The sequence below is a fragment of the Antechinus flavipes genome, chromosome 2 (assembly GCF_016432865.1).
Source record: "Antechinus flavipes isolate AdamAnt ecotype Samford, QLD, Australia chromosome 2, AdamAnt_v2, whole genome shotgun sequence".
NCBI lineage: Eukaryota > Metazoa > Chordata > Mammalia > Dasyuromorphia > Dasyuridae > Antechinus > Antechinus flavipes.
In genome coordinates, this window is record NC_067399.1 from 20,624,835 (window position 1) to 20,769,013 (window position 144,179).

The following is a 144,179-nucleotide window of genomic DNA, read 5'->3' on the forward strand; positions in this document are numbered from 1 at the left end:
GCTGGTGAGCCAGACACAAAGCACAGAGAAAATCTTCCCAAGGCAAGAGAAGGGGGCAGACGTGCCTGGGAAGTGAGGGAAATAGCGCGGCCCAGAAGGCCCCACCAGCAGCCAGACGCAGCAGCTCGGCAAGTGAGGGGGGCAAGCCCCGGAGGCAGCGGCGGCTGCGGGGTGTCCGGGCCCTTACGGAGGCCCCACCAGGCAGACACGGTTCTGACCTTGGCCGCTGGGTGGATCTGGTTTGTCTAAGTATCGTTAGGGGTAATAGAAGGTTGGGTTTTGTCTTTTGGGGCTTGTTTTTGGGGGGAGGTAGAGGGAAGGTGAGAACGCCCCCGAAAGGAAGCCTGTGCGGGTTTTCAGGAGAATGGAATAGGAGAATTCTTGGACGAGCAGGAGGAAGTTCCCGAGGCAGAGCGAGCAGGGGGCGGCTTTGGAACGGCCGAGTTTCTGTGTGACAGATACCGGGCCGGGGCCTGCTCTGTTCCTCAGGATAAACGGCACCGCCCCCAAGTGAAGATGAATCAGCCGCTGAGGAGCCGGGAGCCAGGAGCTCGGCCCCTCGAGCTCGGGCTGTGGCTGATGGGCTTTCCCGTTGGGGGTTTTTTCCTTTGTTCAGAGGAAAAGGGAGGCTAATTTGGGGGCAGGGAGGAAGAGGAGAGCTTTATCTGCCCAGCACTTGTCTCTTTCCAAGCTATGGTCCCCGGACCTCTCAGGCTCTGCCCCTGCAGATTAAGGGCCTGAAAGCCCGGCTGAGGGAGTCCATCTGCCTGAGGAGCCCGGCCCCCGAGGCCCCCCAGACCCGCCTGGGCTCATCTTGCCCCGATTCACCAGCGGTCACCCCCCGCCAGACCGTGCTCCCGTGGTGATGGACAGGCGGCCGGGGGACAGTGCTCCTGCGGTGGCGGGGGAAAGTGCCCATGGCACAGCACCAGTGAGTGCCCCGGAGACACAATGGCCAGAGCCCAGTCCAGCCTCAGACCCCCACTGGCTGAGGAAGGGGCCGCTCCCTGCCCTGCAGGCTCATGGAGAAGGAGGAAGAGGGAGAGGAGAGGGAGGAAGGGAAAGGATTGAAGAAGGGTAGTGAGGAGAAGAGGGAAGGAGGGACAGGAGAAGGGGAGGATGGAGGAGAGAAAGGGGAAGGAGGAGAGGAGAGAAAGAAGAGTGAAAGAGAAAGGGGGAGGAGCAAGAGGAAGGAGGGGAAGCTGAGGATAAGAACCACACCCACCTCCCACATCTCTCCTTTGCAAACCCTAAAATCCCCTATTTTAAGTCCGCTTCACAGAGGAGATTGGGGAGGGTCCCCAGCCTAGTCACACCGACAACGGGGGCTGCCAGCCGTGCTGCCAAGGTGCGGGACGTACCCATCTCTCACTCAGCAAGTCCTGGGCATGGGCCCTTGAGGGCTCCATTGCAGGGCCACGAGGTACCAGCCTGTGCAAGGAGCAGAGAAGTCTCTGCCCCCAGAGAGACAACTCTCCCGGAAGCTGCCCAGAGAACTTCTCCAGGGGATTCCTGACGGGAGGCCCGAGTCATATGAGACAAGAGGCTGGTGGCCGCCTGACCTTTGGCTTCCTGCGATGGCTCATCCTGTTCCCCGAGCTCTGCCCCTACCCATCCCAGAGCAGGCAGGAGGCCTGCAGACCTTCTGCCAGGGGGAGCTTGGCCTGGGGCTCCCCTCTAGTCCCGCCTTCCTCCCCACCCAGAAGCCTCTCCCGGCTCACAGGAGCTAGATCTGAGGGGTTTCTGGACCAAATGACAAACCATAAAGCTTAAGCATTCCCTGCCCAAAGCCTCCCGAGCCGGCCGTGGCTCCCGGACACACCTGCCAGGGCCGCCAAGTCCCCAAACGTTTCCATCTGGGAAAGAAAGAATCCCAGACTACGGCTTTGCTCTAAAATCATTTATTTTCCACAAGTACAAAAACACATACAAAAAAGGCCCTGCTTCTGGGAGGAGCCGCCCCCCAACAGTCACGGGGGAGGAAGGTCCCCCAGCTGCACCAGTGACTCCCTTAAGGCCTACAAAGCCATGATGATTCAAGTGCACATGAACATATAAAACACCTTTAATTGAGCACACACACACACACACATATATACACACACACAAACTACTACACATTCACAGCACACACTGAACCTGAGCTGAAGTCGGAGGTTTCCAAAAACTACCAAAGACATAAGAAGGCAAAGATCGACTTTCTGGTCAATCCCAGGGGACTTTCCTCCCTAGTACACGGTTGGTGATTTTCTGTGGAAAGAAAAGAAACAAGAAATAGGGTTAATGGCAGATGGGTCTGGGACAGAGAATGGGGATCTTGCTTCCAAATCTTCCACCTCAGCTCTGGAGATCCTGGTACTGCTCCATAAAGCCCAAAGGAAAGGCCCAACACTGATGACCCCCCTGAACCCCAGTTAATATGATCAGGGCGGTCATTTCTCCTCCCCCCCATCCTCCAGAGAACTCCTCACAGCTATAAAAGTCCCCCTCAGGAAAGCCTGCTGTGGCTCTCACTCATCCCAGAGGAGGGGGCTCCAGGAGCCTCAGCGACCTCCCAGACCCCTTCCTCTCCTAAGGCTGAGGTGGCCACCCACATACGGTACAAGGAAACGTGGGCGTCCATGGGAGCCCCTGAATAGGAAGGCCCCTCATCTGTCGTGATCACAGGGCCCAACAGCTCAGCAGACGCTTGGGGGCTCCAGCTGAGGGGCTGCCCACAACAGGGAGAACCAAGAGCCTTCCATACTGTGGTGGGGGCAGCTTCAGGGATTCCCAGACAGTCCTGGCCCTCCATGTCCCTCCATATCTGTGGAGCTGTCTAGGAGGAGGTCTTGCTGCTCTACTACGGCAGGGGTCCCCTCTCAGTCCTCCAGGAGCTGGGGGCCTGACCCTGCCCAGCAGCTGGACTCACCATTTTGTAGAGCTGGGCTCTGAACCGGTACGTGCTATAGACCGACTTCCTCTGCTCCTCTTCTCGCCTCTTCCTCACCTCAGGAAGCTGCTCATACAGCCTTGAAAAGGGGAGACAAGCCACCACTTAGTCCCATTAGGGGGACCCCACACGAGCTTCTCCTGCCCAGTCAACTCCCCCAACATCAATCCCACAGCATCCCTGCTCTTAGTGGGATGGCAGATACCACAAGAAACAAAGCAGGAAGAGAAGCCTTTGTTCAAAGATATCGGGACACATGCTTACCCCTCAAGAGGAGCTAGGGGCCATGGGGGGAAAGCTGGCCTTGGAGGCAGGAAGAACTGAACCCCCTCGGACACCCGCCGGCTGCCCGACTCTGGGCCCAGCACTTGGGCTCCATGATGTCCTGAAATCTCAGAAACCCTCAAGGAAGTGATCAAAGGGACATTCTGTGGGGCTCTGCTACCTGAGGCTGAATGGTTATTACACAAGCTTGCCATGAGAATGCAGAGGGTGTGAACAAGGAAGGGACAGAATGTCAGTTCTTCCAAGTTCCCATTTAAAATGCCTTCATTCAGCAGCCTGGCTCCATTATTCCTAGGCTCATGCCCCCGCCTCCATCTCCACAAGCCACAGGAACTCTCCCGAGGAAGTGGGATGAAGTCAGAATTAAAGGAGGGTGCCCGGAGGGAAGGAAAAAGCTAATGAGAAATTACTGCCTCAAAAATTACTGACTCAAGTGGGGAAGACAGAAGAGCGTTCACTTGCTCCTGGGGGAGTCACCAGGGCCAGTTTGGCATTAAGACTTTTGCCATAAAAGGTTATGTTAAAGCAGGGCTGTTCCAATCTTCTGCCTTAGTAGGGATCCGTGGCCAAGACCACATCTATCAGAGTGTGATGTGGATATGTATTACAGATGAGCAAGCAGACTCCAAAAAGGGGAACCTGCGCTTTCGAGACATCAGGAGCTCTGTCCAGCCCGCCTGGACTGCTAACAGAAGCAACTCATTCAGAAAGAAAATACTTGGTTAGCCTCCCCAGCACCCCACCCAGCAACGTGTATTCAGGAGGAGCTCTATAAATCTCACTGATTGTGTTGTGGGATGTTCAGCTGTGAATGACTTTGCTAGTCTCAACAATACAATGATCCGAGACTACTCCAAAGGATTCATGATGAAAATGTTATCCATACCCAGAGAAAGAAATGATTAGATGAATACAGATTGAAGCATAATTTTTTAAACTTTCTTTTCTTTTTTTTTTTTTTTTGGAGGGGGGAATCTATTTTCTTTCACAACACAAATTTTATAGAAACCTTTTGCATGGCTTTACATGCGCCTTCTCAATGGAAGAGGAAGGGAGGAAGGACAAAATCTGGAACTCAAAGTTTAAAAAAAAAATGTAAAAAAACCTTTTACATGTAACTGGAAAAATTATATGTGCATGTAAACAAAAAAAATTGCATTGATATGGCTCCCATGATGACTTCTAAGTCCTGGCCACTGTGGATTAATTAGGAATCTCCTGTTAATCATTTTTTTTTTTTAAGTGACACTGCATATACCAAACTTTTCACTAGTTTTCTTTATCTATAAAGTGTTTTCAACTCCAAAGGTTGTGATTCTGATCTCTGAAAACTTACCGATGTGAAGGGGACTAACTAGAAGCTTCTGTTTCTCAGTCAAAGCAGTTCCTAGGATGGCTTCTGTCCAATAACTTATCTCCTTTCTCAAAGCCCAATGTCATTTTTAATATTCTAGAGCAGGGGTCCTCAAACTAAGCCCGCGGGCCAGATGCAGCAGAGGACGTTTATCCCCCTCACCCAGGGCTATGAAGTTTCTTTATTTAAAGGCCCACAAAACAAAGTTTCTGTTTTTACTATAGTCTGGCCCTCCAACTGTCTGAGGGACAGTGAACTGGCCCCTATTTAAAAAGTTTGAGAACCCCTGCTCTAGACCTATTCTCAGCTTTTGTATGATTATTTCTCCTACACAGTTCACTCAGAAGAGTGAACATGCCCCTTTCCAAGGTTCAAGATCTATTATCCACGTAACTTTATCTAAAACTCCTACAAGATAGTTCTTCTAGCAATTCTGCCTCCCAGAAGTCCCATCTCATGGTGTATCAACAAGAGAAATGTCTAACACCTCTTGCTCATTCACAGAAGCCCTCTGACTCTGGAAGCTGCATAAAAAATAAGATGATCACAAGGGAAAGAAGACTGATTTCTAACCAAAAATGCTCCACAGAGTCCAATGAGTGTCATCCTTTTCAAATACTGTTGTTTTTAGAGGCAATGACACATCTTTTAATCTCAATGGAAGTAGACACTATTCTGAGAAGCCGGGCCATCTGAAACAGGTCAAAAGGCTAGTAAAGAGTGGCTGAATAACGAAAGCTGATTCAAGAGTTAACGTTGGGGCAGAAAAGGCTCTAATCGCATGACTCGAACAGAATCTAAAAACAAGCCTAAGAACTCAACGCGGTGTTGGAGAAGCAGCAGAACTTTGATGATATGCCACGGTTTCTAGGACATCACACAGGTACATCTTTGATCCTGAAAAGAGCATCTCATCAAAATGGTTTTCTGCCAAGGTGAACAAAGTGAGTCTCAGAAAAATCATACAATCAGGGGGCCTCTGGGCCAAACCATGTGACAATAGCATTTTCTGCTTACAAGCTTCTCTCAGCAAATGACACTTTCCAATGGCTGGCATTCCACCTCATGTCCTAGCTTGAGCTTTTCTCCCTCCAAGCCCCCCTGCTGGGCTGCCTGGACCGCACCTCTCTGGGTCCAGTGACTTCTTCCAGCTTTGTTCCTTGCCATTCCTCCTTCCTCCATAAGCAAGCTCAGGAGACAAGGCTGGAGTGCAAGGGCAGGCCTCCATCATCCTTTGCACAGACTAGAGATGTTTTTGAAGATCTTTCCCATCTTTTGTCTGGCTTTTATCTTCCTTCCACTCTTACTCTTAAACACAGTTAGAATGACTTGACTGGGGTCATTTAGGGCTGGAATGACCAACCTTTTGTTAAACTAGTTTTCCTCTTCACTGTTTGTTTTATGAGGTACCCACAGCAAACAGAGCACTAGATCTGAGATCAGGAGGACCCAAGTTCAAAGTATTTGGCCTTATCACCATAAGGTGAGCCTCTGTAGCAGAGATAAAGTTTTCCCAGGAAAGGTACTTTTTCCAGAATCTTCCTTAAAAGGAAACATTTTTCAACAAGTTACCCTTATGATTATTTTTCACCTCTATTTATTAATTGTTGATATCTTCTGTCTTTATATCACATTTCTTCTCCAGAAGGAAACTTATAAAAAGAGTGAAGATCTAGGGAGTGATCTCTGTGACTCCCCCTCTCTTCTCCCTAAATCTGAGCTTGCCCTCAGCCAACTTCCCAATAGGAGAACCGGTGCCCAAGGGAAGCGTGATGGTCTTAAATACTTGTTCTTCTCAAAAGGTGGGCAGGACAAAGGGTTAACAAACTGTGCATACCCTTTGACCCTGCAGTGTCTCTACTGGGCTTATATCCCAAAGAGATCATAAAAGGAGAAAGGGACCCAAATATGCAAAAATGTTTGTGGCAGCCTTTTTTGTAGTGGCAAGAAATGGGAAACTGAGCGGATGCCCATCAGTTGGAGAATGGCTGAATAAGTTATGGTATATTACTGTTATGGAATATTATTGTTCTGTAAGAAAGATCAGCAAGATGATTTCAGAGAACCTTGGAGAGACTGACATGAACTGATGCCAAGTGAAATGAGAAGAAGCAGGAGTTTGTCCGTGCCCCAATTTACCACACACAAGTCCTCAGATTCCCATTCTTTGTCACCTCAAAAAGGCCCATGAATAATTGAAGAAGTTTCTCAGTTTGTTTTGCTTTAGGAAGAATCTCTCTCTTAACCTAAAACTCTCTCTCCACTTTCCCTCCCCAACTTTCTTCCTATCCCCTACTGGATGAAATTTGTATACGTGTGTGTGTCTTTTTATAAGTTTCCTTCTGGAGAAGAAATGTGATATAAAGACAGAAGATATCAACAATTAATAAATAGAGGTGAAAAATAATCATAAGGGTAACTTGTTGAAAAATGTTTCCTTTTAAGGAAGATTCTGGAAAAAGTACCTTTCCTGGGAAAACTTTATCTCTGCTACAGAGGCTCACCTTATGGTGATAAGGCCAAATACTTTGAATTTATACACTTCCTTCTTTTCACCACGTCTGATGAGAATCGGTCATCAGCACTCTACTTCCTTATGTCTAGATGACTTGAGCACCCTATGTGAAATACTTTCCCTTACCTTCTTTTCACCTTCCCTTCCCCCATGTTCTTCTTCCCTTCCCATTCTTCCCTGAAGATCATCAAATCAAAACCATTCCCATGACCCCTAACAACTTGGTTCAGAAGGCACATGTATCATCTCCCCATGTTTAAATGTAAGTAGTTTACCCTGGAATTGTCCCTTCTCATGTTTCACTCATGTTCTTTTTTTTTTCTTCCCTCTGGTGTTTGATCCAAGTTTCTCCAAAGCTTTGGTCTTTTCATCAGGAATGCATGGAAATCTCTCAGTAAAGGCCATTTTTATTTCTTCAGGGTCATACTCACTTTTGCTTGGGCTCCATATCCTTTGCCATCTGGAATCTCGTATTCCAAGTTTTCCGCCCCTTTATAGTGATCCCTGCTAAATTATGTCTGTGACTCTTCTATATCTGAATTTTTTCTTTCTGGATGCTTGCAATAATTTTTCTTTGACTTGGAAGTTCTGGATTTCGAATTTGCCTTTGGAGTTTCTCTCCAGGGGTTATTCTTTCTGTTTCTACTTTGCCTTCTGGCTCGTAGAGACATTTTAAAAAATTTTTGATGCTTAGCCTCTTTTTTTAGTGACAGCATTCAGATAGTTCAATGAATCTTAAAACATTTGTCTCTTCAATCTGTTTTCCAAATCAGTTGTTTTTCCAATTAAGTATTTTACCATTTCTTCTATTTTTTCAGCCCTCTTTGTACATGATATTGTATTGGTTGCATCAAACTCCAACTCACTACAGTCTCCTGGAGTGATGTATGGTGACTCTGGCCCATCCATTCCTACAGAAAATACCAAATGAAGACAGCTTCTCTATTTCCTGTATTTCAATATCTATCAGAAAGGTCATACTGTAGCACTGCTATCTGGACAGACAACAAAGAAGGACAAGGAGCTGGGCTTTGACGAGACAGAGGAGGAACAGAAAAGATGGACTGCTTTTGGAAATTTGCAAAGTACTCTGCCTGACGCCAGAATGAAAGGAAAGACCTATCTTTTCAACACAAGCATTTCACCAGGGCTGCTGTATGGCAGTGGGACCCGGAATACCCCTGCCTCTAAGAATGAAAGATGAGCACAACTGGGAACTGAGAGAGGTGATGGCAGGCGGCTTTTCCAAGGAAAATCTGAAGACTGTCATCAATGAACTGTATGAAGAAAACCAGATGTTCCAGTCCCACGGTGAAGACCGAGCAATGACGGCTGGATGGCCCGAGGAGCCATTACTGCAGAGGGCTACCAGTGCCCTGGATGGGAAGGCAGACATGGCTGGGTGGCAAATTGCTTTGTGGAGGGCACTCCCGAATCCAGAAGATCACAGATCCATCCGCATACACTTGGAAGCATTAGATTTGCAATATGTAATTACCCAAAGCCTAACATTCTGCCCAATGTACAGTACACTGTACAGTAGTCTTTTCCCCAAATTTAGATGAATTGTTTTCCTCTAGTACCAGATTGGGTAATGACAGGTAGGAATATATGAATCAGGAGAGACACTGGTGTCTGGTTTCTATTATGAGGGTCCTCTCCAGTCAAAGTGAGCATGTGGAAAGCAAAACCCGAGGACCCCCCCCCCCCCCAAGAAGGCCATTGCTGCCTTTGCTATTGTTTATAAAGTACAAGGATGAAGAAGGAAACTCTGGATAAGAGAGCCAGAGGTAGATGCACGTCTGACCTAAAAATCTACGTTGCATGAGGGTGCTGGAGTGGCCCCAAGTTAAGTCTTCAGGGCACTATCCAACCGGTCCACAACAGGACCGTCTCCTGAGGAGGAGAGGCAGGTGCGCCACGAGCCACAACACTGGCTGCTCTGGGCTGGCCAGAGGACTTCAGTCACTTAATTCTCTTAATCCTTCACTGGATATCTTCTCCACTGATTGAAAAAAGGGCCAGAGATAAATATGGGAAGGAAGGTTCTGTCCCAAACAGCACTGTCTAAAGCAGTCCAGCCTTCATAGCCACATTGTGAGCTTTCCTCTTCCAATTCCCCCACATGCCCACAACAAAATGAGGGGCTCTAAGCACCTACCTAACAGAGCAGCATGGCCGCCCCCCCTTCAGGCTCACCTTCCATGAGCCCACCCGGCCCTCTTTATCCCAGAGTTGGGTTTGAGAGAGCCCTTCCTACTGTAACCCATGCACAAAAGGAATGCCCACTATGATACGGCCGCCCCCTGGGGACAGAGCCTTGGTCTGGGGCCTTGGGTTAAGAAATGTGCCCAGAAATCAAGCCTACATTTGCTTTTTGGTCACTTCTCCTTGCTTCTCCTCTTGGCCTCTGAGGCCAAAAGGAACAAGTTTTATTCCTTCTCCAGCAAAGCCCTACAACTACTTAAACCCAGTTATCATGACCAGAGTCTTCTCTTAACCTCTCAGGCCCTCAGCTGCCTAATCTAGGAATGATGGTGATTGGATCAGATGGACCCTTATAAATCTATAATCCAGTGAATGGGGTTGAGTCTTATGCTTTCTATAATCATGGCACTACTGGTTAGAGGACTTGGTAAAGACACTGAGACCAAAGCCCCAGTACTCCTCAATTTTTAATTTAGGGCTCACTCTAAAACATAGGGGTGCGTGCATGTGTGTGTGTATGTATACATACATATATATATATAAAATATTCATTCATTAATTTATTTAACCAGTACATGCACATGTATCCATAGAAGTAAATTTATATTTGAAAGCTCTTTATGTGTGTGTGTGCGTATAAAAAATATTCATTCATTCATTTATTTAAGCAGGACATGCAAATATATCCAACTCACAAATCCCCTAAGCAAACACCAACGTACTATGTTAGGCTATATGAAGATGATTTTATAATTTGTTTAGCACTAAAGTAAGATTACAGCCTGAAAATCTAAGGGATTCTGGGGAGGGAAGAGATCTTCAGTATGAAGCAGGTTAAACAGCCTTGTGACAGGCCTGGTTTTAATCTTCAGAATAGCTACATGGCCATGCAACCATTCTAGAAAACAATCTGGACCCATGCCCCCAAACCTATTAAACTGGATACCCTTGGATTCAGCGGTCCTACTTCCAGGTCTACAACCTCAAGAGATCAGAGGAGGAGGAAAAGAACCCATGTGAACAAAATATTTTAGCAGCTCACATTTCAGAGAACTGGAACCAGGTTGGAGGGAAGGGGTTCCTCTTAATTGGGGAAGGACTAAACTAAAATTGGGGAAGGATTACGGTTTCATATCCCATTCATATGGGATGGAATACCACTGTGCTCTAAGAAATGACGGAGACAGTTTCAGAGAAACCTGGGGAAAACCTGTTTGAACTAGTGCAGAAAGTTACCAAAACCAGAAGGACAATTTCCATAAAAATACCTTAAAGGTACACAGCTGTGAATGACTTGGGAACTCTGAGCAAAGCAATGAGCAACAAGAATAACAAAGGACTCAAAATAAACCTGCGGATTTTGGGGGACATGACCAGTGAGATAGGATTATAACCAGCAACTACAAAACTCCTTAAACCAAAGGCTAAATTCTTTTTAGGCACTTCAGAAGTATCAATTTATACCAAGTGGGATGATAACTAAAATTCCTATCTGTCTACCACTACTGACCTTTATCGGGAAATACCCGGGAAGCCTAGCTCGGGTGACCTGGGATGTATCAGAATGTAATTAAATGTCATTTCATGAATGTTGCTGACTTGATTTTCCATTGCTGTATATATTAGATTTTACACCCCAGCACTCAGAAAGGCCTCCTCTCAAAGCACACCCATGAGCCAGTTCTCCGCTTCCTCGTGTCTACTTAGATTTCTTCTTGTAAGAAAGTCCCTGCCATAGTCCAGAAAATGTGGTTCTGACCACATACAAACACCTCTGCTCCCAGTACTCATCAGACCCACCTTTTGGATCGCTGGACCATTTCCTTCTTGGTTATTATCCTGTTCCTCACAGTTACGTAACCTAGGCAAAGGGAGACATGTTTCTGGTCAGTGGGGTTTTCTAAACTTTTTATCCAATTCCTCACATCCCCAAAGCAACATTCACCCTGCAAGGTTGGCCTGATACTGGGGCAGAGAAGGTGTGCTGCTCAGAAAACACACAGAGGGCATCAAAAATGGCGCCAGCCCTCACGCCATGCCAGTTGGAGCGACCTAAAAGGTCGGATTTCATTTGGATCTTACTGTCATTAACAGACAGCTGGCAGAAAGCATTTTCCTTTTTTATAAAGTTAAGTTATGACTACTCCAAGAGCAGGAGAGACCATGGATGCAAAGCACTTTGAAAAAGAATAATGCATTAAGTCCCTCCACTCCGCCGTCCAAGTGCTCTTTCCAAAGTGCAGTTCTGACCCTATCACTTTCAACAGGTCTCAGGGTCAAAGACTTAGTTTTGTTTGGATAACTTCCTACCTTCCCAGTCCCAAATGCCCAGTTCTCCTTCCAGTTCTCTACAGCCCAGTGACACCAGCCTGCTCTTTGCACAAGACCCTCCATCTCCCCACCTCCAGGCATTTTCCCTGCCCTTCCCCTCCTCGCTTCTCCCTCCTTCTGCAGGAAGCCATTCTCCCTCCTCCCTAAACTCAGCCAGGGCATCCTTGCTACGTCCGTTTGTTCAGTTGTTTACATGTTGTCCCCATCACTCAGTTTAAACCTGGCACATGGTAGTGTAACTCTCATTAACTTCATAAAGACTTCAGCTCCAATATTCAGGCTCTCCAATTAGAACAAGGCCCCAAGTTAGGGGAGACAAATAAAATATGGCCTTTATTCTCACAGCCTGCCTAGCCTGACGTACATCACTGAAATCCAAAGGAGGGTGTGAGAAGCATCTTTACAGTAGCCACAAAAGATCAGGGGCTCAGCCCGCCCTCTGGGCAAATGGTTGGAGAATCTGAGCTCTTATCAAACAAAGGAGAGGGCCCAAGGATGGCAGCTCCTTTTTCCTCTACTTTCCCTAGAAACCTCTTTTCCTCCAACTAGACATGTAAGTTCTCAGGGTTTAATGACCACTATTCAATTCCTTTTTTAGTCACCAGTGTCTGTAACACGATGTACTCCATAAACACAGGGTGACTTGAACAGAATAACTGCCAAACAAAGTACATTTGTCCCCAGGAGTGCCTTTCTTGTGGCTCTCGGAATGGTCAAAAATAGACTTCTGAGAATGCCTCTCTGTGCCCGTGCTGAGACAGTCAGAGAAGGGAGGGGAAGCCGAGGCCCAAGGACTGTCAAGAACAAGCCCCCAGTCAGAAGTAGGAGAACCCAAACCGCTTCTTCATCTTCTGTGCTTCAGAGCCAGGATCCAGCTGCGCCCTCAGCTCCAGAAGAGCCAGGATCATGGTCCTGAGCCCCTTGTGTTTCTGAAAAGCCCACCGTCCCCTTGCCCAAGGATCCCCTTTCTTGTGCCAGCCACCTCTTCCAGGCCCAGCAGGATAAACCCTAAGCCTCGGGGAAGCAGGCAGACCCTGCCTTTGGTCCCCACTGCCAAAAGCAGCGCCCAATCCTGGGTCTCAGGAGAGCCCTGCACTGGGGGAGTCACTTATTTCCTACCTGCTCTCATGTCTCTCCATCTCCCTGCACTCCCCCCCCCCACTCCTTCCTACTGATGACACTGTGGACGGGAGCCCAGATTGGCGTGAAGAGCTTTCATCACCTAGAACTTCGCGAGCTCCAAAGACTGTGCGCAGAGAGCTTAACCCTGCCCTTGGCCAAACGGTGTGTGTGATTCATTTGGTTCTTGTAAAAATTGTTTTTGGGTTTGTCACAATGTTTCCAGTTATCCTGATACTTTGGGGAACACAAAGAGTACACTTGTAGCTGTCTGTGAGGAGAAAAAAACTCTGGAAGGTAAGTGTGTGTGTGGCCAATTTCGAAGGAAAATTTTAGGGACCACAATTTCCAGAAAATACAGACTTTCCCACTTGGAAAAAATCTTGAAAGGTCTTTATTTTACAGAGAAGGAAATGACTTGTCTAAAGTCTCCCCCCAAAGTCACAAGTCAGCAGGAAGAGGCCTCCCGTGGGGGTCTCCCACGGACTTTCTCCGGGCTGATCCAGTGTGGCCCAGGACCAGGGAGGAAGGCCAGGGAGGTCCAGAGGCCTGCTGTGCTCCTCAGAGCCTCTCCCTCGCCACAGCCGTTTTCAGCACGACCCCCACCCCACCCCCAGGTTTTGCTGGTACCTTTCTTAGAAAGGAAGCCGGCCATGTCCTGGGACTCCCTCTGCTGCTCCTCGGTGTTGAACAGCTGATCGCGCTCCCTCTGCAGCAGGCGCTGCAGCTTGCGCTCCTCCGTGATCAGCCTCAGCCGCTTCACCCGAGCCTTGGAGCGGGAGATGAAGTCGGGCCGCAGCCTCTCCAGGGACTCCTGAGGCAGAGAGGAGAGCTGCGTGTCCGGGAGACCCGCCTACACATTATCAGAAGGCCGTGGGCAACAAGGGGACGCGGACTAGCAGAACAGGGGGGGCCAAGGGGACGGACCCCCGGGGGGCAGCGGAGGAGAAAGCTGACCCGACACCCCTCCGAGGCAAAGGGAAGCTAAGGTTCCTCCCCATCCCCGCCCACCACGCACCTGCAGGCCCGCCTTCACGAACCGCGGAGGGCCCTCCTTGTCCTGGTCGAGGCCGGGCGGCCCAGCCTGCCGCCCGCCGCTGCTCTCCGCCTGCCAGTTCTTCTCCCGCAGGGGCTGCCGCCAGGGCTTGCTGGGAAGCAGGGGGGCGAACCAGGAGGGGCCGGGGCCGGGCACCCAGCCGGGCTGGTTTTCCTTCTTGGCCCGCCTGGGGTTCTCGGCAGGGATGAACCAGGAAACCCCTGTGGGAAACATCGAGAAGCATTAGGGCCCCGGCTCTCAGGCGGGGGCCCCGGGCGTGGCTCCCAGGGGCCTTCCCTGAGCATTTCCTCGCGGTGAGCGCCCTGCGGGCAGGCTGGCCACACCGTCTCACCCGGACACGAGGACTGAGCTTCGGGAGGGCAGGAGCAGAGGCCGTGAGGGGGCTCACAGGGGGAGCCAGGAGGGGGTGAGCGCCTGGACAGGGGCGGGCTCGGGGTCTGGCCCTCCCCCGCGCATAATGTCCCTGCACGCTGCTGCCGGTCGGTCCCCAGCCCCGCCTCTTTCGCTCTTGCCCCTCCCCCTTCAGGCCCAGCCCACTTCATTCCCTTTGGGAAAGGTGTCCTACCTAGGCCGGACTCTCCAGGTGATAACAAACGGCGGCAGATGCTGAGAGGAGAAGCAGCAGCAGCAGGGGGGGTGGCAAGGGCTAGGGAACCAGACACTTGGGGCGCCCGGGGCTGGCTGGTCTCAGTCCCCCCCAGGGGACTCTGGGACAGGTGTCAGTGACCCAGCAGAAGGGGCTCCTGGGGCGGCCTTGGCCCTCGGGAATCGCTGGGCCAGGCGCGGCTAGCTTCTCCTGGCCACCCAGCCCCTTACTCACCCCACACGGCGGGCGCAGGTACTGCGCCCTCCAAGTCTGAGCTACCCCTTCCCCAGCTAGAAAGCGCATGGCAGTGCCAGGAAACACCAAGTTTAGAGAGCACTGTACTTTTAATCTAATCGGAGGAACGTTCTCAGTGAATGTTCTAACCAAACCTCCTGCCCTTCCAGGAACAGTGATGTTAAGCCAAAGGTGAGGATGCTTAATGGCACCAACAAACGGAAAACAGGCATTACATTGGCAAACGTTTCAGCAGCTATACGGATGACACTGTCGAAAGGGGGAAAAGGGGTGAAAATTCCACGTCAGGGTCTCAGACGCCTCCACCGGGCACAAGAGACACCACTCCTCCCACCAGCTAACGGCTTGGTTGGACGTAAAGTCCCGAGGGGAGAGAGGAATCCTTGCCACAGAAGCTGTCTATGTGGCCTCAGACCACAAGGGCAGGAGGGGTGTGGGGGCAAAAAAGGCCGGATGGCCTATGGCCTATGACCTCAGGGAAATCTGGGGGCCAACAACAAGCCCAAGTTTGCAACTGCTTTTAAGGTCCCTGTTGACAGCATCTCTAGCACAGGAAAGTCACCTTTTTTTTTTTTTTTTTTTTTTTTTTTTTACCATCTCACTCTTTCTTGTGAACTCTGTCACAGAAATGGGGCCAAGCAAAGACACTGTTGGGGCTTTGAAGGACTCTCAGTGTTGCCCACTGGCATTCCCGTGGTCAGGGGCGGGCAGGAGGAGCGCCCTGATGCCCCAAATCAAGACTCGAAGGAGGAGTTTATCAAAACGAGAAGCCCCAGGAATCCCACTTAGAGTCATTTTTCTGGAAGCCAGATAAGAGAAAATACTTGTCAAATATCCAAAGGAACAGAAAGAAGGGACAATAACAGAAAGGGAATTAGCTTTCCTTCCTCTAGTTCACTCATTTTATTAAATGTTTTACAAGGAGGATGGGGAAGGAAAAAAGCAGGCTCTGCACCTCTGCTTTCAGGATGTTGGGTAGAATGAAGAACTAAAGGAGAAGACAAGGAAAATAGAATCCCTAGCAAGGAAAACAAGAGCAGAAAAGGGAGATTGTGGTACAACACAGACCCAATGACTTGGGACCAAGCTGCCAGGGGCTGTCTATGGTTGAGTCCGAGTCTTGGCCACGGAAACACTGACAGCAATGATCCAGCCGTGGCCTTACTGACACTGAGACTGCCATCTTTCCTGCCAGGCTGGATGAGGGGAGGTAGAGATGGAATGGAAACACCTGAAAGCTTCAAGTGCTATCTGCCTGCAAAGGTTAACCTGAAGCTGGGGGCTTTTACCTTCACAGCAATGGGGTTTACTTCTCCTCGGCTTCTTGGTCCACATGTAAATTGTCAGAGGCTTCTCGTCTTCTAAATTGCTTCCTGGACTCGAATCATTCACGCAACTGTCTCCTCTTGTACCAGTCGCGTTATACTTTGGGGTTGGAAAAGTCACCCCAAAATCTCGAGTGTGTTTTCTTGTACTTCTCACAATCTCCAATTCCCCTAAGAACAAAAGTTACAGTTCTGACTGATTTCCATGCAGGAAGCTCTGTCCAAGTGCCCTATCCTAAGGTTTCTGGTCTCACACAACCCGACTCCCCAGAAAACTCCGGACCAGAAGGATTTTAATGGGAATCGATCTGAACAAAAGGCTCCCACCATAGAATTAAGGCCACAAAGAAACGCTGGCACCTCATTTCGTACACGGACTTTACTGCAGATGTGGTTTATCCTATCATTATTTAATCTACTACGAATAAGAGTTGAAACAGTTGGAAGAAACTGACCCAGCCAAACTCCCTTTAAAACTCGCCTCATTCAGACTGTTGCAGGGAGAAATCCCAAGTCAGCATCAGCCAATGATCTGGGTCTCTTGCCCCCCAGGCTAAGGAGGGGCACAAGGATCCGCAAAAATGGGCAAAAAGGGGGCACTCTTTAAAGACAGTCACTCTTTTAGCTCTGTGTGCCCAGAAGATATTAGATATGTAAGAAATGCCACATACGGCAATTATCATAAAACCTAACTGGAGCAGACATCTTTTATCACAGCAGGGAAATGCCAAACGCCTCACAGCTGGGGACACTCCTGTCTCTGCGGGGGCAGAGGTTTCTATTCTAGTCACGCTTCGTCCTCCTAACTGCAACTCCAGAAGTGACCAAGGGCAGAGGGGCCTCCCCGGGAGTCACTCACCCGTTTGGACGCCCTTATTTAACATCCGGACGTTGTGCTTCTCCTTGGGGCTGGAGCTAGAACTCCAAGCACTACTGGCAGTTGAGAACGAGTCCGAGGAAATGATAGCATCCACCTGCAAAGCATCATGGTATCCAGTCATGTATCTTAGCCGCTGGGCAGAGAAAGCAAGCCCAGAGCCTCACGCTCGTCACCCCACGCCCCGTGACCATGGCAGGCCTGACCATACCCAGGGAACAAAGGGAACTGCTTCCCTCAGGTGCCCTCAGGACCATCTGCCATGCCCAGTGTGAAGAAGCTGTAGCAGGGCCTGGGTCCACAGCTCCTCTCTCACTAAAGGCTCTCCCAGAAGTCCTGGGCCGGGAAGAACGGCCACATTCACGTTTTGGAAAGCCCCAGCGAGAATTTCCATCAGAGATTACACACGACTGGAGGCGTATGGGAAGCATGAAGAGCAGTGCCCTGACAGAGACATGTCAGCTAATTTAGGACTGGGTTACTGAATGGAAACAGTCCAAGGAGCTGGAGGTGGAAGGATCATCTCTCAGAAGTCTGAAGCCCACCTTCCCCACCCAAATACTCAGGTCTCGGAGGGAGTTCTCATCAGTGAGCACATGCCTTGGGTTCCATCTGGTCACTAACAGAGCAAAGATAAGCACGGGATCAAATACTCCGAGCTTCCTTCCTGACGGGCCGCATCCTCCACCTGCACCTCCGGGCCCTTCCTTTCCCACCACTCCCCTGCACCCCAAAGGGGGAACTTCAGCCAGCACTGTAACTACTTAAGTCTAACTCATAAACCCCCTCTGCACAACTGTGACTAAATACTTCCCAAGCTGCCTACATAGGCAGGAGATGAACTTTTCTTAAAACCTTCTATGGTTCCAGGTGCTGGGCAAAAAGCTGGGTAAACCAAAGGAGACGCCCAGTCTGAGATAATAGGCAAACAACTATGGACAAACATCTATCCAGCTGAGATGGGAACACACATAGAGGGAAGGCACTAGAATGAAGGGGAGACTGGGAAAAGCTTCTTGTAGAGGGGGGGATGTTAGCTGGGACTTAAAGGAAGTCAGGAAAGTCAGGAGGGGGGACAAGGAGGGAAAGCATTCCTGGAGGACAGCCAGAGAACAGGTCTAGAGTTGGGAAGAGGGACAGTGGGCAGAACCAGGGTTTCCTTTCCTCTCCAGCATAGCATTTGTTCTATGGAAACAGTTCAGAGGAGGAACTTTAAGAACAGGTAGCCACCAACAACCAAGTACAGATACCTGGAAACCTAAGATGGGGTCAATAGGTAAACTGATTGCACTACAAACTGACTGCTCAGCCACAGAGAGGATTTCTGCCAGAGGAGACAAAGGCAGGCGGCAGAAAACTCTGGCCTATCAAGCCCAGCACTTTCTCCAGCATTCACGTGCTTCTGATTTCTAGCTGGTCCTCAGACCAAAGTGATACTGCGTCTCAATCCGCATCAGAACACTTCTCTCCCATCAAATTCAGTAAGAGAATCGGACAGGAAGGAAAACCCAGCAGACTTCTTGCAAAAATGGTGGCTGCATCTCATTATCAGGCACCTCTTGCTAGTATTCAGTCTTTCAGACTCTCCTACCTTCACACCAACACTGCATAGCTGTGAGCAGGAAGGAGGCAGAAGATGGCTAAGCTGATGGAAACCATCAGAAACGGGGCCCCATCCTCCAAGATGGAGTCTGGGACGAGACCTCCACCCTTCTGCATCACACAAACAAAGCCAGGGAAAAGGAAAGGCCAGCCTCGCTCCCAAATACCCAAGAGCTCAAATCACGTCTCGATATGATCGATATGTCTCTCCCAAAGGGGTCCTGAGCCTCCATCATTCTCCTTCCCTAAAGAGGAGGCAGTTCCTGACAGGAATGACTTGGCTGCCAAACTATTCTTATTTAACAGAGGAACAAAATGTACATAATCACACAAGCCCTGAACATGAGTTATAAGAAAGGGACATTGTGAGTGCCCAAGTCCGGCAGTCATTTACAAAGCTTCTGTGCCTTCCGCTGTTAACAGGATGGCATCAGAAGTGAACCACCAGAAAGCTGATTTCATTTTGCTTTTAGTTCCCCCACACAGAACAGCTGTGGGCTGTGATCCTGGCCACAAGGTCTAGAAGAAAGGTTTCCTCCTTTCTGTTACCAGAATAGAGGCAGGACAATGTGGAAAATGGAACACTGGGCCCGAGTTAGCAGACCTGGGTTGGAATTCCAGCCCCATCTGTAAAATGAGGAAAATCTTACTTGTACTACTTGGAAGCTCTCTGATGGTAGAGACTGTTTAGCATTTGTGTTGGTATCCCCAAGATCTAACACAGCGCTCAGAGAAGAAAGTAGTGCTGATGCAAAACCAGCTGAAGTTTTCTGGGTACCCAGAAGGCGGGCCCAACTTCACAACTATGGGCACAGGCACCCTTGAGAAAAAGAAGAAGCTCAAAAGCAGGCAGTTTCCTTCAGGAACCTAAGAGCTGTTGTTGAACACAGAGTTGGCCACAGCTTGAAATGTTCACTAAGAAACTCAGTGGGTGTGTCTGTGTGTACACATATGCACATTCTCACACACACACACAAAACGACATCCAGGACGGGCTCTTGGCACCTAGAGGCATGTCCTCAGGGAGGAGAGCGGCCAGCAAGAGAAGGCTGACTCTGGCAAACACTGCCCAGGTTGGGAAGGACAGTCACTCACTGAAAATGTCAGAGCTGGGGAGTAGGGAATCCCTGATAACCTGCAAGAGAATCACTTTAAGGGAGTAAATGAGGAAAGCAGATGGTAAAGGGTTAGAAAAATGTGGAGGAGAGCAGAGCAAATACAGACCACAAGCACTACTGAAACCTGGCTTTGGAGCAGGAAAGAATGAGGGAATGGCAGTCAGCAAGGGGCAGGTTTTTAAGGGACCCTGGGTGTGCTCACAGGCAGCAGAAAATAAACAGGAAAACACAAAGGCCAAGTGTGGGCTGGGGATGGGGAGCGGAAGAGGCGATGGCTGGGAAGCACTCTGCAGGCCGGCTTTCCGGTCAGTCTCCAGACCTCTAAGCCATCCAAGGGAAGATTGCTCTCCTAGAGCTCCCCCGTCCTCCTGACCCCCGCGCTCCAGGCTGTCTGAACATCACAAGGAGTCCCTGTTGAGGGACTGACAGCCACACTGAAATCTAACCACCTGCTGGTTAGGGCTGGCTCCAGAACACTCCTCGGGAGGAGGCCGTGCAGAACAAGGGGCAATAGATGTCTTCTGCAAATGGCCTTATTTTTGCAATAGAGACAGTATGGCTTAAGATTTAATAAGCAAAGAAAAGCTATGGATGAACAGCTGGAGGGAACAAGAAAGCAAATAGATGGGAAGGAACAAAATAATTGTTTTGCAGTCCTTTTCTCCATCTCCAATCCTGACCTCTAGTTGACCAGCTCAACCCTTCAAGGTCCTCTCCTCTGAAGCTCTTGCACTGTCCCATCACTGTTTATGCCTTACCAAGCCCCACCCCTACATTACTGCCACCATCCTCATCCTCTGCTAGGGAAGTCACACAACCATGTTTGATTGTGTCTACTACAGATCTACAATCTAATCTCAACTAGGAGTGCAGTGGAAAATGGTGCAGATCTTACTTCTAACACTTCTAACACATTTCCTTATTTTTGAAAGCTAGGGTGACTCAGGGACGTGCTTGGAGGATGGGTGGAGGACGTCACTCAGATTCATCATGCAGTAACTGATCCTGGAAACTGTTATGTTCTTAAAGCTGGCAAGGAACCAAAATGCAATGTCCCATCCCCTTTTACTGAAGTGCACTTGTCCAAACTGTCTTCATCTCATTCCAAGTTACCGATAAAAGCTATACCCATCTTGAAGAACCTGCCAATATGTTCCTTGATAGACTTTTAATTTTTTAATTCTCTTTGTCCTGAGTTTTGCTTTCTTAAACAAGGCAAAAGCCTAAATAAATAATTTTCCTTTTAACATCATCTAGAAAAGGAAGTTCATAATACTTATGATTATCATTGTAAGGATCAAACAAGATAAGGTATAATAACTAAGTTCTCTACTTACTTCTTGGAATGAAGAACTGGCATAAAGTCAGGAAGGTGAAGTTTGAACCCCTGGGACCAGTGGCTTGCCAGCTCTCTACCTATATTCCATGCTTCTCTTGAATCAATAACAGTATTTTAAAAATATATTAAATGGTATAATAATTCAATTTCTAAAGGAAGAGTTAACTGAAAGATCTGAAAAGAAAAGCATTTAAAGAGGAAACTTCAATACTCCACTAATGACAAATCAAACAGAAAGACAGAGAAAAATATTACAGACTTAAGTAGAATGTTAGAATCTACCCAAAGGTAGATTTGAGGGAAGACATTTGCTTCAATGGAAAAGCTCTGAGCATTTCTGTAATCATAAAGATGGCAAGAAAGAAGACAAGAGGAGCTAACTGATGGAGCAAGAGAGTGAGAAGAGGGATATTAGAAGTAGTTACGGGATCAAAAACACAAGTTGAAATAAAAAGCCTCGTCTGGGTAAAAAAGGAAGAGAAAAAAGAATGAATTTTGAGAAGAGAAGAGTGTGATTAGAAAAGCAGCTTTTTTAGGTGAAGAAAGGAAGATGAGAAAATATATATTTGTCTCTGTGACACTGGCTAAGGATGGAGAAGGTCTGAAAGAGCTTTAGGGTAAAATGTGACAAAGTCCCCAAGGAACAAATAAAGAGTCCCAGGAGAAGAGACCAGACAGACCTCAGCTGCTGCCTGCCCAGCCCATTCAAGCAGGTCCATCCGTGGGAACAAAGGAAACAGTAAAATCATCACAGAATCTTTCCCATGGCTTAAAATTTTTAGGAGATATGCAAATACTCTACATCTGGAAGCCCAAAGACTAAAGAAAATAAGGACAAAAATGGGTGATCAAACAAAGAGTACGCTTTTTACCTTAATTAGATGGTGCTAATCCACAACAAATGAGTTATACCATATTCCATGGCTACAGTTTATTTCCTAATCCTACCCATCTGGCTTATAAACATGTCTTCCTAATCCAAGGAGAGACCAAGTATACTGAGACCATTACAAATGATACCTTGCCTCTAAAAAACCTCTTGAAAAATATATTCTATTTGTTAGATGGGTCCTATATGAGGAATAATATATAAAATGTAGCAAATTTTCCTGCACCAGCTTTGCAAACCTTGGAGCACCCAAGGGAACTCAAGTGACCCAAAGGACATGACATAAATATCTCTTGATCTCTCAATGAATCAAAAGCATGTAGAGTCTCCATTAGAAAAACAAGGATCAAAAGGAACCATCTGTCTCTATATAAATATGTCCATGTGTACACATGCGTGGACATTGAGATAATAAGGAGGGGACCCGGAGGGAAGGCACTTGCAGCTGGGGGTGCTTGAAAGCCGTAGCCTAGGTTTCTAACCAGGCTGCCTCCGAGGGACCCTGAATTCCTTCCTGCTGTCTCAGTCCCAGGGCCCATGTACCTGCAGGACTCTCCTTCTGACCTGAGGAGCTGGGGGCGTTTTCTTCCACTTGGCTACTTTCCTACTGCCCTCTCTCTGCCTCTCGGACAAGGGCTTCTGCTGCCGCTTAGGTACCTCATACGTTTGTGTCTGGACTGTCCGGGCAGGGCCAGCGAAGGACACGTCGCTGCTCACCTCTCGGAGGGGACCCATGTCCCCGTCAGTCTGGACACTCACGTCCGAATCCGATGCAGGCTCGGCAGGCTCAGGGGAGGGCCTGGAATCCGAAGAGATCAAGCTTACAGAATCCAGCCCGGGCTGTTGGGCAAGAGTGGGCATCACAGGGTCACCCCCCAACAGTCTAAAGGAAGACTGGGACGGGGACCTGGATTTGTCACTTGGGTCTCTCTTCTTTGGCTGGTGCTTCCTCCTCGGCTGCTGCCGTGCACTCTCCCCTTTGTGATCATCTCGGGCAGACTTGGAAGCCTGCAGAGAGAGCATCATGGGCTTCTGAAGGATCTTCGCCAGGCGATCGAGGCGCTCAACCAAGGACAAGTCATCTGAGGAGCGGGATTCGGGAGGTTTATGCTGCTTCTGTCGTTCCTGAAACCTGTTCCAGAGCTCATTCAGAGACCGGCTGTGCTCAAGGGCTCGTGGAGCGGTCTCTCTGGCAGCGCTCACTTTACTGCCACCTTGGAGGTTCTCCTCGGGCCTCTGCCGGGCCCCTGGTGCTTGGTTGCCCGTGACGTTCCAGCGGTACCTCTCTACCCTGCTGTAATCCACATCAGTCCGTAAGGGCAAGAATCTGTGCTCCTCCGCAGAGGTTTCATAAGGTGGACAGAAACTAGAGTCTTTGTCTGTGTAAGGGAAGAAATCTCTTCTGGAATGAGCCCTGCAAGTTCCCCTTCCCCAGGGCTCACAGCAGGAGAAGTCATGGTCATGCTGATGGTGCACTGGATGGTGAAAGTAAAACTGGGCCGATTTGAACACAGAGTGGGTCGTGTTTTCAAGTTCCAAATGATTTTTAGATTCTGGAAAGAAAAGGAGAATAATTAGTTTTGAAAGACTTCCCCCCCAAAAAAAGTGATTTCCTCATAGATATCAATCATATGCCTCTTCACCTCTGCAGACAAAGAAAAACCAATGTCAAAAGGTGAAAAAAATAACAGATTCTTCAGGGTTTCACAACATGATTTAATCTGTCTGTACAAAAATCAACTCTAACCCTGTGACTCCACATCTATGGCAAATTCACACTACTCAATTCAGAAGTTCTACCAGCCCCTACCTGTGGGAGCCTGGCTGAGTCAGCCCAGACCTTTGGTCTCTCCTCTACAAAATGAGTTCATTATCCTGGATGATGGCTGAGAAAAATTCTTACTTAAAAATTCAAAGGTCCTCTGATTACCCCAAGAGCCAAAGAGTGAGAAACCAGAATGATTAATGCGATGTTTGTAGGCAAAATGTTGTTTTCTATATGTAAAAACGTGTTCTTTGGACTTCTGCACCAGGCCCTCAGGAACTCATCAGCCTGTAGGATCACAGGAGCACAGTGCTCACTCCTCCTCACTGCCAGGCCCGCTGCCCTGGGACCCCTCCAGCTGGATGGCCTCCATCCCATCTTCCCCCCTTTCAGCTTCTTATGTACAGATTTCCTCTATCAGCTTGCAAAGTTTCTCAAAGGCGGGACTATCTTTTTTCCTGTTTCTCTCCCAGGGGCTTAGCATAGCGCCTGGCACCGAGGTAGTGAACACTCTGCGTACATGATCTCAGTACATGAACCTCACAGCAACCTGGCAAGGGAAAGACTACAAGTGGTAGTACAGTCACTTTATAGACAGAGAAACAGACTCAGAGGGGAAACACTGCCTCCAAAGTCTTCACACTTATTGTTTTTAATGGCATTATAGTATTACATGAAACAGCTAGTCAATGCTTACTTTTACCAAATCTTGGACAACTTGACGTTTCACTTTTATTCATTTACTTATTTACTACCTTAAGTATATACACATAAATTGTTTATAAACAATTAAATGCTATTAAAACTTTCAGTGCATATGCCCAAAAGGCTATCAAACTGCACATACCTTTTGATCCAACAGTGTTTCTATTGCGCCTACATCCCAAAGAGACCATAAAAGAGGCAAAGGGAGCCATATGTGCAAACTTGTTTGTAGCAATCTTTTTGTAATGTCTAGGAACTGGAAACTGAATGGATGACCATCATTTGGAGAATGGCTGAACAAGTTACAGTTTCTGAAGGTTATGGGATATTATTGTTCTATAAGAAATGACCAGCAGGATGATTTCAGAAAGGCTTAGAGAGACTTACAAGAACTGATGGTGAGTGAAGTGAGTAGAAATAAGAGAACATTGCACACAGTAACAGCAAGAATACATGATGATCAATTTTGATCTTTTCAACAATGAGATGATTCAGATAAGTTCCAATGGTCTTGTGATGGAGAGAGCTATCTGCATCAGAAAGCATTGTGGGGACTGAATGTGGATCACAGTGTAGTATTTTCACCTTTTTTTGTTATTTGCTTGCTTTTTCCTTTCTCATTTTTTTTCCCTTTTTGATCTGATTTTTATTGTGCAGCATGATAAATGTGGAAATATGTATAGAGGATTTGCACATGTTTAACCTATATTGGGTGACTTGCTGTTGAGGGGAAGGAGTGGCAGGGAAGAGAGGAAGAAAATCTTAGAACCCGAGCTTTTGCAAAATTTGCAAAGGTGAATGTTGAAAACTACCTTTGCACGTATTTTGAAAATAAATTTTTAAAAAAGTTTCAGTAACTAAAGAATTACAGACCATACACTCTTTGGGGGACCCTTCCTCTTTGTCTCATAACCATCCAGACACAGTCACAGATATTCTCCCCCAGTAATCCTTGCATCTTGGGTTTTTGCAGAAGGAAATTCACGAAGTAAATGCTGAAGCTACCTTGAGGGCTGCCTGTATAAGATACTAACCTTGCTCATGCAGAAACTATGTTCTGATGTGGTGCACTGCTTTACTTGTTTTGTTTTATGTATTAAATAAATAAGATCAGAATCACTAAAGATAAAATTTTGGAGTGGAAACTAGAGTAATTTGTTACTTTTCACACTTGCCAGAATCCAAATGTCATGGGATGAATGTATAAATATTATACAAATTAGTATGTATCCCTATATATATATATTTGAAGAGATGCTTTTTTTTCCCTTTATGATAATATTTTTAGTGAATATGTTCAAGCTGATCCTTACGGTGCTGTTAGACTAGACACACACTGATCTGCATTAGAGTCCCCATTTGGCACTTGAGGCACGGGCTCCTCAAAGGCTCTGCCTTACAGAATACACACTCTGCCACACCAGAAAGGCTTCAAATACAGGTGTCCAACACTAGGTCATATATTTCCTCAAAGGCAAACCCATCAAAGTTTAGAAAGGCTCATTCGCAAAAGGCTGACTGCTGGATAATGAGTATTTCTGGCCACCGTCAGTCAAGATCCATTTATTAAGCGTTTACCATGTGCCGAGCTCTATGCTAAGGCTCTGCTCTCACAGAGCTCCCATGTAAACATGGCTATCCACACAAGAACTATGAACAGCAACTCCAAAATTATGTCTAGTCAGATGAGGAAGGGCATCTGTAACAGCATCTGTGGAGGGAACCACCCCTCTCTGTGAAGTCACCTATTCTTACACACTAAAGCACAGACACAGACCACCCCTCTCGGGCTCCAAGAAGTTTCTTGTCTCCTGTTTGCAGTGAGTCATAGTCTACCCCCATAACTTGTTTACTAAGCATATTTCAAGATTACCAACACATTGAATCAATCAACCACAGCCATGACACGTCTTCCATTAGTTGGAAACTAGACTGGCTGCAGGCTTATCCATCGATCACAATGCTATGTTGCTGCTGCTGGATCCTGGCACCAATGATGCCAGTCCAAACGTGGCCAGCCGAGACCCTCTCGTTTTCCTTCTAGCCTCTGCCACGGACCAAATCCTCCCTTTCACTGTCTTTTCCCGCGTAGATAAGTGAGTTGCATCTAAGCCTGGTTTTCAGTGTCCAGCACCCTTAGGTGTGAGGTCTTGAGGAGTCCGCTCTGAAACCTGCCAGCAAGGCAGGAATCCCAGGACCTTCCCAAGCCACTGGCGCACAGACCGACAAGGGAACAGCCTAATCTCATCTGATCCTCCCGAACGCTTCCCAGCCCCACATCACTTATCTGCAAACTAAAATCCATATGGCAATTTTACTTAATCCAGCGTTTCTGATGACTCTGGTGTCTGAAATTCACACAGCCAATCGCTGCTCTACCATCATACTGCACTAGGGGCACCTCAAAGAGATCAAGAACCACCTCAAGGGTTTTGCACAAAACTACTAAAACAAACTGGGTTTGTACTTCCACCACAGGAGTGTCCAGGCCAGGCTGGCTCTCATTCTCAGACACCAAACAATGCCCTTTGCCCTTTTCCCTGCATCTCTGATGTCACTGCAGTGCCTCCTATGGGCAGCTCAGAGTCCAACAATCAACCGGGGCACCTGGAGTGCCCATTACTGCTTGTTCAAGAGGGACTTTATTTAGAGCACAAAACAGAATGGCATGGGACTGGGAGCACAGGAGAGACCAAAGCCAGAGAAGCTGTGAAACACGTACCTGAGGCTTTTTCTGGGGGGGGATTGTGTTCTTCCGTCCAGGCTGACTTCGCGGTCTTTTTGCTGTAGATGCCCTCCTTGTGCTTAATGGTTACAATGTCGCACACGTTCTCATCCCTTGTGCCCAAAGCATCAGGAGGGAACTCTGGAGCAATGGCATCATTGGAGCCTGGGAAGAGAAAAGGAAACATGGGAGGTACAGTGAGGGATAAGGCCCACAAGGACTCCACTGGCTTTCAGAAGCAACTTTCTGAATGTGAATCACAGTCCATCATAAAAAGACAAATCAAATAAATCCAAGTGCTAGCTAATTTTCTTCTAACATGGAATTCCACACACTAATATTTCTTACCAACAGATTCCCCAAATGAGATAAAGAGGGAGGGGGAAGATGAGCAGATAAACGATAAAACAAAATGAGGAAGTGATTCCCTGCAGAATCTGAGAATCTACTATCTCAAAACAGCAAGAAAGGAACCAGATATATAGTAATTAAAATAACAATAATTAGAGGATGGGAAATACTCCCACCTAGTGAAAATAAAGCCTTCTGAAGGAACTGTGATGTAAGGATTCATACTCTCACAGTCCATGCAAGATAGCTGACCCAACAACTTCCTTTTCAAGTTTTGGCTGTGGCCCTTTTCTGGTCTTTTCTTGTTAATATATGCACACACCCACATGTATGCATATATATACACAAACATATATATTTATAAATATATATACACACAAATTCTATATGTATACATTTGCATATGGTTTTATATATATATATATATTTAATGAACAAAACAAGAGAGGAAAAAAAATGGTTTTAGATTCAAAGTTGAACATAAAAAGAATTCAGTTATGAAGCTTTGAATTTCAATATCACCTAATTTTCTTTTAAAGTATATAAATCCATTTATACCTTCTGAATTCATTTATCCCTTTGCAACAAGAAAACTGTTCAGTTCTGCACACATATATTGTATCTAGGATATACTGTAACCTATTCAACATGTATAGGACTGCTTGCCATCTGGGGGAGGGGGTGGAGGAAGGGAGGGGGAAAAATCGGAACAGAAGTGAATGCAAGGGATAATGTTGTAAAAAATTATCGTGGCATGAATTCTATCAATAAAAAGTTATTTAAAAAAAAAAAGTATATAAATGCAACCCATGCCTTTAAACTGGTCCTGCTCCCTGGACTTACTTTGGGCTTCTTTTCCACACCCACTGTCCCATTATGCAGCTTTGGCAGATGGCCTTTCCATGCCTCCCAGGGAACTGGGCCTTCCTCTCAGGTCATTGCTCTGTGCATCCCATGAGTACCCATCTGTGGACCCTGTTGTGTCTCCCTTTAGAACACAAGTTCCTTGAAGACACAACACTAATTTTGCCTTCTTTCTCAGTGCCTAAACAAACAGTAAAGCACTTGCATGCTGCTTGCTTACTGCCTGACTGATCTGCATAACTAGAGTCCAACTACAATGGTCTTCTTACTGCTCACTCCTGACACATGGCCCTCCATCTATTCTCTGGGCTGGGAAGAAACATTACTTCTTACCTCACTAAGTTCCTCCAAAACAGGCAGCCTTTCCTAAACCGCAGCATCCCCACCCTCACCAGCTGCTATTGCCTCAACCGTCCCACCTACAAAAAAATTCCCTCGTACTTTGTGCACACTTATTTATTTGTCCACATGTACATAGTGGGGCAGAAATCGAATGGCATGTTCTCAACATGAGAGTTAAATTACTTAGGAGACAGAACCCAGTCAACAAAGATTATTTCAATGTCTAGTAAAAACAAAGTCTAATTTAAAAAATAAAAAAGATAAAAAGTTCTAAAGGTTTGTAAGCTAAGAACAAAACAGGACCTACAAGAATAAGTGAATGACAATTCAATTCCAATTGATCAGTGATCAGCTACACCCAACAAAAGAACACTGGGAAATGAGTGTGGACCACAACATACCATTTACACTCTTTCTGTTATTGTTTGCTTGCATTTTTGTTTTCTTCCCAGGTTATTTTTACCTTTCTAACTCCGATTTGTTTCTTGTGCAACAAGAGAACTGTATAAACATGTACACATATATTGTATTTAAGATATACTTTAACACGTATGAGACTGCCTGCCATCTAGGGGAGGGGGTGAAGGGAAGCAAGGGGAAAATTGGAACAGAAGTGTTTGCAAGAGTCAATGTTGAAAAATTACCCATGCATATGTTCTATCAATAAAAAGCTATTTAAAAAAAAAAAAAGACTAAGTGGATGAAGCAAAATGTACTTAATTCCTAAACAGAACCCTAAGACTGACATGACCCACTAAGAATTATCTAGATCATTCAGTTATTTAAAGTGAGGGGTTTTTTAAAATGAGCTTCCACAAGGAATAGTGAACAACAAATCCTGAAGTACTTTCAATTTTCAGACTTTATCATAAGACACTAACACAAATCAAAGATTCACATGTTACCTGAGTGGGTGCTTTCAAGAGTGGTGTCTGATTTGGCGACAGGATACTGGAGGGGCTCCGTTAAGTGTGGAACATAGTACATTTCAGCACTCCCAGGAGGTTTGTAAGGCAGCAGTGAAAACTGAGCTGTAGGGATGGAAAGCATCATAGGGCAATGAGGAAAACCAAAATATAAAATGGGTGAGCTGGGTGACAAGCTTCAGGGTCAAGACGACCCAACTTCAGATCTGACCTTACCCATTTAATAGCTGTGAAACCCTGTGTAAATCACTTGACCCCAAATGCCTCAAAAAAAATTAATAAAGTAGAATTGGACAAGACACAGAGAGATGGGTTTTGTTCTGATCACAAGGATGAAAAATATCAGATGCTCATGTTCTCATGTTTTTCAAGTATCTGAAATATGGTGATTCTCACTCAGAGCCTTTAAGAGGAGGCAAAGCAATTAAACTCTCTAAAGACTAATTTCTTTATCTGTCAAACAGGAAATAACACGGGGACTCTGGCTCAAATAATTGTTAGAAAAATATACCTTACACTGATACATAAATTGGCACTATCATAATTATAAAAATCACATACAACCAAACTATATCATACTAAGGAAAAAATAAAATATTAATAGAACACATCTGATAATTCAGAACTAGAAGCAAAAATACATAACAAACTAGCAATCAATCTATCCAATATCACAAAACAGAGAAGGTATCAATTATTCAATAAAAGCTGTTGGAAATACTGAAGAATATTAAGATGGACAATGGGATTAGATTTATATTTCACATCATATTCCACAATAATTTCAAAGGAATAAATCTAAAATACTAAAATGGATCTGTGATCTCATCAGTTTAGCTGTTCTTTCCAATAATGCATATTCTAACCCATCCACTCTGTGACATTCTTTTCAAGTGTCCTCCTTAAGCTCACTATAGGAGGTCCACTTAACATCCAACTTTAGACCCTGTAAGAATCCAAGTGGGACATTCAGGTGAACCATCCCTTTGTCTTCTCCCCTCATCAGATAGCCAGTCAGTCTATCTTCTTTTTCTATCATATACTTTCCAGATAACATCCTTTCTTTTTATTTCTCTTTGAAGTTCCTCATCTGTCAATGTCAGCTCACACCCACTATGTGCTTCTCCATTGCCCTCCACATGGTTTCCATTTTCAGTCCTTTGGAATTTGTTGTGTTCTATGACTCACAGCATATATGGTATTGAAAAGAAAAGATCCAGGGAAAATACAGAAAATGATACAAATATTTATAGCTCATCTATAAATTAGAAAATAATTAAATGGTAGATCTGTGGCATTTATGGAGAAGTGGAAAACTTTTACTATTAAACAGATAAATTAAAGCAGATAAAACAGATGGACAAGATTATATAAAATTGAAGGGTATTTACACAACAAAAAGAATCAAAAGGAAAAAGGAAACCCATCAGAAGAAAAATCTTTGCTAAAAATATAATTAATAAAATTAATAAAAGTCAAACTATTAAAATCCAGAAATTGAAATGAATTTTAGCAATAATATCCATTTCTTTAAAAAAAAATGGCTAAGGAATATGAATGGGTAATACTCAAAAGAAGAAATGAAAAGTACTGATTTTTTCAAGTAGAAATATGTAAAAGAAAATTATTCAAACATATTAACATGACAAAGAGCTTTAAAATTCAGTGCAGTAAAATTTGCATTAGCAAAAAATACCTCACAATCTATTATTATTCATTTTATTTATTTATTTATCATTCATGTTTAATTAATTAATGGTTATTGATTATCTCTTCCAGGTTTGTACTATTTACAAATTTGATAAGAATGTCATCTACTGATAACAATGCTAAACAAGGGGAAGAAGTACAATTAAGTCCCATTTTATAGCATTCTAAAAATAAATCTTTTTTATGAACCTTCTATAAATGGCATTCAGTGCAAGAGAAGCGATTTGATTTCAGCTCTTCCATACTTTCCTGAAGACTTGAGTTTCTGTCATTGAAAAACACTTTTAATTCTTCCATATACACAATCAATGACACCATGATAACTGCTGCTTATATTAATGACCATGAAGAAACACAAGACTCTGGAATGCTTCCTTAGTCATCAAACAATATCAGGATGTGCACTTAGCATTCAGATTATACTGTGTGTGTATTTGTGTGTATGTTTTAAATTAAATTACTGATAAGTTACAATACCCATATAGTATATATGGTAACTTCCTTTTAATCCAAATACTTAAGTAACCAGCCAGATCAGTCTATTCCCCAATTATGATGGATATATAGATATTTTAATGCACCATTTGTCACTAGCAAAGTAGAAGGTTTTTTGGCATTTCAGATTTTCAATATTTTCTCACCCCATTATCATTAAGTAATGGATAATATCCTCAAATATGTCTATATCACTAAAACAACTGAATATTAGAATCCATATTGAGGGGAATAGAGGTGGGGTGAGAAGAATGAAGTCCAACTGGTAAATAAAATAACTGGACCAACAAAAGTAAAATAAGAAAAGCTCAGACTAGGATTTTATAACTCTGAAGTTATCATACAATTACAAAGAAATTAAAATTGCTCTCTTTAACACCTAGGTTAGAAAAGCAAACCATAATGTAACAATAGAAGGCATATAAAGTTATCAATACAATATAATGGAATTGATGGCATAGTGACAAAATTGCACAAAATAAAAATGTAACTTTAAATATCAGTAATAAAGAAAATAATATAATAAATTATCTAAAACACTTATAAAAAGTCTGAAAAAAGATAGCCTGTATAATTTCTGCCTTTTTGAATTTATATAGGCTTCTCTATATTATGCTTTAAATTACTGTGAAAGTTCTAAGTGTACCTGATAAGAATGTGCATTCCCTGCTTCTCTTATTGTACTCTTTCTTTCCAGTGTGTGCCTGTATTCTAATTCTAACATACTGACTAAGCAGGAAAAAATTGTGATTTAATTACTATGAATTTTTGTATTTTTTGTCATATTCTGTTAATAGAATGTTGATATACTCTACTATAATGTCTGTTGCTTGTATTGCTGATTTCCTTCAATAAGTTTAACTGCCAAGTTATCTGGGACATATAAACTTAGAATTTATCAAAAATTAGTTATTCCCTTTTATTCTAGCTACTAACTAAAAGCCTCATCTATCTCCTTAAATGATTTCTAATTTGAATTTTACTCTGTTGGACACTAAAACTACTCATTTCTAACTTTTTTTTTTTTAATGCAGCAGCATCCCATAGAGCAATTTGTTAATTTAGATCTAGGTATATCTTTTCTTTTATATTAACTATGTTTCCTATAAGAAAAATAACGTGTTTTCATTTTGAACTGTCTGAATTATTGTTTGAACTCTCTGAACTATTCTACAACTCTTATTCTTGAATGGGAAAATTCAGCCCATTTACATTTATTAATATATTTGACGTGCCTACTAAAATTTGCTTATTACTGAACTAGAGGAAGTGAAATTTTTTAATCTTCTGTATATTTTTCAACTATTAAAATATTCAATGAAAAATATCATTTATTTGTTAAAGTATTAATTCTTATATCCCTGAGGTTTAACTATAGTTTGAGAAGTTTTCTCTTTAGAACTTCCATTTCTTTCCTTTTTTTCTTATGTTTTTAATGATATTGTTTCTCATCTGTTGGCTTTTATTAGCAATTTTGAAGGTGATCTAAATATATTTTAATTTTTATTTGCCACTGTTGTTGACAACACATTTTAAATGAAATTCTTACTTGACTTTCTATTATAGTAAAAAAAAATATTTATTTTTACAGCTACACAAGCATGCATATGCATGAAAATGCAAGTATACACATACATATATGTATATGTAAACATGCATATTTTAAATTTTCATTCTAATTACTAAAAGGCTAAATATGTTTTTTTTTGTTAAGTACTTATCATTTCATCTTTTTGGATTTATTAAATTATTTATGAGAACTGCAAAAGATTATAGAAAATAATTTAGTTTTTTGTCAGTAAATCCCCATCCAAATCATACCCTGCCCCAAGAATTAATTGCCATGTTATTCTGGACCTCAGTTTTCTTCTCTATAAATATGAACATTGTAACAGATGTCATATTCCTTCCTGCTCTAAATTTATGATTCTCTAATAGCTTAAAGAATTTTATTGATAAATTCTTCTATTTCATGTCTATCTAATGAAAATTCTATTTTCCAAAAAGCATAGATATGTTTGCCAAATATGGGATTATAAGAAAGGGAAATGAGGGGAAATACTTCTTTTAAAATGTGTTTTTGCTTGCATTTGTCCAGCTGTGTTTAACTTCATTTCCAAATTGTTCCTGAAGCAACAACAATAACAACCATTACCTCAAAAACTTGAAAATTTCAAAAAGTATTATTTCCTTTAATCTTTATATTAGTTGGCTAATTATTATCTTCAGTTTTCAGATGAGGAAACTGAAGCTTAAGTAACATGTCCAAGATCACAAAGACAGTAAGCCCAGTATTGATCAAACTGGTATTTTAAATTTTAATTTCTCTTTAAAAATAGTTTTCCTTAATGTTTGGGAAAAAACTTTCTTTGTAATTCTAGATATCCAATTACATATTTTTGATGAATCAACTAGGATTTCTCATACTAATAGCTTAAGTATTAATTACCTCTACCTGAAGGATGAGGACTATCCATACGAAAAGTTTTCTGATTAAGTCCTGAAAATGATGTTTAACTTTTTTTTTCCTTTTTAAAAGTCTTCTAAGAAGACAATTATACTCATGTCTGCAATTGTCATGCTTTCCATTTCTGTTACTTGGTGCTATATAGCCATTTGTTGATTTTCCAGTTCTATTAACAATGGGTCTGGTTCTTCAACTTTTATTTTTATTATCTGCAGAGCAGTGTACAATTTCTTTTATTATTATTTGGCATTTGTACTGATGGTTTTGGAATGTTCTTTCAAACGTCATTATGCAATTTATCACTCAGAATTTCTTGTACTGAATCCACTGCTCATCAACTTATGTTTCTAAAGAAATTTAATAGAAACTTGATAAAAATGACAAGTTGATTTTTATAAATCATGTACTACCCAAGAAAATCCCATGGGATTTTGCTTCTTTACAAAACTAGAAAAAATCATAAGGAATTTTACATAATGTATATAAGAATATTAAGTGTCCCAATGAAAAAAAGAAGATAGAAAAGAGGGCCTTCATTCTCAAACTTTTAACATCTTATAGTTCTCAATAAATCTGACTTATATTGGTCAAAAAAAAGAGAATAGGACATAACCACACCTAACCAAATTTAAACACAAGACTTGTTTGAGAAATTTTTAGAAAATGAAAGCTGAAAAAATTTCAGTATTATCAACATAATAGGAAATTTTCACTGTAAATTTGGCAGAAGCAGGGAGAAAAAAATTTTGGACCTATATATATATACATAGCTATTCCAGGATAATATCAATTGAGAAAGTGAAAAAAAAAAACTATTAAAAAAATGGAAAGAAATGGTACAAATATTTAGACCAATTGTGGACAGCACAAGATTTTTTGATCCAATAAATGATTTTTTTTTTAAATATAGAAAAGGAAAATAAAAAATGAACAAAATAGAGAAAGGATAGAAATTGCTAATTCTTTTTTAAAAATTTAAGCAAATTGATAAACCACTGATTCAACTTATTAAATTCCCCATGGGGAAAAAAAACAAAAATAAATTCAAGAATTAAAAGAGAATCTCAACATATCAATATAAGTATTCTCTACTTAATATGGGTACATGCCCTTGAACAATGGGATCTGCTTTTTTAAATCAATCACAGAGAATTAGGGTCAACCCAACTTGCTGCGACTAAAGCTTCCTTTTATTAACCTAAAATTGTATGCTGCTTTCCGTTTACATGTTACTCTCACTATTTGGCTAGCTAATTTACTTTGTGGTTACACATTTTTCTGATAATGATATCCTTTATAAATAGAAGATTCCTATGGAGAACCAGGAAATTGCTAGTTTACTTATAATGACATTCACCTTTTCTCTCAACCTCAACTTTGGAATATTTAATAACTGAAAACCATACATCATTTAAATAATAAATATGTGAAAGATGTACCTTAACTTTTATCCCAATAAAGAAATAAAGAGCTATAGAAGAGAAATAAGGCACCCACAATAATTTCGCATAATGGGCTTAGTCAGCATAAATGTCCTTTCTTAGAAAGGATAGTTTGACTGGGAGCTACTTGGGAAATAAGAGTGATGTGAAAAAATTGAGACAAAAATAAAAATAGTAAGAAAACAAGCTGGATTTTTATTTCAGAGAAACATTTGTCAACATAAAGCTAATGTACAATTTCCCCAAAATAATTAAGCTGGGTCATTATCTCCTGTTCAACACTAATTCTACACGGTATTCACTGGCCTTCATTCGAAACTTGAGTTTTCTCCTACAGGACAATTTTAAATGATGCTATTTACAACAAATTTCAGCCTGAACAGTAAGTAAAACTTGCTCCGACTTGTTGCCATCTGCCAGGCCCATACATCAGACCTCTGTGGGATGGGGACTCTGCTGTGCAGAAATTCCACAGCAGGACTGAACAACTTGGGCCAGCCCGCTGAGTTTTGTTCCTTACACAAAGACCCACAGATCTGCCCTGCCAGTTAAATGGCTGCAAGACAGGCCATGGTTCCTCCACAAATATTCCCAGCAAGATCTTAAGAAGAATCAGAATGATGACCAAGAAAAAAAAAGAGAAACTCCTGTCAGCTCGCTTCCCCAGACAAAACCTGCACCCATGAGAAGGAAGGGGAAGAGCATAAGCATTTCCATGCTGTGCCCGGCACTGTGGGGGCAAACTGGACCCTCACCACAACCTTGGGAGGGAGATGCTGTTATGAGCCCTATTTTGGAGTCACACTGAGGACAATGGGGCACACAGAAGTGGGGTGCCCAGCCACAGTGTCCGAGAAGAGATCTGACCTTGACCTTGCCTGATCCCAGACCCAGCATTCTAGAAAAAGTCACACATAAGCCAGAAGCCTGCAGCTAGCTCCAGGAGCGGGGAGAAGCCTCCAACCACGAAGGGCAGGGAGCCCAGGGCCACAGAGCCACCCTCTCCAGGCAGGCCTTCCCTCTGGGTAAGTAACAGGTTATGCTGGGGGGCTCTGGGGAAGCCAGTGTGTCAGAATCGGGACCAAACAAGGTCTGATGGCCACCCTTGCACACAAACTCAGGAAGGTGCCAAAGAAGATCTGGCCCAGAGAGGCCTGGGAGACAGAAAGCACAGAACAGAGCAACCCCCCACAGATACCAGCAAAGCTCAGGCAGGAAAATCAGCTGAGCTGCCACCACCGCCTGTAGTACCGCTGCTGTCTGCACTATTTCTATCACCTGCACTAATGTTATCACTACTTCTATCACCTGCACTACCTGTCACCTGCACTACCTCTGTCGCCTATGCTACCTGTCACCTATGCTACCATTGTCACCTGCACTACCACTGTCACCTGTACTACCACTGTCACCTGCACTATCATTGTCACCTGCACTACCACTGTCACCTGCACTACCACTGTCACCTGCACTATCACTGTCACCTGCACTACCACTGTCACCTGCACTATCATTGTCACCTGCACTACCACTGTCACCTGCACTACCATTGTCACCTGCACTACCACTGTCACCTGCAATACCACTGTCACCTGCACTACCACTGTCACCTGCACTATCATTGTCACCTGCACTACCACTGTCACCTGCACTACCACTGTCACCTGCACTACCATTGTCACCTGCACTATCATTGTCACCTGCACTACCACTGTCATCTGCACTACCATTGTCACCTGCACTACCTCTGTCACCTGCACTGCTCTGTCACCTGAACTCCCCCTGCTATCTGTACTATCTGCACTGCTGCTAATAATGCTAATAAAAATAATAGCTAGCATTTACATAGCACTTTAAAATTTACAAAACACTTCATGGGATCTTCCAATAACCTTGTATAGTCGGTACTATTTTTCCTCCCAATTTATAGATGAGACTACTGACAACAATAGAGATGAGGTCACTTGTCCGGAGTCACAGAGCTCCTAAGGGTCCAGGGACAAATCAAACCTGGGGCCTCCCTGTCAGGTTAGCACTCTCTCCACTTTGCCATCTAGCTGGCAACAAACTATAACAGTACCTATAAGAAAAGGAACAAAAAAATTTCAAAGTATACTGGCATAAAGAATTGAAGGAAGAATAAATTGTTTAGAACAAAAGGTGTTACCTTACCAAAGTAAGAGATCTGCCTAAAAATTGGAGTGGACCAAACAGAAATCAATGACTCTGTGTGACAACAATAAATAAAATAACAGAATCAAAAGATTTTTTTTTAATCTGAAAAAAAAATTAAAAGTCCCTACCATCATGACATGTAAAATAGGCTTTGGGAAAAGAATCTAACTTCCTGAAAACACAAAAAGACCTGGATGGGACACTTAAAGAAATCACCAATGAAAGCTGCCCCAGATCCATTCAATCAGAAGGCAAAGTGCAAAGAGCAAGAATCTACTTGTCATTATCTACAAGAAAACCCAAAACAAAAATTCCCAGAAGACAGTGAAAATCCTGCAAAACAACAAAAAAGAAAGTTGGCAGCAACTACTCAAAGAAAATGAAATTTTAGAATGCACTTGTCCTACATAAATATAAAAGCCTTACTAACAAAAATAATTTACCCTCCAAGATTGAGACAAGCATTCCGATCAGAATTGAGGAGAAACTACTGAAATATAAAGTGAGGAGTTAACAGAAACTTACAAAGGCAAGCACAGGTGACTAGTGAAAGGGGCTCTGACAAGGCTTTGCTTTATGGGAAACGAGTATATGCTGGCAGTATTGTTTGTACCGTGTTCTCAAAATCCAATTGATCTTTACCTGAAAATCTGATGACCAAAGAAAAAAGAGTGAAAAAAATAATCACTTCTCTGCTCAGTTTCAAAATATTCCAAGGATATCATCTGGCCAAATTGGAAATACAGAAAAAAATGAGGGAAAAAAGACCCTTCCCCTTTTGCAGAAATTTAAGGTGTTGCATACTAATTGACGACTAAGTTTACAAGTGAAATTGATGAATTAATGTGTATTTCTAAATTATTATGTATGTGGTTTGATTACGTGTGTGTGTGTGTGTGTGTGTGTGTGTGTGTGTGTGTGTGTGTAAACATCACCAGATCCCTCTCTCACTTTCTCCCTTTCCTGGGGAAAAACAACTAGACAATGAAGTATGTAGAGGTCACAGAAACAAGTGAACTTTAAAATGCAACTCAATTTGATGCCCAAAACAAAAACACAGAACTACTGATTCTTCACCCAGACAGACACAATAGAAGATCCTCAATTTTTTGCCAACTATAAAAACATCCAGCATGCGAATTCCAGAATGTTTAAGGAAATTTTAGGCCTCTTTAGAAGAAGAAAATAGAAGATTTCATGACTGTAAAGTCTTGAGCTCTATCTGGAGTTTGTTTTTGAGATGTCTCATTGTTTCTAAGCTTTATTCTATAGATTTTGAAATTCTTATGGCTATGAAAAAGTAATTGGAATCATGTTGTAAGATTTAAAATTTGGATTTATATCAGATTTGATAAATTAAATGGAAAAATTATTATCCAAGTAGAGTTCATCAGTGTTCTGAATGGTAACTGCTATTCTAAACTGATCTCTGAATTGTACTAGTATAGAAGGCCCAAACTAGTAGACAAATTAAAAAGGTTTTCCATATAACAGTGACAAGGTTCAATGTTGTATATATACATGGATCAAGGTAATTAACCTGGAAAAAAATTTTGCATTTATATCTTAAATCTATGATATTGTTTAAAGTTAAAGTTATAATTTTTTACACTGTAATTTTGGGAAACCATTGCATAGGTGCTATTCATTTGAGGAATGATACTTAAAGAGTAATATATTTATAACATTAAGAAGTTAGTTCCTCCTTTGAAATGAATATTGAGTTTAAATGAAAACACTGAATTATGAATTTCAGCCATCATTTGTCAGAGATCTTATTTTATAAAACAATTCTCTTCTGGTTAAAGACTGTCTTAAGTATTCACGAGGGCAAATTTTGTTTTTTTAAAAAAATAATAATGGCATTTGTATTTGGGAAATTACAAAAGCCACTGTAAAGTCTCATTAACTGTAGGATTCTGTGAGAACCTGTCAAGTCACCTGGATTTTAAGCCTTGTCAAATTATAAAATCTTAATAGCTCTATGAAAGAAATTACAAGAATATACATGAATAAGAGCCTTATAAACTCTGAAATAATAATTTGGTACACAGTGGAATTAAGTCTCCCCTTGTCCTTAGGTATACATTAACCAACAAAACAAAAACAAACCTCCATGAACAAACAGATGGGGGTGAGGGAGGGAGAGGTGGCAGCTTACAGGAGGGGAAAGGAAGGAAATTTATTCAGTGCCTACTGTGTGCTAAGAACTACACTAGGCACTTTCACAAATGTCAGCTCAGCTGATCCTCACAACAGCCCTGGGCGGAAGATGCTATGGCAATACCCACTGTACAGGTGAGAAGGCGACACTCAGAGGCTAAGTGACTTGCCTGGATCACCCAGGCCTTCCTGACTCTGGGCCCAGCACTACAAGGACTCACTGCCTCCAACTGACAGAAAATCTGTTTATAGTAATGATTTCTATGAGGAACTGTCTGACTACTCACTATAAAATCCATGGATAGACACTGTACTTTGATTGGTATATATGTTAGAATGACATCGCTGAGCTAACTGTGGATCAAGAGACCCCAGTTTGTAAGAACTGATTCTGTGTTTTTTTTTTTTCTTTTAGAGATTCATTAGAAATTAAACTGTCCAGACTAAGAGCAGGCAATAATGGGTTCTGAGTGAGCTTTCATACATGCCTTTACATCATGTGAAAATACATAAAATATGATTATTTTCCTAATTTCTAATGACTGCCTTATGTTCTAAGATGTATTAAACTGAGGGGAACAAAGGCTTTTGGAAGAGCCTTGTACGTACTTAATAAGTACTAAGGAGAACTGTTTCTAACTAATTGTAATTTGTCATGACTGAGAAATGACTCTGCCCTACTCTAAACACTAAATAATACAACAGAATACAACAGTTGTGTTTGAGAAGTGAAATATCTTTGTTCAATAATTTCATTTTCTGAATAAATTCCATTCTGATTCCGGGAATAATCTTGAATTATTATTAAGCCAGCATTCCACAATTCAAGGGAAAATGCCAAAAGTGGCTCGAAGGGAGTACCCCCTAAAAACACTCCAGATGGATGGAGATGGCTGTAAAGACTGAGAAATTAGCATTACAGACATCATGTAATGCCTTTTGACTCAGTTTCCTCACTGTGCAATTTCCTTTCTAAGCAGGAAAGATTTCCACCTGATAATTCGTGAGTCTGGCTAAGAATACCTTTCACTTCTGTGAAACTCTATTACATACCTGGCTGTTCCAAAAAAGGTTATTTATGACTTCTACCTGAAATCAAACAATGCAGAGGGAAGTTTGTCCCATTAGGCCCATGACAAGGCAGTCTCTGTCCATAGTGATATTGCTGACAATGTTACTACCACATCCAACAACTTCTCTTTACAGCAAAGCTCTCCAACCAGGCCAGAGGGGCTGCAGATGTTTTCTAGTGTTATAGCCATCGGGCATCATTAAGCCTAATAGGATGTCAGAACAAAGGCCCCTGTGCCTGGTATTTAAATTGTTCTCAATTTATGGCCATTGCTGGTCTCAACTTCCTAACCTCGGCAACTAGGACCAATCATTTCTTAGACTTCCCATCTCCACGTTCGCTGTCTAAGAGGCATGTGTTTGTGCATAAGCGTCGGTCCTTACAGTCTGTCTTTCTGTCTAAATAATTCTCATCTCTCCCATGACACAAGGATAAACTATAGCCCCCCAAACTTCCCTTCTATCACGTCTCCCTTTTTGATAAGTGAATACTTCTCACGATCCTACACCATACTGCTCCCCAAAATTTTACAAACAAGTTTATTTAAGGAAACTAATGTACGAATGAGTACTCTGGAGTCCTTGGCCTGCCACTGCCCACGTGGAGCACGGCAGCTGGGATTCCCACTCTGGAGTCTGCGGAGGACTTCATCACCTACACGTTGTGGGCGTGGCAGGGAGGTTCCCCGAGGCCCTTTCTAACTAGAAGGACCACCACCCCATCTCCTGACAGGCCCAAAGGGCCACTAGCTTTTGGGGGGTCTATATCCCACTGCTGGTTCAGACTAATCCTGCGGCTCACTCAAACAATCCCTTGATTTTCATAATATTTTCTTCTGCTTGCTCTCCTGCCCACTCCTGCTGACAAATTACAAAGCTGACTTTTGGGGACTCTCCCTGCTGAACGTAGGATATCTGAACATACAGCTCGCAGCCTCAGTCCACAGCTCTCGTCTCAAGTCTCTGGATAATACCAACTTCTCCCTGTGTGTTCACTCTCTGCCACCTGAAGAAGCCTGCCATCTATACCCTAATCCAAGCCACAGCTAAGAATGTTCAGTGCCCTGGAGGACACCCGGGTGCACATCCTGCCACATTCCCAATGACTGAGTGCAGGCCATCGAACAGCTCTAAATCCACTGACAGAATTCAGTAGCCTCCAAAGAAACAAGACAGAACGAAAAGGAGAAAAAGAGCAGCAGGACGGTCTCTGGAAAGCGGCTCAGTACCTCCAATAATTCACAAAATGCTTCCCCGCTCCCCCCCCCAGCAGAAACAACATGTTCCTACTGATGCTGTATAATCTCTCAGGAATGAGAATTCCTGGGGCCCAGAAGATAATGAAGCGATGCACAGTGTGTGGAAGGAGACCATAGCATGGCTCTAATGATAATTCACAGGCAAAAAGTCATGAGCCTTCTCTCCCTCTTGAAGGTCCCATTAATTTCTGTATACATGGTGTCCTCATAATCTAAGTTCCTGCAGGATACAAAAGGCTTGAATTTTTTGCCTCTCTTCCTAGCACAGTGATGTACCAAGTAGGAACTTCATAAGTGTTTGTCAAATGAACTGAAATGAATCACTGAAAGACCAAGCATAAGAATGACCAGATGACTTTTTAAATACAAGGTAATCATCAATCCTGGCATTCAGTGATCTACAATCTCGTGTTGAGGGATGATGAACACTAATAGAATGAAGAAATCATATTCTCTCAATTATGTAAAAAACTTAAGATTCAAAAAAGCACAATAGATCCTATTTTTATTGAAACTTGATTTTATTGCCAACTTTTAAAAGCCACAAAAATGTTAAGATAAACTTAAAAGCTTCTCCTGCCCTGATCATCACAAATCTCCAGGATGACCCAAAAAAATATAACAGTTGGTCTACTGATTAGATATGCATCCCAATAGATTTCACATTTAAATGCACACACATAATAAAATCAAGCTTCCTTACCAGTTGGGTAATGAGATGGCTTCTTAAGAATGCTGTGAGGTTGAGAATTAATAAAAATCTCTGATGACAATGTGGTTTTTCCTGGACTCTCAGTTGTTATTTGAGTGACGGCATCTGACGAGAGCTTGAGAGGAGTGTCACAGTCTTCATTCCTTAAGTTATCTGACGTTACACTAAATACAAAAAACACCACACGAAATGAGATATGACAGTCTATGATGGAAAAAGTATTTCATAAAATGGTCAAGATCAAATTTGATGATATAAACTTCAAAAGGTTATCCCCCCTCTCCCACAATGCCACTCTTAATGCAAACCCTTCTTGACCCTGTTCATCCTTTAAGCCTAAACTTGCCCCTTGGGATAACAAGCTATATGATCTATTTGCTTTTCATAAAAAGAAATCATTTGATGTAAACCATAATGATCTTTCTTCAGCAACAGAAAACTGTAACTCAATCTCCAGTTCCTCTGTCACAAGATAAACAATAAAATGTTCTAAGAGCACAGTGGAGGTAAATGCTCCCTTCCTCTGAAAGAGTTCGGGAGAAAGTTCTCTATAAACTTTGAAGAACTAAATAAATATGAGTTAGTATTTTTCACCAAAGGATATGACATCTGAGCCAGGATTTCCAGGATAAAGGCACAATTTCAATATCAGTAAACATTTATCTAAGGACGTTTTGTACTCAGTATTGTGCTAACTGCTATTCTTGCCCACAAGAAGTTTACAATCAAGCTGAGATGTGAAAGGGAGAGGGAGAGATAATATATATAAACAGGTATTTTCAAGATAATTTAATAGAACATTTAAGGTAAACCAAGATTACAAAATAGAACATTTTTTAAGGTAATCTTATAAAGAAAGGCACTATCAGATGGGAGAACCTAGAAAGAAATGGCATCCTTCGGAATGTGGTGTTTGACCTCAAGTCTTACAGGAAGCTTTTCTTGCTTTTCTATAAAGCAAGCAACAAGCATTCTAATACAATAATAATAATAAGCCCCATCAGGCACTATGCAGTTCACTAGGGAAACAAAGACTTCTCTCTGTCTCACCACCACCACCACCAAAAAACCCAACATGGATCCTGTTCTCAAGGAGTCCACAGTCTAATGAGAGATAACTTTCAAGCAATTATACACAAATTCTACAGACAGGATAACTGGGAGATAACCTTGGGAAACCAGGAAAGCTTACAGAAGGAAGACTTTTGGGACCTGAAGGAACTCTTTATTAAATAAAGAAGGGAGAACCAATAAAAATAGCCGGATTCTAGAAATGTATCTTCTCGTTGAGGAACAACAAGGTCAAGTATATGCATAAAATGAGAAAGAAAAGATCAATAAATTAGGCTTGCATCTAAAACAGCTCGAAAAGGAGCTAATTAAATTTAAGACCCCCCAACCAAACACTAAACTTGAAATTCTAAAAATAAAAGGAAAGATTAATAAAATTGAAAGTAAAAAAACTACTGAATTAATAAATACAACTAAGAGTTGGTTTTATGGAAAAAAAACCAAAATAGATAAATCTTTGGTAAATTTTATTAGAAAGAGTAAAATCAAATTATTAGTCTTAAAAATGAAAAGGGAGAACTTTCCACCAATGAAGAAATCAGAGCAATAATTAAGAGTTATTTTGCCCAACTTTAACCAATAAATTTGATAACATAATGAAATGGATGAATACCTGTGATGTTCTTCTTCTTAATGGTTCTCTCTGGGAGCAGGTTTCTTGAAGAGGTTTTCTGGAGGCAGCTTTAGTATCAGTTAAAAGTAATAATTACTCCAAAATGCAGCCAGCTGATAAAATGCAAACATTTATTTTCTCCTTCCAAAATAACCTGGTTAGTTTTTCTTAAGAGGCCTATCTTTCTGCTTGGTTCCAAGAGCTCTTGCAGCTTCTCCTTTGCCTCTGCTTTCTTCAGCCTCCAGCCAGCACAAAGGTGGAAAATGGAATGAATCTCTCTTGCCTCCGAGAGAGGACTTGTGGGCTTCCTCCCAGTGTGCTCCTCTCCGACCCCTGGCAATGTTCAGAAGTAACTAACTTGACTGGCTCTCTGAAACTCTATTTATGCTTCTTCTCCAAGAGTGGGATTGTGGGATATGAGAGTGGGATTATGGGTTTCCTCCCAAAGTGCTCCCGGCCTGACCCTAAGAGCTTCAAGGGACGTGTGAATTCACAAAGTTACAAAGTTAACTTTGTGAATTGTTGTGAGTTCAAAATGTTGGAGTTCTTGTTCTTCTCAAAACACAGCCGGTTTAGCTTAGAGCCCTCCAAATGTCTCCAAAATCAAAGGTTCTGTCCTTTAGCCTCTGCGTCTGCCTCTGCTTTCTTCAGCCTCCAACCAGCACAGAGATGGAATGAATCTCTTGTTTCCTTCACTTGGGGCTCGGCTACTTTCTGATGAGTCTTTCAGACCAGCTTGGTCTCAGTGGGGGGCGTGCAGGAGCCCAGCCACCTACCACAGTGGTGTGAGATGAAGATGAATCTGGTTGTCCACTGAACTCTTGACTCGTAGCTTCTTCCTCTGAAAACTCTTCTTCTGCCACCAGCCAGCCAAGTGGAAAATATTCTGCCTTGCCTCGGAGAGAGGGCTTCTGGCGTAATTCCGCTGAAATCTGTCAAAGTGCTCTCTGTCTGCACCAGAGTTGCTCCTCTCCAGTCCAGCTGAATTCTCCTCTGCGACCAGCCAGCCAAGTGGAAAATATATTCTGGAATAGCTCTCTCTTCATTGGCCTTATATGTGAATCTTCTGAGAGAATGGGATTATGGGTTTTCTCCCATAGTGCTCTCTGGCCCAAAGTGCTTTAAGGGAGGTGTGAACACAAAGGTGTAAACACAAGCATTGTACTAATTAGTTCTACTTAGTACCTTGTTTCAGGTTCTGGCCAAAACATCTTCTTGTAAAATTAGATCAACTCTAATTAGTTAGCAGTTTGTAAAGATTCCAACAGTGAATCTCCCATACTTGTGAACTTCAATGAGTAAAGATGTGAACACAAGCATTGTTTCTTGGTACCTTGTTTTTCCTGGCCCATAACATCTCCTTGTAGGATCAGATCAATCATATTGACCCATGCTAAATTAGATAATTATTGTCTCTATCAACCCTAATGACTTAACAGTTTGTAAAGATTCCAACATCTCCCCTTTTCTTTTGATTTAGAACATAGGCGGTCATGACCTCCCTGACTTCTCAAGGAGATGAGAACCACAAAAAGAAGGTGATCACACCTTCCCTAACTACTGAAAAAAGAAGTGAAAACACCATAAAAAGAAGGTGATCACGCCCTTCCTGACATTTCAGGAAGGGAGATGAAAACACCAAAGGAAATGGGAAATCAAATCAAATTAGCGGGTTTTCTGAAGGAGCTCACTTGAAACAGGTATACATAAATCCATCAATATGGGAGGAATTACACATAATTACATAAAATACATAAGCACATAACAATATAACACAGGCTAGTAGTAATGTAACAAATAACATGAATCAACATGAAAATTTAAGTACTGCAATAGTCTCATCAACAATTTTTCATCTCAAGGAATTCAATGATTCCTGCTGGGTTTTGTTCATCTTGTGTTAGGGAATCCAATGATTCATGAAGATTTTAAAGTTCTTTTAAGAGTCTCATTGTCAGCCATGTTCTTTCAGTGTCAGATGTTTCTTAAATCTTCTCCTTTGTTTCCAGATTTTTCTCTTTTTCTGTTTCTCTCTGATGGACAAGGTGAATACGGCTCGTTGGCACCCATCTGATTCCTTCTCCATCTGTGGAGATACAAGCAAACCCTCTTTCCCAAGCAGTTAACCTATCTAACTCCCTTCTATTTACCACTTTTGGGATTTCTCATCATCATCTGGTAATTACATTGGAGCTGTTTGCTCTGGACACTGCCCTGTTGGGTTAAAAAACTTGTATTCTCCCCAACTGTAATCCTGATTGCTTTTCTGTTGGTTGATCATGTAATCTCTTTGCATATGATTACTTTTAGGCTGATCACATCAGAGTCCTGATCTTCTACAGGCTCTCTGGGTATAATCTCAGCTGCCATCATGCCCCACCTCTCTTGTGTATGATATCTTGAAGCTGGGCTCTACCTCTTATTTCTCTGGGTCAATCTACAGTCTGAGGCCCAGTGGAAGCCTCGGTTACATTCTGGACATGGGGTTTGGGGTTTTATTCTCTCACCCTGTCTTCTCATTCTATCTCTGTATCTACATTGGGCTCTCACATGTCCAACTTTCCACACTGAAAACATCGACAAGTTTCTCTAGAATTCCCTTGCCAAGAGGGACCCTGTCTTTCCATGTTCATCATAGTTTGGGTATAATAAGCATTTGTGCCCACTGTGGCACAACCTCTTATGATCTCCTCTAAAGGAGCATCTCTGTCTAGTCCCCATATAATTCTTCTGCAAACCTCATTGGCATTTTCCTTTGCCAGATGTCTGGTCATTATTTCTATGGCAGCATTCTCTCCAGTGATTCTTATTACAGCTGTTTGCAAACGTTCCACAAAATCTGCAAAAGGTTCATTGGGACCTTGCTCTATTTTTGTGAAAGCTTTACTTCCATCCTTCTGTCCAGGGAGAGAATTCTAAGCTTTTATTGCAGCCTTAGAAATTTGCTTATACACTGTTGTGGGATAATAAATCTGTTCTGAATTCTCTCCATACTGACCTTCACCAGCTAGTTGGTCAAAAGTAATTTGTCCAAAAGTTCCTGTTTGCCTATTGCATTGGGCTTGAATCCCACATAATTCATGAAACTCCGAAAGCCACAACAAATTTTGTCCAGGTTCTAAACATGCCCTAGATATGGATTTCCAATCATTCGGAGTTAAGATTTCATAAGACAAATTATCTAGTAACATTTTCACATAAAACGATGTAGCCCCATAAAGAGTGCAACCCTTTTTCAAATCTTTAATTTTTTCCAAATTAAAAGGAGTGTATTTTCTCTCTTTTTGACCTGAAGAGTCAAGCTTTTCAATCACAGGATATACTTTTATAAAATCAGATATATCTTCTCCTTCATTTTTTGCTTTAATTAATGCCTCTTCTAATCTTGTCATATTCTGCTTACAGAAGATGCCTTAATAGGTGGTTCTGATTACATTACTCCTTCTTTACTCCCTCTCCCCCTCTTCTTCCTCCACCTATGAACTGGTGGAGATAGGCCTATCTTTCTGCTTGGTTCTAAGAGCTCTTGCAGCTTGTCCTTTGCCTCTGCTTTCTTCAGCCTCCAGCCAGCACAAAGATGGAAAATGGAATGAATCTCTCTTGCCTCCGAGAGAGGGCTTGTGGGCTTCCTCCCAGAGTGCTCCTCTCTGACCCCTGGCAATGTTCCGAAGTAACTAACTTGACTGGCTCCCTGAAGCTCTATTTATGCTCTTTCTCCAAGAGTGGGATTGTGGGATACGAGAGTAGGATTATGGGTTTCCTCCCAGAGCGCTCCCGGCCTGACCCTAAGAGCTTCAAGGGACGTGTGAATTCACAAAGTTACAAAGTTAACTTTGTGAATCTCCCATACTTGTGAACTCCAATGAATAAAGGTGTAAACACAAGCATTGTTTCTCAGTTCCACTTAGTACCTTGTTTCTTCTGGCCCATAAATCTCCTTGTAGGAGCAGATCAATCATACTGAACCATGCTATATTAGATAATTATTGTCTCTATCAACTCTAATGACTTAACAGTTTGTAAAGATTCTAACAAATACCTTCAAAAATAAAGGTTGCTCAGATTAACGGAGGAAGAAGTAAATTGCTTAAACAGTCCCATTTTAGAAAAAGAAACAGAATAAGCTATTAATCAACTCCCTAAGAAAAAATCCCCAGGACCAGATGGAGTTACATGTGAATTCTACCAAAGATTTAAAGAACAATTAACTCCAATGTTATATAAACTATTTTTTTTTAATTGCAAATGAAGGACTCCTACCAAATTCTTTTTATGACACAGACATGGTACTGATACCTAAACCAGGTAGGTTGAAAACCGAGAAAGAAAATTATATTGATGTAAAAATCTTAAATAAAATATTAGCAAAAAGATTATAGAAAATCATCCCCAGGATAATACACCATGAGCAAGTAGGATTTACACCAGGTATGCAGGGCTGGTTCAATATGGAAAACCATTAGCATAATTGACTATTTCAATAACCAAATTAACAAAAAACATATGATCATCTCAATAGATGCAGAAAAAGCATCTGATAAAATCCAACACCCATTCCTATTAAAAACATTAGAGAGTATAGGAATAAATGAACTTTTCCTTAAAATAGTCAGTAGCATTTATTTAAAACCATCAGCAAGCATCATATGTAATGGGGATAAACTGGAACCATTCCCAATAAGATCAGGAGCGAAACAAGGTTGCCCACTATCACCATTACTATTCAATATTGTATTAGAAATGATAGCTTTGGCAATAGAAGTTGAGAAAGAGATTAAAGGAATTAAAGTAATGAGGAAACCAAATTATCACTCTTTGCAGATGATATGATGGTATACTTAGAGAACCCCAGAGATTCTACTAAAAAGCTATTAGAAATAATTCATAACTTTAGCAAAGTTGCAGGATACAAAATAAATCTCCAAAAATCCTCAGCATTTTTATACATCGCCAACAAAATCCAACAGCAAGAGATACAAAGAGAAATTCCATTTAAAATATATGAGAATCTATCTGCCCAAAGGAAAGTCAGGAACTATATGAGCAAAACTACAAAACACTTTCTACAAGTGGAAAGTCAGATCTAACCAATTGGAAAAATGTTAAGTGCTCTTGGATAGATCAAGCAAATATAATAAAGATGACAATACTACTTAAACTAATCTATTTATTTAGTGCTATACTAATCAAGACTTCCAAGAAACTATTTTACTGACTGAGAAAAATAACAATAAAATTCATCTGGGAGAACAAAAAGTCAAGAATTTCAAGGGAATTAATAGAGAAAACAAATGAAGGCGGCCTAGCTGTACCAAATCTAAAACTGTATTATAAAGCAGTGGTCATTAAAATCATTTGGTATTGGCTAAGAAACAGACTAATTGATCAGTGGAATACGTTAGGTTCACAGGACAAAACAGTAACTATAGCAATGTAGTGTTTGACAAACCCAGACTCCAACTTTTGGGATAATACACCATTTGACAAAAAATTGCTGCGAAAATTGGTATGGCAGAAACTAAGCACTGACCCATACACCAAGATAAGATCAAAATGGGTTCATGATCTAGGCATAAAGAATGAGATTATAAATAAATTAGAAGAACATAGGATAGTTTACCTCTCAGACCTGTGGAGGAGGAAGGAATTTGTGACCAAAGAAGAACTAGAAATTATTATTAATCACAAAATAGAGAATTTTGATTATATCAAGTTAAAAAGGTTTTGTACAAACAAAACTAATGCAGACAAGATTAGAAGGGAAGCAATAAACTGGGAAAACATTTTTACAATCAAAGGTTCTGATAAAGGCCTCATTTCCAAAATATATAGAGAATTGACTCTAATTTATAAGAAATCAAGCAATTCTCCAATTGATAAATGGTCAAAAGGTATGAACAGACAATTTTTGGATGAAGAAATTGAAACTATTTTTAGTCATACGAAAAGATGCTCCAAATCATTATTGATCAGAGAAATGCAAATTAAGACAACTCCGCGATACCACTACATTCCTCTCAGATTGGCTAAGATGACAGGAAAAGATAATGCTGAATGTTGGAGGGGATGTGGGAAAATTGGGACACTGATACGTTGGACTTGTGAACGGATCCAACTATTCTGAATAGCAATTTGGACCTATGTTCAAAAAGTTATCAAACTGGGCATACCCTTTGATCCAGCAGTGTTTCATTGGGCTTATATCCCAAAAAGATATTTAAAAAGGTAATGTGATGGCTCTCCTCATGATTGGCGCTTGCTGAATGCGTGGTGGTGAGATAATCATAGGCAAGGACTGCAGGGCTGAGGGAGAGAGGTCAGAGGCACTTGGCTGTAGGATGAGGAGAGACTATGGATTACAGATACATCTTTGGCAAGCCACATGGCAGCTTGCCTGCCTCCTTCACTTCTCACTCTAAAAGCCAAGGACTTTGATTGACCCTGACTCTGACTGATCCTGAGGCCCTCCAGGGACCTAGCCTGGATATTATTTTTGGTGCCCCAATGTAGACTAAGGACCTGCATGAAGCTCAATTGTAATTTCAGTGAAGAAGTCCCTGTGACCAGGAAGTAGGGTGAGTATTAAAATAAACAAGCAGGAAACTTTGTTAAGGGAACCTCCCCCCCCCCCCCCCCCAGCAACCCCTTCCCATGACTCGATTGCAAAAGACAGCAGAATACAGCTGATTTGAGATTAGAAACTTATCCTGTCATTGAATAGCTTAACTCTTCAGGTCAAGAAAAAGAAGATACACTCCTTTTAATCTAGAAGTTGACTTATGAAATTTTAATTCCCTATAATAGGGATTATAGGGAAATCTATAGCAAGGACATGCTTAGAACCTGGACAAAACTTCTTGTGGCTCTCTGAATATAGTGAACTCTGTAGAATACAAACCCAACAAAATAGGCAAACTGGAGTTAACACACAAATCACCTAACAGGTGTAGGTTCTTATGCAGATACTTCAGCACAGATTAATTACCCCATAGCAGCATATGAGCAAATTGCTTCTGCTTCTATCAAAGCATGGGGCACCACCCGCCCCAGATTAAGATTAAGGGAAGCCTTCACAAAAATAGAGCAAGGTTCAAATGAACCTTTTGCTGATTTTGTGAGACATCTGCAGACAACTGTCATATGAACTATTGGTGAAAATGCAGCAATAGAAATTATGATAAGATAACTTGCTAAAGAAAATGCTAATGAGGTTTATAAAAGAATTATACTAGGACTACACAAGGATGCTCCTTTAGAGGAGATCATAAGATGCTGTGCCACAGTGGGCACAAATACCTTTTATAGCCAGGCTATGATGTAGACTTCCCAAGATCTGAACATGAGAAGACAGGGTTCCTTTTGGCAAGGGACTTCCAGAGAGACTTGTCAGTTCTTTCAGTGTGGTAAAGCAGGGCTGTGAAAGCTCAGTGTTGGTACAGAGATAGAGTGAGAAGACAGGGTGAGAGAACGAGAGTCAAAACTCCATATCCAAAATGCAACAGAGGCTTCCATTGGGCATCAAAATGTAGACTGATTCAGGGAAACGGGATGGTGGACCCAGCCCCAGGGCCCAACCCAAAAAACACTTGGGGCATGATGGCAGAGTCTTTAGAAGTTCAGTACTCCACTATTTCAAAGTCTGATTCTTTTTGTACAGCAAAATAACTGTATAGACATGTATACATATATTGTATTTAACTTATACTTTAACATATTTAACATATATTGGTCCACCCTGCCATCAGGAAAAAGGGGTGGGGGGAAGAAGGGGAAAAGTCGAAACAAAAGGTTTTGCAATTATCAATGCTGAAAAATTATCCATGCATATATCTTGTAAATAAAAAGCTATACTAAAAAAAAAAAAAAATTTTTTTAAATCTTGACACACAAAAAAATTAAATTAAATTAAAAAAGAAGTTCAGTACTCAGACATGATCGATCAGCCAGGAAGCAACCTAATGGGAGAAAGGGATTACAATTGGGGAGAATAGAGTTGTATGCAGCTGGGACTACTGAGATATGCCCTGGAGAGGTGAAATCTGTTCCTCTCCATTCTATGGATCCCTTGCCTTCAGGCACAGTAAGCTTGATCATTTTACCTCCTGAGAGTACTTAAAAACAGTGTTTATCCATACACTGATGTGGGAAACTGGGGAATGTGTAGACAATATCCCAGTCACTAATACAGGTAGACAATTTGTGACTTATCAACCAGGAGAAGTAGTAGCATCAGATTTACTGATACAGACTCCTAATAAGCAATCTGGTGATAATTGCCCAGATTCTGACTCCAAACAACAGAATCCAGGAATATTCTGGACTGCAGCACTGACCGTCCTATGCTGACTGACTATATAAAATGCATACCATTAGAAGGATTGGTAGACACAGGTGCAGATCATACAGTCATTAGAGGTGCCAACTGGCCCAGTCACTGACTAAAGATTAAGGCAGACACCTACATGTCTGGCATAGGAGGATCAATAGCAGCTGAAGGCAAGTTTTTACTCCTTTTATAGTTGAAAAAATCCCCATCAATCTATGGGGAAGAGACATTTTACAACGGTTAGGGTTACAAATGAGTACTTCAGTTTTTTAGGCAGGGCTGCTGTTGAAGGCCTGCCAACACTCTCACCTGTTCCCATTCAATAGAAAACTGATACACTAGTGTGGTAGAACAGTGGCCCTTAGCTAGTGATAAAATTCAGGCCTTAGTAGATATAGTACAGGAGCAACTTGACCAAGGACACTTACAATTTTCTCTAAGTCCTTGGAATTCCCCTGTATTTGCTGTAAGAAAGAAATATGGAAAATGGAGGATGCTGACTGATTTAAGAAAAGTAAATGAACAGATAGAAACTAGGGGAACTCTTTAGCCTGGACGTCCATCTCCTACTCAGTTGCCTAGAGAATGGCCTCTTTGGGTTACAGATATTAAGGATTATTTCTATTTTATCACTCTAGATAAGGAGGATATGAAAAGATTTGTCTTTTCAATGCCCAGAGTTAACTTAGTTGAGCCTAATAAAAGATATGAATGGACAATTTTGCCGCAAGGAATGAAAAACAGCCTTACTATGTGCCAAATGTATGTTGCTGCTGCTCTTACTCCAGTAAGAAAAGCATTTCCAAAAGTTATGTTATTACATTACATGGATGATATCTTGGGATGTGCACCTGATGAGTAAATGTTAGAAATATGTCTACAAAAGACCATAGAAACACTAAGGAACTACAAATTGCATCTAGCTCCAGAAAAAATTCAAAAGACATGCTCCTTTTCAATATTTAGGATAGGAAGTATATCCTAAAGTGCTTATAGTACAAAAACTTTCCTTAAGAAAAGAGAAGTTGAACACCTTAAATGATAGGAGATATCCAATGGATGTGTCCAGTGTTAGGCTTGACTACCTATCAATTATAACCATTATATGACATTTTAAGGGGAGACAGTGCTTTAAACTCACCATGCCAGCTTACAAAAGAAGCGCAAGAGGCCTTGAGAGAAGCTGAACTGGCTTTATCCAATTGGTTGAAAGAGTCACTCAAAAACCCTTGAAAATATCAGTTTTTGCTACAAAAGAAGCACCCACAGTAGTTCTTCATCAAGGAGATAGTGTAATAGAGTGGGTGAACCTCCCAGCATGACCAGAATAAAGCCTTATTCCTTACCCAGTGTTTGTGGCTAAGATTTTATTAAAGGCTATTAAGCAAGCAGTACAATTATCTGGGATAAGACCTGACAAGATATACACCTTTTATACTAATGCACAAATTAATGTGTGCTGTGAAACCATCCCAGAGTGGCAAATTTTATTGGCCACGGCTCCAAATTGTACACAAGGGTCTCCATTAAAGATAACCCAACTATTACATAATTGACAATAGATTCTTAAAGAAAAGGTTTCTAAAGTTCTTCTTAAAGGACCAACTACCTTTACAGATGCATCCAAACATATATTTGCGCTGTATACTCTTGTGACTTAACTATAAAGAGAGTAGTCAGAACTCCTTTTCAGTCCACTCAGCAAAATGGATTATATGCAATCATTCTAGTTCTTACTTATTACCCAGGAGATGTAAATATAATATCTGATTTGGCCTATTCAGTAGGTATGGTACAAAGAATTGCCACAGCCCAAATAAAATTTGTAGCTTCCAATATATATCAGCTCTTTAAGGAACTTCCAAGAGCAAGTGAAAAAGCATTCAGATAAGATTTATATCTTGCATGTCCACTCTCATAGTAGACTTCCAGGTCCTATTTTTGATGGTAATTCAAAGGCAGATAGCCTTCTAACCATGTTGGCCAATACTCCTTTATTTCAGGCAACCCAAGAATCTCATTCTAAACATCATCAGGATGCTCAAGCTTTACGTTTGAAATTTGTAATAACAAGAGAGGAAGCTAGGAGCATAGTAAAAGCATGTACAGCTTGCCTTCCTTTCCAAGTTCCTACGCTCCTTGCAGGGAAGAATCCTCGTGGTTTGAGACCCAATGAAATTTGGCAAATGGATGTGACCCATTATAAATCTTTTGATCATCTGTCTTTTATCTACGTTGTGGTAGACACATTTTCAGGATTCACTTTTACAATCCAGCAACAAAAGAGACAGCCCGAGTGGTCACTGAATTCCACATATAAGCTTTTGCAACTATGGGTATGACACAAGCAATAAAAACAGATAATGGACCTATATATACTTCTAAACATTTTGCACACTTTTGTGCACAGTATAAGATTTTACACACCACTGGCATACCCTTTAATCCTCAAGGACAGGCAATAGTAGAAAGGAGATGCTCCTCCAAAAACAAAAGGGGGAGCCACAGGTAACTCTAGAGAACTTCTAAATTTAGCTCTTTATACTATTAACTTCTTGATTTTTGACAAAGATGCACTGGCTCCGGCAGACAGGTTTTATAACCCACTGGAAGGGCAGTGTCCAGTGTGAGAAGCTCCACTATCTTTAGATAATCTGCAGGTGATGTGGAGAGACCCAGAAAGTGGTGAATGAAAGGGACCAGATAGGTTAACTGCTTAGGGGAGAGGGTTTGCTTGTATCTCTACAGATGGAGAAGGAATTCAGATGGGTGCTAACGAGCCGCATTCTCCTTGTCCATTGGAGAGAGACAGAGCAGACCCTTGAAAGAAGGAGAAGACCCAAGTAATGTTGGGTGGTTCCATCGCTGATTGTGCCCACCACTGAAAGAGCATGGCAGTTATGGCAATTGACTCATGGACTGAAGAAGGCATATGTGTGACTGCTGTTTATATACCCTCCTTCTAGGACTTCTAGAAATCTTTTACAATACCATGTTGATTCATATTGTTATATTACTACTTGCATGTACAATTCATGTTTGTTACACCACATTGAGCCTGCACCGGCTGTGGGGAGAATTATCACTGCTAGCCTGTGTTTTATGCTATGTGCTTATGTAATACCTCTCATGCTGACGGGTTTGTGTATACCTGTTTCTTGTAAGACCCTTCAGCCCAGAAACCCACTAACAATATCTGGCTTGACTCCCCACTTCCCTTTGGTGTTTTTTATCTCTCTTCCTGAGAAGTTGGGGGAGGGGGGAAATCACCTTTTTGGTGTTTTCACCCCCATTTCTGATATGTCAGAGAGGCCGTAATTGCCTCCTTTTTGGGGTTCTCACCTCTCTAAGAAATCACCTGTTTTCTAAAACAAAAGAAAGCAGGAGATGTAGAGGGCTGAAACTCTGAAAAGGTGTGTTTGAATAAGACAGCAGAGCACTTAAGGCTAATTATCTATTTGATATGCGATAATGGCTCTATAAGCATATACTTAGATGATATGGTGATGTGATGGCTCTCCTCACCACTGGCACTTGCTGAATGTTTGGTGATGAGGTAATCGTAGGCAAGGATTGGAGGGCTGAGGGAGAGAGGTCAGAGGCACTTGGCTGCAGGACTAGGAGGAGAGAGGCTGGAGACTCCGGACTCCAGAATCCAGGATACATCTTAGGCAAGCCGCATGGCAGCTTGCTGCCTCCACTTCTCCCCCTAAAGACCAAGGACTTTGATTGATCCTGACTCTGATTGATCATGAGGCCCTTCAGGGAGCTAGCCTGGACACTATACTATATGATGATCAATTCTAAAGGACATTGCTCTCTTCAACAATGAGATGATCCAAATCAGTTCCAATTGTTCGGTAATGAAGAGAACCAGCTACCTCTAGCGAAAGAACTATGGGAAATGAGTGTGGACCACAACATAGCATTTCCACCTTCTGCTATTGTCTGCTTACATTTCTGTTTTCCTTCTCAGGTTATTTTTACCTTCTTTTTAAATCCAATTTTTCTTGTGCAGCAAGATAACTGTATAAATATGTATACATATATTGTATTTAATGTATACTTTAACTTATTTAACATGTATTAGACTACCTGCCATCTAGGGGAGGGGATGGGGGGAAGAGGGGAAAAACTGGAACAGAAGGTTTTATAAAGGTCAATGTTGAAAAATTACCCATGCATATGGTTTGTAAATAGAAAGGTATAGTAATAATAATAATAAAAAAAAAAGATACTAAAAATAAATAAATAAATAAAAGAAGATAAACTTAATATTATTTTAAAGCTTTTCAAATTTTTAAATACTCTATAATTGCTGTTATTACTGTATAGTAAGTGCTTAATAAATGTATGTTAAATTAAAAGAAAAAACAAGGTCAAGTATAGTGGGAATTGTGGGAATCAACTGAACCACACTGACTCTATCTGTGACAATTCTGTTCCCTTTCTATTCAATTATGGGTCTAGTCCAATTTCTGTCTTGTAAGACTGAGAAACATTTATTGCAAGGTTTGAACCCTGCTTAAACCACCCCTACCTGTTGCTTAAGAAACCTTTAATTAAGACCCTGGGTTATACTGACCAGAAACCCAGTGAGATCCAAAGATAGATGTTTTTTTACAATTATACATCTTAAGCAACCCATATATCTTATTTGAAAACCTGTCCTGCACTGGCCAGTTACTACTTCCTTGTTCCTTCGAATGATTACAGAAATTGGGGTGGGAATGGAGGGAGGTGGGAAAAAGGAGAGATACCTCTTTTTCTGATTTCAGGGAACTGTGCCTCTTTGCTCTCTCCTCTTCCACCTCAATATTAAGAAAACAAAAAATGTAAATCATAATAATAATAAAAATATTCATCATTTTATAGATGAAAAATTTTTGATAAAATACAATATCATTCTTGTTAACAACTGAAAGCAGTTAGTAACAGCTTAGAAAACAGGAATAAAAAAACTTTGTTTAAAATTAAAAGAGCAAACATATGTTATAGTGATAAGTTAGTCTTTCCAAAAAGATCAGGAGTGAACCAAGAATGTTCATTATCACCATTACTACTCAATATTGTCCTGGAAATGCAAACTATAATGAAACAAAACAAAAATTAAGGGATAAGCATAGGAAATAAAGATACAAATCACTTCATATTAATTTTTATAGATGGTTTACTTTGAGAATTCCAGGGAGTCAATTAAAAAATTAATCAAAACAACTAATAACTTCAGCAAAATTGAAAGATATAAACTAAAGACACACTATTCATCAGCATTTTGGTATATTCCCAACAAATTCCAGGAAATTATCAATGCAGCTAAAATTAAAAGAGAAGCAGGAATTTGGGGAGTAAATTTCTCTGATAGACATTTCATTTCTATGATATATGAAAATTAAGCCCATCCTGGGGAATGGTTGAACAAGTAATGATGTACGAATAGTGGAACTCTTTTAATTTTAAACAAAGTTTTTTTTTTATTCCTGTTTTCTAAGCTGTTACTAAATGCTTTCAGTTGTTAACAAGAATATTGTAAGAAATGACAAAAAGGATGGTCTCAGAGAAACCTGAGAAGACTTGTATAAATTGATACAAAGTTCAGGAGAGAACCACAAGAATAATTTTAAAATGACCAAAAATATTATAAAATATTTCAATTTTTCAATCCTGAAAGACTTAAGAATTCTAAGCAACACAATGACCAAGCACTGTCCAAAGATTCCATAATGAAACATGCTCCAGATAAAGTTGATGGCCTTAGTGAAAACTGAAGCACATTTTCTTTTCTTTTTTTCTTTTGTGAAGAGGGGAAAAGGAATGGGGAACAGAGCTAATGTGGGATTTTGTTTTATATTTCTATGTATTTATATTGGTTTTTTTTTGTTTTGTTTTTGCCTTCTTAAAGATAAATGAAGGAAGGGGAGGTGAGAGGATAAAAATTAGGAAATTAAAATAAAGTTGAATTAAAACAAAAAAAAAGTATATCCAAGAAAGTGGGTAACTTTTAATAGAGGATGATGAGTTTGGTTTCAGACAAGACAAGCTTGAGACACTAACAGGACATTTAGTTGGCAAGATCTTGTAGATAATATGAAATTAGAGCTCAGGAAGAGCTGAAACTAAAGAAAGAGAAAAGGATGATCTTCCCATCAAGACAATAGTTGAAGCCACAGGGACAAAAAATGACATTAAGTGAAAGAAAGAGAAGAGGCTACCCCTGACAGAAATTTAGGGAACTTTAGTCACAATCGGTGATGACAAAGAAGAAACCATAGGTAAGATAGACAACTAAGATAACACAGTGGAAAGAAAGATTAGATTAAAATAGTTAAATTTACTGTTGGCGGTTTTTAATCTAGCAACATCAATAGTAAATCTAACAATTGGGGAACTACCATTTACTTCAGGCACCATTTTATTAGAGCAAACGATTGTCCTTCTGACTTGGCTACTCCTGTCAACAACAGGACAATTTCCCAAAAGCGCCAGCGCGAAGCACCACAAAAACCTCATTCAACAATCCTTCGTCCCCATGGCTCTTTTCTGTCTCCTCTTGCACCAGGATGACACACCAGACACCACAAGTGAGTGCCATGTGTCCAATGTGCCAGGGTTAGCCAGGCCCCAGGGCTCTCCCCATTTCACTGTAGGGAAGTTAATCAACTTCCTCTCAAATCCTATTTTCAGCATCATTCCATTGCTCACTGACTACAGAATAAAATACAAATTGCTTACAATACACCAAGTACTCTGCGCCAAGATGTAGACAGTAGGAAGAAGTGAGTAAAAGATATCTCTGACATGTATAACATGAAAATAACAGCTATAACTAGATGTAGATAAGATTGCTGTACTTGGGAGTCCAGAAGGCTTGAGTTCAAATCCTGTCTCAGACACTTACTAGGAATGTGACCCTGGGCAAGTCATTTAACCCTCTTTGATTCAGTTTCGTCACCTTAAAAATGGAGATAATAACAGGCCTTCATCCTAAAGTTATTGTAAGCATCAAGTTAAATCATATTTGTAAAGACCTTAAAATATTATATGAAATGCTAGCTTTTATTATTATTGAGGTAGTTCCTGGCTCAATAGACCCAGAACTGGGCTGGGAAGTTCTCACTGTCGAAGCCCAAGTTCAAATCCAGCCTCAGAGACTTCTCCAAACAGCCTCCACTGAAAAAGATATCAGGATCTTTACTAAGAAAACCCCACAAACAGTCTGACCCAAATGAGCAACTGAACAGCAGCAAAATTATGTTTCCTTCTAACTTCTCATGCAAATGTGTAGTTATATATTTGTTATGTACTTTTTTAAAAGAGTAATGAAAATTTATTTTCTTGTTAGTTGTATCACATACATATTATATATGTTGTGTTTCATATATATATATATATATACACACACACACACACACACACATATATATATATATATATATATATATATATATATGGTACAACAGAACTTCATTAACAGTGACATGCTGTAATTTATTTAGCCATTTCCCAAAGAAATTTTAGGCCCGAGGTGTCAAACATATGGTTCTTTCTTTGAATAACATTCCCAAGAATGGTCTGAACCAGATCAAAATGTAATTGGGAAATATTTAACAAAATAAATAAAAATACACTAAAATAAAGATAACATTACATTTGAAAACAGTCAATTTGCAGGCACAGGGACCCTTACATAAGGCTTAGCAGGTTTACACTTGGGGACATATTGTTTCAAGATTTTCACTTCTTTTTTCCTTCATAAAGTCTCAGATTCGATAAGATGACAGGAAAAGATAATGACAAATGTTGGAGGGGATGTGGGAAAACTGGGACACTGATACATTTTTGGTAGAACTGTGAACTGATCCAACAATTCTGGAGAGCAATTTGGAACTATGCTCAAAAAGTTATCACACTGTGCATACCTTTGATCCAGCAGTGTTATTACTGGGCTTATATCCCAAAGAGATCTTAAAGGAGGGAAAGGGACCTGTATGTGCCAAAATGTTTGTGGCAGCCCTCTTTGTAGTGACAAAAAACTGGGAACTGAGTGAATGCCCATCAATTGGAGAATGGCTGAATAAATTGTGGTATATGAATATTATGAAATATTATTGTTCTGTAAGAAATGACCAGCAGGATGATTTCAGAAAGGCCTGGAGAGACCTATATTTCACTAAGTGAAATAAGCAGAACCAGGAGATCATTGTACACAACAACAAGAAGACTATATGAGGATCAATTCTGATGGGCATGGCTCTCTTCAACAATGAAAGGATCCAAATCAGTTCCAATTGTTTAGTGAGGAAGAGAGCCATCTACACCCAGAGAGAGGACCATGGGATCTGAATGTGGACCACAACATGGCATTCTCACTCTTCCTGTTGTTATTTGCTTGCATTTTATTTTCTTTCTCAGTTTTTCTTTTTCTTCTTTCTTGATCTGATTTTTCTTGTGCAGCTAGATTACTGTATAAATATGTATACAAGTATTGAATCTAATATGTATTTCAACATATATTGGACTACCTGCCAACTAGGGGAGGAGATGGAAGAAAAGAGGGGAAAATTTGCAACACAAGGTTATGCAAGGGTCAGTGTTAGAAAAATTACCCATGCATATGCTTTGTAAATAAAAAGCTTTAATAAAAAAAAATTTTTTTTTTAAAATAGACCTTATAGCAGGCCCACCATTCATTCAAAGGGCATGATCACCTATTTTACATGACACAGGGAAATGTAAGGCTGGAAATCAAATCCAGTCACAACACATTTATTACTAAGTTATTTAACCTCTCAGCTCTGTTTCCTCTTCTATAAAAAGGAAATAATAATTACAATTACACAGAATTTTATGAGGATTTTTTACTCTCTTTATAAAATTCATAAATGTGGAGTTGTTTTCCTTTATATTTCTCATCGTAAATTTTTAAAGTCATTTTAAAGTGTGTCAAATCCTTTGAAAATTATCTGTTCATGTATTCTGTACATTAGGGAATGGTCATTAACTATTCTATCACATACTAACAATTCTGCATTTACCATAAAATTTTTACAAATTTCATTTTATTTTGGATAGTTTGTTTTTCTTGTGAAAACCCTATTGTTTTAATATCATCAAGCCTATCAATTTTATCTTTAACAATTTATTTATTCTATACATAATTTTTCTTCACAATTGATTTTTTAACAGATTTTTTTTCAATGTTTTTCAATCTTTAATCCAACTGGACACAAGGTATAGGGCAAACAATACAGCATTTAATCAGGGGACTAAGATGTGAATCCCTATTCTGTCACAGACCTGGAAATCTAACTTTGGACATATTGATAGGCCTCAGTTTCTATCTATAAAAAATTAGGGGTTTTGATTCTAACCAGAAGTTTGCTACCATTTTTCATCATCTAATTTCTTATCCAAATTATTTATAAAAAACATTCCTTTCAGGAACCTATGGGTTCAACTTTTATAAACAAAGAAATTCCTGCTTATCTGTATTCTTTGTTTTCCACTGATGAGGAAATAGTTTTTTCCAACTATAAGAAGACTTCATTTTTTAAATAGACGATTTGACCAGCCTTATAGATAAAATGTAAAATTTTATAATAACTCTTTATAAAGTTAATGAACCACCTAAAACACTCTAATTCCCAACCAAAATATATATGTATGTATTTTTATATATATATATAAAATTTTACCTTCTTCCCCAGTGTTACAACAACTCTAATATTCTTTATGACAACTTCGATCAGCTTGACTTGTATTATGAGGGGCTTACCGGCCTTGCGTGTTCTGGACTCCTTTAGAATATGCATTCAAATCTGCAATATTTACTTGGATATGTCTTGAAAAGGATTTTGAAGGCTGGCTATTCTTGTGATATATACCATTTATAAATTCTTCTTTATCTGATAATGGTATAATAGCCAATTCTTTAGGGGCTGGTTCCAGTGGCACAAGACATCTTGACTTTGAGGTACTTAATGAATCATTAAGTCCTGTTCTAGTACCACTGTCCAATTCACGCTGTCTTTTCTTTAAAATCTCATCATCCAGTTTGGCATTAGAAGCCTTGGGGGAGAGAGTTATACGAAGGTAAGAGACTGCTCTTTGTTTGGAGGATAAACCTGAAGAAGGGACAGATGATGCTTCTCCTCCTGGAGTTGGGGAGTTTGGACGGATCGTCATGCTCGACTCTGCTTCAACATTTGCCACAATTAAAGAGTGCATTTTTTGCTTCAGCTGATCCTCCCTTTCCACAGGACGCTGAGAAAGAGGAGTCCGTAAGGAGCATCCAGGACCCACCACGTTATCTGTAGGTGGGACACTCCTAGGCTGGCAATGCTCTGCTTGTTCCTTAGGGGAAATGCTGGGAGAGAATTCTTCAGCTACCCTTACACTTTTGTCATGTATTCCAAGTGACTTGAGACTCCTGCTTCTGGCAAGGTCCTGTTTGTCCAAAAGCTGGCTCTCTTTGACACTGGCTTGAGGCTTGGCAGTAATTGTAATAGCTGGTGCTGCTGAGGATTCTTTCTCTTTTAAACTTGTGGTGAACGCAGACAAATCGCCGGATGCCCGATCATGGTGATTTCCCACAAGCCCTGGATCTTTCCTTACGGCAGTTGCCAGTATCACGTTTGAAATCGGGAGGGGGCTCTTGGACACGGGCCTGTTAGCTCTCCATGTGACACAAGGCAGGCTTTGTCCTTGATCACTTCCGACCACAACTGGAGCACTGGGACAACACAAGGAACGTCTGAAAGCCTCAGAGCAGGATCCGGAAGAAGGACGAGATGGGAGACCAATGGGTTCTCGGGAGGACACGGCAGCAGGTCCCACCGATTCCACCTCCTTTGTCTCCATTTCTTCATGCAATGACCTTGGAGACTCCCTGCTAACATAATGAGACTCATCAGATGTGGAGCTCAGGAATGGCTGATGATTTCCCGACCTAGAGAAGCTCCAAGCTTTCGATTGAGAGGTTTGGAGAGCTGACTTGGCATGGTTGCCACATCGCTTAGTCCAAGATGCCATCGGCTGAATCTGGCTCATCTCTGCATACTCATTACAGCTAAATTCCCGACAACAGTTACCAAATTGTTCATTAACCATAGGTCTGAAGCAGCCATTTTCATGAGCCTCAATAAAGAAATGATCACATGTTTCTGAGATATTTCTTATCCCCACTGGACATGGTAAACCCTAAGAAAATACATACAAAAGCTTTGTTAACGTAGTGGTACGGCTGCAACAAACATTGCCCCACACAACAGAAAAAGTGAGACAAGACAGACCCCCAAGAGAAGAGGCTGTGGGCTTTGAAAGACCAGGCCCTCTTCCTAATGCTAGGAAACACCAAAGGATTTGGTAGTAAAGGTAGAAGGACTCATTCAAAACTGTGATTTTAAATAAAAAAGACATGAAAGGCCCCACCAGGTTAAGGTTGGGAAGATATGATGGTATACTTCAAGAACCTTAGAGATTCAACTAAAAAGCAACTCTAGAAAAGTTGCAGGATATTAAATAAACCCACATAAATTGACATTTCTAAATATTACCAAACAAACCCATCAGGAAAAAAATACAAGAGAAATTCAATTTTTAAAAAACTGCAGGCATTATAAAATACCCACCAAGACACACCCAGGAAGTATAAATAACAAAAATTACAAAACGCTTTTCCCACAAATAAAAACAGATCTAAAGAAATGGAGAAATATTAATTGCTCAGAATAGGCCATCAATATAATAAAAATGACAATTCTACTAAATTAATCTACTTATTCAGTACCACATCAATAAAAATACCAAAACTTATTTTATAAAGCAAAAGAAAAATAAAGACAAATTATCTGGAAAACAAAAGATCATAATATCAAAGAAAGAAAGGCAACCTCACAATACCAGATTTCAAACTATATTACAAAGGTGTAATCAAAAAAACTTCTACAAATATTATCTCATTTGATCCTGACCACAACTATCAATATCCTCATTTTACGAGTAAAGAAACTGAGGAAAATAGAGGCCAAGTGATTTGCCCAGGATCTCTAGCAAGTAACTGAATTCAGAATCTGAATGCAGGTCTTCCTAAAACAAGTCCAGCACTTCACGCACTGGGCCAACTAGTGATGGTTGGCCAGCTCCATGTCCTCCCAAGGTTTCCATAACTACTACTGCCTCTCCAAAATAACCCTATACTGATTCTGCATATTCTCCTTATGTCTACATGCCTGGTCCATCCCTCCCTCCACCAACTCCTCTAATAAAATGATTCAGTTAAAAAGAACCTTTTTCTCTGTGCCTCCCAACCCAGCCTAGGTTTCCCATATACCTGAAATAAGTCCAGTGGCCTCCCACAGCCAAACATGCTAGCCTTGATCTCTTCCACCTTCCTCAGATCAGCTTCATTCAGTTCGGCCATGCAGTCCCCACACTCCGTCGCCAAATTAAACTTCAGACACCATGCTGGGAAGAGAGCATCACAACAATGGAGATAAGAAATACCTCCAGGAATACAACTAGACTCAGGGCTTCAGTTTCTTTTATGATGGAAAAATGAGCAGCTCCCATTTCCAATCAGGACAGTCACCTCCCACAGGGACTGTTGTTTTGGGAGCAAACTATCAGTCAATGATTTGGTCACTGTTGGGCAATTTATACCGAGTGTTTAGGACACTATGTATCTAAAAGCAGGATTTGAACTCGGGTCTTCTTCATACAAAGAGAGGTTCTCTTGCTAAACTGCAACACCATAACCCAACCAAGAAGGTGCTGAGAGCACAACTGGAAATTAACCGAAGTGATGGACAGGTACAGGGAGGAATGACAAATCTTGTCCTGGAGAAAATGGCAAGGGACTAGAGAGAACGCCAGCCGGAGTCATCGAGGTTTTGTCTCTCTGAGGATCCTTCTCTCCAAGGGAGGGTTCCAGTGGGTTTGGATGGGAAGGGATTAGGAAATGACCCTTGGCTATGATTAAAAGAACAAGTTATCACTCCAACAGATTAACTGAACTAAAGCACAGAGAGACAGACAGAAAGAGAGAGTTGGGAGGTTTAGGGTTAGAGAGATATGGAGCTGATCTGCCCTAGCAACTAATCAGCCAAAAATATTTCCTGTCATCCTACCTGAAAATCTTTCTTTCATGATGATACGGGGCCTGCGATTCCACCAAACTCGCATTTATTTGGGTCACAAACACTCCTCTAAAACCTAAGTACGTATAAAAGTGCCGTTCCTTCTCAAACCTAGAATTTCACAACTCGGCCAGTGGCAGAATCAGGAGGCTGGGGGCAGGCGAGCTCTTACCCCGGGCGCGCACCCTGCACTCCTCCTCCTCGGCATCGCGCAGCATCTGCGTGGCGAAGCAACTCGGAGGCTCACATCTCAGGAGATGGCGCACATGGGCGGCCAAGGAATCCTCACTGCTGCAGCCGTCATCACTCTCATAAGCCGTCTCTCTGTCTTGGAGATCTCCCATGCACACATGGGCTGGGATATGTGGCAGGTACCCAAAAAAGCCATCGCAAATGGGATCCCAAACGTAAGAGGCTCTCGCACAGGGGCAGTCTCTACACGAATGGCTGCTTGTCAGAGGTGTCCCTGGCTCTGACATTTCGGGCCCAGCGAAGATGCTGCTCCGGTCGGGCTCACACCTCGGCACCGACCGGGCTGTGTCATAGTGTCTGAGGGACTGCCGCGAGGCTCCTCTGGACTTGCTCGCCACTTCCCGAACCGAAGTTTGCCCAGTTTCTCTCTGGGAAGTCGAGTGATTTGCCACATTAGTCTCCACCGTTGTGGCAGGGATCCTATTGTCATCCCGTGCAGACCTCTGGGAACGCGCTATGGAGTCCCTGGCCAAAGGGGTCTCCCTGCCGTCATTCACTCTGCTGAGCCGAGGAGAGAGGAGGTCAGAGTGAAGACCCGGGGAATTGCTAAACCGCTTCCGTGCGATACTCTCTGCCTCCACCAGAAGGGTGTGCAGGCCTCTGTCCGTTTTCCCTTCACTTTCAGACACTCCCTTCACCTTGCCTTTCTTTCCATCTTGAGCCACAGAAACAGGGATCCCCTTAATGTCTGAAACTGTCACCATGCCTTCCTTTCCATCTCGGCCCACAGGCATGGGTGTGGGTACAGGCAAAGGCGTAGCATGGGCCCCTCCATCAAGGAGATGGGAATCCCAATGATCTATGAGCTTTTGGACACGTTTGGAAATGATTCTGAAATCCCCTTTATGACTGAAATTAGCAGGGGGAACTGATTTCTCCTCGGCCTTAGAGGAGGTCTCTGGGGTAGTACTCTCAATCTGACTGAGAGTTTGCCCCCGGGAATCCGGACGCTGTGATGTCTCAGGGAGCACTGGTAAATCTTGGTGTGAGCGGGGCTCCACAGGAATGGACCAAGTGACATGAGAGACGCCAGAATTAAACTTGGAACGTACTAAAAGGGAAAAAGAATTTTTTTTAAAGTACTGGATATTAAAATTAAAGTGAGTGAGTTTGTGTGTGTGCACGTTCTTGGGATACTGATCCCTGTACTGAACTCATTACAAAGTACTTACTCATTTCTCAGCAAAATAAAATGACAATCTAGGGCAATATTGATTTATCAAAGATATGTGTGAAGACTTACCATTTACATGTTAACAGCAGTCCTGAGACCAGCATATTCTCATATAAGCTCTTGAGAAATGTTACAAGAAATAGAACCAAGGAAAAAGAACTGAGACAGGAAACTGCAGTGGGCACCTGAGGACTAAACAAGAAGCCAAGAAATGCTAGCGACCGTGGGGCCCAGTAACAGAAAACGACAAGAGGAAGAAGCAGTTGGATGATACAATGGCTAAGAGCATTGAACGTGGACTCAGGAAGTCCCAGAGTCAAATCATACTCTGACACTTAATCTGGACAAGTCATTAATACTCTGTCGCTTCCTCCATTTCCTCATCAACTAAATAACACTAAACACCAACTTAAAAGTATTAGGAGAATAAAATGGGATGATATAAATATTAAGTACTATGCAAATATCATGTTATATAAATGCTAATTATTATTATAATTATTATCTCCAAGAAAAACAAATGCTACGTAGAATCAGAGCATATATCAAGAGTTTGGACTAGAAAGCAAAGAATGAACAAATTCAATAGTCAAATGAAAGGAAGAATAATACTCCTTTTCTGATTGGTTTGTTTCTCTTCTTCACCCCTTAAAATAATCACATCTCCAATGGTTTAGTCCTTGGTTTTCTGCTCTTCCCTCTCTCCCTACTCTCACCTACAGAACATCTATTAGTTCCTAAGACCCTATTCATCACTTCTATGTGATCCCAAATGGAGATATCTTGTTCTGACCTCCTACCTGATCAGAATCTCAAATTGCCAACAAGACACAGCCATTTAGATAGCTTCCATTTAGATAGCTTGCAATCACTTCAAAGCTGACATATTCAGATCTGAGAGTACTGTTTCATTCTTTACAAAAGTAGTTTCTACTCCCACCTGCTTTTATGCCCTTCCTCAAATGTGATGCCCAGAATGTAACATACTTTTGCAGAAAGAACAGAGCAAAACAATTAGTTCTGGAAATTATGGTTCTCTTAATGAAGAATGGAACATCATTAGCCTTTTTTGGTTTCCACATCACACTACTCAAAAAAAGGCAACAGAGATCTCATACATACTGGGCATGAGTAAGCCGTAACACATTACGAAGAATTATGCAGAAAATGCATCATAAAAAATATTGCCCAACCCAAAAAGATGGACTAGCCTTGTAGTGAGAGCAAGAGAATACCAAATGACAGCTCCGGGAGTAATACTCATGCCATCAACAGAAGGCAAGAATGGACTTCAGCAAACTTTTAGAATGACTCGGACCGAAGCTGCCCAGGATAGTTAGGAATGGATAGGCAAGAGATTTCCTTGTGATCACAGAATCTAAGAGATGTGAGAGGCCTCCAAGGTGATGATGATTTAATCCAACTAGCACCTAGGCCAGTAGTTCTCAAACTTTTGTTTTCAGTATCTTTATCCTATTAAAAATTATTGAGGTTCTTTCCAAAGCGTTTTTGTTTATCTGGATTATATTTATAGACATTTACCATATTGGAAATAAAAACTATTTTTGAATTTGTAGACCTTCTAAAAGGGGTTCAGAGATCCCCAGGAATCTCTAGACCATACTTTGAGAACCACTGATGTAGACAATACACTTCTCTAAAGCATATCTGAGAAGCCCTTAATCAGCTTTGGCTTGAAAACCTACAACCTTGGATATTCATCACTCAAAAAGGACTTGCATGTACAAAAATCTTTATATAGCAGGTCTCTATTGTGGTAGCAAAGAGCTGGAAATTGAGGGGAATGTCCATCAACTGAGGAATGGCTGAATAAATAATAGAATTTTATTTTTCAACATTTCTGGATATTCATTGTTATTGGTCTGTATCTTCTTTTATACCAGGACAATAGGGAAATGTTTAATATGACAATACATGAATAATCAATATCTAATAGAGAAGGAGGGAGAATTTTTAAATTTTAAAATGAATGTTAAAAATTGTTTTACAAATAATTGGAAAAAATTAAAATATTTGAAAATTAAAAAAAATAATGGAATACTAATTGTGCTATAAGAAATGTTGAGCAGGAAGATTTCAGAAAAACCTGGAGACTTACATGAACTGATGCTGAGTGAATTGAACAGAACCAGGACTGTACTTAGTGACAGCAATATTGTATGATGATCAACTTTGACAGACTGCTCTTCTCAGCAAAACAGTGATCCAAGACAATTCTAAATGACTCATGATGGAAAATGTCATCTGCATCCAGAGAAAGAACTATGGAGTTTAAATGCAGATCGAAACATATTGTGTTCACTTTTTTAAAATATATTTTTTGTGACTTTTTTCCCCTTTTGTTCTATTTCTTCTTTCATAACTTGACTAATGTAGAAATATGCTTAATATGATTGTACATGCACAACCTATATTAGAATGCTTGCCATCTTGGGAAAAGAGCATCCCATTTGAAACTCAAACTCTTATAAAAATGAATGCTGAAAACTCTTTATATGTAATTGAAAATATTATTTACAAAAAAAGTTTTTTCTTCACTTCTAAAGGACTATAATGAGTCTTCTAGATAGGTCTCTCTCATCTCCAGCTTCTTCCCTTCCTAATTCCCCTTCTAAAACACTGGCAGACTAATCTGATCCCAGTTGAACTGAATTCATGGTAAGTCCCACAATTCTCCTAATATGCAAATCCCACCCTTTTCACTCATTGGTCCAATGCTCTCTCTTCCTTCCCAAACATTGCTGATCCAAAAACACAAGCATTCTCTCCTTCAGGGAAACATTCCCCAATGACTCCAGTCAATGTTGATTCTTTCCCTTCTAATTTTCCAGAGTACATAGTCAATACTACAAAGTAACTGATTTCATTCCACTAACACCTACATTATATTTTTAAATAACTTTAAAGCTTGAAGAACACAAACATATAAGCTAATCTAAGCAGCAGCAGGATAGAATGTGAGGGATAAGGTAATAAAAGGAACCTGAGACCAGTAGAAGGAGAAAATTCAAGAAACCAAGAACATGACACTGAGTCAGTTAGGCAGGAAGAATGATGAAAGCTCCAAATGGGCAGATCTTAAGTTTAGGATTTTGCATCCTGTCTTTGAATGAAAACTGTAATATACAAATATAGTGTGCGGTTTACTGGAAGCAAATAATCATTTATTTTTAAGTCAAGCAACTTTTTAAAAAATTTATATAAAGCAAATTACAAAATGCTTCAAATCATAAAAAACTGCTTAAATATACTAAGAATTGTTATTTTTTAAACAAATTAAACAGGGAATTGAGGAGTGTGGGGAAAGAGAAAGAGGAAAAGGGAGAAAGAGAGGAAGGGGAGGAGAAGGAGGAAGAAAGGGGAAGAAAAAGGGAGACAGGAAGGGAAAAGGAAGGGAGAAAGTAAGGGAGAGAAGAAGGGAAAGGAAGAAGGGAAGAAACGGTTTTTTGTATGCCAAAAAGATTGTTTCCTTTTCTACTCACCATTTGAGGTGATCTTTGGGCTCCTATAAAATAACCTCAATGGATCAGGAGATAGTGACTGAGACTCTTCGACCTGTACTGGAACAGACGTTGTTGCAGGAACAGATGGGTGGGAGTCAGTGAAACAATGGCTTGCCTAAAGGGATGGAACATGAAAAAGATAAAAGAAGGAAATAAGTGTAAAATTCATTTCAATTATCTTAAAGTCCATGCCCCTTCTATGACTTCAGATGGGGACAAATTATCAATCCCACTTTAGAGGTGGGAAGAGGGAGAGGGTAAGGAACTAGTTGAAATCTGTCTAAGACCATAATGATGAAATACAGAATGCTTTTTTAGACTCAAATCACAGAGACTATGTTAGCATTTAAAAGTAATCACATTCAGAACAATTTAGCATCTGTGCTTCTATAATTTTCAACACATTTTCCACATATTTGAGTTTTACCACTTTCAATTCAACAAATGAAGCAGCAAGCTCCCTGAGGCAGAGACCAAAAGTGGCATATGCCAGTGGGAGACCAACAAATGCCACCCTTTTAAACACCCTTCCCCCAAGATCTCACTGGAGACAGCCCCAGTTTCCGACTCCAAGAGCCCCAGGTCACTGATTTCATTCACAATCTCTGTGAACAGTCAACACACGTGCAGTAACTTGACAACTGGTTTTCCCCATGCTGCAGTCCCAGCATCCTCACAAGCCACAGCTATTAAAGATCCAGAAAAGAAAATTTTCACCACCAAAGTCCCTAATCCTGTCAAATTGTGCAATAAGAGAAATGGAAATAGTTTCGTCACAGAAATGTCATTCAAGAAGATTCTTCTCTTCTTTCCATCTGACTTCCAACTGAAACTTCCTACCTTAGACTATGAGAGAAGGATGCTCTGGCTTTCTTCCCTCTATGCCAGACTCAGTCCATCTGGGAAGGGCTTAAGAAGCCTCATTCATTCACAGAAATGCTCTATTCTGGCTCTCCAGACTTCTAACCACAGCTTTCTCCACCTGGAGATCTCCCCATGCTAAGGCTCTCTTCTGATTTGGGGGATGAGGGACAAGAGATGGTCCCTCAGCCCCACTGAGCATCCAGACCAGCTTCTAGCACTCCTGGCACGGGTCTTCCCTCTCCAGACTTCTCTACTTCCTTAACAGAAGGCTTACTTCTCTCCACACTTCAAACTCCTCTTTCTCTGTTATCTTTACCATTAAAATGCTAATTATTTGAGGGCACACACCAGGTTTTTGTATTTTAATCTTAAGGTCCATGGCCTCACACAAAGTAAGTGTTTAATAATTTTTATCTATTTACATATGAGTTATATTTAATATACAGTAAGAAATAATAAAATTGGGCACAAAAGCCTCAATTATTTAATTAAGTTCCGCCTGCCAAAATGCTTCACAACCTAGGGCATAACCTTATAAATAATTCTTCCCACTGAGTGGACAGGACAAGCCATCCCAAAATAAAGAGAAGCCCAGAAGCTACTTGAGGTCTCCCCAGTTTCCCTCGGAAACAACTTGAAATCAAGCCTTTGAACAGATTCTGGAGCAACAAAACTCACAAGGAGATGAAATGAAACAATCTTTCAGCTCAAGATAACATGAACTTCGAGAAAGGTCAGTCTTACTTGGGTGAAAAGGGAGCACAGACCAGTGTCGAGGGTGTATGGGGCAAACCAGTGGGAGGGTCTTAGCTGAGACCCCACGGTCCCGGCTCAACCAGACAGGAGCCCAGCAGAGCAGTGGGGAAGCCTCCAGTCCCAGAGGGAAAGGCAAACTGCCAGCCCCAGAAAGCAGACAATAAACAGGCAGGTCTAGGTCCATTTACCCCAGAACCGTGAGCAAATCACCAACATCAGGGGACCCTGCACACAAAGCCAAAGAGCAAAGTGACCCAAAGCTGCACAAGGATAGTTAGTGCCCTGTGCTCCAGAGGGAGAGCTCAGCTTTGAAAGAGGAAAGGGAAGTTAAAATGGGATAAATTAGATTACATGAAGAGTTACAAAAAATCTAGTACAGTAGAAAGGAAGAAGATGAGCCTTGTCTGAAGTTTAATCTCATCAGGCTTGATTCAAAGAAGTAACGTACATAATGCTTCAGCTAAAATTAAAAAAAAAAAAAAAAAAAAAAAAGCAGGGGTAGTAATACTAGTCTCAGACAAAGCAAGAGAAAAAAATAGATGAATGGCACCAAGTGGTACAACATCCAGGAAAAAATAGGCATCAAAACTATATTAAGTGAGGGAGCTCAACCTTTGCCTCTCAGAATTAGATAAATCTGACAAAGTAAACAAGAAGTTAAGAAGTTGAATAGAATCTTAGAAAAATCAGATATGACAGACCTTTAGAAAAAAATTAAGTATAGAAAGGAATATACCTTCTTCTCAGCAGTACATGGTCCCTCTACAAAAATTGACCATGTATTCAGGGATAAAAATCTCACAATCAAATGCAAAAAGGCAAAAATACTAAATTCATTCTCTTCAGATCATGATGCAATAAAAATGATGTGCAAAAAGGGGTCATGGAAAAACAGACTAAAAACTAATTGAAAATCTAATTCTAAAGAATAAGTGAGTCAAAAAACAAATCATATAACAAACAATTTCATCCAAAAGAATGACAGTAATGAGACAATATGCTAAAAGTTATGGGATGCACCAAATGCACTGTTTTAGCAGAAAGAAAAGAAAAGTTAAAGGAATTAAAGTAGACAATGAGAAAATAAAAGTATCACTCTGCAGATAAGTTGATATTCCTAAAGAACCCTAGAGAATCCACTAAAAATTACTTTAAACAACTGACAACTTCATCAAAGTTACAGGATATAAAATAAACCCACATAAATCATCAGCATTTCTGTTACCAACAAAACATAACAGCAAGAAATTCAATGAGAAACTTTTTTTAAAAATTGTAAATCATATAAAATATTTGGAAGTCTATCTGCCAACACAAACCCAGGAACCATTTGAACCTACTTACAAAATACTTTCACACAAATAAGCCAGATCTAAACAATCAGAAAAATATCAATTGTTCATGGGTAGACCAAGCTAATATAAAAATGACAATTCTAACTAAATTTATTTATTCAATGCCATACCAAGCAAACTGTCAAAAAAAAATTTATAGAGCTAGAAAAAATGACAACAATTCATCTGGAAAAACAAAAGGTCTAAAATATTAAGAGAATTAATGGGGTAAAAAAAAACAAAAACAAAAAAAAAAAAAACAAAGGACAGTCTAGCCATTTCAGACTTAAATTTGTATTATAAAGCAGCAGTCATCGAAACCATCTGGTACTGCCTAAGAAATAAAAGTGGCAGATCAATTTACTAGATTAGGTATACAAATCACAATATCCAATGACTATAATAATTGCCTTTTTGATAAACCTAAAGACACCAGCTTCTGAGGTAAGAACTCATTATTTGACAAAAACTGCTGGGAAAATTGAAAAATGGTATGGCAGAAACTAGGCAGAGAAGAACATGTCACATCTTATACCATGATAAGATAAAAATGGATACATAATTTAGTCATAAATGGTGCTGATGGTATCAAATTAGGAGAATAAGGGATAATTTACTTGTCAGATCTTTGGAGAAGGGAGGAATTTATGACCAAATCAGAACTAGAAAACACTATGAAATGCAAAATGGATAATTTTGATTACAAAAAACAATGTAGCCAAGATGAGAAGGAAAACAAAACAAGATTATACAAAGATAATTCTGATAGACTTGGCTCTTCAACAATGAGGTGCTTCAGGCCAGTTCCAAAGGACTTGTGATGGAGAGACCCATCTGCATCCCGAGAGAAAATTGTGGGAACTGAGTGTGACTCACTACATAGCATTCTCACTCTTTTTGTTGTTGTTTGCTTGCTATTTGTTCTCTTTCTCTGTTTTTACCTTTTTGATCTAATTTTTCTTGTCATGATAAATGTGGAAATAGGTATAGAAGAACTGCACATGTTTAACATATATTGGATTACTTGCTTCCTAGGGGAGAAGGTGGGTAGAAGGGAGAGGAAATTTGGAACACAGGGTTTTTGCAAGAGTCAGTGTTAAAAAATTATCCATGTATATATTTTGAAAGTAAAAAGTTTTAATAAAAAAAAAGGGTGGGGGAGACCTAGGAAACAATTTTTATAGCCAGTGTTTCTGATAAAGGCCTCATTTCTAAAATATAAAGAGTTCTGGGTAAAATTTTTAACACTATAAGTTATTTCTCAATTGACAAAATAGTCAAAGAATATGAACAGACAATTTTGAGATGAAGAAATTAAAGACATTTAAAGCCATATGAAAAAAATGCTCTAAATCACTACTGATTAGAGAAATACAAATTAAAACAACTCTGAGGTATCACCTCACACCTATCAAATTGGTTAAAATGATTAAAAAAAAAAAAAAGATGTGGAAAAACTGGATACTGATATCCCAGTTGGTGAAATTGTAAACTAATTGATCTAGTCACTCTGGAGAGCAATTTGGAAACATGACCAAAGGGCTATGAAATTGTGCATAAACTCTGATCCAGCAGTATCATTCTGTAATCTAAAGAAATCATAAAAGAGGGAAAAGGACCTCCATGTGCAAAAATGTTTGCAGCAGCTCTTTTTGTGATGACAAGGAATTGGAAATTGAGGGAATACCCATCAATTGGGAAATGACTGAATAAGTTATGGTATATGGATGTAATTGAATATTATTGTTCTAATAAGAAATAATGAACATGCTGATTATAGAAAAGCCCAGAAAGATTTACATGAACTGATGCCGACAGAAACAAGCAGAACCAGAAATACACTGTACACAGTAACAGCAAGATTGGTTTTTCCATTTTTTTCTGATTGTTCTGTCCTAATATAATTCATATGGAAATTTTTTTTTTAAAGATTGTACATGTATAACCCATATCAAGACTGTAAAATGTGGTACCAGGAACAAAAAGAGTCTACTCTCCCAGTACCACCCTAATCAGGCACAAAGAAATTCATCACTAATAAACTGCCACCTGGGGGATTAGTCTTTTGATTCTGGAAGCCCATGAAACAAAAATATAGACACTCCACATTATGGAGGGGAGCAGAAGTAAAGCAGGGAGAGTGCTAAGAATCACAAAATATTGAGAACCAATAAACTTCTAATGAAGCTGCTGGTACTTGTCTAATTATCAATAACAGGACAGACTATTTTTTAGAGGAACTGAATCACCTCCATCTTGAGTTCTCACCATCCATGACACCAAAAGAAGGGAAGCAATGAAAAGGAAGGATCCCGCACAGCTACCACCCACAGAAAGAGATGGGGAAAGGAGGGCATGGAGGTGGTTTCCTTTTATATACAAAGGCAACAAGAGAAACAATGCCAGTGGACTCTTGATCATTTGTCAGTCATCTCACGCTTCAGTAATTACTGTGGACCAAGCATTTCTTTCAACAGGGGCTTGGGAGCTCCACAGTCAGCAGCCAGAAGCATCTGGGCAGCTCTGAACCCACCCCTGCCCCTGAAGTCCAAAATCAGGAACAAAGGCTGGAAGAAAAAGCAAATAAACAAGTAATCCAATCTGCCTTATTACTTGGATGTCCTCCCCAACCATATAGGCAAGGGTCAGTGACTCAGAGCAGTGGTTCCTGTTCTTTGCTCCAGATTGGTCTATTGCTGTGGGCCAGGCCCTCTTTCAGTACCTAAGCAAGAAGGCTCCACGAGCTGTCTCCAGTCTCTGCTAACCATCAATATCTCTATTGCTATGCTGACCTGGGCTACAAAAAGGACACACTGATTTTTTTCTTGGATTTCCTAATCAGAACTACTTCTGATGCATTTTCTTTCTTTCTTTTTTTTTTTTTTAAATTAAATCCTACTTTATTTTCAAAAATCAGGGTTTTTTTGTCCTCCAACCTCCTACCCCATTCAAACATAAAAAAAGCAAGGGGGAAGAAAAAAAAACTTTCCATTAAAAATATAGAAAGATAAGCAAAATAAAATTTCTCCTTAGCTAATGTATTTTAAAAAACCCAAACTTTCAACTTGTACCAAATCACCCTTTTGTCAGGAAGTGGACAACGTTTGATCATTGAGTCCTCAGGAACTATGATTGGTCATGTGTATTAATGAGAGTTCCCAAGTTGTTTTTTTGTGTTTTTTTAATATATTTTATTTCAAACAGCCCAGAATCCCATCTCATCCTCCCAGCTTAACTTTCCCCCACCCATCAAAAACACAAGAAAATCCTTGTAGCTATAAAAAGCAAATCAAGTCAATCAAAACAATTTCACACACCTCAAACTGGATCTTAAACTCGCCACATCCAAAACAGAATTATCTTCCTCTCTAAATACTCCATCATGTTCCTTATTTCCTCACCCCTCAACCTCCTCTCCCAGGAGTCATCCCGGCATGGGATAACATGTTTCTTTTTTTTAGTTTTTGCTGAGGCAACTGGGGTTAAGTAACTTGCCCAGGGTCACACAGCTAGGAAGTGTTAAGTGTCTGAGGCCAAATTTGAACTCGGGTCCTCCTGACTTCAGGGCTGGTGCTCTATCCACTACGCCACCTAGCTGCTCCCTCACAGAGAATATTTCTTCCCTTTACTTCAACTTCCCTTCTAGAAGGGAACTCTAGAACATAATCAAGGTAGGAAGCTCCCTTGACTGCAATTCAATCATTCCATTTAACATCCAGGTGTTGAAAAGCTATCATGTTCAAGGCACTGAGCTGGGCATCTCAAGAAGTTTATCTTCTATTTGCACAAAAAAAAAAAAAAAGGTACAAGAACCATTTACCTCCCCACTCCAGGACCTGGGACTTCATCGCTATAAAATCTCTAATACAGATCATAAGCCCCTGAATATCAACAGGAAGTTGGAGCCATTCCAAGCTCTGAAGTCCAAGTAAAGCCCAGCATCAATACAGTGAGTCCCTGGAGGGGACAGCCCCCCGGGATTCTGAGGAGGAGAGAGCGATACTAGAACCAAGCCCCGGGCAGCCACAGTCCTAGCAGTCTGGACCCCGTGAGCAGAATGGTGGCAGCCCGATCTCTGGAGGAGCCTCGGCAAACTTGGCTAAGCTGCTTCTCAGACCACTCACATATGATCGCTGTAGAAGCTGGGTTGTTTTTTATGACAACCCAAGGAGCCGGCTCTACCTTTCCAGGAAGCAAGATAAAATGAGGCACTGAGTTTTAATAAAGTTCAGATCTCTCAATCCTGTAATCCAACTTACATCACACCCTAAGACAGTCATTAATAAGGAAAATGAAAGATCTATATGTGCAAAACAAAATGTTCCTAGAAGCACTATCTATAAGGCATGAGTAATAAACAGAATACAAATTCTATTGAACATTTTTTCTCCCTAACTACCAATAAATATGAAGAATTCAGTAAAATGTAGGAACACTTGAATGAACTGATTGAAAGAAAGAAAACATATATAAGATGAGAACATAAGGGCAATTAAACATAAGCACAAGAGCAATAAATTCATGTCAAAAAAAAAAAGAAAAGAAACGGCATTTATCAGGGACCAAATATAACAATTCATTCAGCTTTTCTCTAGTAGTCAACAAGTATTTGTGAAGTACTTCATGTGCTGGGTTTAATCATTAGTAAATAACATGTCCAACCCAAAGCCCCTAACTTCTAGGAAAAGAATTCATTATTTGATAAAAACTGCTGGGATAATTGGAAATTAGTATGGCAGAAATTAGGCATGGACCCACACCTAACACCATATACCAAGATAAGATCAAAATGGGTCCATGACCTAGGCATAAAGAACGAGATTATAAATAAATTAGAGGAACATAGGATAGTTTATCTCTCAGACTTGTGGAGGAGAAAGAAATTTGTGACCAAAGATGAACTAGAGACCATTACTGATCACAAAATAGAAAATTTTGATTACATCAAATTAAAAAGCCTTTGTACAAACAAAACTAATGCAAACAAGATTAGAAGGGAAGCAACAAACTGGGAAAACATCTTCACAGTTAAAGGTTCTGATAAAGGCCTCATTTCCAAAATATATAGAGAACTGACTCAAATTTATAAGAAATCAAGCCATTCTCCAATTGATAAATGGTCAAAGGATATGAACAGACAATTTTCAGAGGATGAAATTGAAACTATTACCACTCATATGAAAGAGTGTTCCAAATCATTATTGATCAGAGAAATGCAAATTAAGACAACTCTGAGATACCACTACACACCTGTCAGATTGGCTAAGATGACAGGAAAAAATAATGATGAATGTTGGAGGGGATGCGGGAAAACTGGGACACTAATGCATTGTTGGTGGAGCGAATCCAACCATTCTGGAGAGCAATCTGGAATTATGCCCAAAAAATTATCAAATTGTGCATACCCTTTGATCCAGCAGTGTTTCTATTGGGCTTATATCCCAAAGAAATACTAAAGAAGGGAAAGGGACCTGTATGTACCAAAATGTTTGTAGCAGCCCTATTTGTAGTGGCTAGAAACTGGAAAATGAATGGATGCCCATCAATTGGAGAATGGCTGGGTAAATTGTGGTATATGAATGTTATGGAATATTATTGTTCTGTAAGAAATGACCAGCAGGATGAATACAGAGAGGACTGGCAAGACTTACATGAACTGAGGCTAAGTGAAATCAGCAGAACCAGGAGATCATTATACACTTCGACAACGATATTGTATGAGGACATATTTTGATGGAAGTGGATTTCTTTGACAAAGAGACCTAACTAAGTTTCAATTGATAAATGACAGACATAAGCAGCTACACCCGAAGAACGAACACTGGGAAACAAATGTGAACTATCTGCATTTTAGTTTTTCTTCCCGGGTTATTTATACCTTCTGAATCCAATTCTCCCTATGCAACAAGAGAACTGTTTGGTTCTGCAAACATATATTGTATCTAGGATATACTGCAACATAGCCAACATATAAAGGACTGCTTGCCATCTAGGGGAGGGGGTGGAAGGAGGGAGGGGGAAAAAAAAATCGGAAAAGAAACGAGTGCAAGGAATAATGTTGTCATTATAATCATTAAATAAAAAAAAAAAAAATAAAAGACCAAAAAAAAAAATAAATAAATAAATGAATAAATAAAAGTAAATAACATGTCCAATCATTTATAACATTTTTCTTATTTTCTTTTCTTTGATTCCTGATTGTATTTCTGAATGCATGTACTTGTCCATGATACTTAACATATATTTTTATTAAATGGTTAGGAATACAGGCATTTTAATCCTCTCCAACACCAAGTGATACTCTGGAGAGAAGAGCGTGGCCCAGTTTACTACAGTAACTGAGAAGTGAAAACATTATGTAGACTACATTAATCTATAGATATAGGTCTTTTCCTTTGGACAAATTGCCACATCAGGAAAAATTCCCAGGAATAATTTGTAAACCCACAAAATTAAACAACTGAGTGTGATTTAGTTGATCACATGAGTTGTCAAGAGTCCTGTCATTATCATCATTATTATTATTATTTAATGTGAGTGGTAAACTTAAGACAACAGTTCCCACTTTAAAATTTTCAATTAGGACAAGTCAGTCTCTACAAACCTCAGTTTCCTCCATTTTCAAAGATGGTTAGACCAACTACTGTCTTTTGTTTCTCTCAGCTTTATTCTGTATATGCTACCATTAAAACCCAGGTGCCCTCCGAATCAGCTAAGTTTATACTGCAAACATTAACCTTTGGATTTCTTTTCCAGCCTCTTCCCTCACCCCATAGAGCATAAATCTTTTTACTTAAAAGTAAATCTACCAAACTGGACCAAATTAAAGATGCTTCTCTTTAGTTTATTTACCTCTCTCTCGGGTGGTGCCTGTGAAGGGCGGTCCTGGTACCGTCTGAGCTCTGTACCATCAAGCAGTGGTTGTGCAGATTCTGGTTCATCATCAGTGGTAGACGTGCTCTTATCAAGCTTGGTCTGAGGAACAGCCAAAGGAGGAATTCTGGCTTCTGAGGGGCCACCTCTGAACTGGTCAGCAAAAGCAGAACAGGATTCTGGGCCCCCTGAAGGGAGCGGGCTGTGTGGGAGAGGCTCCTTCGTCTCGAGCACACCACTCACGTTATACTTCTCGTCTCTGAGCATTTCAGCAACTCTTCCACTGAAGATGATGCCGTTTTCATCCAGCTGTGGACCCTGAGCACTGCTGTCATCCTCCCTGACTACTTTTGTCTGAAGCGCATGGTCCTTAAAGGTCACCCTCAGCTGGGAAGCTCCACCTTGATGTGTAAAACTACGCGAAATATCGCGGCGTAACATGTTCATCAATGTAGGAGAAAATCCTTGACTCAGTGATAAAACATAAGGCAGATCGCCAAGAGGCTTCTCACTAGGCCCACTGCTTCCATCCTGATTCTCTGAAGAGGGTTGGGATTTCCAAGCAGCAAGGTTTCTTGGGCTAGAGTGTGGTAATTCTTCACTTGGGGAAACAAAAGGAGGCTGAACTTTTGAAGGGGCAGAAATTACTCTCTGAGTCACTTGTGGAGTGAAATTTTGGGCTGGAATTACCACAGGAGTCGACTGATAGAGTGGCTGAGGTACTTGTCCGGATGAAGACTGTTCAGTTTGAGAACTCAAGGGAGTTCTCAAGGGAGAAATGTGTTGCTTCCAATCTAGTAAGTTCTGAATGGCGGTGGGGTTTTTGCTCGCTGTGGGCTCTATAGAGGCCACAATCTCATGGAAGGCCAGAGTTTCATTTGCATCAAGACCTTTCTTTGAGCCTGATTTTGGCTCGTCATCCAACTTAAATCTCACAGAATGGTGGCTGCTAGAGGGAAAAGTAACGCCAGAAGATCCTGCTCTAGGATTGTCGTCGTGCCCTGAAAATTTCACAGAACTCACATGAGGCCCTGGAGGATTCTGCACAGACTGGCCTTGTGAAGCTCCAGGGCACAAGGAATGGGATGGAAACTTGGAAGAGAGCTCTCCTTTAGAAAGTAGAGAGTCCGCCTGCCCCAACCTTTTAACTTGGCTTTCATCTGACTGCAAACAATCCAGTTTGGACTTCATCTTATATTCTTCTAAATTCTTATACCGCTCACAAAGAGAGCTAGCTGAAGATAAAGAAAAATCGAGTCCATTTTTCTCTAGGAAAGGAGGGAGGAAAGCATGTGAAATTCTGTGGTCCAGAGAAGAAGCCCCATCCTCTGTGGGCCCGCTCGGGGCCTGCTCAGTGGGCAGGGAAGTCGGCCACCTCCTCAGGGACACAGGAGAAGGCAGGGTCTGGACACTGTCTGAGCCGTACGAGGTGAGCAGCTTACTGCCCGTCTCAGGGGAAGCAGCAGCCTGGCTCTTCCCTTGCTGCTGAGGGAAATGCACACCCCGACTGCGGGCAACGATGCCCGCCATCTCCTGAGGCGACACCCTGCGGGGGCCCACATCAGAAGGCCTTTCAGAGGGCGGACACAAGGCTTCCATGACTTGCGCCTGTCTGCAGTCAGGTTCTAAAACTTCAGCTAGATCCGGAATCCCCCTAATAATGCATTATGGAAAATAAAAAGAGGTAAGTGATAAACATTCCCTTTTCCAATATGAACATTTCACAGGGTCAGAGATAAAGACGCAGAAGGGAAAGGGCTCAGGGACCAGGGAGCACACCCCCTCCTGCCCAGGCCAGGCCTCAGGGACCAGCAGCCATCAGGGCACCCAAGGGCTGCTCTCTTCTCCACTCTTGTGCCATCTCAAAAATAAGGAGGAGCTCTGGTATAAATATGCTCCAAAGGACACAATGCTTCCCTTCACTTCAAGCTTCAGAATATGATTGATTAAAAGAAACCCATCATTTGTAATGATGATGATGATGATGATGATCATTTACAAATGATGTAAATAGCGACTGCTCCTCTACAAATTATTTTTTCTTTCAGGCCTCCTCTAAAACAAGGGAATCAGGATGCTTAGTTTCATTTTTCTAAACTCTCTATTAAAGAAAAATCCAAAATGAATCTTCAAATTACAATACCTAAAATTTCTATCACTATAAGAGTATATAATGATTTTTTGTTTTCACAAAACAGAGAATCTCAAGTTGGACAAAACCAGAGATTGTTTAATCTATTCTTTCTTCTTTCCAAAATAATCATCCTATTTTTTAAAATTCTCAAGATTCCTCCATAAAGGAAACATTAATTCATTTACTATCTTACAAGAACATGAAATATACTTTACTGAAATATAACAATATACACCCAGATTCATTTTTTTCCTAAAAGCAGGTGTTGTACTCAAAAAAAAAAAAAAAAATGCATTGAACCTGTGTAGTCAAAGCCCAGGGGGCAGCAACCTAAAGCTATCCAAAGCCTACAATGTATATAGAACCCTCTCCATGATTAATTTTCTTTTGTTAAGAGCTTCTCAAGGTTCTTGAGAGCAGGGAATTTCAAAATGTGGAGGACATTGAGGAGTAATAGTACCCCAAGGGGATGGAGAAACAAACAAATGATGTCTGCTTCACAGCAACTTCTTAGCAGGCCCACATTCACTGGGGATAGATAGCCTGACTTTAAATAATATTCACCTCCTAATTTAGAAGGACACTTAATAGCAGGTGCAAAGAGGGAGATGACTCCACTTGTCTCCTCAAGAGCCACAAGGCTAGTCATCGAATGAAGCTTGAAGGGAAGAGTTTTATAGGGAAAAAAATCAACATGTGCTTCAAAGAAAAGTCTGAAAACCTGAAAAGAAACAATTTTTTGTTTTCTTCTTAAAATCTAAAGTTGAGACTTATTTCTTCTCATATTTTAAACTGGTTATTTTCTAAGAATAGATGATAACTGAGTAAATGTTGAGATATTTTCTTAGGCCCAATTTGTTAATATCTATTTTAAAAAATCTACATTAAAGAAAATCCACAGCTCACAAGAGCAAAGAAAAATAGGAGAAGAGCTTTAAGACAAGCCATCCCACCTCAGAGGTGTGAACTCCGACTCATTCTGCTGAAACAGAGTTTCGTTCCAAACCCTGGGGGTCAGAGATGATTCCAACAATGGGATACGGGAGGAGGTACTTCTGTCCTCAGTGGCTGAAAAGATGGATAAAACAAGAATATTAACAGATGTTACAGATGATTATTGGTTAATTAAACAGTTCTTTATAAATCTCACGACCCTGCCAAATAACATGTTTTCTGGGCAAGTAAAGTCAAAGGTGTTTTAAAATCATGATCCACAAATCCAGCTTTGTTACAATCCAAAAAGGACTAAGTTGAAAACAGAAAAAGAAGCATATTTTTTTTAACTAGCAATTTTGAAACTAAAAAGAAAAAGGCCAATGTGTTTGATTATAAGCAGAATTAGTATATTACAATAAATAACACAATATGAACGTAAAACACACACACACACCACACAGTCAATTCCCAATGGTCAGGGAAGTTCTCCACATGCTCCTGTTTGAGGATGACATTATGCTGGCTACAGTAAATCCCAGAACATTACAGAGCCTCCTGATAAGATCCAGAATCAAAGAAATGAGTTTTTCTCAATTATATATATAGAAAAAATGAAGTGAATAAAGAATGCTTTCAGTCTAAATTCTGATGCCTATGATACACATGATAGATAGCAGTGAGAACTTGTGTATGTGTGCGTGTGTGTGTGTGTATTTTGGACAGAGTGTAAATAACAAGGGCCAAAATTAAACAAGAGTGAGCTGAACAGTCTTTGAAATACTGTAAAGTCCTTTAATGGTTCCTACCACTTTAAAACCAATACTCTTTTGACAATATGAATGTCAGTCCAGGATCACTAAAAATGGAGTGATAATGTGCTTATACACACACACACAAATTATATATATATATACACACACACATACATATACACATGTACGTATGTATATGTATATTACAGGCTAAGAGAAGCCTAGAAGGTAATAACTCAGGTACAGGAATGTTCAGAAGAGATGAGCCTAGCTATTTTAAATTATTATTACGAATGAAAATGGAATAGCTTTTCCATATTTTTTCATATAATCATTTCAATTGGAAACATGACATGGTTCTATTTACAACATTCACGAAATACACATCTAAATAACAAAGCTCAAGAGCTTTTTCTTCCAGAAAGGACAGGGTCTACACGGGAGGAGGCTAGATGGGCATCTACCCCAGGAGCTAATCTCCCTTCTGTGGCCTTCACTGAGCTATTTCTCTATTTTTTTAACCATCACCCCATGGTTCTGTTGACTGCTGCATTACCAAACAGGGTCTGTAAGGCTACTCCTCCTTCTTCTTTTATCTCCCTTGATATTCTGTATTCTGATAATTTTCAAAATGAATTATTATCAACTTATAGTTTTATAAAGTATTTTTTTGATGCTGTGACTGGCATAGCATAAAAATTATAGTTTAATTTTGGTAATATTGTCATTTTTATTATATTGGCAAATCAAAAGCCAGGACTGAATACTACTACAATTGCAGGTTGTACACTTTCTGAATGAATCCATGCAAGTCCTTTCTATTATATGGTAGCTATCTGAGGCACTGCGTAGTTATTTGGAATAGAATTTTTCTTTGAATTACTGCCCCCTTGGATGTTGTTAATAGAAATACTGATTTTTGAGGGTTTACTTGAAGCTTTGAATTTTGGTCTCAGTATCTTTGCTGGTTCCCTAAGACTATCTAAGGAAATTAACAACAAAATGAGACTTCTATCTCCTCTTTACTCACCTTTATGCCTTTATTTTCTTTTGGTTTGAAGAAATGTTTTATGAACAAAGATTCCTCTATGCCTCTATTATTGAGGGTTTTTAGTATAAGGGAGGCTTTATACTTTGCCAAAGAATTTTTCTGCATTTATTAGGATTAATCATATAGATTTGCTTGTTTTTGTTTTTAACATGATTGTGTTGGTTTTTTCCCAATTCCTAATGTTGAATCAACATCCCTGAGATTTCTTGCATAATTTGGAGTAGTCTATTTGACAGAATTTTATTTAAAATTTTTGGCTGAATATCACTAATGATACTGATCTAGAGTTCTCCTTATTTTCCTTATCCTTTATTGGTTTGGATATCATTAAGGTTAGTTTTTATTCATTAAAGGAATCTGGCAGAACGTATTCTTAATCAATTGGTACAGTATTAGTAGTAATTATTATTTTTAAATTTTCATTATTATAGTATATGCTAAATAATAAAAAAGCATCTCCATCAGAACCAGAAGCCCTTCTTCCCCATGGCAGTTCCTCTATAGCTGGTTTTATTTCCTTTTCTGAAATTTGATTAAGATCTTTGTTTATCTGTTAGTTTGAGTATTTTATACTTCTGATAGTATTTCTTCTATGTTCTATTTTGTCAACATATGACTATGCATAGTATTGTTAATTATATTTGTTTTCCTTGGTTTTATTGTCATTTCACCTTATTTCTCTCCCTTTCTATTGTCTGAATTTTCTTATATCCCTGACACAGTTCCACAGTACTCTTTGCTTCCCCCTGTGCCAAGAACTCTCCTTCCTGGGCCCATGCTTCCCTACTCTTCCAGATCTAAGTTGTTCCCTATTGCTCTGATTCGCCTTCTCCTAAGGCAGGAATGCTGTTTGTGAAAGCCTAATTCTGGGCTGGTCTTACTAAGCTGAAAAGTCCTGCAGATTACATCCATCATAAGGTTCCCCATTTCACAACTGTCTACTATCTTTGGGTCTCTATGGGACTTCCCATCACTGACTCAAGACATTCCCACCCTTTCGATCCCTCCCTTTGTCACTTCATCCACTCTCTTGTTGGCCCTTTTCTTCCTAAAACACTAGAGAAGTTTCCTTTCTTAGCTTAAGGAACATCACAATATCTCCTCTTTCTCCTTCCTTCCCTTTCCCCCTTGATCCACCATTACACTGCAGTTTAATCCCACAAAACACCTGTACATCTCAGGGTATAATGAGGTTAATTACTCCATAGCTTCTCAGGCATGTTCTTCAGTTCTTCTATTAAGAGTCCATATTCATTCTTGTTTCTTTCTGAAGTTTAGAAAGAAATCATCCACTAGTTCCTTTCTTTTCTTTTTGCTCTTTCTCTTTGTACAGGATTTGTTTTTCCCTTTTGAGAGCAAACTATTTTATATTTATTTTTGCACCTTCCTTAGTTGCTGTATTTATTTTTCCTGTATTTCTGTTGTCAGGTGTCTGCAAAGCAAATAAATTGCTCACATCTGGTATTCTTTATGTGAATATTTTATATATCTTTTCTTCCCTGAATGTCTTTCTTTTTTCACTAATCTTTGGGTTCAGATTCACAGAACATGGCACCTTGGGTTGACTCTTAAACTCCTTTGGTATTTGGAAAAATTATTTCATTTTTTCCTGTGGTCTCTAGTGGGTGCTGAATGCTCTTTTGCTATTTAAATTTGCTTTCCTTTATTCTGGAAGAACCCTCCCCACCACTCACTTGAAGAATTTCTTGTTTATCACTGTAATGGTATAATTCAAGAGGAGTTCGAGATTTCTCCCGGAGGTGATCTGTGAATTCTCTTGATTAACACTTTGTTTTTAGCATTCAGAAATTCTGAATAATCTAATTGTATTATTTATTGGGTGATGATTTGTTTTAACTGTGCTTTTCATCTGTGAGGCCTACAATCCTACATTGTCTCTACATATCCTATCTCAAAATGTTTTACTTGTATAGAAATACTTTCTTATTCTGCCTCCTTCCCCTCTGATGGTAGTTTCCCCAAGGAATGGACCAAGTTGCCTCAGCCTTCTCTTATTCTGGGAAAACTACTTTTCATTGACCTCAGCTATGTCTTCGAGTAACTTATTGAGGGGTCAGGAAAGAGGAGACAAGAGAACTAGCCTCAACTGGATGCCAAATCCATTTACTTCAGGCCTGGTGAAACCACAGACACAATAATATATGCTCTAATTCCTTCTATTCCTCAGTTTTCTGGCTAAGCATTGTTAGTAATTAGCCATCTCTGTTATTAACTATTACATCATTAAGTTTCTTAGAATTTTAGCTCATGGAGACCATTATAACTGCTTTAACTCTTGTCTATGAAATTCCTATTTTGGATATGTCTGAGAAGTCATGAGGATCTGGAGAAAGATACAGACCTCTGCCATAATGGTTAGTTTCTTTTTTGAATAGCTCATGTATTTCATCCTTTATAGATGTACCTATAAAAAAAGTTGCCACAATTTTGTTAAAGGCTTTTTGAAAACACTTCTCCTGAGCCTTGTAATATGAGATGATCAAATTTTCCCTTGTAACTTTTTCCTGTTGCCTTAGAGAATATGACAAAAATAACTTTTCAGGTTCTTTTGTTTACCCTTCAAAGAGACCTTATGAGTCATTCTTCTATTTCACTGCAATTTTCTTGTTTTGATTTTAACAAAATAGTCATGAGTGATAAAACTCATTTCATTTAGGTATAACTACTTGTGGGTTCTGGTACAAAAATCACATTTTCAGAACTAAAGATGAATTTAATTTCTTCATAGATAATACTTTTAAAAAGTTTTTATCAATCTTTTTTTTTTACATCACTTTTCTTTTCAACATATTCATTCCCTTTTCTCCACACAGAGTCATCTATCCATTATATTTAAGAATATAAATTAAAGAGGAAAAATAAATAGTTCAGCAAAACAAATACCTAAAAACTGAAAAGGCAGGAAGGAGCTAGGTTATGACAGGTTTCATAAGCCAAAGAGAGACTTTCAAATAGAAAGATTGTGGAAGTAACAAGGAGCCACTGGAGTTTATAGAGTAGGAAGGCGACATGGTCAGACCCTGCATCTTAGAAAGATCAGCTTCGCAGTGGAATGAAGAACAGACTGGAGGGATGCTAGACTGGGGCATGCAGACTTCAACCCCTCCCCCCACAAAGGTCTCCAGTAGGCTTCTGTAGTAGCCTAATCCTAATCCAGACTTGAGGTGATAAGGGCCTGCACTAGAGTTGAGAAATGTCAGACTAGAGAAGGGGACATAATCAAGAGAAGTTACAAAGGAGAGTTCAACAAGTCTTAAAGCTGGGGAGTCTAGGGGTGAGAGAGAGATGAAGGGAGAAGGGAGTGAAAAGTGAGGATGACTCCTAAATCTCAAGCCTAAGAGACTGGGAGGATAGGGATGATTTCACTAATAACATGGAAGAAAGGAAAGATAAAATGACAGTCAAAAAAATTAAAAGAGATTTTCTTCGGCATTAAATGAGAGAGGATCCAAAAGAGGTGTGAGAACAGTTCCCAAGTGCACATTCTCTCCAGAACACATGAGGAAGACTTTCTTCAGTCCTGGGTGCCACATTTTGGGAAGGCTCCTGAGAGCCTGTGGTACCCCCAGAGCTCACAGATCACATCAAGAACTGCTCTTCTCTTACCAAGTCTCTGCCTCCTCTATCCTACCCACAAACTGCTAGAAGTCCCATAAAGAGGAACATCAAGTACATTACAAAGTCAGCAGTCCTCCCTAAGTGATCCCCTAGTTTACTTCCCACAGAAGCTATTCCAAACTTTCAGTGAGGGAAAAGCATAAAGAAAGAAAAAACAAAATTACTAGCTTTTGGGAATAGTGTATTTTGAAAACTAACAATCAATTAAATCAATTAAAAAGAAATTGAACTTCAACAATAAATTTAGCAAAGGATATACGATAAATTCAAAAAAACCACAGGCATTTCTGTTTATTTCCTGTACCCCCCCAAAAAAAATCTCAGCAGGAAGAGAGAAAGCCTATGTCAAATAACAAAAGAACATTATAACTTAGGAGCCTACCTAAAACATACATAAAGAATTATTAAATTCATCTTTTTTGACCACAATGTAAAAATTATATTCAGTTGGATAAAGTCTGGCTTGCCTTTTTTTCTCTTCATTTTTTTGCTTTATGATCTGATTGAGTGCAGCATAATAAATGTGTAAATATGTATAGAATTGCAAATGTTTAACATGTATTGGATTACTTGTTGTCTAAGGGACAGTAGGGGAAAGAAGGGAGAAAATTTTGCAACCCAAGATTCTGCAAGGATGAATATTAAAAACTATCTTTGCTTTTATTCTGAAAAATAAAAAGCTGGGGCATCTAGATGGTGCCGTAGATAAGAGCATCAGCCCTGAAGTCAGGAGGACCTGAATTCAAATTTGACCTTAGACACTTAACATTTCCTAGCTGTGTGACCCTAGGCAAGTCACTTACCCCCAATTGCCTCAGCAAAAAAAAAAAAAAAAAAAAAAAAAAAAAAAAAAAAAAAGAAAGAAAGAAAGAAAAGAAAAGAAAAAGAAAAAGAAAAAGCTATTGTTTAAAAAAAAAGGAATTTTTTTTTTAAATTACATTAAGGAAAGGACCTTTGAAGCATAGATTGTACTAACTGCAGACTAAATAATCTAATCTAAAGAATGAATCAAAAAATAAATCATAGAAACAATCAGTAATTTCACTATAGAAAACAACAATACAACATGCCAAAATTGTGAGATTCAGCTAAAGCAATACATAAGGGAAATTTTATATCTCTAAATAAAGGAGAGAAAGAATAGGTTGACAAACTGGGCATGAACTAAAAGACAGTAACAAAACCCTAGAAAAACAAAGTAAAAACCCTCACCTAAACAACAAAATAGAAGTCCTAAGGCAAAAAAAAAAAAAGGAGAGATTAACAAAACTGAAAATTCAGAAAAAAAAATAACTAATAAAACTAGAAGCTGTGTTTTAAAAAAAAAAAAAAACAATAAAATAGATAAGTTACAAGCTAATCTGACTTTTACAAAACGAAAACCAAAAATGCGATCAATTCAAAACCAATAAAAAGGAAATAAAAGAAATCATTATAAGTTATTTTGCCCAATTATATGTCAATAAATATGACAATCTAAATGAAATACGTGAATATTTACAAAAAATATCAATTACCCAAGAATTTTTAGCTGCAATAGATAACTGAATATCATATTCTCTTTGAATAATTTTAGTCAGAAATAGAACAAGGATACTAAAATAATTCTGAGAAAAAGAAATTGAATTAAGTTTTAAACGAGTTCCATGAGGGGGGAAAAATAGATCTACATGGACTTACAAGTGAATTTTACCAAGTACTTAAAGAAGAATAGACCCTAAATCCCTTTGTCAGCTAAATTTCTTGAGAAGCTGTCTACAGACATTCTCTTATGAATCTTCTGCCAATCTGGCTTCTAACCTTATCATTCACCTATAACTGCCTTCTACAAAATCATCAGTGAATTCTTAATTGCCAAATGTCCTGGCCTTTTCTCCATCTTGATATTCCTGGATCTCTCTACAGTTTCTGACATTGCTGATTATATTCTCTCCTCTATAAGTTTTAATGAGGCACTTCAGTTTTTTTCCCCAATATGTCTAAATGTTTCTTCTCAATCTGCTGATTCTTCAACTACATCACTCCCACTATCTGTGGATATCCCACAAGATTCTTTCTGTCATAAGCCCCCTTCTCTATTTGCTCTCTTTCTCACTTGGTGATCTCATCAGTTCCCAGAGCTATATTGATTGATTCCCAAATTTATTTATACAGCCCTGATCTCTCCAATCAAACATTTCCAACTGCTTTTCAATCATCATAAACTGGATGTCCAGGAAGCACTTTAAAATCACCCAATACTAAGAACACAGACTCACTGTCATGAATAGAAGCCCTGTTTAACATTTATTAGCCTGTATCTTAGTTATTCTGAGTCAATACAGCTTAAATGAGTGACTTTTTTTTCTTTAGAAAAACAAAAAATCAGGTGCCTCTTAATATTCTAAAGTTTAAACTCTATCTTTAGAAATGACATGATTTTTGTCTTTCTTTCTGAATTCTGGCTTTAAATTTGCTTTTGAATTTGTTCTTGTTCTCTTTTTAGCAGACAAGTACTCAAAAAATTAAGTTCTAAAACAATATAAAATGTAATTTACAAATAAAAGGCCCCATCAAAGCCTCAAAAAGAGAATGTATTTCTGACTAAGATTAGTCAAAGAGAATATGATATTCAGTTATCTATTGCAGCTAAAAATAAGAACTATGTAAGCAATGTAGTTAGTGATAAAACCAGAGATCATTTATATATAATTCTGTAGCATCTTTCCTCATAAATTAAACAATTTGAAAATTGAGAAACAAATAATGTATTTATCTTGCTTCATCCATCAATGAAAGTTAGCCAATTCAGTAATAAAACAATAGTCCAACAAATTTCTAACTTCATTTAACAGCTCAAAAAGAGAAATGATTATCTCTTCCAAATTAAAAAATGTAGTTTTTTTGTCTATTTTCCAAGATGGGTAAATTTTAAAATTATTTAAAATGAGGAAAGCATGAAAAATAGTTGCATGGATTGAAATTCAAGTAACAAGAAGGTAAAATCTACAGGTAAGTATCCCTCAAATGTGAAAGGGAGGCCGGACATGGCATCTAACACCTGGAATTCACAGCCCAGGAAGCTGTATTATTCAGTAAATACAACAATTGATTAGTTTTAGGAACTTCTGAGTAATAATCCTATTTGTCTACTGACTTTAAAATATTTAAAATGTATTAGTTTTTTTCCTGTTAAATGAAAGAGCACTGAAGTGAAGTTACAATAATCCTACAGTATGTGTGTGTGAGAGATCATCTGACAGAAAAGAGAAATAGGTGAGTTCAAGAAACAGATAACAAGGCTGGCAAAGTGATAAGGGGCCTTCAATAATCCAGAAATCCACTGAAGTTTTCTCTGTGCCAAAAACAAAATAACCTTAATAGTCATTTCATCATTTAAAAAATGGAAGAACCAGTAATGGATCTGATTCTCCCCAATAGGAAGGTATTAGTTGTTAAGATCAAAATAAAGAAGAACTTGGGGAAAGGAGAGGAAGAAGGGAAAAAACTCTCTTCTTCCTATAATTTATGACAGAGGAGAAAAAAACAGGCAAAATCTGACATGTACAATGGATTTGAGAAAACTAGTTCAAAAGAAAAAAAGGTAGGATTTTATGAACTCAAATTCTATAGCAGAAGTCAGACAAGGACTGGAAACTCTAAAAGAATGAAACTGAGAAAAGAAAAAGGGAAACAAATGCAGGAAGAAAGAAAAAGCTAAACAACTTCGGCTTTTAAAAGACGTTTACTATAGCAGCAAAGAACTGGAAATTGGTTGCCCCTCAGGTGGGAAATGGCTGACTGTAATGGATTATTATTATTTTATGAGAAATGATGAGCACACTAATGTCAGAAAAGCCTGCAAAGACTTACGTGAACTGATGCCAAGTGAAGTGAGCAGAACCAAGAGAACCTTGTATACAGCAACTACAAGATTATGTGATGATTCACTGTGATGGACTTGGCTTTTTATTTTTTTTTTTGCTAAGGCAATTGGGGCTAAGTGACTTGCACAGGGTCACATGGCTAGAAAGTGTTAAGTGTCTGAGACCAGATTTGAACCCAGGTCCTCCTGAACCCAGGTTGCCCCTAGACTTGGCTCTTTTCAATAATGAGGTGATTTAAGGCAATTCCAACAGATTTGGAATGAAAACTGCCATCTGCATCCAGAGAGAAACTATGGAGACTGAATATGGATCAACATAATGTATTTTCATGTTTTTGGTTGTTTGCTTGAGGTCTGGGCAGAGGGGATTGGGGCTTTTTCCCCCTTTTGATCTGCCCGTGTAGCATAATGAATACAGAAATATGTTTAGAAGAATTGCACAAGTTTAATTTATATTAAATTGCTCACTGTCTATGGGAGAGAGTGGAAAGAAGGAAGAAGAGAGAAACATTTGGAATACAAGGTTTTGCAAAGGTGAATGTTGGGAACTATCTTTGTATATATCTGAAAAAATAAAAAGCTATATAAAATAACAAAAAAGATATGTTCACAAAGGATATAAATAATCAATTTAATAAACAATCACAAGAAAAAATATTCCCAGTCATTAAAACATGACTTTTTCATTTTTAGTGTAACTTTTTACTTTTTGTCAATTAACAAGAATTAATTTTTTTCTTTCTCCCACATTAATAAACAAAACTCTTATAACACATATGTATAATCAAACAAAATAAATTCTCATGTTTGCCATATACAAAAGTACATTTCCTTCTATTATCTGAGTCTATCTCCATTGAGTCAGAAGGGGGTAGTACATTTCATCTAAAACTTCTGCCATCATTGGTCACACCAATCAGAGTGCTTAAGTCCACTTTGTCAGCTTAAGCATAATAGTTCCTTATTTAACTCTGTGAATCTTTATGTATGTTTCTTTTCTATGTGTTTCTATTCAAATGTTTCTAATACAAAACACATTGTTGGACCCTGCTTTCTACTCCACTACATTATCCTTTTGTATTTTATGGGTGATTTCATTCCATATACATTCAGTTACAATAACTGATTGTCTATTTCCCTCCATTCTTCCTTCCTTTTAACAAATGGTTAAGAGGTTATGCTTGCATATGTAATCATTCACAATCACTTTTTGGTACTATTTTATTTAACAGTTTGCAAGTATTTGGATTTGAGAGGATATAAAATTTAGTTTGTAATTAATAAAAATGTTTCAAAGGGGAACAGATATCAAATGTTCTGAAAGTAAAACATGCCCTACAAAAAATGTGAAGCTTCATCATTTTTGTATTTGTAATCAGCAGCAGCAGCCATTATATATGAGAATTACCTAAAAATGGGGTACATGAAGCCTCTCCAGCCCATTCCTTTCCATCCTCTTCGGATATAATCAGCATTCCCTCCTCCACAGAGGGCAATTCAGACAGATCACTGTCTTCCCTTCTCATACTGAGCCTGGTCGCAGATGTAAGCAGGTTGTGGGTACTTTCCACTTCTACTTTAAGGGGCTGCCAAGATTCCATCCTCTTAAAAAGAAAAAAAAAGTCTAAGAGGGAAAAGCACTATAATTATTAAATACACATCGTGATTCAAAAGTTCAAATAAAGCCATCCATATACTCACCTGTGCAACCCCCTAAATACCTACCTTCTCTAATTCCACTGTCATCAAGATTCATGAAAAGTGATTTGATGTTTGTGGCAGCCCTGTTTGTAGTGGCTAGAAACTGGAAATTGAATGGATGCCCATCAATTGGAGAATGGCTGGATAAATTGTGGTATATGAATGTTATGGAATATTACTGTTCTGTAAGAAATGACCAGCAGGATGAATACAGAGAGGACTGGAGAGACTTACATGAACTGATGCTGAGTGAAATGAGCAGAACCAGGAGATCATTATATACCTTAACAACAATACTGCATGAGGATGTATTCTGATGGAAGTGGATTTCTTCGACAAAGAGATCTAACTTAGTTTCAATTGATCAATGAGGGACAGAAACAGCTACACCCAAAGAAAGAACACTGGGAAATGAAGTAAACTGTCTGCATTTTTGTTTTTCTTCCCGGGTTATTTTTATCTTTTGAATCCAATTCTCCCTGTGCAACAAGAGAACTCTTCGGTTCTGCACACATATAGTATATCTAGGATATACTGTGACATATTTAACATGTATAGACTGCTTGCCATCCGGGGGAAGGGATGGAGGGAGAAAAGGGAAAAGTCGGAACAGAAGTGAGTGTAAGGGATAATATTGTAAAAAATTACCCTGGCATGGGTTCTGTCAATAAAAAGTTATAATCATTGGGGAAAAAAAAGTGACTTGAGTAATTAGACTTTTCTGTGTCCACCACCATTCTTCCTCTCCTTTAGGCTCCACTATGCCTAGTTGACTCCTTTCTTATTCAGTTCAATCAGTTATTTCTGTTCTACTCTATCAATAGGTTTGCCCATGTTTAAAGCTGATGCAAGCATACTAAAGTGATAGCAAAAAAAAAAAAAAAAATTCATTATTCCTCTTTCTTGATATTAAAGAATAGTGAAAATTTAATATCCCAAAACCCTTTGCACCTCATATAATTCCAAAACCTCCTCAAATAAAGTCAGTAGTTGCCTCACAATTAACCACATCAAAATATCCAGAAATTAAGAAGAGAAAAAAGGACAGGTGATTTGAAGGGGATGCCTTCCTCTTTCTGACTTGGCTGCAAATACTTCTTTTCACCTGGTTTATCACTTGGCAGACTGGATAAGCACAACTTGAAGTCCACTGTGGTGCCAAGTAGTCACAATGCTGAGAGACCGTATGTTAAAACTCATGGAAAAGTATTTCTTAATGAACAAATTTTTGGTAAAGATATTCATTACAACATTCTACTGTAGCACACACTCAAAGATTTTAGCTACAAAGGATAACCTCATCACATATAAACTTTGATGTTCAATAGTTACACTTCAGCTTCGAATCAATTCTTCCTGACATCAGCATTATAGAATATGCTTTAATTCAGACCCTATTAACTAAGATTTTTGCCCTTTCCTGGGAGGGATGTCTCTCTAGACCAGCCATGGCTCCAATAACTCTTTCTTCCCACCTCTAGCCATATGCATCACAACACCTCCCCTTCTCCTGTGTATTTTCAACTTGTTCAAATCTGCATAAGACTTTTATCTCTGTACACATGTCATCTCCCTGGCTAGACTCCAGCTTCCTGGAGGGTAATGGCTGGTTTCTTATCTAACACCAAAAAGAATTCCAATTCTTGCTCTCTCTCTCTAAATTCATCATTTCTTTATATAAGTTGTCATTTTTTTTATGTTACATGAATCCACGTATTACACACAATTTTGGTGTGTGCATGAAATACTTCCAGGAAAGGAACTCCCTCCACCAAAACTGATGTCAACCTTTCTCTGAGTTAGGAGTTAAACAACATTTCCAAGATAAATAACTAGAAGAGACAGGTTTTGGACCCAAATCTTTCTAACTCTAAGCCCTGGGCTTTGTCCACTATACCTGATGCCTCTTACAATTAGTAGCAATTCCGAGAAATTGAATTTTTACAATTGAGTCAATCTTAAAAATATTTTATTAACAGATATCACTTAAAGGCAGTAGAACACTGTAAAAGTCAGGCCAGAAAACCACATAGGTTCCACAGAATCAGGATAATAGGGTGAAGCCAGGAAGCTGCTCAAGCTCTCCCACTTTCCTCAAAAACCACATGGAACCAAGCCTCTGAAAAGAATGACATAATGAAACCAGTCTCCAACTCAAATTGGATACGAAGAACTTCAAGAAAGGTCAGTCTTACTGGGGTGAAAGGGGAGCTCAACCCACCTCAGTGTTCGGAAAAGCCAGTAAGAAGTTCTTAATCCCAGCAGATCAGCAACTGAAACCTCCATCATGGCTCAGCAACAGAACAGAACAGGGGGGCAGCCTCCAGGCCCATTGCTAGTCCAGGAAACCAGGCTGTTGCCTGGAAAGAAGAGGTAGGGCTACCTCCTACTGTGAGCAAGACGCCAAACACAAGGTGGCCCTGTGCTCAAAGTATCAAACTTCCTAATTAAAGTTAGATCCAAGGTAAGAGGGTTCTCAGGACTGAATCTCAATATTCAATGTTCAATGGAATTCAGAAGACCGTACAACACTGGTCATCAGCTCCAGGTTGGGTTCTATAACTTAAGTCACTCTGCCTGAACTTTTCAGACAAGTTGTATCATCATCAAAAAGGAAAACGCTAATCCCAAAAAAGATGACAATATCAACTGAATGGGTGAAAGTCATTCTTGAAAGTCATTCACCACAGCATAAGGGAGTGTGGAGTCCACAGGTCATGGAGGACTAATGACTCTCTACCACCACCACAAAGTCAAGCAGATGGCCCAAGCTGCCCTTTACCCCCCAGCATCCACTCCTCTAGCCAGTTATGTTGCTTCTGCTTATTCCTTGCCCCATTCTCCTTCCCTGTGCTTCAGGAGGATGGGCTAACAAAGCCCTCTGGGTTCAAGGCCTAACAAAGGCCGGAAGAAGGCCAGAAGCTCCAGAAGTCCTAGCAGGGGGCTCCTGCCTCCACCTAGAACTCCATTCCCCCGCCAATCTGACTTCATAAGTACCCCAGCCAGACCTCTCCACATCAAAGCCTCAGCCAAAATCAGGCTGAAATCCAGATACATTCTCTCTACTTCATTTCCTTGATCAAAGAGCCCTATTTTGAGTTTGGCAAGTTTTTCTTAATAAGCAAAAACTAGCTCCAAGGGATCATCATTTCCCTTTCAAAATGCAAAACAATTGCCAAATAATTAAATTAATTTCACCAAGGAGGGAAATCAAGCTCAAAGAGCTATGGTTTCCTGAATCTATGCTTTTCCCCTCATTTCTTCAACATTCCATCAGAAGCTAGTAGCTTGGAGGAATAAGTTACTTAAGCTAGTTAAAAGTACTCTGTAATATTACATACAGGAAGGAACAACTAAAATTATACGGATAATGGATGATAATTTTCAATTAATTAAAAATACCAGAAATGGGAATTAAAAAAAGAGTCTTAAGTCTAGTCCTGTCACCAACTAATAATAAGACCTTTAACAGACCTTTCATCTTCAGTACTGAAAAGAGGTCAGATTAGATGGCTGATCCCTAAAGTCCATCTACTTGGAGTTAAGGGACACGGTTCTCTTAATTATACTCACTTAAATCTAAGGTATTAACTGCTAGATGCAGTAAAGTGCAACCACCAGAATTTATCATTCTAATCTATCCCTATAATGGAAATGGAAGCAGTTCTAAATTTTTAAGTAGGCACAATACTAAGCCTAGTGGAAGAAAAATAATTACTTTGAGAATTAATCAGAATTCTTTTCTAGGAAAACAAGCATCCTAACATATCAAAATAAATGATAAAGAAATTTTCATTTTTTTTATTCTCTTAAGTAGCACACATTTATAGTATTCTTTCAATTATGCAAACAATGAGGGGAATCATCATCTACTCCACTGCAACAGAGATTAAAACTTCTTGGGGGCACAGGCTGGAGGATGGGAAGGGAAATAAGATCCTCCAAAAGTATTTTATGGAAAACACTAAAACTTTTGTTGAAGGAAAAGAAACCAATTCAATTCAATAAACATGTATTAAGCACCAAGTATGTACAAAGCACAGAGAGGCTGAGGAACGAATTTGAAAAACAGCAACATGAAAAAGCCTGATGCTCAGAACATTGCCTCCCTAACCCTATCACCCAACTTTGATACAAAATTCCAAGTCTAGACACAGGCTGGAAAAATGAGCAAACAGAAGAAAAAAAAAAAAAAAGGACCATTGAAAGCCACCAGGATAACAGGGAAGATCAAGATATAAACTCAGAAAAAGCCAATAATGTGAAAATAGTTACAAGCAAAGCCTCAAAGAAAATTGCTAATTGGACCCAAGGCCAGCAAGAATTCCTAGAAGTTAAAGAAATAATAGAGGAAAAGTTGAGGGAAAAATGAGCATGATGTAAAAAAATTGTGAATAAAAGAATTGATATAGCTTGGTAAAGAAACAAATGAAAAACAGAATTGGCCAATTGGCTAAAAAGGCGCAAAAATTCACTGAAGAAGAACTTCTTAAAAAGCAGACTAAACCAATTGGAAAGATACACAAAGAAGTGAGCAGAAGCAAGAGAACATTGTACACAGTGACAAGATTATGCAATGATCAACTGTGATAGACTTGGCTCTTCTCAACAACAGTGGAAACACTTGGAATGCCATTTGCATCCAGAGAGAGAACTATGGAGAATGAATGTAGATTAAAGTATTATATTTTCACCTTTTTTTTTGTTTGTTTTCTTCTTTCTTGTCTTTTTCTCCCCCTTTGGTCTGATTTTTCTTGCAAAATATTCTTTTGGCTTTTTGCTTTTGGATGTCTTCATGGAGTCACTAGCTTCCATTTGCCAAATTCCTGCATAATTTTTAAGGAATTATTTTCTTATTTTCTTCAGCGAGCTTTTATGTCTCTTTCAATAATATTTTATTTTTCCAAATACATGTAAAGATAATTTTAACATTCATTTTTGTTGAAACACAACACTAAAGAAAAGCATAAAAAGGTAAACATGAAAGAGTAGTCATAAGTGTCTCAATAAAGTTAAACCATTTACATTCCTTTCTGGGAAGATGAGATATGCAATGCCCAAAACTTTGTCATTATTAGGGCAGTTATTATTAGGCATCTACAAGGGAAAAGCTCAAAAAAATATATTAAAGAATGAGGAAGAGAGATGTATATACACTGGGAGTAAGGAGAAGGGAGAGGCAGAATGAGGAATTTTTTCTCATAAAAGTAGTATGGAAGGAAAAGCTTTCATACTGGGGGGAAGGGAATGGCAAGGGGGAACGACATGAGAGTCAATGCTTGAACTTCACTCACACTGGAATTGCTTCAAAGATGGAAGAACATATAAATACGATCAGCTAGGTATAGAAAATAGGGAAATAGGAGGGGGAAAGAAATTTTTAAAAGGAGTGGGGGAAAGAGAATAATAAAAGGGACAAGACTGGAAGGGGCAGTGGTCAGAACAAAGACTTGAGGGAAGATAAGATAAAGAGAGAAGAATAAGTAGAAGAAAATGGGATGAAGAGAAATACAGTTAGTAAACATAACTGAATGTGAATGTAACGTCCACAGAAGTGGCTAGGAAAATGTATGAGAAACTTGAAACACAAAGTTAAAATAAAGGGCTATCATGATCTTAGATAAAGCAAATGCAAAAAATAGAACTAATTAAGAGAGAGAATCTGGGAAACTACATTTTGCAAAAAGATACCACAAAAAATAAAATATCATAAATGTTTAAGGGCAAGTCTCTCTGATAAAGAAAATGAATCAAATTTCTAAGATTAAAAGCCATTCCCCAATTGATAAATGGTCAAAGGATATGAATAGGCAATTTTCAGAAGAGTCAAAGATATCTATAGTCAAATTAAAAAAATGCTCTAAATCGTTATTGATTAGAGACATGTAAACTAAAACAATACTGAGATATCACCTCACACCTATCAGTTATGACAAATGTTAGTGGGGATGAGGGGAAATAAAATACACTAATAAACTGTCAATAGAGCTGGTCCAATCACTCTGTTCAATTATTTGGAACTATGCCTAAAGAGCTATGCAACAGCATACCTTTTGACCCATTAATACCACTATTAGAACTGTAACTCAGAGAGACCAAAGAAAAAGAAAACACATCTTTATGTACAAAAGTATTTATAGCAACTCTTTCTTGGGGTAACAAAGAACTGAAAACCAAGGAGTTGCTCATTAATTGGGTAATGCTGAACGAGTTGTAGCATATGACTATAAATGGAATTATTATTATATCTTAAGAAAAACAAGGGAAAAACTAGGGAAGATCTTTGTGATCTACATGAACTGAACAGCAAAGTAAAGTGAGAATAACAAGGAGATCATTGTGCAGAGTAATAGCAAATACTGTAATAATGATCAACCACGAAAGACTTGGCTCCTCGATTATCAAGACAATGATCCAAGACAATTCCAAAGGACTCATGATGAAAAAATGCTATCCACTTTCAGAAAGAGAATCAAAATGAATGCAAACTGAAATATAATTTTCTTGCTTTCTTTTTTTTCCAATATTGCCGATATTGAAATGTTTTGTTTGATTTCACAAGTGTAACTGATATTATTTTACTTGCCTTCTCAGTGAGTGGGGAAGTAGTGGGGGGCAGGGAAGTATTTGGAACTCAAAATTTAAAAAAGAAAAGAAGTAAATAAAACAAGGAGGCAGTTCAATTAAACAATTTTTTATTAATCACCTATTAGATGCGTACTGTAGGTGCTCAATAAATAATTGCTGATCGATCACTAGATTAATCAAACCAATGGAAGTTTCACAGATCAACCTGAGGCTACAAGACTAGTACGGTGGACAGAGTACCAGGCCTGGAGTCATCTTCCTGAGCTCTAATCTGGCCTCAGATATTTATTAATTGTATGACCCTGGGCAAGTCATTTTACCCTGTTGCCTCAGTTTTCCCATCTATAAAATAAGCTGAAGAAAGCAAGGGTAAAAAAAAAAAAAAAAAAAAAACAAATGGAGTCATGAAGAATTGTACACGACTGAAACACTGAACAAACAAAACAAAACAAAATCACCTCTAAGAAGGATGTTATTACATCATGGCAGCTCCCTAGGCAAATAATGATAGGAACAAGACTCCAGGCCAAGCCAGTCTTGATGTCAGAAGGATTCTCCCTAAGGAAGGAGCCACTCTCTAACTCATTCATTAAGCACTTGTTATATGCCAGGCACTGTGCTGAACACCAGAAATATTAAAAAAAGGCAAAATCCCTCTGAAGGCAGGAAAAGGGAGGGTAACCTAGAAATGTGCCTAATTTAACCTGCACTGAAAACCTAGGGGTCCAGGCTGGACTTGGGAAAACAATCCAAACAAGGAAGACTCAATATGTAATGGGACAGAAGTCTGGCTCATTACACATTAAAGAACAGGGTTCAAAAAACACTTGTGACATCGATGCCATGGGTACCACCCCATGAAAGGACCCCTTCGGGCCTCCACCACATTTCCTTCTCTTTCTCATTCTCCTCATCCAGGAAGTCACCAGGGCTAATGAATTTGCTTCTACAGCCTCTCTTGGAGCCATCTCCTGCTTTCCAATCACAACCATCACTCAACATCATCACCTACCACCTTCACCACCTAAAACCTAAAATGCCTGTCTAAATGCACAAAGAACAGGGCCACTAAACTATACAGAAAGATCCCTGTGGGCCACATAAGACTTTTATTTTAAAATATAATATTATCTTACATTTTAATGCACACATTATTTATTCATTCTATTTATGTTTTTTTGTTTTTATTTAATAAATGAACCACACTAGCCTGGTTACTTCTCCTCTTGATTTCAGGTTTTTCATCTATAAAAAGAAGGGATTAATATAAAATGAAGGGATTAAACTATATGTACTCTCTGATACTAACACTCTGAGATCCTAGTAGTCCTATCCCCCAAAAGCATTATAACAAATTGATTTGTTTTTCATAAAACAAATGGCAAAATATCAATTGCTAGACTTGAAAGCACAGTGAAAGCCAAGTAATAATGAATACAACTCAGAAATTCCTAAATTGAAATAACTATCTTAAAAGCATTTTTGTGCTAAGTGAAAAAATTTGGAGAGAAAAAAATCAGACTTTTCAAAACTTCTATTACATAAGCAACAGCACATCGTTTCCTATAATGCCTACCAAGGAGAACCCCTGCTAGGCAGAAGATATGGGGCTGAACCCATTTGCTACATGAAAAACCTGTTTCTGTTACTTCACTGAAAAAGAAGGTAGCAAAGTTATTTTATTCTGTCAAATTGAAGACTGTAAGCATTCATACTCTACAGGTCAAATCATATCTTCCCCACACCCAAATTTTTATCACACAAGACCAAGCAAATAAAACAAAGGCTTCCTCAAAGAAAGCCCAAGCAATGAAGTTTCTAAGAAAAAAGTTTAAAACTATAAGTAAATAACCCTCAGGGAAAAAAAAAAATTCCTGAAAGAAAACATGATTAAAATCAATTCATGCAAGTAAATAATAATAATGTTAATAGCATTTCATTTTTTTTCTTCTCCCAGGAGAATTTTAGTTTTACTCACATACTATCCATAGTTAAAGGAGACTGATTTTCTGAGGTTATCTATCTGTCCAATTATAAATCCCTTTTAACTCAGTCACTTAAAAAAAAAATACAGTATATATATAGAAGAATTGCACATGTTTAATATATTGGATTACTTGCCATCTAGGGGAGAGAGAAAAAAATTGAAACACAAGGTTTTGCAAGGATGAATGTTGAAAGCTATCTATGCATATGTTTTGAAAATAAAAATCTTTTTAAAAAGAAAATTTTTAAAACTGCTATCTAACCAAAAAAATACACAAATGTGCGGTGAAGAACTAGGTTTTTTCTGTCCTTTTTTCCTTCCTAACCCTTTCTGGAATTTATTTTCTCTTCTTTCTATTCTTCCTCCTTCTCCAATGCCAGAATTGTTATTTCATCTTTGCCAGGCAGATCTCTAAGGTAACTGAAGTCCCAAACCACAATGGGCTTCAGAGATTAATGTCAACACCTACAATTGCATTCAAAATCAAGGAAGCAGCTGGTACAGGGTGTGGAATATGAGTAGAAAGTGCTCTTTAAGATACAGTCCCCAAACCAGATGGCTCCTACACCTGAGGCTTTCAGAATAAGTATAGGAACCAAAATTCTACTGTAAGTCAATTTAGAGGTTAAAAATCCAAGGACAATTGATCAGAAAACATCACAGACTTTCAGCTAAACACAAATACTATACACTAAATACATTTTATCCACATGTTATTTAATGCCATTGAAATAAAGATCTGGGAGGTCTTGAAAATCACTTTCATGACTAGAATAGAACCTGTCTTAACCTTGTTTCAAAGGGGTTCATTTCACCTAATCACCACTCCCTGCTGGCTTCTACCTTCGTCAGTACTGTGGACATTCATTTCTAAAACCCTGTGAGGTCTGACAAGGCCACTGTGCCAATCACCAAAGTCAGGATGTTTCTGCAAATCACTTTGCAATCCTGGGATGAAAAGTCCTATGTGGGGCTCGGCTAATTAAAGGAGCCAAAATCTACCTAAAGGCCTTGCTTAAAATGTTCAAAGAAAAAGGCAAAAAGACGACTTGAATTCAATTGACAACAGTTCGTTTCATCGAAGATCTCCATCCTGAACTATAGATTACTGCCTTTAATTAAGTCATATTTAAATTGGAAGGGGAAAGGAATAAGCACTTTGTTAAATGTCTGCTATGAGCAGGCACTGAACAGCCTACAAATACAATCTCATTGGACATTTCGATTTTTCTGTCTATTACATACCGACTATGTCATTCAGGGATAGAGACCATACATGACAAACACTTCTAGTAAGGAAGAAAACAGCATCAGTGCATCAAAGACAAAAGAAAATTACGATAAACTCCAAGACCTCTGAAAATAATCCATTACTGTCCTCTCCAGATGTTTATATTAACTAGAATGCTACTGATTAATATATAAAGATATCTATTCTCTTAAATCCTATCAAACTAAGGTCTAGTTGTGTAAAGCAACATAGTGTATGATAGAACACTAAAATTTTAAAATTTAGTTTCAAATCCCAGGTCTACCATCTACAATCTATTTAATCTCCATTTACAAGTTATTTAATCTCTATGAGTCTCAGATTCCTCACCTGTAAAATGGAAGTAATACCCCATATGTTGCATGCCTCACAGGGCTGTTGCAAAGAAATTGCTTCACAAACTGGACGAAGGTAAGACATCATTAGGGCCCAAAAATGTTTGCTGTCTATTGACAGGGACCTGAAAATGTTCCTTTACTTCAATGATGTCTATGAACACATCAGTGCCGGTGTTCCCTCCAACAGGTCAGCACCTTCTCATCCCACAGGATTCCTGCCCCTTTTGCCCCACAAGGCAGGCCCTGGGCCTTCAGCACTCCTGGGTATCATGGTACCACCTGACCTCCCTACCTGTTCTCTCTTCCTCCCCCATACGATCGGCCCACCTCCTTTTCTGAACATGTGTTTCCCAAGAAGTTTTTTTTAAAACACTGACAACGCAGATAAAGATCATTTAGGAAAAAGTCCACATGATAATCGCTCTATTGCCAGGAATCACAAGAACTAGAAATTGTCATGGACGGCCTCACGCAGCATTTTAAATAAATCAGACAAAACAACAAACATGAGTGTTCTCTAGAGCACACACTAACGGCCAGCTCTCCGAAAGCTCATCCATCTCGTAGGGCATGCGAAACACAAACGTGAAACAAACCGGCATAAGCGCACAACACAGACACGAGACAAGTGCTCCGGGTGAGATGATCGAGGGAGAGAAAGAACTACCATTTGAAATGGACCTTAGAGGAGCACAGGTTTCCAACACAGGCGGGTCAGCCTGCAGACCCTTGGGTATTCTAAGAAAGGAGCCACAAGAGTTCACCAGGCTGCAGCACATAGTTCCACGAGAGGACAATTTAAGTTACATGGAAAGGGAGTCAGAAGGGCTCTCCCAGCACAAACCCTGGCTGGTCAAGAATCAGGGCAGGTAGCAGCCCCAGTGGTGTCCCAATCCCCCCCACCCCCACCTGCAGGGGCCTCATTGCCCCAACTACCTTGTGTCTCTGCATAGACGCTGATGTGTCCTAGAGTCTTCCCTGACAGCATGTAAGTTTCCTGTTCCATTTTCCTTTGGACTCACCACGTCTGATACACCTGGCATACAGCAGGTGCTAAACAAAGGTGTGACTGTTTGACCTTGGACCTGCAGCTGAGTGTGAATCCTATGAGATCAGCAGCAAGGACCCCCGGGGAGGCTGTGAGGAGTCAGAGCTGTGTATCAGAGAGAGACGCAAAAGGGGAAAGACTGGCTCAGCAGAGGGCTCTGAGCCCAGTCCCTCAGGCAAGGAGCGGGGAAGGAAGAAGCCGAAAGGGCACTAGCCAGTCAGCTGATGGGGGTAGGCTTGCTCTTAAGGCCCCAGCTTCCTCGGTGGAGGCTGTATGAAGCCGGATGGCACTCTGAGATCCAAGTGCAGATCCCGTGTGACCTCGTCTCTGGCCTTCAGTTTGGCCCACAAGTCCCTGTTCCGTCCCTTTCGGAGCTAGAAAACAGCAAGGGGGTATTTATCATGCACTCCCATTTGTGGAAGTGAAGGCTTGCTCCTCATGCTGAGGTAGCTCTTGGATTTTTTAAGGGGGATTTTCAGGCGCTGATGTGAGAATTCACCTTTTCTTTATGGTTGGTTCCTCCTTACACTGCTACTTTCTCTCAGATTAAATACCTCTTTACCGCTAAGGAAAACCTTGTGTCCTGGGATGGTGAACTGAGAGAAGGCCAAAGTCTCTGAGAATCCAGGGCAAGCCTCAAGCACCTCTCAGGCAGGCTACTGCCAGATAAAACCCTCACTATCTGCCCCAAATCTCTAAGCGCTACAGCGGATCCCCTTCTCTAAGACAGAACTTCCTTGTTGTTCAGCTTTCCAGCTTTCTGCCTGCTGACAACTTCAATTCTGGGGGATCCCAAGCTCTCCTCAAGTTTCAATTTAGGCTCTAAATTCTCTCCTTGTCTCTCTCCATTACATCCCAGGTTGCTTCCTGCTGCTGGCCCCCTGGAGAAACCCCATCTCCTTCGTGGAGCTTTCTCTAATACCAGGCGAGCTCCACAGGGACAGATGGGGAGTCTCCATGGGATACTAGGGACTATCCTTCATCTTACTTCTCCTGCAATCCAAAAATCAACTTCTGAGCAAATGTCTTTCTATCCTTATCTACGACATCTTGCCCAATAGCCAGCATGAACTATGAAGAGGAACGAACAAAGAGTTCACCAGTTACATTCAAACAATGACATCTTTGAAATGATTACTAAGTAAACGTCTGGGTATATTAGAAAAACACTGGTCCCGATGGGCAAACGGATGGTTATTTTGAAGCTTATTTTAAAAGAATGTCTTTAACTGAAAGTTTTATATATAACTTAAACATCACTGATAAATTGTGAAGCAACTAATTTTATACTTTCATTCAAATGAAAACAATTTTTTGTTCATTGGATTTACTCCCCCAGGCCAGAGCTCTGAACTTGAAACAAGGAGCAAAGTCAGTGGAATTGATGAGACAATGGGTATCTAGTTTAGCATGGTAAGATTAATTTAATCTTACAACAAATAATGGTTTCCTAGTGATATGATTGGTTTTTACTCGGTGTGGAGCATAGAAGCAGGGACTGAGAGCCACAGAAAAGAAGCTCACAGAGGGGAGAGAAGACAGGCAGGAGCTCAAGCTCTCAGAAGCAAGGAGATAGATAGGCCTTTAAAAAAGCTAACTGGGCCCCAGGAAAGGAGACGAGACTTTGAAAGAGACAATAAAGGATTTGGATTTTAACCCCTGGCTACTCTTGTGGTGATTACTGAACTGAAAAGAAGGCTGTTCCCAGAGACTCCAAGAAAACTGAAACAGAGAACATTACACCCCAAAGGGCAAGTTAATGGTTTACCACCTTTTCTGGCTATCTGGTAATGCACCAACCAAAAGATATGAAATTAGGGACCATTTAAAACTTTTCTAAAGGCTAACTGTCCCAAAAAAACTGAGCCACTCTTTGACTAGTCCTCAGAATCCAGCCGTATTCCATTTTCCTTTCAAAGGGTTGTCTCATTTTTCTCCATCCTTAATGTCTAGCTATACCTTTATACTTCGTTTTGGCTCTCTCCTTCCATAGTCATTTCATCTATCCAAGTCTTATTAAGCATAGAGTAAGTGTTTATGAAATGACTGTTGGTTGACTGACTGATAAATGTGTTCTATTTTACTTAACAGTATAATCTATACTTTTATTTCTATCTATTATTTTAAAATAATCCTTATCAACAATTAAAGGGAAAAACCTGATGACTTACCTCTCAGCTGCTGCATAAATTAATGAAAGAATGATGGGGGGAAACTTTTAGATGGATATTAGAACCAAAGATGCTTTGAGAACTGATTAACTTCTCCTCTTCCAGTCAAAAGAGATCTACATTATTCACAAATCTCAAGTGAAAATGCACTTCCCAAGTCTGTTCATGCCTCTCACTGCTCTTTTTCACTGATGCCTGGAATAAGAAGCAAAAAAAGTGTGGGGATTAAAATTGTCCAACTACAATAAAAGAGACAGAGACAGAGCTCTGAGCCAATGGTACTTAATAAAGGGTCCGTGGTCCCTTCCATTGAAATCTCCTCAGATCTTCCTCATGATTTGAGATGCCCTCTTCTTCCAGTACTCGTTTTTAGAGGGTTTGATATCCAAATATGCAAAAGCATGACGAAATGCAGAATCTCACTGGTGGATAGAGCTTGTTCTTGAGGGCCAAAAATGATAGATTAGCAGAAGTGTCACAGATTGGGTGAAGCAAAGGGCATCTCCACTTACTAAGTAGTCATAAAATGGTCATCTATTTGTGTTGAGCAAGGAAAAACTGGTTCAGAAGTAGAAAAATAAGTTGGGGGACTTTGCAAAGCATCAATACATCCCATCCCCCCTGAATTTGGACTTGGAATTGGAGTAAAACAGGAGGGAGATATCTGTCAGCATTCTCACGGTTGTGCAAGTGAGCCTCATAATTTGGTAACGAGTATTGAATATTACATTGAAATTTGAGGTCCATTTTAAGAACCTTTTTATCCCTATGTGATTTATATAGAATCTCAAACTGATTAATACTGATTGGAATAAAGGAGAAGGGCAAACAAATTACTTCTCTCAAAGAAACCGGTTTTTAAACGAACAATATTTACTAATGATATCAGCAAAGCAAAGAGAGACAGACACAGAAAGGAGAAACAAAAAGAGAGGAAAAACAAAACACATAAAAGCCAAAAAGCAAACAAGTTAGGAAAACTGAAGTATTAAATATCTAAAAAAAACCACCAAAAACCTATGCTAAAAACAATGCTAAAAAGACGTCATCTCAAATTAAGATAAATCCTTTTACTACAAATAATGCATCTTAATTTGTAGATACATCCTTTTCCACCCATTGAAGATACAACTGTCAACATAAATAAATCTACTGTACGATCACAGTTTCAGAGCGAAGACTCCACAAGTCCAAAAGACAGATAGGAACTATCAAGTGCCATGAATAATCATTTAAATTTGGAAGATGCAGAGTATCTGTGAAATACAATCAGCTATACTTCAATTATTCTAAACAAATGCACTATTAAAAAAATTTCAACAGACTTTGGCTTTAAATGTCCAACCAAAAGAACAATTAATTTTAGAGCTTTTACATCTTATTCAAGAAAAATACCAATGAAATATATCCAGCAGAAAGCAATACGGAGCTGCCTGCCTGGTCACCGGACATGGAGCTCATCTTTCCACCCTGAGGTGAGGCTGAAACGCAAACAAAAAAGCCAGCAGCCTCTTACTCCCAAAAAGCAAACTAGACAGACCGGCCCATGCTGCACAGAAGGGGAACTTATGACCGGGGATGTTCCGCAATGGAAGCAGATTAGGAGTCAGTGTGGGACAGAGAACCCACCCTCCGGCTTTCATCCGCAACTTTTCTCTTCTGGAGCTTCAGCCTCCTCACCCGCCTCCCACCCAAGAATCCCGTCTGCAGCATAAGGGCACTTCTTTGACAAAAGACCATCAAACATCTTTAAAGGATTTTCCTGTCCTTAGTAACCTAAGTCCAACCTTCTTGGATTTATTCCCAAATCCCACAACACACACAACCACAACAACAGTAACAGGAAGCATCTGAATAGTCCTTTACAAACATGACCTCATTTGAGCCTCACAACCTCCATAAGGAGTTGCTCCTATCATCCCCATTTTACAGATGAGGAAATTGTGGCAAAGGTCAAATGATTTGCTAGAGGTCACACAGCTAAGGGTCTGAGGTCCCTCTGACCAAAAGTCTTCCTTGTTCCGATCCAGGATTCTGCCTCTGCCCCACCCAACCGCCTCCTCCCAGGTCCTTTCCCCATCCAACAAGCAGCTCTCTCAACAGTTGCTGAGGCAGGGGGCTTTCCCAGGCCTGTCCAAAGGCTCCTTTTTCCTCCGCTCTCCCAATGGTTCGGGATTCTCGACTGACCTCACACGGCTGCCTCCGTCAAGTCCAGCGGCCCCTCTCGCCACCTCACCTGGCATTCAATTCCCTTCCCAAGCAGGCCCCCTCCCCGTCAGCCCCCAAACCGCTCGACAGCCCCATGGCTCCGGCGCCCTGGCTGCTTCTCGCGCCCCAGGCTCGGGGCACCCTCCCTGGCTGCCCCCGGCCTCCTCTGTGCCCTTCCACAGGAGGCCTCGTCCCCCTCCCTTCTCCATCACCCGCAGTGCTCCCGACCTACAGAAGAGCCTCCTGCCAGCAGGGTGTGCCCCGGGCTTTAGCGGGGAGATGGCGGCAGCTACCTTCGCAGCTGAGGGGCCCGGGCCTGGCACCCGCTGCTGGGGCTAAGTAAGGGCCTCCCTCTGCAGAGGGATCCAAGCCTTTCTTTGCATGCCCCAAGCCCAGGTGACCCTCACAGGTGGCGCCCCCATCAGGGAATGGGGAAGCCGACCCCTGGCCCAGCCCTCCCCTGTCTGACACAGGCTCTCTGGCCCCTGGCCCCGGCCCCAGCCCTCCCCTGTCTGACACAGGCTCTCTGGGCCCTGCCCTCTCTGACCGCCTCCCAGGCTCTGCTCTCCAGCGCCCAACCCACCTCTGACCTGGGCCGAGTGAAGGCCGCATCTCCCCACCTCTGTCCCTTCTGGGGCCCAGCGCCGGGCAGAGGCCCCACTAAGGAGCACCTGCCCGAGGGCAGCAGGAACCTCAGCCCTCCTTCTCCAGCAAAGCCTCCTGGCTCTCCTAGGACCCCTGGTGGGCAGCTCCTTCCGGGCCATCCCAAAACACAACTGGACATCTGAGTCGCTTCTGGACCATCAGGACTAACCAGCGGGACTTCAGGACCAGGAACCCCCTGGGGGGGCCATGGGAGGCGGCCAGGGTCACTCCCAAGGCTGCTGCTGCTGCAGGTTCATCCTCTCCCAAGGACCTCTGGAGAGGACAGGGCTGACCCAGAGTGACCCTTGGGCTGCTGAGCCGGAAGTAAACCCCCTAGAAGGGAGGTCCTGGAAACGCAATGACCTTGCCCCCTCGGAGAGCTACTAGAGCAGCCCCTTCCACAGACAGAGGAGACCTCAAACCCAGGGGCACTGGGGGCTTCAGGAAGCTGTTCCTCCCCTCCAGAACCTGGGGGTCCATACCCCAACACACCCCCTCCCCTCCAGAACCTGGGGGTGTCTGCCTTCCAAGACATGCCCCTTCCCTCCAGAATCTGGGGGGTCGGAACCAAGATACGCCTCTTACTCTCCAGAACCTGGGAATCTATCCCCTGAGACACGCCCCCTCCCCTCCAGAACCTCAGGGTCCACACCCCCAGACACAGCTCCTCCCCTCCAGAACCTGGGGGGCTGCACCCCAAGACACCGCCCCTCTCCAAAGGAGGCCAGGGTCCCGGAAGGGCGGAGTGCTCGTCCCTGGGGGAGGGGGGAGAGACATCACAACGTGAGGGAGGGGAAGGGTCTTCGCCGGCGGGATCCCGCCTCGGGGTCGGCTCTCCTCCGACCTCACCCACCCCTGACAGCCGGAGAAACTGAAGCCCTCTGAGGGGTGGAGAAGCAGGCTCGAGGCCCCGCGGGCAGTGCCGGTACCACTACTCACCCCTCGCTCCCCCCCGGGCGGCCCCGCTCCCGCCTGCTCCGCCTCCGCCTCCTCGGGCCGCCGCTCACCCGGCCGCCGCTGCTGCTCCTCCGCCTCCTGCTGCCCCTGCGCCCGCTCTCCCGCTGCCCGGCCCGGACACCCGACCGGTGGCTCCATGTCTGTGCCTCCCTTACCCGAGACCCACAGCGACAGGCGACCGTTGGCTCCCGGCGCAGGCGCACTGCGCTCCCGCTCGCGCGCCCCGCCCCTGCCTCGCGCCGCCTCTAGCCGAGTCTGCGCGGGCGCTCGCGTTGCTAAGGACGCCGTGCCCTGGGGAAGGTGGGAGACAAAAGGAGGAGGAGAAGGTACGCATGCGTATTAGGAGGGGGGTTAAGCTAGAGGGAGCAAGGGGACTGACAACTGGGGCAGACTCAAGCCCCGCCCCTCACCTGAGGAGTGAAGCGGCGGGAAAAGCGCCTGCGCGAGCGCTGAAGGGCGGGAGGAGGCAGCTTGTGGGCCTCTGGGACCCCGGGAGCAAGCGGGAAAGGCATCCATTGCTCGTGGAACGGACCGCGGGCTTCTAAAGAAACAGAACGTGGAATCCCCGTGCCGGGCTCACTCTCTGCCCCTTGGCTTCCCGGAGAACGCGCCTCCTTTCATCCTGTCTGTATTTTGTTGGCACAGAGCTGCGCGCCCATTACCTTCCCCAACGGACCGTGAGCTCCCCGAGGGCGGGGACTGGCACACAGTAGGTGCTTAAATGCGCGTTCGTAGCCAGACACCGGAAGCTGCCGTCAGCAGCCCCAGGGCTTGTTGGGAGAATTTAGGAGAATGTCGCCTTCCCGCCCCCTTCCCCCCCCTTATCACTTGTACTTGGAGTCAAAAAGAGCCGAGCTCAGACCCAGCCTCAGACGCTCGCTGGTTGGGCGGGGCACGGGCCGGTCATCCCTCCGCAATCGCGGCCCCGCCTCCTTGGGGGTGGGAGTAAGGATCCCCGGAGGCCGGGTTTAGCCGTTGTGTGTGCCCCACTTGGGGGGTGCTCCGGCCGTTGGGGGAGGTGGGGGTTTGGGTTTTGGCGGCCGCGGCAGTGGTCGGTCATTCCCTCTCCGACTCATTCTGCAAATCAGGAAACTGAGGCAAACAGGGTTAAGCCGGGGTCATACAGCGAGCGGGTGTCTGAGGCGGGATTTGAACTCAAGCCTTCCTAATTCCAGACGGGGCTCCGAGTCCCTGGCGGCCTGACTCTCAAAAGCACTTCGCACAGTATTAACTATGAATGACTGAATGCCTCTGAAATATTAAAGCAGTGATGGCGGTGGTGGAGACGGTGGTAGTGATAGTGATGGCGGTGGAGACGGTGGTAGTAGTGATGGTGGTGGAGACGGTGGTAGTAGTGATGGCGGTGGAGACGGTGATAGTAGTAAAGTAACTCCGGGAAGACCTGGAGTCATCTCTTCCCAAGGGCCTCTTCCTAAGGGCCCGATGCCTGGGTATTCTTCAAACTTTCAACCAGGAGGCCCCAGGCCCCAGAACCCCCCAGGTCAAAGGAGATTAAGGTGTATTTGGAAATAGTTAACAGAATAAATAAACAAGGGAGCTGGGAGATGGCACATTTTAAAACTAAGCCAAGAGCAGCCCTTCGGAACCTCCCCTGCTGGCCCCGGTTCTGTTTGAGCTCTACTCAAGTGCTCCAGGCATCTAAAACCGCAAACTGAAGAGAGATGGGGGGGGGGGGGGAGGGAGGGGAGAGGGGAAGGCCGGGAGAAGGAATCTGCTGAGGGAGGAAGCAAGAGTCCTATAGGAGGAGGGAGGGGGACTCTGTGGGGGGAGGGAGAGAGGGTCTGCCCAGGAGGAGGGAGGGTGTAACTTCCCTGCTAGCACCCCAGATACTTCAGAATCATCCGGAGTCAGGATAAGCAAAAGTCCTTAATCTTTATTCTTGGTCCCCAGATGCAGGATTGAACAGGATGGAAGCAGAATCTCCCCAACGCCTTCTCCCGGTCTATGGGAGAGTGTGTCCCTGGCTAGCTTTACCCCACCCCCTAGTCCCTCCCACAATCCTCTCTGCACCAATCATGGAGCCAGCACAGGTTGGGGGAGGGCCATTTCCTGAGCACATGCCCAGAGAGTGTTGTCCAATCACCAGTTAGCCTCAAGTGCTCAGCAGTCCCCACCTCGGTGCATCAGCGCAATAGTTTCAGCCCTTTACGGGAGGCGGGGCTCTGCGGGGGAGGGAGGGGGAGTCTGCCCCGAGAGGGGGGAGGGGTCTGTGCATCTGGGAGTCTCCTGCACCTACAGTACACTGCGATCCCTCTCCCCTTTCAGTCTTATCCCTAACCCCGCCGGGGAAGGGGGAGGCTTCTTGCAGAGACACAGAAGAGGCTCCCCATGTCCTTCTCCAGCTCAGCTCACAGATGAGGAAACTGAGGCACAGGGTGAAGTGAATCTTCCCCAGGCTCGCTGGGCTAGTCAGTGTCCGAGGCTGGATTTGAACTCAGGTCCCTGGACCCTCCCCACTGTCCCTCCCCCCCCCAGTCCCTCACCAGGTCAGTGTAACAGGGCAACAACAGCTCTCAGACTTCTGCCCTTTTCGTGCATTACACCTGCACCTGCTGAACCTCAGAGAGCGCCTCGGGGCCCAAGTGCTGCCAGAGGCCCTGGGAGGTCGAGCAGCATCCCCTGCCCAGGGGAAAGGCCCCTGGGAATGACTGTTGGGGGGGGAGTCTCTGAGGCGACTGAGGCCCATTTATTCATCTTCACATTCCGATGGATTCCTCTTTTCCTTTTCATCCTGCTCTCGGTCCCAGCTGAGCCAAGGAGAGGGAATTAGTTACCTCTTAGTGCCCCAGGCAGCTCTGAACTGGAGGGGGAGGGGGGGCTCGATTCTGTTGCTTAAGGGAGCCTACAGTGAAATCTCCAGTCAGACCCCCCCCCCAGTAAGTCTGGTTTAATCTCCCCCAAAACCCACCGGGAGCTGTCCAAGGGGAACACCCAGGTCGGAGGTCAGAGGTCAGGGTCCGGCTGCGTCCCAGGACATGGAGGACAGTGGAGCCTTAGACAGGAGAGAAGGGACCGGTTTACAAAGGTCCTTAAAAGGTAAAGGACCCCGGGCACATTTGGCCAGTCAGTAGGGAGCCACAGGAGGGGGCGGGGAGGTGACCTGGCAAAGTGACCCGGGAAAATCAGGTGATTCTGTGAAAGAAGCTGGAGGAAGAAAGCCAATCAGAAGCCTGCGAGACATGAGGGCCCGAAGCCTGTGAGGCTGGTGAGGACCCAGAGGAGGGAGAGGAAGTGGGGAGATCTGGCCATTGATTTCGGGAATGAGAGAGACTGAGAGAGGGAAGAGAGCAGGAAGCCGGGACTTAAGGATCTGGCCTGAGATCAAGAAGGAAAGAAACCAGCCCATCCCTGCCCTCAAGAAACTCACCGTCTAAGGGGGAGAGAGAGAGTGTGTGTGTGTGTGTGAGTGTGTGTGTGTGTGAAAGTCTACATGCATAAGTAGAATATATAGAAAAAAGAAGAGAGAAGGAGAGAAAAGGGAAGAGGAGGATTGAGGGAAGGAGGGGGGAGAGGAGAGAGATGGAGAGACCAGGACAAAGAAAAAACAAAAAAAAGAAGGAAACAGAAGGGAAAACAGAAGAGGAGCGGTGACAGAGACACACAGAGAGAGAGAGGAAGGGAGGGAGGGAAGAGATGAGACAGAGACATAGACAGGAGGGAGAGAATTCAGCTCTAAGTTCGCCTCTTCTTTGACATGATTCCCTGGATGTCGGGATGTCAGTGTGTGGGGCAGAGTCATTTCCCAGACCAAGGACTTGGATGAGAAGCGCCTTCTCTCCTGGGGGCTCTGTTGAGAGCAGCGCGATTCTAAGGCTCTCGGGCCCAGAGCCAGGATCCCTCCCGGAGGGAGAGCGGCGTTGTGCCCTGTGCCCCCAGTGACCCTTCCTGCCTCAGGTGGGTTGGCACGGGGCTGGCGGGTGGCAGAGGCGCCAGGGAGCCACCTGCTTGGAGGACGGAGCCGGCGGCTGACGGGGAGTTGCCGCTTCCTGGCTCCCGTGCCCGCTCCCCCCAGCGGTCAGCGGGTTGTGGCTGCTGGCTGTGATGAGGGATGGGGCCGGGGGATGTGAGGATGGCGGCCCCCCTCAAGGACAGCTGGAGCATCTGGCTGAGAGCAGGAAGGGGCAGAGAGAGTGGGAGAAAGGAAAGTCTTTTCAAGGAGAATGGACATATTTGACCAGGAAAGCCACCCTGAGAAGGGACAGATAGAGGTTGGGGTTTCCTTGACATAAGCTCCTCCCAGAGGAGGAAACCCTCTCCCCCAGGAGCTTTTCTGGAGTTGCCCCGACCCTGAGAGACTTGCCCAGAATTACAAAGGCAGCATTGTCAGAATTGGGATTTTAACGTGATGACTGTGGTCAAGCCAATTAACTCCCGAGTCTCAGTTTCCTCGCCTGTAAAGGGGTGGGGGATAATAGCCATAGTGTTACAGAGGGGAGCATGGGCTGGTGGCTAACAAGCTAAGCTCAGGGTCAAGTCCTTCTGTCCATGGGGCCCTGGGCCAGCCACTCAGCATTCACTGAGACTTTCCTGTGTACGGCAGCTGCGTATCTGCTTGGGTGGAGAGATTTTCCTCACCTGGGATTCCCTATACCAAGGAAACCACAAGTCTCCTTAAAAAACAAAAAAAAGTAGTATGTCCCTCACAGCTTACTGTGAAACCTCAGGGAGAAATGCCGAGCACTTTGAAACATTGAATCACTAAGTATCTGAACCTGGGCAGGAAGCAGTGCTGTGGAGTGGAGGAAGGTCCACCTGAGGGAGGAAAGTCCACCTGAGGGAGGAAGGTCCACCTGAGGAGGAAGGCCCACCTGAGGGAGGAAGGCCCACCTGAGGGAGGAAGGCCCACCTGAGGAAGAAGATCCACCTGAGGGAGGAAGGTCCACCTGAGGAGGAAGGCCCACCTGAGGGAGGAAGGTCCATCTGAGGGAGGAAGGTCCATCTGAGGGAGGAGGGCCCATCTGAGGGAGGAAGGCCCACCTGAGAGAGGAAGGTTCACCTGAGGAGGAAGGCCTAACTGAGGGAAGAAGATCCACCTGAGGGAGGAGGGCCCACCTGAGGGAGGAAGGCCCACCTGAGGAAGAAGGCCCATCTGAGGGAAGAAAGCCTACCTGAGGAGGAAGGCCTAACTGAGGGAAGAAGATCCACCTGAGGGAGGAAGGCCCACCTGAGGGAGGAAAGCCATCTGGAGTCATACCCCCTAGCCTCACCCTGCCCGGGAAGACTACCCTCCTGCATGTCACAGGAAGACCTTGGAACCCATTAAAACCCTCCCCAGATTCCAGCTTCTGTTTTCGCATCCCAGAAGCGATTCCAGAACTGTTTTCCTTAAGCTTATGGAAAGCTCCCTTTCTGGATTTCCAGATTCCAGTAAGGGTCAAGGCAAGGCTGGCCAAGGTGATATAGAGCAAAGAACGCAGGTCGTCTGACCCCAGTTCCAATACCAGCTTTCTATTCCACCGCTTGCCTCAGTTGTTCATCGGTCCTTTGCACCGGGCACTGCGACACAGACGCCTCCCTCACGGTTTTTCCTAGGCTGGATTTTTCTCTGGTTGGGCAGAAGAAGCAACACTGCCGGTGGGTTAGCACAATTGCTTCCCTTTCCTTCTTACACTTTTCCAAAACCCAATAATCTGAAAAGTACTTTCCAGGTCTCCTGCATCCAGTGCAAGAAATAGAAAGGCTGAGGGGGTGGCTGATTCTGCGGAGAAATACACTTATAACTTGTAATTGCTTTGTTGAATGAGCCTCCAAAAACTCCAAGGCACCGTTAACCAGCAGGCAGAGCCGGGAAGACCACAGCCACATCAGCGGGGAGGATAACACTGTGAAACCGCATCCTCCAATTTTCCCTCTGAAAGCTTCTATTTTAGTTACAGGCAAAATGCTTTTGATACTTTGTCAAAAAAAAAAAAAAAAAAAAAAAAAAAAAAGCCTGACCCTGGTTTGGATGCCTGACAATGCATAATGCTGTGCCCGAAAGCGTCTGACAGCCACGTGACTGACACACTGAGGGAATCCGTGCCGAGGAAATGGAGACCGGCCCGGAATCCTGGCCGTTGCCTCCTCTGTGAAATCTTCCTCCAGTTCAGTTTCCCCTGGGTGATATGAGTTGATCGAGCATGAGTTGTTGATCTTTTCCATCTCGTGGATCTCTTGAGTCTGGTGGAACCTACGGGTCCCGTCTCGGAAGAATATTTGCAAGTGCACATGTCGCCCAAAGTCCATTGTGTGGGACTCTCTCCTCCTTAGTGGCCATCAGTGCCCCTGCCTGCGCAAGGTTTGGAGTTAGGGAAGAAGAAAGACCCCGTCCCTCCCATCTTTGGGGGTCTTCTATCTTCCAGCTTCAGGGGGAAGAATCACAATGTCAGGGTCTCCTCACGTCAAGGAAGGCAGAAAAGGCTTCTGGGAAGAAACCAACATGGAGAACTTTTAGCATGCTTCTCTCCACAACTTGTTGCATGCTAGAGACTTCAGGGAATTTCTCTTTGGGTGATTCCTGGGATTATTTCTCGGTTAAACTATTACCTTGTTGCCAGTGAGAGAGTTCCTTCAATTTATATATGTCTGGTTTGTGCCATATATATCTATATCTAGATATACACACATAAACATATATGTATATACACACACATATAGAAATACATGTATACATGTGTATGTGCAAGTATACATGCATGTAATCTGTGTGTGTATACATATGCTTTCTCTGACTTCTGTTTTATTATTGACTCAGATAAATAGATTTCTTTGCTATGTACTCTGGGTATTCATTGTGGAATTAATAATGTTCCCAACTCCACAACAATACCAATTCCACAATGACTATACAAAGTCTAAATGGTTTCTGAGGTCCTTCCTAGCGCTAAGCTCGGTGAACCCAAAGTTCAGCCTTGGAATAGGTCCCAGGAATTGGATCCAGCCATACTGGATCCCCATGTCAGGTCCTTTGACGGTACGACTCCAGAACTACCGTTCTTAAGTCCTTAAGCTTATGGAAAGTCAGTGTGTCTCCGTGTTAATTATCCAGCAGGGGAACTGAACCAGTGGAATTTGGGATTTGAATCATCCGCCTGGCGAAGCTCCATGTGAGCCACCAGCCCAGGCCCGGTCACGGTTTCTCTCTGACATAGTCTTCAGGGTCTTCAGGGTCTGCCCTAGGAGGCTCAGACTATAAGCACTAACCCAAGCCCACAATGCTGCAGGAGCACTCTTAAAGCATCTCCAATTCACTTTATCACTTGCTGAGTCTGAATTTAATCTAAGAAATGAAATCTTGCAGAAAATTTACAAATATGAAGGCTATAACTTACGAGCAATTCAGTGGCCCGGGAATGGAGTGCCAGACCTGACGTCAAGAAGATTTCAGATCCTGTCTCAGAGACACTTTATGAGCCGTGTGATCCTGTTTTCCTCAGTTCCCTCATCTGTAAAATGATCTGGAGAAGGACATGGCAAGCTACTTTCGTATCTCTCCCAACCCAAATGAGATCATGACGAGTTACAAGTGAAGTGACTGTAGCTTCCAGTAATAGAGTCAACTCTTTTGGGCACTTCCCAATATATTTATAAAGTTAGAAATAGCAATTATTATTAGAGTTTATTGTACACCAAATAAAGCAAAAAAACTGAACCCCATACTATCTCTCAGCCCTAGGAAGCAGCGAGGTGGCTCAGTGGATAGAACTCCGGGTGCAAATCTTAGAGGGCAAAAGCATTCAGTGATTTTGCTGTCGTTCAGTTATTTCAATCGACTCTTTGTGACCCCATTTGGGTCAACCATGGAGTAGTTTGCCACATCCTTCTCCAGTTCATTTTACAGATGAGGAAACTTGATACAAATAGGATTATACAGGTCACACAGCTATGTGCCAGACACTGATAAATGCCAGGGACACAAGGAAAACACCTCAGAGAGCCCACAGTTTCTTGGAAGAGAATTGTTATTCTTAAATTTTTTCATATGACTAGAAATGGTTTTAATTTCATCATCTGAAAATTGTCTGTTCATATCCTTTGATGATTTATCAATTAGAGAATGGCTTCTATTCTTTTAAATCTGAGTTAATTCTCTATTTTAAAAATGAGGCCTTTATCAGAATTGTTGGATTTTAAAATTTTTCCCTATTTCTGCTTCCCTTCTAATCTTGGCTACAATGGTTTTGTTTATGCAAAGTTTTTTTGATTTAATATAATCAAAATTATCCATTTTACATTTCATAATGTTCTCTAGGTCTTTTGACCATAAATTTCTTCCTTCTCCACAGATCTGAGAGGTTATCTATCCCTTGTTTTCCTATTTTGCTTATAGTATCAACCTTAATTTCTAAATCATGAATGCATTTTGATCTTATGTTGGTATAGAGTGTTAGGTATTAGTTACTGCCTAGTTTCTGCCATACTAATTTCCAAGAACTCTTCTTCGTGGGAATAATGGATCCTTTGAAGAGAACAGATTATTCAGCTCTGAACTGAATATTTCCACTGGGTTGGAGCCAATGATCATATTGTACATATAATACATTGACTAATACCTAACACCCTATACTAAGATACTATAAGAAGAGTTCTTCTTGTGGCACAGGGGAAAGTAAACTGGCTTTCCAGGTGGAAAGAGCTGGGTGCAAGTTCTCCCTCTGATCCTACATCCTGTGTAGTTTTAGACAAGTCCTTTAACCTCTGGGTGCTATGGACCTCTAATTTTGCCTTAAACATTAACTGTGTGACCATGGTCAAGTCACTTAATCCTGATTGTCTCAAAAAAATAAAAATTAAAAAGACTTTTACAATGGTTTTCAACCTGTATTGATGGGAAGAACTATCTGCCGTAATAAAATCAGATCTAGAAAAAAAAAAGTAGAATATAAGCTCCTTAAGGACAAGGACTGGTTATTTTTATCAGCATAGTGCCTGGCACATAACAAATACTCAATAATTCTTGTGGATTGAATAAATGTGGAGACAAGTAGTCCAGTAGCTAGAGGATCAGCTACAAAGTAAAGATAATGGGGTCCTTCACATTGAACACCATATACCAAGATAAGATCAAAATGGGTCCATGATTTAGGCATAAAGAATGAGATTATAAATGGAACATAGGATAGTTTACCTCTCAGATCTGTGGAGGAAGAAGGAATTTGTGACCAAAGATGAACTAGAGATCATTATTGATCACAAAATAGAAAATTTTGATTATATCAAATTAAAAGGCCTTTGTACAAACAAAACTAATGCAAACAAGATTAGAAGGGAAGCAACAAACTGGGAGAACATCTTTACAGTTAAAGGTTCTGATAAAGGCCTCATTTCCAAAATATATAGAAAATTGACTCTAATTTATAAGAAATCAAGCCATTCTCCAATTGCTAAATGGTCAAAGGATGTGAACAGACAATTCTCAAATGAAGAAATTGAAACTATTTCCACTCATATGAAAGAGTGTTCCAAATCACTATTGACCAGAGAAATGCAAATTAAGACAACTCTGAGATACCACTACACACCTGTCAGATTGGCTAGAGTGACAGGGAAAGATAATGATGAATGTTGGAGGGAATGGGAAAACTGGGATTTCCCATGATGCATTGTTGGTGGAACTGTGAATGGATCCAGCCATTCTGGAGAGCAATCTGGAATTATGCCCAAAAGTTATCAAACTGTGCATACCCTTTGATCCAGCAGTGTCTCTACTGGGCTTATACTTCAAAGAGATACTAAAGAAGGGAAAGGGACCTGTATGTGCCAAAATGTTTGTGGCGGCCCTGTTTATAGTGGCCAGAAGCTGGAAACTGAATGGATGCCCATCAATTGGAGAATGGTTGGGTAAATTGTGGTATATCAACGTTATGGAATATTATTGTTCTGTAAGAAATGACCAGCAGGATGAATACAGAGAGGCTTGGAGAGACTTACATGAACTGATGCTAAGTGAAATGAGCCGAACTAGGAGATCATTATATACCTCAACAACGATACTGTATGAGGATGTATTCTGATGGAAGTGGATTTCTTCAACAAAGAGAAGATCTAACTCAGTTTCAATTGATCAATGATGGACAGAAGCAGCTACACCCAAAGAAAGAACACTGGGAAATGAATGTAAACTGTTTGCATTTTGGTTTTTCTTCCCAGGTAATTTTTACCTTCTGAATCCAATTCTCTCTGTGCAACAAGAGATCTGTTCGGTTCTGCACACATATACTGTATCTAGGATATACTGTAACATATTTAACATGTATAGGATTGCTTGCCATCTTGGGGAGGGGGTGGAAGGAGGAGGAGAAAAGTCAGAAGAGAAGTGAGTGCAAGGGATAAGGTTGTAAAAAATTACCCTGGCATGGACTCTGTCAATAAAAAGTTATTTTAAAAAAAAGATAATGGGGTCCTGCCTTTGGTCCAGGAGGGCTCTGTGACTTCTGAGTAGATCTCTTGACCTTTCAGTGCATCCAGAGAACCCTTCCAGACAATGGTATTTAATTTTTGTGGATCTACAATGGAAAAGGGGATCTCCTGCCTCCCACTGAAGCATAGAGACCAAAAAAAAAAATCATATTTAAATGAATTCTCTGTGAGTGAGGACCTCTCTTCCTCAGACACAGACACTGCTTCCTCCAAAATCCCCTCCAGCAGGAGGCGAGAGATCTGTCCCACAAACACCTTGTCAATTGTGTCCTCTGGCGATGAGTGTGAACAAAACCAGCCCAGGCTGAGAATTCAGCAGGGAAATGAAGCTTTGGCAGCCAATATACTTGGATTCAAACTCATTTTATTTCACAACAGGTCTCTGAGTGGATGACCTTTGTCTGTGGTTTTAAAAAGTGCTTTTACTTTCATTGCTTGTGTGATACATAAAAGAAAGACCAAAATCCCATCCACCTTACCTCAAAACACAAACTATCATCCCATTTAGATTCCTAAATACAGAAGGCTTTATTAAGAGGCTCCTAAAGAAAATGGATCATGCTAAGCTCACATTTCCCCAGTGTTTTCAAGTTGATAAAGCAGTGATCTCATTTCAATCTCATAGCAACACTGGAATAACAACAACAAACATTGTGGGTTTGTAAAATCTTTATAAATATTGTCTCAATTTAGAGAAGAAAGATGAAGAAAAGCAGGAGGAGGAGAAGGAGGGAGAGAATGAGAAGGAAGAAGAAGCAGTAGCACTCTAACATTTTAAGGTTTGCAAAGCCCTTCCAAATATCTCATTTCAGAGGAGGAAAAGGAGGAAGAGGAAAAGAACAAGGAAGAAAAGGAAGAAGGAGGAGGAAGAAGAGGAGGAGAGAGGAAGAGAGGAGGAGGAGGAAGGAGGGAAGGAAGGAAGAAGGAGGGAGGGAAAGAAGGAGGGAGGAAAAAAGAAGCTCTTCAAAGCCCTTCCAAATATCTCATTTCAATCTTATCACAACCATGGAAGATAGATTGCTAATATTATCTCCGACAGAAATCAAATGTGCCCAATCAAGATCACACAGACCATGTCTGAGTTTACATTTGAATTCAGGTATTCCTAACCCAAAATCCAGAGCTCTGTGCATGATGGCATCACCTGGCTGTCTTAATCTAGTTGAAAAGCAAGCACTATAGGTCTTATCAGGCTGAGGCTTCCTGAGGCTTCTTTCCCCTAAATGACTTTCCCATAGTCATAAAGCTAGTACCAGAAGCAGCATTTGAGTGACCAAAGGTCTTTCTCATTCCAGCAGTATGTGGTGAAAGGTAAAGCATATATCAAGCACTTACTGTGTGCTGAATACTGTACTAAATACTAGGGGATGCAAATGAAGCAAAGAAACAAACCTCAGTGCCTGCCTTCAAGTAGCTTACATTCTAATGGGCTGAGACACAGAAAGGAGCTGGAAGGGCAGAGGAGGTTGCTGGGAAAGGAAGGAGTAGAGTCCCTTGTGAAATGAGTATGACCCTACCAAGAGCTCAGAGAACCACAGAGCACAGACATCTCCAGGGTGAGGAGACCATGATCAGGGAGGTGCAGAAATCCAGAGAAGAAGCGCAACAGAATCAAGTCGAACTGAATAAAACGGAACATCATGAGCAGCAACTGTAACTGCAGTACTTGCATAGTGGTTAGCCTACTGACCTTGCTTTCAGGTAGACCTGGCTTCTGTGATCCTGACCAAATCACCTTTGTTTCCTCACCTGCAAAATGCACCTCTCTCACAGGATTGTTGAAAGGATCAAAAGAGAGAATGTCCATAAAGCATTTTGGTAGAATATAAATTCTCTGGTGGCTTCCATTGTTTAATTTTATCTTTGTATCTTGGTGCATAGGCATGTAATAAATATTTATTGATTAAAAAACCTTAAAGTACCATGCAAATGCCAGCTATTATAATTAGCATTATTATCTAACCCAATTAATAAGAAAATATATTGAGACCCAAGTGAAAAATCACAGAATCATAGAATGTTAGAGCTGGAAGAGACTTCAGATCTGAATCATTTAGTCAACTCCTCCATTTTACAGATGTGGAAATTGAGTTCTGAAGAAATAAAGTGATGTGCCCAAGCCCATACATATAGATAATAAGTGGCAGACTAAGACCAGAACTCAGGTCTTTATGGAACCATAGACTGTTTGAGCCAGAAGAGATCCCCAAAGTCATCTTGTTCCACTTCTCATTTTATAGATGAGTAAACAGAGGCTCTGCGGGGTTAGTCTCTTTGCATATAGTCACAGAGCTCATAAGTGACAGAGAAGGTATGAATACCTTATAGAGATTCAGTTTCACATTCTTTTTCCTCTGCCACTCTGGGCTAACTCCCCTACCAAATGCTTCAGAAAACTTAATAATTTTTTAATAGAAGATATAGCCTCTGTCCCTGAACTAATAATAATGAAAATCCCTCATGGATAGTTTTTAAATATTTCACATACGTCATCTCATTAGATTCTCAAGACCAAGCATCTAAAGGGCAAAAAATACCATCTCTATGAATAAATACTTACTTTTTTTTTCACTGCAGCAATTGGGGTTAAGTGACTTGCCCAGGGTCACACAGCTAGAAAGTGTTAAGTATCTGAGGCCAGATTTGAACTCAGATCCTCCTGACTTCAGGGCTGGTGCTCTATCCACTGCCCCACGTAGGTAACCCATATTTGTGTTCTCACTAAAAAGAGCCTTCCTTCTAATGGTATAGATTATTATAATAATAATAGCTGACCGTCTATAGCTTTGTAAAGTTTGTGAAGCACTTTACAAGTATTGTCACATTTTCTAAATGTAAATCAATACATATTAAGTTCACTTTTTTCCTCTTTTTCTATTTTTTTTCTTGTGGTTTTTCCCTTTTGTTCTGATTTTTCTCTCCCAACATGATTCATTTTTTAAAATGTGTACTTTAAAAAATGAATGTACATGTATAACCAGAAAAAAAAATAAAATATTTTTAAAATATTGTTTCATTTTATCCTACCAATCACCCTGGGAGATAAGTGCTATTATCCCCATTTTACAAATGAGGAAACAGAGGCAAACTGGGTTAAGTGACTTGCCCAGGGTCACACAGGTATTATGTCTCTGAAGGTGGATTTGAACTAGGCCCAGTGCTCTATCTATTGAACCCTAGCTGTCTTTATACACAGCCCATACATATCTCATCCTAGGGATCCATCTTTTCCTGTAAGTCATCCAAAGGATGAATTCCATCCAATGTGCTGTTGACTTTTCTCTAGATCATTTGACACTGTGTCAGTAGCAATGGAGTGCCCCTAACTCATCCTGAGCTATTGCTACAGGGCAATCCTGCCTGCTTTGGTAATTGTACATATCATCGGCTTCCTTTCTATTGCTTCTCCCACCCAATCTTCCTTGGTTTCATATGTTTCAGCCTATGGAAACCCATTGGCCTTTGAGTAATCTTTCCTTGGAGATCATGGATTTTCACAACCCAGAATGATACATTATCCACAGGAAATGTGAACATGAAAAACATTGGTCCTCGGAGTCATCAAACTCACTGTGCAGTTTCCCAGATATGATCCAGTCTGCTTTAGAAACCTGCAACCTCCAGTCAGGAGACTTTGGAAATCAGGGTGACTTTGGAGCCAGAGGACCAGATCTCATATTTGGGCTTTTCCACTTACTATCTAGGTGAGCAGGTTCAATGATTAGAGTAAGCCACTTCAGTCTCTGGGGCTCCTCTTCCCTCATCTATAAAATGAGGAATAACATCTTTCCAGGCTCTAAATATCTTCACATTCAGTCTACAAAGTAGACTCTCGCTCTCATTTATCTGCTGCTTTAAAAATCCCAGTTTTCTATATTTGGTTTTCTTACAGCAGGGCACAGTTGTAAGATGACCCTCAGAAATGAAAGCAATCTCCCATCCAGGAGCCCCAGCCTCCCTTCCCTGCTCCCTGCCCATTCTTCACCCTCCATTATCCTTCTTTCCACTCAAACTAGCCTATTTTCTGCTCCCCATATGAAGCATCCTATAGCCTGTTTCTGAGCCTGCAGGGACTCCCCCCACCCCAAGTCTAAAATGCACTTCCTCCTCCACCCAGCTCCAAAAAATCTCTGCTTTTCTCTAGCGTCAATTCATCATCTGTCCATAATTTTAAAATATCATTTTGAAATTTACTAAATGCATTTCTCACTATTAGAATGTTTCCTGAGTCAGGGACTACATCATTTTTTTGTAAGCACAGTACTTGACATACAGTAGGAGCCCAATAAGTGCTTAATGCATGAATTCCTCAATGATGGGTGGACACCTATTTGCTCAATCCATCCCAGGAAAGTCATCAGACACTTAATACAATAGTAGCAGATGCATGGAATGTGGCTAGTTTTCTCCAAGCGTTTGCACTGTATTGGAAACCAAACCCAAGGACTCAGCCCAGATTCTGGTTTCTTGGTGGAGAAGTGGCCACCTGACCTTGGTGGGATAATCCCCTCTCCGGCCAAGCATGGTTAGGTGGGATGGAAAAATGAAAGAAGCCTGCCCTCTGGTGGTTATCCCATCATCACTCTAGCCTAAGGTCCTCAAAGCAAAGGATGCTGGTTATCCATGGGACCCATGGATGCCAAATGTCTCACATTATCTGCACATTACTTTGTTTGCTCTCCATAAAAACCCTGAGAAATAGATGCCATTATCTTCACTCTATTTCAGCTCTAGCGTGTTAGTTCAGTGAACCTGACCTGGTAGAAGGCTCAACCACAGTTGAGGGATGAAACGGGGAAGAGAAATGTTGAGGGGGGGAGGGGGTGCAGAATCTGAGTTGGAGGAAACCTTAGTCCTGTGTCTCAGACACATCCGGGTGAGGGTGTTGATTCTCCCCCGCCTCAGCCACTCCCCCCCCCAACTTTAGCAAAAATCCATTATTAAAATATTGCTGAGATATTCACAGTAGAAGCACATATGAAAGTGTCGACCGTTCTCTCTGCCTTGGAGAGGAATCTTCTGACTTCACAAAACAAGTCCATCGGGAATGGCAAAATCTCCCTGTTATTTACACTTGGCAGATTTTTCAGACAATAGGGGTGGAGGCTGGGAGTGAGCAATGAAAATCAGTCTGGGTGCTCCCCGATGCTTTTCATCACCTCCATCAATCCTTGTATTCATTGGTTAGTTATTATTCTTATTACATATATAATATTATGAAATCTTTTTATATAATATTATATATTATTGCTAAAAAAGAAGCATCCCAATCAATTGTTTTAACAACGCATATTACTTAAGTAACATAAGTTTCAAATTTCAAAGCATTCCCTTTAAGACAATTCAAGCAGATCCCTTCTACATGAAGCCTTTTATGATCTTCCCTCCCAAGAGGCAGCTAGTTTTGAGCAGAAAGCCAGTTTTGAAGCCAGAGAATTGGGTTCAAGTCTTGCCTCAGATATAGAGTAGCTGTGTGACTCTAAACAAGTCTCTTAACTTGCTCTGGCAACTCACTAAGTTCCAGAGATGATGCCGATCTACAATGGAATCAGTTTCTCAACAGAAGCTCCTTGCATTGATGGAATCACAAGTCCAGTAAAAAAATTTTTGTTTTGAGGAAATCAGAGTACTTTTATATGAAGCAGAAAGGGAGAAAGTAATTAAGAAGAGAGCCAAGATGAAAACTGAAGAAAGACTCATGAGATGGAAAAACTCTCAAGAGGACAAATAAAGGGATGGAAATAAGACCAAGCTTCTTCAGAGCAAGGGTTATCTTTTAAAATATCTTTTTATTTATTTCCCAATTACATGTAAAAATTTTAGTGTTGATTTTTTAAATTTTGAGTTTCAAACTCTCTCCCACTCTCCCATCCCAGTCCTTTGAGAAGACAAGCAATTTAATATCAATTATATATGTGAAGTCATGCAAAACATATTTTCAAATTAGCCATGTTGCAAAAGAAAACAGACAAAAAAACAAGAAAAATAAAGTGTTTTTAAGAGTTTGCTTCAGTTTATATTGAGAGTTCATCAGTTCTCTCTCTTGAGGAGGAGAATATATTTTCATTATGAATCCTCTGGAACTGTCTTGATCAGGGGAGCTAAATCTTTCACAGTCAATCATCATTACAATGTTACCATTACTGTATACAGTGTTCTCTTGGTTCAAGCAGGGGGTCTTTAAACCTTTCTTTGTATGCCCAGCATTTAACACAGTGCCTGGTACATAGTAGGTATTTAATAAATGCTTGTTGACTGACTGGGATGTATGGGGTGTTAAGGAGAACGAGCCCTTTCCAGTGCAGTTCATCCAGCTTTGGTGTCCACCTTCACCCAATCCTCAACTGTGACTCCACAAAGCTGTATTTCGCACAACAGCCACAACCCAGCAAACTGTTAAGGGACAGGTCCATTCTGTGAGAACCTCCACAGCTGTGGATCAGAGCATCTGAGGGAGCTGTGGGGCAGCCTTTGCTGACACAGATGTTGCGGACTGGGAATGAGATAAATTGGAGGCAGAGGGAAGAGGAGAGAGGTCGGATAATACAGCAGTCTCTCAGTCAGAGAAATCAGAGAACAGTAACTGCCTCTCAGTCTCCTTGTATCATCTTCTCACAAGAGGAGATCCATTCTGGGTTGGACCTCCAACAGCCACTGTCAGGTGGCTCCCATGTATTCCAACAGTAAACCACTTTGGCAGAGAGGCTCGAGCAGACCGAGAAGCCTCAGATTCACTGGGCAGGTAGGAGAATGTCTATCCCAGGGACATGAACTTCCCCAGAGGAAGGGGCAGATAAAAACAACTTGTTCCAAGAGCCATTGAGATGCTTAGAGATGGGTCAGAGACACCTGGGTCATCCACTCATCAGGGGCCATTGCCAGTGGACTTCTGGAAGAGAGAATGGGCTGATAACTTTGAGCAAATCTGCCTCCTTTAAGTCCAATTCACACACAAGCCAAGACGTCACCCTGTGATGTCACCATTCCTCTTCAAAGGACAAACAGCAAAAACATTAACTGACTGATCACAATGGAAGAGTTGGGTACTGTAGCAAAGGGAGAATAGATACAAAGATGTAAAATAAGGCTGTAGAAGTGTTTTGAGGTGTTAAATAGGGAGTTAATGGTCTCGATTTTGGTATGTTACCCAGGGAATCCTAAAATAATATGGTGCCCCATGGATGGATGGACCCATGGTTTCTAGGAGACCTCCATAATGGAGTAAAAAGACAACACCCAGGGTCTAGGAAGAAACATCAGAAGTGGGATTTGAATCCAGATCCTCTCACTAGCTACTAAATTAGGAGGCTTTCCTGCTCCTCCTTAAGAAACCTTTCTGAAGGAGGACTATCATATTCAAGACCGCTGATGCGGTCTTGTGTCAGCAAAGGCTGCCCTGCAACTCTGCAAATCCACATTATATCATCCCAATAGAATGGAAGCTCATTGAGGTTGTTTTTAGTCTTCGCTGCCTAAAATTTAGAGGGCTGGAACTCTGAAAAGGTGGACTTGAATCAAGGTCAGCAGGGGCTTATAGTTTAGCACCTACTCAGTGTGAGATAATGGTTCTCTAAATGGTGATGTCATGGTTGTACATGCTCAGGGTGTTGTAGTGATGTAATCATACTGAAGTATTTAAGGGCTGGAAGAACTGGGAACCGGCCTCTCAGACACAGACACAGAGAAGACTCTCTGTCTTCCAGACTCCGGACTCCATCTTTGGCCAGCCTCATGGCCCTCCTCCCTCCTTCACTAAGACCAAGAACTCAGGTTGATCCCAAGGTCCTCCAGAGAGTTAACCTGGACATTACATAAAATATCTTGTACATAGGCATGTAGGAGGGTACAAACTCATGATTTCATTGAGAAAGGAAACTCCTGGAGGGGGAAACTCCCCCCAACTAGAGCAAGACAACCCTTCCGATGCAACTCAATGTCTTTAGAAAGTTGAGCACCAAAAGGTTAACTTGTCCAAGATTACATGATCAGTCAGCTCTAAACAACTGGGAAAATAAGATCACATGATCATTGTGTGTCAGACTTGGAACTTGAACCTGCCTGAAGACTGAAGGGATTGGCTCTCTGTACATACGATCCCAGTGCCTCCCATAGCCTTACTGAACTGTCTCAACTCACCCATTAGATCCCACCCTCACAGAGCTAAATTCTCAGAACTATGCCTGGGTGGAGGCAGATCCTCTGTGTAGGAACAACCCATTGGCCAGCGGAGCCCTGAGGGGCAAATTCAGCCAGTGCAGTGGTCAGCCCTGGCTCCTGAGATCTGCCTTCAACCCCAGTGCCCTAATAATATTTCTGGCCCTTCAGCCTCGGAAAGCCTGCACTCAACCCTGTGCTTTCTCCCAACGCATCTGCTTCCATCGAGACCCAATCTGTGCGTTCCCTGTCAAAGTCATCCAGGGGATGTTGCCTGCAGCAAAACTTTGGTCCTAAGCCTGCCTTTGCTGCCACACTCAGCAGGCTCCTGGAGGAGACCTATTTAAGGCTTCCCACACAAGCCTGCTGCGGGGAAGGTTTAGGACAATTACTGCAAATTTATTGAGTCCCTTGGACAATTCAGGAGAAAGCTCCTGGAGAAAATTAGAGTTCCATTTATGCACTGGCCCGCTGAGCTAATGTGTGCAGAGCAGAAGGGGCTAGCTAATTAAATCAGAAATGCACCCATGGAAAACCGACATTTCATTTACAACTTTCTCAAAACCAGCTTCCCATCTGCCTGGATAAACCCCCAGTGAAATCAGACATCACGCAGAATGGGTGTTTGTTATTGGGAAAGCGTTTGGCTTCATTTAAATATGATTTATGATTATTAATAATGCTTCTGCAAATGGAGTTGGAAGTGAACTAATCAGTGGTTCCTGGGAGATTTGATCTAGTGAGACCTAGAAGAGATTTTTGAGAGCTTCTAATCCTGGGATCATAAGACTTAGAATCCTAGAGGTCATTTTGCCGAATTCTCTCTTTTTCTGGATTCATGGGGCAGCTAGGTGACATATCAGACAGAGTGTGAACTTGGAGCCAGAACAGCAGGATTCTAATCTTGTCCCAGCAGCGTGACTCAAAGCAAGTCACTTATTCTCTTCAGAGCCTCAATTTCCTCATCTGTAAAATAGGGATAAGAATAATAGCACTTAACTCCAGGTAGTGAGGCTCTAATGAAGTACCATGGAAAATGCTTTGTAAACCTTGATTTATTTCAACAATGCTAGCTATGGGAACAATGACTTAGCTAACCTCACTAAGCGCTGTTATGTAGAAGTGTTAGGGTTTGAAGCTGGGGTCCCCAGCTTTTCTTTACATGATATTGATCCTCAAGTAGATGCCATCTCCTGTAAACTTCTTCACCACTCATGTTTTCTCACCAGAGCCAATCCTCTCTACCATATCATCACGGATTCACTCGTTCCTGACACCAGTATCTGGACACAAAGGACATTTAAGCTTGGGGTGAGCATGGGAGATTGGTTTGAGGAGCCTTGCTTGACCATTGTGTCCTACAAACAAGTAGCACCAAATGCATCCCTGGTCGTACCTATGACACTGGGTATGAGTGCTAACCCAGGGGAGGAGTAAATCCCCTCATCTCCGGAACTGTCCTGGGCTGAGCTGTCTTGAATAGAGCCCTGCATTCTGGTCATTTTGCCACCCTTCCATCCTCACTCTCCACATTTGCTCTGGAATCAATAATCACATCCATACTATCATTGCTCCTAGAAAGGTCAAGTCATTGCAATGATCTATAGTTCCATTTTCCATCTCTGCAATTTATCCTGGAACAAAAGTCCTCTTTCTTGACCATCATTCTCCTATCTGGGTTGTCTCCCCTAAACTTCTTGAAGGCAGGGAATGTCTTAAATGTCTTTGTATATATCCTCATCACTAGCACAATGCCAGGCAGAATACTTTATAGGTGATTAATAAAATATTTTTTAAAATAGGTTTTTCTTTGCATTCATTCATTCATTGTCAAGAAAAGTTCAACTTGGGGAGGGAGATTAGGGTGAGAAATCCCTCCCATCTTCCACAAACATCCTTTAGAGGGCTTTACCCTCTCCATTTAAATTTGGTTTTGATGTTCATTTTAACTCAATTTTCCTCAAATATAAATGTGGATTAGGGGAAGGAAAACAGTCTCTCACCACTCCAGTCCCTTCCTTCTCCACTCAGCTACCATGAAGATTTTTCTAAGATACATGGCTGACCTAGTCACCTTCTCTCCTCAACTTCGTGAGCTTCAATGGCTCCCCATTATTTCTGGGGATGGGAAGGCATTTCCAGTCATCCTAATCTATATCTTGCCACTGGATCCAGATGGCACCAGAGGAGAGAGTGAGGCTGGTGGCTTTGCACAGCCCTGCCTCACTGAAATCCAATTTACTTGCAAGTCATGACCTTACCTTCCTGATGTCATGATCCTTTTCCAGAATAAAGAACAAACAATAATAATAATAATATCATCTTGAGGACTATATAGGACACCCTCTGTTTAGCATGTAAAGCCCTTACGAACCTCACCCATTTCTAGCTCCCATACACCTTACCTCCCTCACCGCACTCTACCTTAACCTATTGGCTGTTCCTGGAACATGATACTCATTCCATCTTCTATCTCCATGTTTTTGGCTAGAACACTTTCCCTTTCCCCTCCACCTCTTAGCTTCCCCAGCTTCCTTCCATACTCAGTTCAAATCTTGAATTAAGTGACTTGCCCACATTACATTCCTAGCAAGTGGCAAAACTAATATTTGAAACCAGATTTTTGAATCTAAGTCCTATGAGTCCAAATCTCACAATCTTTCCACAGTACTGTTTCCCACTTCCACCCTCAAAGTTTTCCGTAAGGATAGTTCTATCTGTAATAATTAGAGCAGTTCCCATTCCCAATTTCCCATTGGTTTCTACCCCTTTAAAAAAATCCTGGCCAGGAGACCTGAATCTCTAAAATGGACCGCCTCCCCTCATTGGCTCTCCAGATGGCCGGGATTCCGGCTCCTGGTGTAACGCAATGCTACCAGTCACTCTGCAATGTGTCCCAGAGAATGTAAACTTTCTGAGGACAGGGACTTGAGTTTGTTTTGCCGAAGATTGCCTCTTTTTAAAATCACATTTCAGAGAAAATGTGACTTGCCCAATAATTCTTTAGTCCTAAGATCAGTGAGCAGAAACCAAGTCAGCTAAACAATATTAGCAAGAGATTAAATAAACAAGATCCAGTGTACATTTATACATCTCATAGATTGGGTCTGTTTTTATAACTGCAAAATTCCTTTTATGTTTTGTTTTGTTTGCTTTTTTATTTTTAAAGAAAAAAACCACCTCCTTTCTTAAAAAAAAAAAAAAAAAGGTTCTTCCCTTCTACTATTTATCTGGCTTCTAGAGCCCACTCCAGTGGTGAGGTGCCCTACATTATATCTCAGGGGAGAGGAATTCATCCCCATGATTTGGCATTCAGCTCAGGCAAGCATCATATTTGCTTCTGGGTCAGCGTTCTAGGTTTTTAAATTTCCTCCACACGATGCTGCTTTGCAGGAATGAGAAAGATAGACAGACAGATACAGAGAGACAGAGATACCGATGACAAAGCCCCTGTGGAGAGCCTGCCTGCTCATCCAATGGGACCAGAGATAGACCTATGACAACCAATTCAGGGATTTCTTTGAACCCGGTCCAAGATCCTCAAAGCCTCCTGCAAAGCTCAGAAGAGAGATGCAATAACCGGAAGCCATGCTGCTAAAGAACCCTTATTCCTTTCTTATTTTTTTTATTTTTACAGTAGGCCCCGCAAAACTCTACAAATTGAAGTTTGCAGATTAAATGAATGGTGATAAAAGCATCTGTTGGTACAATATTATTTACATGATGCTTTACCATTGGTTTCTATCCCTTTAAAAAACATCCTGGCCAGGATACCTAAACCTGTAAAATGGACCGCCTCCCCTCAATGACTCTCCAGATGGCCGGGATTCCGGCTCCTGGGGTAACGCAGTGTTTTTTCCCCTCCTCCCTTCAGGTCTTGGCAATTCTGTTGCCCTCAGAGTCAAGGCAAAGACAAAGACAGTCCTGAACAGACATTGAATGGCCCTCTACAAAAGAATCTGCCAGGATCTGATCACTACCCTTGCAAAAGAGAGGTTCTGCTTACTTGAGTCCAATCTAAATTCAATCTAACCCAATCAGCACTTTGAAAGAATCTACTATGTTCAAGACCTGTGGAGACCCTAAAAAGGGAAGAGAGAAGATGTGGATCCAGGATCTAATTGATAAGAGGAATTCCTGATGAAGAAACTTCCTCTGCCAATACCAATCGGTGCCTTCTCAGCAATTTCTAATCTAATCCTAGAACAGCACTGTCAGAAACATGACTCTCGAGACTCCTGAGTATAATCCAAACCAGATTAAAATGCAATTGGGAAATATTTTAAAATATATTTTATATACACATACACAGAAATATTTAGTAAATTATATGTGTGTGTGTGTGTAATACAATGCAATATATCATATGAGATGAATGGCATAATATTATATAATATAATAACATGTAATACCATATAGCTCAAATATATATTATATTATGAAATATTGTTATGTGAAATATATATATCAAAGGAGATAACATTTGTTAAGTGCTTTGCAAACACTTAAAGTATTTTAATACTTTTAAGAAAAGTTAATTATTATTGGATAGGAGACAGGCATAAGTCTATACACTCAGATTTCAATATCAGAAGAACTATAATCATTAGGGAGATGAGAAAAGATTTCCCTTTTCTGATCTCTCTAGTCCAAGGGTACTTAACCTACTCTGTGTAATGGGTTTCTTAAACAACACACTGGTGAAACCTATAGACCCCTTCTCAGAAGTCATTACATAGAATGATGAAAGAAATTAATTGTTCTGAACTCCAGTTGTGAAAATACTTTAAAAACCAGTTCCTGGCTTCTAAGTTAAGGCCTCCTCTCTAGGAATTAGCATTTCTTGCCTTCTACAGGAGGTGACAACTGAACTGAGCCTTGAAGGAAGTTGGTGCTATGGAATCAGAAGGCTGAGTTAAGAAGAGCATTTGGACGGAACGTGATTGTAAACTCCATCCGTTAGGAACTTCTTGAGAGATTTTGCCTCCTTTTGTATCCCCAGCACTTCATGCTTAATAAATGCTCATTGATCGAATAAATGGGGATAAAGAAAAGAAATTTGGAAAGAAAACTTGGAGTCAAATTGTAAAGATTTCTAAAGGCCAAAAGGAGAAGTTTGCATTTTGTCAGAAAATCAATAGGGAAAAGTCTTTGTTATGCGGATTGGTTCTCTAGGATGGGAAACATGGTGGCATAGGGTACACTAACTATCCTGACTGTCACTGTCTCAAGGCCAGGTAGATTATAATTCACCCCTGCCGCAGGATTTTTCAGTACCTTTAAGGGACTTAGAGGGGGTCATTTAGCCCCTCTGCCAATGACTCACCCTCCTTCATAGGACTCCTTCACGTAAGAGGTTGTGCTGTATTGCTTTGCCTACATAGGTTATATGTATCCACTGAGTTTGTCTAGATTGACTCAAAGGGAGACAAGAACAAGCACCTCTAGTACCTCCTTCCCTCATCCTTCTTCAAGGGAGGCTTTGATTCTTATCAGGAGAGAGAATGGAAGGTTGCGGCTAGAGTCCATACACTCTGATCTTCTCAGGGAGAAGGGGTACCAGGCTAGAATTCTGTCTGTTTGCCCCTTAAATACTACTAGTCTAGGGGAAATAATTTTTGGATTCAAGATGTACTCATGATTGCTATTCTCTAATAATGAAGGGGGATCCCAAGTTATATATCCAAGGCTTGCCTCCTTGCCCAGTGGATGTCAGTTCTACAATGAGCATATACATAACAAATGACAAACAAACCTATTTATCCCAGAAGGTGGCAAAACAAAAATCAGAGAAGGCATTCTCAGGAGAATATGTGCCAAGTGCCTTAGGATAGTAATAATGATGACGACAACCGTTATTTATAATAAATAATAAATATAATATTGTTATATTTATTGTTGTTGAGTCACATTGTTGAGTCACGTCTGACTTCATGACCTCATCTGGGATTTTCTTGTCAAAAATACAGGAATGATTGATATTTCCTTCTCCAGCAAATTTTGTGGATGAGGAAACTGACGCAAATAGGATTAAATGACTTATCCAGAGTCACCCAACTAGCAAGAGTCTGAGGCTGAATTTGAATTCAGTTCTTCCTGGCTCTAGGCCAGGAGCTCTATCTGCTATGCTACCTACTTACTCCCAATACCAAGTGAAGGGGCTCTCCCACTGGAAACAAGATAACAAAAAGAGACAGAGATAGAGACAGAGACAGAGAGAGAAGAGACAGAGCGAGACTGAGACAGAGACAGAGAGGAGAAAGATAGACAAGCAGAGAGAGAGAAGATGAGGGAAGGAGAAATCGAGACAGAGAGAGAGAAAGAGAGAGAGAGAGAGAGAGAGAGAGAGAGAGAGAGAGAAAGAGAGAGAGAGAGAGAAGGTGAGAGAGAGAAGATGAGGGAAGGAGAGGCAGAGGCAGAGACAGAGACAGAGAAACAAAAAGAGTTCCTCAATGTAGTTGGCTAAGATGCAAGTGCCAGCTGCTCTACTGTAACATCTTCTTCCCAGAATCTTTCTCTCTCCAAGGTCCTGAAGTCTGGAATGCTGTGACTTTTCTCTAGAAAGTGGAAATCAGAGTAGGATTTCTCTTCTTTCTGATTCTTACAAACCCTGCTCGTGAGTCACTAAGCAATATATCTCATCAATGAGTAAAAACTCCCATTCAAATGGGCTTTGAGGCTCAATCTGGCCAAAAATTATTTTTAATAAGAAGCCATAGGGAGCCATTGAAGTTTAATAAAGAGGGCGATGACATGGACATATTTTAGGAAGATTATTTTGGAAGCGAATCATTAATGAGTAATCCAACCACTTGTAAATCCACCTAATGATTCTTTTGTCCAGACAAATCTCTCATCTCTTCCTCAAAAATAGTATAAGTGGAATCAGGAAGACTCGTCTTTGTGAGTTTAAATCCAGCCTCAAATGCTTATTAGCTGAGTGTCCCTGGGCAAATCACTTAAACCTATTTGCCTTAGTTTCTTCATCTACAAAATGAATTAGAAAAGGAAATGACAAATCACACGGAAAACAAATCACGCAAAATGGGGTCATGGAGAGTCTGGAGTGACTAAAAAAACAACCGGACAAATGAAGTAGTATGGCTAGATCTGCTTTTTATTCAATTCAATTCAATTCAATGAGAAATTATTATTGTTGAGTCATTTCAGCTGCATCCATGTTCCAGTGGAACAAGAGCAGCTCGGAGGGAAGTACTATTACATATTTGTCTTTGTAACTCTAGAGATTAGAATAATGCTTGGCAGTCAGTCTTCCATTCAATAAACATTTTTTAAGTAGCTACTTGTGCCAGCCCTTGTGCTAAGTGCTGACACATAATGAAACTTAATAATACAAGGCAAAGTGGATGGAGCACTGGGGCTGAAGGCAGGAAGACTCATCTTTGTAAGTTCAATCTGGACTCTGACACTTAGTAGTCACTCACAAGTCCCTGACTAACTTCCACTCTTGGGGCTAAATAAAACTTGTTTCATTCAATGCCAGATGTTTTACAAGTGTCTTATCTCATTCCAACCTTGAACTTGAACAGCCCTGCCTGAATCAAGCCTGTGCTAAAATACATCGGTCTGAATAGACTCATGATTGATGAATAGTAGGAGCAGGCCATTCTTTATCCCTATTCCTTAGAGACTTAACAGTTCCCTGGGCTGGCGGGGAGCTACTGAGGCACTCCTAATGAGCTTACGTTAAGCAGAGTGATATAGCCAAAGGAACTGAGCCGAATTGTGATGGAACTTGAGTCTGCTCCTTACTCCCAATGTGACCCCAAATGAATGACTTCCCTTCCCTGTTTTCCTCATCTATATGATGAAGGAGAGCTAAGAAGCTCTCATCTCTTTGCCTCTGAAGATGTCTGGGAGGCAGCCCCTAACCATCGAACACTGCTCAGTTTCTGTGACAGCTCAGGAATGGGTACATAAACTAAGCTTGGAAAAGAGGGCCAGGAGGGAGTGACTAACAGCAGCATGTGTCACTCTGTGAGACAGCATCTAAATTTGTGTGATTTTACTGGAGAATGTCACTCAGGTGCCATTAAACCCCTGTCAGAAGCTAAAAAACTACTAATCCTCTGTTGAGAAGGTGGGCAGGGTACGTGGGGTAGAGGACCTCTTAGTCATACCCACGGTCCTGTCCCAGAAGAAAGGATTTATGGAATGAGATGAAGGAAAATTTAACAAAATGGATGGGGGGAAGGCTTGAAAGCGGAGAATATCATAGCTATATTTGGAAATCACCTTCAACGCTGACAAACCTGATACGAGAGGCAGCTCTTATTCAGAGCTGAGTTTTCTGCAGAGGCTGAGACTGCTTATGGGTTTTTTTTAATGTTAAGCCACCCAAAGTGGGTGTTATTTACTGCTGAAGAGAGTAGAGAAGGTGGGGACTGAATGAGGCAGGAACATAAATCTGCAGATGGCATCTTAGCTCTAGAATCCAAACCAAATTTGGATCCAACGTGTCGAACCATTTGACCTCTCCCTCACCAGGGATCACAGAGGCAGATGATTTCAGAGCTGCAGGTCAGCTAGTTTGAACTAAACTTAAAACAAGATTGTCTTCCACCTTTCACAAGTAATCATCCAGACTAAACCCCGACTCTTGAGGTTCTTCTTTCTACTTCAGGACAGCTCTCGTCGTTAGCAATTTTTTCCTTATATCAAGCCAAAATTAGGCTCTTCACAATTTACCTTCCCTATTCCTGTCCCTGCCCTCTGGGATCTAACAAAGCCAGCCTTCAACGCACTCCTTTAACTACTCCTGTCCATGTCCCCACCACCATCCTTAGTCTTTCCTTCTCCAAACTAAGCACCACCAATGTGACACAGCTTCCCCTTTACCCATTTTGGTTGTCCTTCTGTCGATAGAGAATACCAATTTCTGTTCCCACCTCTATTCAAAACCATTGCAAGAACAAATAAAATTGTTTAGCAGTGGTAAATCGTGGTAAAAAATGTTTAGGAGGGGTAGCTAGATGGCACAGTGGATAGAGGACCGAGCCTGAGTTCAAATCTAGCCTCAGACACTTAATACTTCCTGGCTATGTGACCTTGGGCAAGTCACTTAATCCCAGTTGCCTCAGCAAAAAAAAAAAAAAAAAAAAAAAAGTTTGGTACTTTAGTAGTAGTTTATCATAGTAAGTGGTAAACCAAGAGTAACTTTATAATAGTAACTCTTGAATAACAATCACCAAGTCACAGAAAGATTATAATCACCATGGATGGAGATGGTTGAAAAAACCAAATCTTTGGAGTCATGATTTGGAATTATAAAAGAAAATTAACCAAATGACTATTATTATCCCTGTATGGAGGCACGTTGTTTTGTATAAAATGAGTTGGACGGTCTACTCGAAGAATTTTCCAAGATAAACGAAATGACTCAGAACATACGTTTATTGAACAAATGCATAAATTTATTCAGTTCATTTAAGCAAAGATTTATTAATCATCTACTATGGGCTTACCATGTAAACCTCTTTCACGTGGGGATTGTTTCATCCTTTGCAAGTCCTGTAGCTGACATGTAATAGGTATTTAATAAATGCTCACCGATTAATTGTGAACTTCCCCCCACTGTTTCAGTGAATAGTGGTGAGCTTTGAAGGAGGAAGATCGGAGTTTGAATCCTACCTCAGGTGTTTATTTGTGTAATCCTGAGGCAAATTATTGAATATTGAATATGATATATCATCCATATATATAATTTATATATACATTATGTAATATATAACATTGATATATTATTAATAGTATATATTAATTATTATTACATAATATATTAATATAAAATACATAATAAGATATAAATTAATATAATATATATCAATATATAATGATATAATAATATATAATATAGTAACATTGATATATGAATATATAGCTGTATATATACATTATTTGTAATGTATATATATACATTATTCTCATATTTATATATTATAAATATATAATGTATATATATACATTACAAATAATGTATTTATAATATATAAATATGAGAATAATGTGAGAGGCTTGCTATAAGGATCAAACTAGCTAACGTATTAAAGTATTTCACCAACATATTAAAGCTAGCTATTATTATCGAATGGCGATGGGGTGCCTTCAGTCGCCTGGTGGATCAGCACTTTGTGTCACCCCCTCAGAACGCACCTCTTGAAAGACAAATCCTGCTTCTGCATTTTTGTTCCTTAAATCTCCAGTCTCCAGCATGGTGATTTGCTCACAGCAGATGCTCAGTAAGTATTTAATTGAACTCTCGGAGCAACCCCATGAGGGAAGCAGAACAGGCGAGATCATCCACATTTTACAGATTAGAAAACCGAGGTTCGGATAAAGAGTTTGGATGGACCTCACGTTATAATCAGCTCCTCGTGGGCTCCAGGCTCTAATCGCAAACTGGATTTCTTCTTGGTTCTCCACAATATGCCACAAGCTCCATCTCTTTGCCTCTGTCCACACTGTATCTTTTACCTAGAACGTCGCCTCCATCTTTCTTCTTTGTTGAATTCTTGCTTGTCCTTTAAATCAGATTCAAATGGCACTTTCTCCACAGAACCTCCCCAGGCCTCCAAAATGGCTTTTCCTTGAGAACTCATATAATGTTTTTCTCTTTCATTCATGTGATATCTTCCATTAGTGTTATTTTCATTTGTTTGTTCATCTACTACTACCAGACCCAAGGTGTCAAATACAGGCTACATGTGACCCACAACCTCTTCTAGTGTGGCCCAAACCAGATTGAAATGAGTTCCTAACTCATTTAAATGCTGTTGATGGACAAAAAGAAAGAAGGAAAGAAAGAAATACATAAGCCTGCATGCTCTGTCAATAAATATTCATTTATTTATTTATCTAATTATTTATTTGATTGTTTGTTTATTTATTTGTTGCTGAGGCAATTGGGGTTAAGTGACTTGCCCAGGATCATCAGCTAGGAAGTATTAAGTGTGTGAGTCAGATTTGAACTCAGGTCCTCCTGACTTGAGGGCTGGTGCTCTATCCACTGCACCACCCAGCTACCCTGGAGGTAAACTTTGCCTCAGGCCTTTTAGACTCCGGAGTAGGGGGTTTATCCACGGCACCCCCTAGCAAGACTAAAGGGGAAAAGCAACACAGGATCTAGAACTTTGTGATCCATGACTTGAACCCACTGTAATTCACCTTTGAGTTAAGCAGAGGGAAGAAGTAGCTATGACAGTGGGTGAGCAAATGGAAGCTCAGAGTCGGGAGGTAGCTTGGAAATCGTCATGGTCCCACCCTTGGGGTTGGAGAGCGGAGCACGTTCTTTCCGCCCCCACCTATGTGGCCTGCAAGCCAGAAGGTGTGACCGACGTTATGTAACCTCACTGGGAGAGAACTATTGGTCAGTGCAAAAGCAGAAGAGAATCTGGTCTGCCTGGAAAGGATGGTGGGGGAAAGCCTGAAGGGATGGAAAGAAGCAGCTAGAGTATTCAAAGAAAGAGAGTGGGGGCAGCTAGGTGGTAGGTAGTGCACCAGTCCTGAAGGCAGGAGGACCTGAGTTCAAATCTAGTCTCGGACACTTAACACTTCCCAACTGTGTGACCCTGGGCAAGTCACTGAATCCCAATGGCCTCAGGGGAAAAAAAGAGAGTGAAAAAGTTCTAGTTTATTGTCTTCATAGGCTCCAGCCAGTATGAAAGCTCATTTCCCCCTCAAGTCTGCTGAATCCATGCATATTTAAATTCTAGCACCCTCTAAATTTTCCACCGTTGGAAAAAGCTCCTCTGGCCCCACCCTAGTTGCTTGTCTTTATATGGGAAAGACAAATAGTAGCAAGAGCTTTTGATTTCTTGAAATAAGAGAACAGCATATTCCCTGTCATCCAAATCTAATTCCTGCACTGGTCCTCCCCCTCCCCCTCCGAAGCCTATATATACCCCCAAGGATGCGGGATTTGAGGCTCCTGCTGCTCTGGAGAAAGCCTAGTCCCCTGAATGACAAAGCTCAGCTGGGAGCCGTTTAAGGAAAGCGAGCAGCCAGGCTGGGGATCAAGAGGGAAGCTCCGAGCTAAGATGAACAACACCGGGGGAAGCAGCCTATATATGGAGCTGGCAAGGGAGTGACAGCAACTGGGGCGAGCCATTTTTGTCTGTTAGGCAGAGGGAACTTAGAATTTAGCAACCAAGCTGCAGGCTGGTTCCCTCCCACCCCTCGGGCTCCAGGCTCCCACCCCTCGGGCTCCAGGCTCCCATCCCTCGGGCCCCCGGCTCCCTCTCGGGGTCCCTCAGGTCCCCACAGAGCCAAATTCCTCCTCATCAACCTTCCCTCAGATTCTGGGACCCTGGCTCTGGGGCTGCTCGGTACTGGAGCTTACCAAGGGTTCTTGGTGGGGTCTGGGATCTCCATCTCGTCTCTGGTCCGCTGAGACTAGGATAAGTCAGGTCGCTTCTTGGACCCTCGACTTCCTCATCTGTAAAATGGGAGATCTCCAATCTGTGGTAAAAAGGTCAGAGCTTCGGGTGACTTCACAGGCCTTATGGGCCATCATTTTGTCTGGAGAGTTGGAGAGGCAGTTAGGAAACGCCATGGACTCGGAGTCAGAAAGATTTCATCTTTCTCAGTTCACATTTGGAGACTGAGACACTTAGTACCTGTGGACTAATTGCCTCAGTTTCCTCATCTGTGAAAGGGGCTGGGAAGGAAATGGAAGAAAACCCCAAATGGGGTCAGGAAGAGTTGAATGAACATACAATATTTCCTCCATGTGAGCATCCTCCCAGTTGTGCAGGTCACAGCCTGTTCTGTACCACTCTCCTGTTTCCTCCCAGAAATCCGCCAGTGGGGGAGGGACGAGCGGGGATCCAGGAGGCTGGACGGCTTCCCTCCTCTGGTTCTCTTGACGTTGCTGGGATGTCCATCAATTATCTCTTTCTCTTACTATACGTATTTACGCATTTATTCTGCACCTACTTATACAGGGCGTCCAAAAAAGAATCAGTGCTGCTCTTACAGCTTTAAACTCTCCTAAGACTTTTGGGACACGTTGTGCGGTTACACATGTTCTCACCTGGTAGAATGTAAGCTCCTTGAGGGCAAGACTTTTTTATGCGTAGTGTTTAGCATAGTGCCTGGAACAGAGTGGCTGTTGCTTGAGTGATTGACATCCTTTATAGCACTTGTTGGAGCAATTCCTGCTTACAATTAATAAAACGCACACACACACACACACACACACACACACACACACGTTGCAACTGGACTGAGCGTGCGTGTGGAACTCACTACCAAGTGCAGGAGTTCACAATCGGCTGCAGCTTGCATAATGGTGAGGAGGGGAGAGTGAAAAGCAATTCCTTCCCAAATGGGAGTGGCCTGGGAGGAGGAAGGGAGCCAGAAGGGTGGGGAAAGGGTTAATCCACTCCTGAAGGGGAGGACAAAGGCGAGA

The 144,179-nt window shown here is 41.3% G+C and overlaps 1 protein-coding gene across 6 annotated transcripts; it reads right to left on the reverse strand.

The window, feature by feature from the left end:
• Positions 1-1,885: 1,885 nt before the first annotated feature.
• Positions 1,886-112,358, reverse strand: ALMS1 (ALMS1 centrosome and basal body associated protein). 6 transcript variants are annotated; one of them, XM_051974259.1, is made up of 20 exons: positions 112,228-112,357; positions 108,368-108,562; positions 94,673-94,868; positions 83,975-84,089; positions 80,867-82,541; positions 71,040-71,175; positions 66,283-67,413; positions 65,306-65,439; positions 62,750-64,173; positions 42,956-43,128; positions 29,450-29,575; positions 26,985-27,152; positions 22,510-23,345; positions 16,827-16,941; positions 15,932-16,138; positions 13,763-14,001; positions 13,375-13,558; positions 11,095-11,155; positions 2,912-3,011; positions 1,886-2,250 (listed from the first exon to the last, which is right to left on the reverse strand). In XM_051974259.1, the coding sequence occupies exons 3-20, from the start codon at positions 94,863-94,865 to the stop codon at positions 2,206-2,208; spliced, it is 7,062 nt and encodes a 2,353-aa protein (XP_051830219.1). In that variant the 5' UTR covers positions 94,866-94,868; positions 108,368-108,562; positions 112,228-112,357; the 3' UTR covers positions 1,886-2,205. The 6 variants fall into 6 exon arrangements, with proteins under 6 accessions (XP_051830219.1, XP_051830218.1, XP_051830216.1 ...); XM_051974258.1 differs by having other exon boundaries at positions 22,357-23,345; XM_051974256.1 differs by having other exon boundaries at positions 22,336-23,345; positions 112,228-112,356.
• Between the last annotated feature and the right edge of the window lie 31,821 nt (positions 112,359-144,179).

What these genes read in the sequence shown, in the direction of transcription:
- ALMS1 (XM_051974256.1), bottom strand. Translation starts at nt 94,865, where the DNA reads ATGGAATCTTGGCAGCCCCTTAAAGTAGAAGTGGAAAGTACCCACAAC. An exon ending in AGGCACCACCCGAGAGAGAG is followed by an intron (nt 71,176 to 80,866) that starts GTAAATAAACTA and finishes CCATCCCTTTAG; the next exon opens with GCAAGCCATTGTTTCACTGA. An exon ending in GAGCCCAGCTCTACAAAATG is followed by an intron (nt 2,251 to 2,911) that starts GTGAGTCCAGCT and finishes TTCTTTCCACAG; the next exon opens with AAAATCACCAACCGTGTACT.